Source organism: Piliocolobus tephrosceles, unplaced genomic scaffold (assembly GCF_002776525.5).
Source record: "Piliocolobus tephrosceles isolate RC106 unplaced genomic scaffold, ASM277652v3 unscaffolded_77, whole genome shotgun sequence".
NCBI classification, from domain to species: Eukaryota; Metazoa; Chordata; class Mammalia; order Primates; family Cercopithecidae; genus Piliocolobus; species Piliocolobus tephrosceles.
Genome location: NW_022335051.1, coordinates 220,357 through 347,272, shown reverse-complemented (window position 1 = coordinate 347,272; position 126,916 = coordinate 220,357). Strand labels below are relative to the sequence as shown.

General features: G+C 44.9%; 3 protein-coding genes, 2 long non-coding RNA genes and 3 other non-coding genes across 9 annotated transcripts; 7 read left to right on the top strand and 1 right to left on the bottom strand.

Annotated features, from left to right (window-relative positions):
• Positions 1-22,820: 22,820 nt before the first annotated feature.
• Positions 22,821-32,164, top strand: LOC113219669. 2 transcript variants are annotated; one of them, XR_004228831.1, is made up of 8 exons: positions 22,821-23,816; positions 24,418-24,522; positions 25,932-26,060; positions 26,159-27,188; positions 27,750-27,936; positions 29,577-29,679; positions 30,880-30,954; positions 31,218-32,164. It is a non-coding gene; the product is annotated as an uncharacterized LOC113219669 (long non-coding RNA). The 2 variants fall into 2 exon arrangements; XR_004228832.1 differs by lacking the exons at positions 22,821-23,816; positions 24,418-24,522 and adding an exon at positions 24,758-25,664.
• On the top strand, positions 23,484-23,617 carry LOC113219672. Its single transcript, XR_003306631.1, has one exon. It is a non-coding gene; the product is annotated as a small nucleolar RNA SNORA22 (small nucleolar RNA).
• LOC113219676 lies at positions 27,990-28,124 on the top strand. The gene has a single exon (XR_003306635.1). It is a non-coding gene; the product is annotated as a small nucleolar RNA SNORA15 (small nucleolar RNA).
• LOC113219668 lies at positions 29,509-38,203 on the bottom strand. The gene is made up of 2 exons (XR_004228833.1): positions 37,863-38,203; positions 29,509-31,424 (listed from the first exon to the last, which is right to left on the bottom strand). It is a non-coding gene; the product is annotated as an uncharacterized LOC113219668 (long non-coding RNA).
• Positions 38,190-108,751, top strand: LOC111534503. Its single transcript, XM_026446736.2, is given in 17 exon segments — positions 38,190-38,601; positions 40,918-41,019; positions 45,664-45,711; positions 47,451-47,509; positions 48,652-48,724; positions 58,635-58,719; positions 68,283-68,465; positions 69,762-69,815; positions 70,207-70,281; positions 81,592-81,752; positions 85,218-85,282; positions 97,741-97,805; positions 105,407-105,594; positions 107,304-107,445; positions 107,661-107,723; positions 107,815-108,492; positions 108,494-108,751. Coding segments are annotated over 6 exon segments (1,191 nt in total). The 5' UTR covers positions 38,190-38,601; positions 40,918-41,019; positions 45,664-45,711; positions 47,451-47,509; positions 48,652-48,724; positions 58,635-58,719; positions 68,283-68,465; positions 69,762-69,815; positions 70,207-70,281; positions 81,592-81,752; positions 85,218-85,282; positions 97,741-97,794; the 3' UTR covers positions 108,603-108,751.
• On the top strand, positions 82,578-82,680 carry LOC113219675. The gene has a single exon (XR_003306634.1). It is a non-coding gene; the product is annotated as a U6 spliceosomal RNA (small nuclear RNA).
• On the top strand, positions 108,610-110,079 carry LOC113219662. Its single transcript, XM_026446734.2, is given in 3 exon segments — positions 108,610-108,630; positions 108,711-109,301; positions 109,304-110,079. Coding segments are annotated over 3 exon segments (1,365 nt in total). The 3' UTR covers positions 110,057-110,079.
• Positions 110,080-110,745: 666 nt separating this feature from the next.
• Positions 110,746-111,703, top strand: LOC113219661 (putative uncharacterized protein FLJ44672). Its single transcript, XM_026446733.2, has 3 exons — positions 110,746-110,940; positions 111,023-111,227; positions 111,365-111,703. The coding sequence occupies exons 1-3, from the start codon at positions 110,768-110,770 to the stop codon at positions 111,701-111,703; spliced, it is 717 nt and encodes a 238-aa protein (XP_026302518.1). The 5' UTR covers positions 110,746-110,767.
• The last annotated feature ends 15,213 nt before the right edge of the window (positions 111,704-126,916 follow it).

Sequence of the window (126,916 nt, the reverse complement as noted above, 5' to 3'; positions counted from 1 at the left end):
CAGAGACAACAGCATTCCAATATGAATCAGGGACAGGATCTGCTGCCCAATTACAAGGGAGCAAAGACAACAGCTCGGTGTGTGTGTCTGTGTGTGTGTGTGTGCGCGCGCGTCTGAGACAGGGTCTTTGTCGCCCAGGCTGGAGTGCAGCAGTGCAATCATAGCTCACTGCAGCCTAGAACTCCTGGGCTTAAGCAATCCTTCTACCTCAGCCTCCTGAGTAGTGGGGACTACAGATGCACACCACCATGTCCAGCTAATTTTTTTTTTTTTTTTTAGAAACAGGGTCTCACTATGTTGCCCAGGCTAACCTTGAACTCATGGCCTCAAGGGATCCTCCTACATCAGCCTCCCAAAGTGCTGAGATGACAGCCGTGAGCCACCACACTGGGCCTACAGTTTCTTATAAAGTTAAACATATACTTACCATAAGACCCAGCAAGGCCGGGTGAGGTGGCTCAAGACTGTAATTCCAGCACTTTCGGAGGCTGAGGCAGGCGGATCACCTGAGGTCAGGAGTTCAAAACCAGCCTAACCAACATGGTGAAACCTCCATCTCTACTAAAAATACAAAATTTCCGGGCATGATGGCACATGCATGTAATCCCAGCTACTAGGGAGGCTAAGGCAGGAGAATTGCTTGAACCCAGAGGGGAGAGGTTGCAGTGAAGCTACCCAAAAAATAAATCAATAGAAAGAAAGCCTGGAGATTCTAGGAAATGATCTGCCTACGCGATTAAGAAGAATAAATGTAGACTCAGAGAGCAAGCCTGAAGAGGAAAAGTAAAGTCAGCGAAATCAGAAAGTTGGCACAGGGAAAGCAAAAGGCCGCAACTTTCTGACTGCAGGGTGCCAGCGCCGGCTCCTACGCTCAGGCGAGCAGTTCCCAGGAAGGTGAGCTGCGCAGACCGGCAGGGCCTCCACTGAACACTCTCCTAAGATCTGCCGATAAGCGGGGTGGCTTCTGATCAGTTCTACAAGTGCTTCTGTAGACTCCAGACATCAGATCTCTGCTCTGCAAAGCGGGGCTGGGAGGAGGCCTTGGCCCCGCCCCCTCCTCCGGGGGCTCAGCGCCTGCAGACTGAGAGCTGCACGGCTCGGAGTGCGCTTTCTGGCAAATTCGCGCCCGCCCTGTGACAGCTTTGCTTTGCAGAGAAGGAATAAAAGAGCTCCCGGACCTTCAGAAGCTGCTCCACGCTGCCGCCACCACCACTTAGGATAAGGGTAGGTGAGGGAAGCAAGGGACTTCTGCTCTGATTTTGCAATTAATGAACCCCCCGTGGGGGGCCTCTTTTGAAATCCACGTTTGACATTAAGCGCTTGCAGCAGTGTAGGTCCCAAAAGAACTTCAAAGACTACTTATATTCTTAATTAAAATGCAACCACGAGTAACAAAATGAGTCTTTGCACCATGTTTTTATTTTTTATTTTATTTAATTTTTATTTATGTTTTTAAATAGAGATGGGGAGGTCTCACTGTGTTTCCCAGGCTGTGCTTGAACTCCTGGGCTCACGTGATCCTCCCTCCTCGGCCTCCCGGGATCACAGATGTGAGCTACCGCGACCAGCCTATTTCTTTCTTTTAAAAGATTTTCCGGCCAAGCACGGTGGCTCAGGCCTGTAATCCCAGCACTTTGGGAAGCCAAGGCAGGCGGATCACCTGAGATCAGGAGTTTGTGAGCAGCCTGGACAACATGGCAAAACTCCGTCTCTAGCAAAAATACAAAAATTAGCAGGGCATGGTGGCGCATGCCTGTAGTCCCAGCTACTTGGGAGGCTGAGGCAGGAGAATTGATTGAACCTGGGAGGAGGCGGTTGCAGTGAACCGAGATCATGCCACTGCACTAGTGTGTTTCCTGGCATAGAGTGAGACTCTGTCTCAAAAAAAAAAAATTTTTCCCCCGTGTCATTTGCCCAGCTCCTTGTATGTTAACTATGTTAACTACAACAAATAAGAGGTGTTTCCCCCAAACATTTACCACTGGGTTTAGCTGGGTGGAGCTGGGCATTGAGGTCCAGTCTAAAACACAACCTGAAACCTCAGAGGCTGACAGTCTGCACTCCAGGCTCACTCTAAGTTGCTCACCCACGCAGAGGATGCAATCCGTGGGGCAGGACACTTGGTCACAGCGTTCCTGCCCTTAGCTACAGGACCCTCCCCACCAAAGCACAATTCTTCTTTTTTTTTTTGAGACCAAGTCTCCTTCTGTCACCCAGGCTGGAGTCCAGTGGCACGATCTCAGCTCATTGCAACCTCCGCCTCCCAGGTTCAAGTGATTCTCCTGTCTCAGCCTCCCCAGTAGCTGGGATTACAAGTGCACGCCACCACAGCCAGCTAATTTTTGTATTTTTAGTAGAGACAGCGTTTCACCATGTTGGCCAGGCTGGTCTCAAACTCCTGACCTCAAGTGATCTGGCCACCTTGGCCTCCCAAACTGCTGGGATTACAGGCATGAGCCAACATGCCTGGCCACTAAAACACAATTGTATCCAGTAACAAGAGGCCTGATGCTCTTGTATTGGATGTGTCCTAAATTCAATACTTTCAGATTTTGAGGCCAGGCTTCGTGTTCCCGCCTGTAATCCCAGCACTTTGGGAGACCAAGGCAGGAGGATCGCTTAAGCCTAGGAATTCGAGACCATCCTGGGCAACAAAGCAAGGCCCTGTCTTTATTATAAAACTAACTAAATAAATAAATAATATTTCCAGATTTTATTAGTAAGAAAATAGTTGCAGGTTTTTGGGGACATCCAGTTTAATATCTGCCAGTGAGGCAGAAAATTTAAAAATATGCATTCATTCACTCCAAGAAAAGTAACAGGCAAGACAAAGGTTAAAAAGAAAAGAAACAAGCTTTCCTCTCACTTAAAGGACAGTTATAAAATAACACTGTCCGAAAAGCCAAGGCCAAAGGAATAGGCTCCAGACACCTCTCCCACTTCCAGAGCAATGTTGAAAAAGAAAAAAAAAAGAGAGAGAGAGACAAATTCCTTGACTGCTACTCCTTTCCCTAGGCTCCTTTTTTTTTTTTTTTTTTTGAGACAGAGTCTTACTCCGTCGCCCAGGCTGGAGTGCAGTGGCGTGATCTTGGCTCACTGCAACCTCTCCCTCCTGGGTCCAAGCGATTCTCCTGCCTCAGCCTCCCGAGTAGCTGGGATTAAAGGCGTGTGCCACCATGCCTGGCTAATTTTTTTGTACTTTTTTAATAGAAACAGGGTTTCACCATGTTGGCCAGGCTGATCTTGAACTCCTGACCACATGTGATCCACCCTCCTTGGCCTCCCAAAGAGCTGGGATTACAGGCGTGAGCCACCGCGCCCAGCCATTCTTTTCCCTAGCTTCTTAAGCATGACTATGTTTTACAAATGTATTTAGCCAGTTCTTGTTTTTCTTTCGACGCAGCTACAAGGTCACCAGGTATGCAAGGCCACAAGTTATGCACTATATGATTAACTGCCTTTGTTTTGCCTTTGTAAGCCCGCTTATAAAAACCCTGCTCTTTGTTCAGTGCTCAGCTTTTTAGATGTGAATCCACTGAGCCAGTGCATACCCTAAAATGAATATCCTTCTGTTTTCCCATATCAGTCTCTCCATTCCTCAGTTTACCATAACACCAAGTCTGTGGGAGGTAGTTCTGATAAAGGATTCAGAGGATGAATTCTGACATTTTGAAATAATGAGATAAAAAAATTATACAATTCATGGGGGGGCGGGTGCCTAATCGGGGTCTGAAATAATAACAATCTAGTGAAGAACCTGTATATATTTTGCTCTTGCTCTCTGTCACCCAGGCTGGAGTGCAGTGGAGCAATCTTGCAACCTCTGCCTCCCAGGTTCAAGCGATTCTCCTGCCTCAGCCTCCCGAGTAGCTGGAATTACAGCTGTGGACCACCATGCCTGGCTAATTTTTGTATCTTTAGTAGAGATGGGGTTTCGCCATGTTGGCTGGACTGGTCTCAAACTCCTGACTTCAAGTGATCTGCCCATCTCAGCCTCCCAAAGTGCCGGGATTACAGGAGTGAGCCACCATGCCCAGCCACAAATTTTCTAATGGCTAATTATGTTAGAATCATGTACTCTTTTTAAAAAAGTTATTCAGTGCTAATAGCATTCTAAAGTATAGTAAATTGGAACAAGCCCTCTGGAAAACAATATGGTTTATTCAGTAACATTGAACACATGCAATTTCTACGACCCAGCAATTCCACCTGAGGAAGACACTCAGGAGAAACTTGCATGAGTAGGCTGGGTGGGGTGGATCATGCTTCTATTCCCAGTACTTTGGGAGGCCTAGGTGGGAGGATCACTTGACCCCAGGAGTTCAAGACCACCCTGGGCAACATTGTGAGGCCTATTCTCTACAAAAAATAAACAAAATTAGCTGGACATGGTGGCACATGCCTCAAGTCCCAGCTACTTGGGAGGCTGAGTTGGGAGGATGGCTTGAGCTTGGGAGGTTGAGGCTGTGCTAAGATCACACCACTGCACTCCAGCCGGGGTGACAGAGTGAGGCTCTGTCTCAAAAAGAAAAAAAAAAGAGGCTGGGAACAATGGCTTACGCCTGTAATCCCAGCACTTTGGGAGGTTGAGGCGGTCAGATCACCTGAGGCCAGGAGTTCAAGACCAGCCTGACCAACATGGAGAAACCCCGTCTCTACTAAAAATATAAAATTAGCGAGGTGTATCGGTGTACGCCTGTAATCCCAGCTACTTGGGAAGCTGAGGCAGGAGAATCACTTGAACCCAGGAGGCTGAGGTTGCAGTGAGCCGGGATCACACCACTGTACTCCAACCTGGGCAACAAGAGCAAAACTCCATCTCAAAAAAAAAAAAAAAAAGAGAAGAAACTTGTATGAGTCAAGGAGCCACATGTATAAGAATTTTCACAGCAATACTGTGAACATTCTCAGTTACTATGGTACTCCAATCGCCACTGGAAACTTTAAAAAGAGAATATCATTTAATGTCATAAATGATAACTTACAACATAAAATTCAGTTCAGTAGTTACTTCTGAAATTAAGGAAGGAAATGAGATTGAGAAAAGGTATGTAGAGTTAATCAATGGCATTATAATAATAATGTTTCTTTAAGTAGGATAGTAGGTGTACAGATGCTTTTTGTATCTGTGTGTATAAAATATTTGCTAACATATTCCATATCAATATGTTAAATACCAATACATTGCTGGCAGGGTGCAGTAGCTCATGCCTGTAATCCCAGCACTTTGGGAGGCTGGGGCAGGTGGATCATAATGTCAGGATATCGAGACCATCCTGGCCAACATGGCAAAACCCCACCTCTACTAAAATACAAAAAATCAGCCAGGCATGGTGGCACGTACCTGTAGTCCCAGCTACTAGGGAGGCTGAGGCAGGGGAATCACTTGAACTCAGGAGGCGGAGGTTGCAGTGAGCCGAGATCATGCCACTGCACTCCAGCCTGGTGACAGAGAAAGACTCTTATCGCTAAATAAATAAATACCAGTACATTAAAATAGCATAAATGTCTTAGAAGAATACAGTAAACACAGTTTAAAATGTGATTTAATATAAACATTGGGATTCAAAATAAGTCACGCCATGGAAATATGCTCATGACAGGTCACATGAATAAAGGAAGTTGCAGAACATACACATAGTTTGAGCCCCCAGTTTTGAACAAAGAAATCTCTATGTGTGTCTATATCCAGGTATGGTATATGGTTATATATCTATGTCTATATAGCTATATAAAAGAGGAAACACTGTTTATTTATTTATTTAATTTTTATTTTTTTGAGACAGTGTGTGACTCTGTCACTGTCCAGACTGGAGTGCAGTGGTGCAATCTCAGCTGACTGAAATCTCCACCTTCCGGGTTCAAGCACTGGGATTATAGTTGTAAGCCACCACACCTTGCCTACAGCTACCTTTATCATGGAAAAAGTGGAGAAAATTTATATTACAAAGCAGTATGATTACAGTATAAGAACTGCAGCAATATTTGACCGAATCTTCCCCTTCCTCCTCCTAGAAATTATGCAAAGTGATAGGGAGATGTGGTTGAGGGGTGAATGAGGCAGAAATCCCATATTCAGCAAAACCAGAAGACAAAAAGCCACTGGAGACTCCAAGACCTGCACAAGGGCTACCAAAGTTACATGGGAAGAGGCAGATGCAGATCCCAAAAAACACCTGCTAAAACAGACTCTCTGAAGATGAGCTGTTCATGCCACAGTGCAAACATGTGTTGTTTGAAATAAGCACAGCAGAGCAGGGATAAAAAGAACTGAGGGCAAGTCTCAATCAAGCAGAAGGGGAGTTGAAACCCTTGTAACCCAAGGGGCGAAGGGCATCTCTCCTGGCCTGAGCATCTTATGGGCAGAGTTAAGGTCCTAAAACCCAGCTCGCTCTCCTAGGGAGGGCATGGGAAAAGAATCAGCCTTCCAAGTAAATTCAATGTAGGGTGTGTCACTAACATTCTATTTTGGCCAGCACGGTAGCTCATGCCTATAATCCAAACACTTTAGGAAGCTAAGGCAAGAGGATTGCTTGAGCCTAAGAATTTGAGATGAACCTGGTCGTCATAGCAAGACTCTATTCCTTTTTTTTGTTTTTTCTTTTTTTGTTTGTTTGTTTGTTTGTTTGTTTGTTTGAGGTGGAGGCTTGCTCTGTGGCCCAGACCGGACTGCAGTGGCGCAATCTCAACTTTCTGCAACCTCTGCGTCCCAGGTTCAAGTGATTCTCCTGCCTCAGCCTCCCAAGTAGCTGGGATTACATGCGCGTGCCACCATGCCCAGCTAATTTTTGTATTTTTAGTAGAGACAGGGTTTCACCATGCTGGTCAGGCTGGTCTTGAACTCCTGACCTCGTCATCCGCCCACCTTGACCTCCTAAAGTGCTGGTATTACAGGCGTGAGCCACTGCACCTGGCCCTAAGACTCTATCACTTAAAAGGACAGAGACTGTGAGAGCAGGAGCCACTCGTGCCTGTAATCCCAGCACTTTGGGAGGCCAAGGCAGGCGGATTGCTTGAGTTCAGGAATTTGAGATCAGCCCGGGTGACATAGCAAAACGCCAGCTCTACAAAAAAAAATACCAAAAAAGGCCGGGCACGGTGGCTCACAACTGTAATCCCAGCTACTGGGGAGGCTGAGGCACAAGAATCCCTTGAATCCAGGAGGTGGAGGTTGCAATGAGCTGAGGTTGCACCACTGCACTCCAGAAAAAAAAAGGAAGAAAGTAGATGAAGAGCTCACAGGAAATGCAGGGGCTGTGTGCCCTATGTGCAGTGATTGGTGGTGATGCTAGGGAGTACTGGACTGGGAGGAGAAGCCCTACAGGGCCAGTTTAGAACAGTGCAAAGAAACAAAAATAAAAATAAACAAAACAAAACAAAAAATAGTACACAGCAAAGGAGGCAGAGCTACACAAAAACCACCAAGAGCCACATTGAATGACACAGTCTGACTGTGGCAGCTAAAAATCTTCATTTGCATTGGGAAGCTTGGAAAACTACCCTGGTCCCTTTCTTTCAGAGAAGACCCTTGCAAATGATCAGTCCAGAAGAATACAGCTCATTCTGTAATGGCTTAAAGAAAGAAAAAAGAAAGGGACACCTTTGTTATGGGCTGAACTGTGCTCCCCCAAAGTCCACATCTTGAAGTCTTAACCCCTAGTACCTCAGAATGTGACTATATTTGGCGACAAGGTTTTCGTTTGTATGTTCGTTTGTTTGAAACTGAGTCTTGCTCTGTTGCCAGGCTGGAGTGCAGTGGTGTGATCTCAGCTCACTGCAATCTCCACCTCCCGGGTTCAAGCGATTCTCCTGCCTCAGCCTCCTGAGTAGTTGGGACTACAGGTGCCCACCACCATGCCCAGCTAATTTTTGTATTTTTAGTATAGATGGAATTTCACCATGTTGGCCAGAATGGTCTTGATCTCTTGACCTCGTGATCTGCCCGCCTCAGTGTCCCAAAGTGCTGAGATTACAGGTATGAGCCACCTCACCCGTCCTGGAGACAAGGTCTTTAAAGAGGTGATTATGTTAAAATGAGGTCTTTAGAGTGAGCCCTAATCTACACTGATCAGTGTCCTTATAAGAAGAGAAAATTTGGACATGGAAAGACATCAGAAACATGTGAGTGTGCTGGGCACAGTGGCTCACGCCTATAATCCCAGCACTTTGGGAGGCCAAGGTGGGCGGATCACTTGAGGCCAGGAGTTGGAAGCCAGCTGGGACAACATGGCAAAACCCTGTCTCTAATAAAAATAGAAAAATTAGCCGGGCATGGTGGATGGTGGTACACACCTGTAATCCCAGCTACTTGTGAGGCTGAGGCAGGAGAACTGCTTGAACTGGGAGGCAAAGGTTGCAGCCAGCTGAGATTGTGCCACTGCACTCCAGCCTGAGTGACAGAGCAAGACTTTGCCTTAAAAACAAAAGATCTGGACCGGGCTTGGTGGCTCATACCTGTACACCTGTAATCCTAGCACTCTGGGAGGCTGAGGTAGGTGGATCATCTGAGGTCAGGAGTTCCAGACCAGCCTGGCCAACATGGTGAAACCTTGTCTCTACTAAAAATACAAAAATTAGCCAGGTATGGTGTCACACACCTGTAATCCCAGCTGCTAGGGAGGCTGAGGTAGGAAAATTGCTTGAACTTGAGAGGCGGAGGTTGCAGTGAGTCAAGATCCCACCATTGCACTCCAGCCTGAGCAACAGAGAGAGACTCTGTCTCAAAAAAAAAAAAAAGATCTGTTTGAAAAACAAAAAACAAAAAACAAAACAATGAATTCTTTCCATGGAGGACAAACAAAAATACAAATATAGGAATTCATGGAAAAGATGACAAAATAAGACAAGGAGATGAGACAAAACTGACAAAATCCAGGAAAGAGGCAGAAGGGGGCTGGGCACAGTGACTAACACCTGTAATCTCAGCACTCTGGGAGGCCAACGCAGAAAGATTGCTTGAGGCCAGGAGTTCAAGACCAGCATAGGCAACAAAGTGAAGCACTGTCTCTACAAAACATCAAAAAATTATCCAGGTGTGGTGGCAAGTGCTTACGGTCCCAGCTACACGGGAGGCTGAGGCAGGAAGAAAGCTTGAGCCCAGGAGATTGAGGCTGCAGTGAAACATGTTCATGCCACTACACTTCAGCTTGGGCAACGGAGTGGGACCCTGTCTCAAAAAAAGAAAAAAATCAAAGGAAATAGAAGGGAAAAACATAACTATCATGCTGGGTATGGTGGCACATGCCTATAATGCCAACTACTCAGGAGGCTGAGGCAAGAGGATCACTTGAGCCCAGGAGTTCAAATCCAGCCTAGGAAACATATTGAGATGCCATCTCCAACAAATAGGTAAAATAACCATCACAGAAGTGAAGATGAAGCTAAAAACAGCAAAAATATAAGTGGATACTATCAAAAAATATATTAACCAATATGGAGGATAAAAATGAGAGGACCAAACAAAAGGAATTAAATGCAATTAGAGAAAAAATGACAGCCGGCCAGGTGCAGTGGCTCACGCTTGTTATCCCAGTACTTTGGGAGGCCAAGGTAGGCAGATCAACTGAGGTCGCGAGTTCAAGACCAGCCTGGCCAACATGATGAAACCCTGTCTCTACTGAAAATACAAAAATTTGCCAGGCAAGGTGGTGCAAGCCTGTAATCCCAGCTACTTGGGAGGCTAAGGCATGAGTATTGCTTGAACTTGGGAGGCAGAGGTTGCAGTGAGCTTAGATGGCACCACTGCACTCTAGTCTGGGTGACAGAGCAAGACTCCATCTCAAAAAAAAAGATAGCTATACAAAACAGACCAAAGAGAGCCAACATATGCACAACTGAAATTTCCAAAGAAGATAACAAAAACATTAGAACAACTAAGTATTTAACTAGGTGTGGTGACTTGAACCTGTAGTCCCAGCTACTGGGCAGGTTGAGGTAGGAGGATCACATGAGGCCAGGATTTCAAGGCCAGCCTCAGCAACAGAGTAAGACCCCCATCTCTAAAAATAAGCAAATAAATATTTAAAGATATATAGGCCAGGCATGGTGCCTCATGCCTGTAATCCTAGCACTTTGGGAGGCCAAAGTAGGAGGATCACTTAGGGTCAGGAGTTCGAGACCAGCCTGGGCAACATGAGACCCCCCCCCCCCCCCCACCCCCCCGCCCCCCAAAAAAAAAAAAATTCGCTGGGCTTGGTAGTGCACACCTGTTGGGAGGCTAAGGTGGGAGGATGGCTTGGGCCCCAGGGGTGGAAGCTGCAGTGAGCTGTGATCATGCCACTGCACTCCAGTCTGGGCAACAGAGCAAGACCTTGTCTCAAAAAAACAAATGAATAAAGTATGAGCCAGTGATTTTTTGTTTCAAAACAAACCAAGCCATCATTCACACACAAAGGCTACAAACGATAGTTCTGAACATACAGGAATTCTGGGTATATTTTGCCCATGGGAATATTTTTCTTTCCTTTTCTTTCTTTTTTTTTTTTGAGATTGAGTTTCACTCCTGTTGCCCAGGCTGGAGTGCAATGGTGCCATCTCAGCTCACCACCACTTCTGTCTCTCAGGTTCAAGTGAGTCTCCTGCCTCAGCCTCCTGAGTAGCTGGAATTACAGACATGCCTGGCTAATTTTGTATTTTTAGTAGAGATGGGGTTTCTCCATGTTGGTCAAGCTGGTCTTGAACTCCCAAGTTCAGGTGATTCACCTGCCTCGGCCTCCCAAAGTGTTGGGATTACAGGCGTGAGCCACCACGCCTGGCCTCCCATGGGAATATTTTTCTTGAGGAAACTGTTAATGAATAACCTTTATCCACCAATGGATAGCAAAGAGAACTTCGGCAAAGGGACAAGCAGGAGCATTGAGTGTATATAACTATAAAACTAAGACTAAACAAACCCAGGTTTTGGGGAGAAAAAACAGAATGTAAATGTTATCTACTCTGACAATATAGAAATGATGCAAGAGAAAAATCAGGAGGACACAGATTATGGAACAAGTGAAGTAGAGTGAGTTTTTGCTGGCTATTTCATCTATGACTGAGAGTTAAAAGATATTACTTAAATCACATTTAATTAACAGTATAAGAAAAATATGAAGACACACAACATCGTTGGCTAAAATCAGATAATAGGTCAGTCACGGTGGCTCACATCTGTAATCCCAGCACTTTGGGAGGCTGAGGCAGAAGGATCACCTGAGACTAGCTACTTGGGAGGCTGAGGTGAGAGGACCACTTGAGCCCAGGATTTCAAGGCTGCAGTGAGCTAATGATTGTGCCACTGAACTTTATTTAGCCTAGGTGACACAGTGAGACTCCATGTCAAAAAATAAAAAGGCCGGGCGCAGTGGCTCATGCTTATAATCCCAGCACTTTGGGAGGCCGAGACGGGCAGATCACTTGAGGTCAGGAGTTCGAGACCAGCCTGACCAACATGGAGAAACCCCATCTCCACTAAAAGTAAAAAATTAGCCAGGCATGGTGGCGCATGCCTGTAACCCATTACTCAGGAGGCTGAGGCAGGAGAATCACTTCAACCTGAAGGCGGAGGTTGTGGTGAGCCGAGATAGTTCCACTGCACTCTAGCCTGGGCAACAAGAGTGAAACTCTGTCTCAAAAAAAAAGAAAAACAAGAATTCTTGAATCCATAATGATACAAATTGATTCATTCATTCACTCATTCATGGAGAAGAAGGGAAAATTCTCCTTTACAGTAGAATTCCAACCAATAAATGTATAATGAATGATGAAAGCAGAAAATTGGCCAGGCGCAGTGGCTCACACCTGTAATCCTAGCACTTTGGTAGGCCAAAGTGGGAGGATCGCTTGACGCCAGGAGTTCAAGACCAGCCTGAGCAGCATAGTAAGACCTTGTGTCTAAAAAAAAATTAAGCTAGGCACGATAGTGGATCGCTTGAGCCCAGGACATGGAGGTTGCAGTAAGCAGTGATTGTGCCACTGCACTCCAGCCTGGGCAACCAGAGTGACACCCTATCTCAAAAAATATATATAAAATAAAATAAAAAATTAATAGAAAATTACCACTTGCAAACTGTCAGGTCTGAGATTTGATTTTACCCTACTTACAAACTAATAAATTAACCTCTTGCTTGTTTTATGGATGTGGCCTAAGAAACAAGATTCCTGGCCAGGCGCGGTGGCTCACACCTGTAATCCCAGGACTTTGGGAGATTGAGGCGGGCAGGTCACAAGGTCAGGACATCGAGACCATCCTCATCAACATGATGAAACTCTATCTCTACTAAAAATACAAAAATCAGCTAGGTGTGGTGGCATGCACCTGTGGTGCCAGCTACTCAGGAGGCAGAGACAGGAGAATTGCTTAAACCCAGGAGATGGAGGCTGCAGTGAGCTGAGATCCCGCCTCACGCCACTGCACTCCAGCCTGGGCGACAGAGCAAGACTCCATCTCAAAAAAAAAAAAAAAAAAAGAAAGAAAGGAAGAAACAAGACTCCTGGGTCAGAGACAAAGGACTTTATTGCTTCCAGCACAGCAAGCAGCATGGGCAGCAGGATATTTGCATCAGTTCCCCTTTCCCTCCAACTTCCAACGTGGCCCAGATGGATGCCTCAAAGATGGTGGGTTTGGATCATAGCTGAGGAACACTCAGCTCGGGGAATCTATTTTTTGTTGTTGTTGTTGTTTTACTATTATTTATTTAAAAAAAAATTTTTTTTTGAGACAGAGTTTCACTCTTGTTGCCCAGCCTGGAGTGCAATGGTGCGATCTCAGCTCACCTCAACCTCCACCTCCCGGGTTCAAGCGATTCTCCTGCCTCAGCCTCCCGAGTAGCTGGGATTACAGGCATGCACCATCATGCCTGGCTAATTATGTATTTTTTTTTTAGTAGAGATGGGGTTTCTCCACATTGGTCAGGCTGGTCTCCAACTCTCGACCTCAGGTGATCCACCCACCTCAGAGTTTTATTGTTTTATTTTTGTAGAGATGGGGTCTCACCATGTTGCCTAGGCTGGTCTCAAAATCCTGGCCTCAAAGGACCCTCGACTTGGCCTTCCAAAGTGCTGGGGTGGCTGGGCACGGTGGCTCACACCTGCAATCCCAGCACTTTCAGAGGCCAAGGAGGGCAAATCACCTGAGGTCAAGAGTTCGAAACCAGCCTGGCCAACATGGCGAAGCCCCGTCTCTACAAAAATACAAAAATTAGCCGGGCAGGGGGGCATGCGCCTATAGTCCTAGCTACTCAGGAGGCTGAGGCAGGAGAATCACTTGAACCCAGAAGGCGGCGGTTACAGTGAGCCGAGATAGTACCATTGCACTCCAGCCTGGGCAACAGAGTAAGAATCCATCTCAAAAAAAAAAAAAAAATCAAGGCCAGTCACAGTGGCTCACGCCTGTAATCTTAGCACTTTGAGAGGCCGAGGGGGGGCGGATCACCTGAGGTCGGGAGATTGAGACCAGCCTGACCAACACAGAGAAACCTCATCACTACTAAAAAATACAAAATTAGCCGGGTGTGGTGCTGCACGCCTGTAATCCCAGCTACTCAGGAGGCTGAGGCAGGAGAATCCTTCTTCTCTCTGAAGATTACCAGCTGTGTAAACAACCCTGAGAAAAGGCCCAATAAAGAACATTCTTGGGCCTTGCATTTTTGGCACACCCAGCAAGACATGTAAGCACGCAACAGATCCATGGAGAACTCTCAATACAAAGATCACAGTAATAATCGTTTCAGGCAAAAATTATGGATGGGCTGGGTGAAGTGTCTCAAGCCTGTAACCCCAGCACTTTGGGAGGCTGAGGCAGGACTGCTTGAGGCCAGGAGTTTGAAACTCACCCAGGCAACATAGCATGACCTTATCTCTACAAAAGAAAAAAAAAAAAGTTTTAAATTAGCCAGGCATAGTGGTGCAAGCCTGTAGTCTCAGCTACGCAGGAGGCTGAGATAGGAGGCTGAGCTCAGGAGGTTGAGGCTAGAGTAAGCTGTGTGATTGTGCTATCGCACTCCAGCCTGGGCAAGAGTGAGACCCTGTCTCAAAAATAATAATAATAATAAAAAAAATCGATGGATGCTTAAATTAGTAGGTGCTGTTATGATGAAAAATAGAACAGTCACATATTTTCCCACAAGATGCTTACTAAATGCTTATTAAATACAAAGAAAAAATAATAACGTTAAAGTAGAGCAATCTGGCAAACATTAACCAAGCGAACAAAGTTAACATAACCAAGAATGTGAAAAACTGACATCATGTGACTCTTCCTGTGATGCCTTGAAAAGGCCACATAATTTCTCTGGTGTTCTCGCCAAATATGAATAATCTGCTTTTTTTTTTTTTGAGACGGAATCTCGCTCTGTTGCCCAGGCTGGAGTGCAGTTGTGCGATCTTGGCTCACTGCAACGTCTGCCTCCCAGGTTCAAGTGATTCTCCTGTCTCAGCCTCCTGAGTAGCTGGGATTACAGGCACGTGCCACCATACCCAGCTAATTTTTTATATTTTTAGTAGAGACAGGGTTTTACCATGTTGGCCAGGATGGTCTTGATCTCTGGACCACGTGATCCACCCACCTCAGCGGGTCCTGGGATTACAGGCGTGAGCCACTGTGACCAGCCATAACCTGCATTTAAACATAAGGAAACATCGGGCCAGGCACAGTGGCTCATGCCTGTAATCCCAGAACTTTGGGAGGCCAAGGTGGGCAGATCACCTGAGGTCAGGAGTTAGAGACCAGCCTGGCCAAAATGGTGAAACCCCATCTCTACTAAAAATACAAAAATTAGCCAGGAGTGGTGGCGGGCACCTGTAATCCCAGGTACTCTGGAGGCTGAGGCAGGAGAATCACTTGAACCCACAAGGTAGAGGCTGTAGTGAGCAGAGATTGTGCCACTGCACTCCAGCCTGGGCAAAAGGGCGAGACTCCGTCTCAAAAAAATTAAAAAAAAAAAATTATAAGGAAACATCAAATAACCCTAAAGTAAGGGACATTCTGTAAAATAACTGGCCAGTACTAAAAGCAATGCCAAGATCATTCAAAACATGCAGACATGACAACTAAATGCGAAGCATAATTCTGGATAAATAGAATCCAGGGCCAGAGATAGAACAATCATTATATAATTAGCAAAATTTTAATGAAATCTATAGATTGGATCATGCATCAATGTTAATTTCTTATTATAGGATTAAATATGATGTTTACATTTGGAGGATCTGTGTGTAGAGTATGGGAATTCTTCCTACCGTTTTTTACAAATTATTTTTGTTTTTATTTTTGAGACAGGGTGTTGCTCTGTTGCCCAGGCTGGGAATGCAGTGCTGTGATTTTGGCTCACTGCAACCTCTGCCTACTGGGTTCAAACAATTCTGCCTCAGCCACCTAAGTAGCTGGGATTACAGGCATGCGCCACTACACCAGGCTTTTTTTTTTTTTTTTTTGCTTTAAGTTCGGGGATACATGTGCAGAATGTGCAGGTTTGTTACACAGGTATACACATGTCATAGTGATTTACTGCACCCATCAACCCATCCTCTAGGTTTTAAATCCCGCTTGCATTAGGTATTTGTCCTAATGCTCTCCCTCCCCTTGCCCCCCACCCCCTGACAGGCCCCAGTGTGTGATGTTCCCTTCCCTGTAGAGACCCATGGGAAATGTTTCAAAAGTGAGAACTTCTTATACATGTTATTTAAAATGTTTTTCCCCCATCAAGAACACCTATTTATGTATTTAATATACTTCCTATCATGTCACCTGGGCGACAAGTCTCACTCTTGTCGCCCAGGCTGGAGTGCAATGGTGTGATCTCGGCTCACTGCAACCTCTGACTCCCGGGTTCAAATGATTCTCCTGCCTCAGCCTACTGAGTAGCTGGGATTACAGGTGGCTGCCACCATGCCAGGCTAACTTTTGTATTTTTAGTAGAGACGGGTTTCACCACGTTGGCCAGGCTGGTCTGGAACTCCTGACCTCAGGTGATCCACCCACGTCAGCCTCCCAAAGTACCGGGATTACAGGTGTGAACCACCATGCCCAGCCTTTTTTTTTTTTTGAGGAGTCTCGCTCTGTGGCCCAGGCTGGAGTACAGTAACATGATCTTGGCTCACTGCAACCTCTGTCTCCAGAATTTAAGCGATTCTCCTGTCTCAGCCTCCCAAGTAGCTGGGACTACAGGTGTGCACCACCACACCCGGCTAACTTTTTGTATTTTTGGTAGAGACGGTGTTTCACCATGTTGGCCAGGCTGGTCTTGAACTCCTGACCTCAAATCATCTGCCTGCCTCAGCCTCACAAAGTGTTGGGATTGCAAGCGTGAGCCACCGTGCCCGGCCCTATTTTTTTTTTTTTTTTCCGGCTTACTGCAAGCTCCACCTCTCGGGTTCACACCATTTTCCTGCCTCAGGCTCCCGAGTACCTGGGACTACAGGCGCCCACCATTACGCCCAGCTAATTTTTTTTTTTTTTGTATTTTTTAGTAGAGACAGGGTTTCACAGCGTTAGCCAGGATGGTCTTGATCTCCTGACCTTGTGATCCACCCACCTCGGTCTCCCAAAGTGCTGGGATTACAGGCGTGAGCCACTGCGCCCGGCTTTTTTTTTTTTTTTTTTTTTTGAGACAGAGTCTGGTTCTGTCACCCAGGCTGGAGTGCAGTGGCATGATCTTGGCTCACTACAACCTCTCCTTCCCAAGTTCATGCAATTCTCATGCCTCAGCCTCTGAGTAGCTTGGATCACAGATGCACACCACCATGCCAGGCTAATTTTTGTATTTTTACAGAGACAGTGTTTCACCATGTTGGTTGGGCTAATGTTTGTATTTTTACAGAGACAGGGTTTCACCATGTTGGCCAGGATGGTCTTGACCTCCTGACCTCAAGTGATCTGCCCGCCTCGGCTTCCCAAAGTGTCAGGATTACAAGCGTGGGCCACCACGCCTGGTCTCCTCATAACATTTTTAACAGCAGTTACAATAAATCTGCATGCACACCATGTAATACCTATGGAACTAATAACTAGTCTTCTATTGTGCAATGCTTCTAGTCACATATATAGACGTTTTTGTGATTCTCAAATACACAAACCCTCCTAAAAGCATCATATACTGATATTCACTGCAGCCTGAATAGCAGATTGGGAACAACTTAAACATCAGTCAGTAGGTGACCAGTTAATTGTGTCATTCTTTTTGAGACAGGGTCGGCTCTGTCGCCCAGGCTGGAGTGCAGTGGCAATACCATAGCAGACTGCAACCTCCGCCTCCTAGATTCCAGCAATCCTCCCATCTCAGCCTCTCGAGTAGCTGGGACCATGGGCGTGCACCACCACGCCCGGCTAATTTTTGTACTTTTTGTATAGATGGGGTCTCACTGTGTTGCCCAGGCTGGTCTTGAACTCCCAGGCACAAGTGATCCGCCCACCTTGGCCTCCCAAATTGTTGGGATTACAGTTGTGAGCCACCGTGCCCCGGCCCCTAGTTGTGTAATTCTTACAAAGAACATCACGCAGCTGTTAACGAGGACTTCCCGTTCATCTTGATATTGCACACTCTCCAAGACACTTAAAGTATAACACACCCCATAGTGTGTATTAGGAATTGCGATTTGTGTGGGGAAATAATTATATTCATATATAAGTTTATAAATTCAGAAAGCATTCCGAAAATTCATCGAGTATCCAGGGGTAACTGTGCTTGCCTCTAGTGTTGAACTAGAGGCGGGAGGATGATTTAATTTCCACATGCCTTTTCATGCCTTTTGAATTCAGAACAATTTCCCTTATCTATTAAAAATAAAATACCGGCCGGGCACGGTGGCTCACGCCTGTAACCCCAGCACTTTGGGAGGCCGAGGCGGGAGGATCACTTAAGCGCAGGAGTATCGCTTGAGCTCAGGAATTTGAGACCACCCTGGGCAACAGAGTGAGGCCTGTGTCTGCAAAAAGAAAAAAAATAATAAAGTAAAATATCACGTGTTACTGAATCCCTGGTATTTGGCGGGCACTGGATACTGGAAACAATTGTGTAGCTCTTTGGAAATTTACCTTAAAAGGGAGTCCTCTCAAAGGCTGGACACCATGACTCTTACAAGGGTGAGTTTTCAAATCTACCATGGAAGTCCAGGGCCTTAGCAGCATCCTGAGTCCTACCGACAGACAGGTTCTTACGACTCAACTCCCATTGCACCAGTCCTGCAGCTTTCTAAAGGCATCCAGCACTTTCTACCTTGCATTCTATCTTCATCTTCGCTAGTCCTTACGACACCAAATGATCCTGGGGGAGGGTGCTTCTCAGACTAGCTTGTGCGTCCCCACGACACCTGCAGCACCGTCAAGCACAGGGTCCAGAAAGCTCCAATGAAAGCCATGAAAGCAGCAAGAGGAGACTGAGGAGCAAACCGCGCGAGTAGGGGCGGGAGGAGGCCCACCACACGCCCTGCCCCGCGCGGAGCACAAGCCCCGCCTGCATCCTTAACTCCTGGGTCCGCAAAGCTGTGTCTCACTGAGCCACAACGCCGGAACGAGGTAGCACTGACTACTGGGAACAGGTTGCTCCCTTACGCGATAACGTTGCGGTCGCTGGGGCGGCGCGAGGGGTGGGACCGCAGGCACCATGCAGCCGCGAACCAATGAGCGGGCGCCGCACGGGCCGTGGCTCAATGGCGGTGGCGCGGGGGCACGCTAGGGGCGGGCCGGGCGCGCCGACTTTTCCGGAAGAACCGCATAGTGCCTCCCGGCCACGGCGCGCCGGCTCTGAGCTCTCCGCGCGCCGCCTGGCTTTCTTTTTCTCCTCTGGAGCAGCTGTGGCGGCGGCGAAGACCCTGAACCCCAAGGCCGAGGTGGCCCGAGCGCAGGCAGCGCTGGCGGTCAACGTCAGCGCGGCGCGGGGTCTGCAGGACGTGCTGAGGACCAACCTGGGGCCCAAGGGCACCATCAAGATGTAAGGCTGGGCTGGCGGGAGGGCTGGGCGGGCACTGCGCGCCGGGCCCAGGACCGCGGACGCGAGCCCGCCGCCTCGGGGCTCCGCAGCCTCCCTTCCCCACGTCCTCCCAGGCCGGTCCTCTTCCCTGCTAAGCCCCACCATCGTGGCCATTTCTTTCTGCGTTGATGCCGTCTCCATGGAGAAAAAAGCGGCTCTAGTGTGCGGCGTTCCCCGCCTTCTGGGACTTCCAGGCACCCTGAGGACTCTGCACAATCTCTGCGTGGATGGGGTGGGCACTACACGTGCCCTCCAGCCTGCGGTAGATAACTAGTTCCATATTCTCGGCTCCCTAAGATCTGGGAAAAGCCCGTTTTCTAAGAGGACTTTTTAATTTAGTTTTCGTTGATAACTAGCTCCATATCCCCGGCTCCCTGAGATCTGGGAAAAGCCTGTTTTTTGTTTTTTTGGTTTTGTTTTTTGTTTTTGTTTTTTGAGACGGAGTCTGGCTCTGTCACCCAGGCTGGAGTGCAGTGGCAGGATCTCGGCTCACTGCAAGCTCCGCCTCCCGGGTTTACGTCATTCTACTGCCTCAGCCTCGCGAGTAACTGGGCCCACCACCACGCCCAGCTAATTTTTTTTTTTTTTTTCTTTTTGTATTTTTAGTAGAGACGGGGTTTCACCGTGTTAGCCAGGATGGTCTCGATATCCTGACCTCGTGATCCACCCGCCTTGGTCTCCCAAAGTGCCGGGATTACAGGCGTGAGACACCGCACCCGGCCGGACGAAAAAGCCCGTTTTCTAATGGGACTTTTTCATTTAGTTTTCGTTTTAATTAGTTTCGTTTTTGTCACAATCTGATTCATTTCTGTCCCTTAAACAGGCTTGTTTCTGGCGTTGGAGACATCAGGCTTACTAAAGACAGGAGTTGACGACCAGCCCTGGCCAACACGGTGAAACTCGGTCTCTACCAAAAATACAAATATTAGCCAGGCATGGTCCTGCAGTGTGCTGCTTCACGAAATGGTGAGAGGTGCTCTGCTAGGTCTGAAATGTCTTGATTTTCCATAGAACTTTTGCTTTGTAGAAAGATTTGCAATGTTCATTTTCAAGGAAGGAGAACATTCAGAAGTGACATGTAATCAGTAATAGTATTGACAGTGCCTGGAGTCTGACAGCCCTGTCTTTGAATCCCTGCTTTTTTGCCATTCACAGTCTGAGCTAAAGGATTGTAATTGTACATTAATTATAATAAAATCTGAAAAATTAAGGGTGGTTGACACAATCACATGGTCAAAATGCATGAGGATGGTTTTTCTCTTTATGGCTTTTTTTTTTTTTTTTTTTTTAAGACAGAGTCTCACTCTGTCGCCCAGCCTGGAGTCCAGTGGCTCACTGCAACCTCCATCTCCTGGGTTCAAGCGATTCTCCTGTCTCAGCTTCCCAAGTAGCTGGGATTACAGGCTCCCACGGGCTCCCTCCACCACACCCAGCTAATTTTTGTATTCTTTATAGAGATGGGATTTCACCATGTTGACCAGGCCGGTCTTGAACTCATGACTTCAGGTGATCCGCCTGAATCAACCTCCCAAAGTGCTGGGATTACCAGGCGTGAGCCACCGCATGGGGCTGGTTTTTCTCTTTTTAAAACAGCAATTTCTCTGTTAATGTCTCATCTCCATCTCCAACTGGAGGGGAGAGAAATCTCTTTGCTTTAACATTTTTAAAGTCTTAGGGATGGAGAATATGAGATTATTGATGGGAGTATGTGTTTTACTTATCCCTAAATTCCCAAAACTTCGCAGTTCAAATACCAGAAAAGGAAATGATTTCCTGCTGGTTTGAGTACAGAATAATAATTAGGGTTTTGCTAGTAGTATACCATGCCATCAACATCCAGATGAAATATGTTTAGCAAAGACTCGCTAACCTAGCAGGTATAGTTTTTTTTTTTTTTTTAGTAGGTTCAGTGGTGGCCTGCGTTAGCAAAAAAGTGGAACCACAGTTAAACTTGACATCAGAATTGTTTGGGGGCTGGGTGCGGTGGCTCATGCTTGTAATCTCAGCACTTTGGAAGGCCGAGGTAGGTGGATCACTTGAGGCCAGGAGTTCACGATCAGCCCTGGCCAACATGGTGAAACTCCGTCTCTACTAAAAATACAAAAATTAGTCGGGCATGGTTCTGCACGCCTGTAGTCTCAGCTACTCCAGAGGCTGAGGCAGGAGAATTGATCGCTTGAACCTAGGAGGCTGAGGTTTCAGTGAGCCAAGATTGTGCCACTGCACTCTCCAGCCTAGGCAACAGAGTGAGACTGACATTAAAAAACAAAACAAACAAAAAAAACATTATTTGGGTTTTAGTGTGTGAGAAATACAGCATAAGTAGAGAGAAGCACATTGAACATTTACAATTTAGGAAATAATTATAAAGTGGACACACACAACCACCATTGTAGTTAAGAAATAAATTGTTGCCGGGTGCGGTGGCTCAAGCCTGTAATCCCAGCACTTTGGGAGGCCGAGACGGGCGGATCACGAGGTCAGGAGATCGAGACCGTACTGGCTAACACAGTGAAACCCTGTCTCTACTAAAAAAATACAAAAAACTAGCTGGGCGAGGTGGCAGGCGCCTGTAGTCCCAGCTGCTTGGGAGGCTGAGGCAAGAGAATGGCATAAACCCAGGAGGCGGAGCTTGCAGTGAGCTGAGATCTGGCCTCTGCACTCCAGCCTGGGCGACAGAGCGAGACTCCATCTCAAAAAACAAAAACAAAAAAAAAAGGAAATAAATTGTTGCTACCACCTTAGAAGTCCCCTCCCACTGGAACCTCTTTCCAGTCTCCAGAAGTTTGTATTTCCGTTTTCTTTGAAAAAATTATAAACCTACAATGGTAGTGATTATAATGTGTGTGCCCTTTACCTAGATTCACCAATTGTTTACATGTTGCTCCATTTCTTTTCTATTTTTCCCCTGAATCATTTGAAGATAAGCTGCAGACATGCCATTTTACCTCTAAAATACAGTGTTTCCCTTTTTTTTTTTTTTTAAGAGACAGGATTTTTGCCACGTAGCGCAGGCTGGTTTCAAATTCCTGAGTTCAAGGGATCCACCTGCGGTGGCCTCCCAAAGTGCTGGAATTACAGGCATGAGCTACCGCACCTGACCTTTCCTTTTAAATTATTTGATCATTGCAGAGTAACAGTGGAGGCTGCTGAGCTTTCATTTTAGGAGATACCTGGCTTATTCTCACTAGAGCCCTATACTTGCCGTAAAGAGGCAAGGATGTAAAATTATGTGTTAGCTATGTCATCTGAGTAAGCTTTTACTGAGCCTCAAGCTTCCTCATCTGTAAAGTAGAGATAACCTGGGAAATAAATTACACATGAAAATGTTTTGATCATTATAATTGCATGTGCATGATAGCTAATTGTGACTTTTTAATCCTAGTAATTTGTAGCCAAACTCTTGGGTAGATTTTTCAAGTAGATAGCACTTAAAGAGGCCCTTCATGCATTTTATTTGTGGTATATTTAGACTGCTTCATATTGTTTTAAGTGATTCATTCTTTTTCTACTTTCAGCAAATTCAACACCCAACAGCTTCCTTAATAGCAAAGGTAGCAACAGCCCAGGATTATATAACTGGGGATGGTACGACTTCCAACGTCCTAATCATTGGAGAGCTACTGAAACAGGCGGATCTCTACATTTCTGAAGTATGCACAACTGTTTTTTGTTTTGTTTTGTTTTTTGAGATGGAGTTTCACTCTTGTTGCCCAGGCTGGAGTGCAATGGTGTGATCTCGGCTCACCGCAACCACCGCCTCCTGGGTTCAAGCAATTCCCAGCCTCAGCCTCCCGAGTAGCTGGGATTACAGACATGCGCCACCACGCCCAGCTAATTTTGTATTTTTGGTAGAGATGGGGTTTCTCCACGTTGGTCAGGCTGGTCTCAAAACTCCTGACCTCAGGTGATCCACCCATCTTGGCCTCCCAAAGTGCTGGGATTATAGGCGTGAGCCACCGCACCCGGCGCACAACTCGTTTCTGTAATGTTTCATTGTATATAGGATGTGTCAAATACTTATTTATACAAATTGATGTGTTGTTAATACTAGCTGAGGCCATAGAGTAGAATTAGGGGGCTTAAATCTGGATCTTCATCCTGGTCTAAAATAAATTAATTGTGACCTTGGACAGGTTATGGAACCTTCTTTGACCTGAGAATAATTTTATAATCAAGTTGAATTGCCTATGTGATTTGTATCTGTCTTTAGTGTAGATTAATAATTGAGATTTTAAAACGGGATGTTTAGGACTAGGCATATTTATTTGTTAGGAAAAAGCCAACCAAAAGCTTACATTTGGATAAATTCCACTTTTTTAGCCCTGACTAGTTCCAAGGTTTAAAACAAACCTCAAGGACTATGAATCTATTGTCAGAATATCCTGGCAGAAGAGAGCAGACAGTCTTTATTCAGTCTTTATTTTTATTAGTAAATTACGTGAATTAGTTTGAGCTTACCTATAGAAAAAATAGAATAACGCTACCATCTGCGAGTTGTTGGGACACAGTGTCGGTTTTGGCATGATTCGGGGTGGTTTGCACAGTGAACACCCAAGTGTGCTTTATAGTTCCCTTGGCTTTGACCCTGTGCTAGAGCATTGCCTGTTCTTCTCCTCTGCATTGAAAGGAATGTTTATCCTTTTAAATGTATTCAGAAAGCCAGCACATTATGTTACTGCGTGTTCAAAGGTATGATGATCCAGAATATCCCTCCAAGAATTATCTGAACTTTATCATGAACTGTAGTTGCACCTAATTGAAGATGGGAGTGTTATTGTGTGTTTATTGTAGGACCTTCATCCCAGGATAATCACTGAAGGATTTGAAGCTGTGAAGGAAAAGGCCCTTCAGTTTTTGGAAGAAGTCAAAGTAAGCAGAGAGATGGACAAGGAAACACTTAAAGATGTGGCCAGAGCATCTCTTCGTACTAAAGTTCACGTTGAATTTGCAGATGTCTTAACAGAGATATATATTAAATTTTGTGTGTGTGTGTGTTATGGTACACCTATACAGAAAATCTCTGATAGTAGAAACATAAATATAATTACCAATTTCAATTACAAGGTGCTATGTAGGTTCATTTTTGTGAGTGATACCTAATCTGTGTCTCTAAAAAGTAAAATGAGGAAATTCAAATAATAGTATACCTAACCAGGTTATAAAATTGGAGCTTTCATTAAAAGGTTTATAAAGTGGAGATTTTGTTGTTAGAAAGCTTCCAGTTACCAGTATTTTTAATGAAACACCAGGAGGAATGTTAATATTAAGGAATGTTAATGTTTGTGAATTACAGATTGATTTCAGAAAGGTAACAGCTATTTATATATAATGTATTCTATCTGCTTATAGAAGAAGACAAATCAGTGTAGAGATTGTAAAATGAAGAAACTGTCTACTTTAGCCTTCTGAAAAGCAACATATTTCTGCTGCCGCAAATTGAATTTACTTAATGGTTATCCTTCTATTGCAGGCTGTAGTGGGCTCCATTTTGGCCATTAAAAGAAAAGATGAACTATTGATCTTTTTATGGTTTTGTGATCATGGAGATGAAACATAAATCTGAAACTGATACAAGGTAGGTGGTAGAAGACTGAAATACTAATGGTCAGGTGTGGTGGCTAATGCCTGTATGTAATCCCAGCACTTTGGGAAGCCGAGGTGGGTGGATCACGTGAGGTCAGGAGTTCGAGACCAGCCTGGCCACCATGGGGAAACCCCGTCTCTACTAAAATTACAAAAATTAGCCAGGCATGGTGGCAGACACATGTAATCCCAGCTACTTGGGAGGCTGAGGCAGGAGAATTGCTTGAACCTGGGAGGTGGTGGTTGCAGTGAGCCAGGACCATACTATTGCCCTCCAGCCTGGGTGACGAGCAAAACTCTGTCTCAAAAAAAATAATAATAAAATGTGTTTTGAAATTTAGGGTGCTTTGTACAATATATACTGTTGGCAAAATTTTTAATATATTTGGATATAAAATATTGTATATTTACCTGCAGATATAAGTTGGATAAATTGCTTGGTGAATATTGTTTTTACTTTTAGTAATATTTTCTCCTGAAATACAGTGAATGTTATGTTGTATTTATGGTTAGAATTGTTCTGAAAAGTGAACATCAGTCATTTGGCATTTATTGAATTGCTAGGTACAAAGCATAATGAGAAGCAGCAGAGGAATTAAAAAAATTTTTTTTCAAACACTTAGTTAGAAAACATGTTTGTGTTCGTTTTTCCCTTCTTTTAGTGGAGAATGGAGTCTCCCTATGCTGCCTAGGCTGGTTTTGAATTCCTGGGATTAAGGTGTCCTCTCACCTCTGCCTCCCCAAGTGCTGGCATTATAGGCGCTTGGCAGAAAATATATTTTTAAAGGATGTCATCACAGTTTGACAGCCTACCAGGGAGACTATCTCTGCAGACTTTTCTGTACAGCATAGGATCTTCAAGTAATTCAAGAAACAAAGCTGACTATATGAAAATTATCAATACCTTCTCAGTTCAGTGTTTAACACACATCCATCTGGAGATCAATAACCATAATTTTTTGTGTGTTTGAACAGCTTAATCAGAGGGCTTGTTTTGGATCACGGAGCATAGCATCCTGATAGAAAAAAAGGGTGGAGGATGCATACATCCTCACTTGTAACATGTCATTAGAATATGAAAAAACTTAAGTTTATAGCCCCTTAACAGTGAAATGGAGGAGCTTCGTACTTTAGGTGAGTTACTTTTTTGTGAAACTTCGTTTCCCACTGTAAGGACAATAATCCTCAAATTGGTTTGGGAGAGTTATAGGAAACAGCCTCTGAAGATGTGCAAGGGGCAGGATTGGAGCTCAGTGAACTGTTTGTTAAATCTTAGGACTAATACAGTTTCAGAAGCTATTTTCTTCTCAAAAAATAAATGTTTCCCTACTTTCTGTAACTTTTTTTTCTTCTTAATAGAGAAGTGAATTCTGGCTTTTTTTTTTTTTTTTTTTTAACAAGAGTGCAGAAAAGGGAGAAAAACTCATAAAAGCTGAAAGAAAATTCATTGAAGATAGAGTTAAAACAAATAATAGAACTGAAAAGCAAAGTCTGTGGTGATTCAGTAAAGGATTTGTTATTAATCAAAAGGTGAGAATGAAAATTCATTGTATAAACGAAATAGTATGTATCATCCTTTTTACTTTTAAGGTAGAAGATGTTGAAACTAATTTTTATTTTTGTTATAGGGAATTGACCCCTTTTCCTCAGATGCTCTTTCAAAAGAAGGCGTAGTCGCTCTGCGCAGAGCTAAAAGGAGAAATATGGAGAGGTATGAGTAGCAGATTTATCCAAGTAATTTGACTTTTACTTATTTTGCAAATAAATTGGGATTATTTCTTTTTCCTTATACTTTATTTTTGGGTTTTTCAACTGTATAATTAATGGGCATTAACTATATTCACATTATTTTGCACCCATCAGCACTGTACATCTCTAGAATTTATCATCACAAACTGAAACTGTATACCCATTAAATAGTTCCTCCCCATTTCTCCCTCCCTCTTGCGCCTTGTAAACATTATTTTACTTTTTGTCTCTGAATTCAGTATACCTCCTCCCAAAGAGCTCACCACAATAAAGGTTTTTTTAAAAAATTATTATTTTTTGAGACAGTCTTGCTCTGTTGTGCAGTGGTATGATCTTGGTTCACTGCAACTTCCGCTTCCTGAGTTCTAGGAGTCTCATGCCTCAGCCTCCCAAGTAGCTGGTATTACGGGTGTCTGCCCCCATGCCCGCTGAATTGTTTTGTTTTGCTTTTTTAGTAGAGATGGGGTTTTGCCATGTTGGCTACGCTGGTCTCAAACTCCTGGCCTCAAGTGATCCACCTACCTCAACCTCCCAAAGTGCCGGGATTACTGGTGTGAGCCACCATGCCTGGCCAACAAAGAGTTCTTGTCTACTTTTAGATTTCATTTGCTGACTTGGGGAGAGTGGTTTAAATGGAGGGTTAAAAGACTAGTTTTCAGCTGGTTGATGGCAAATTAAAAGGCTTAGGTTTTACATTTTAAAATGTAATTTTGTGTGTAATTCTGAAAAATTCCTTCCTAAAAATTACTTGTCTTCTCTTTGAACTTCAGTGGTAACATTGCTTATCCATCTCCCTTAAAATGCTATTTCAGGCTGACTCTTGCTTGGGGTGGGGTGGCCCTGAATTCTTTTGATGACCTCAGTCCTGACTGCTTGGGACATGTAGGACTTGTATATGGGTATACATTGGTAAGTGTATTTTCTTCTTGAAGGCAATAGAACTTTTTTAGCTCATGAATTATTTTTATTTTGTTTGTTTGAGATAGGGTCTCACTCCTGCCGGGCTGGAGTGCAGTGGTGTGATCACAGCTCACTGCAGCCTCATCTTCCTCATCTTCTGGGCTCAAGTGTTCCTCCTGCTTCAGGCCCCTGAGCAAATGGGACCACAGACATGTGCTACCATGCATGGCTAATTTTTTTTTGTAATTTTTGTAGAAAACAGGGTCGTATTGTGTTGCCCAGGCAGGTCTTAAACTCCTGGGCTCAGGCCGTCCTTCACCCTCAGCCTCCCAACGTGCTGAGATTACAGACATGAGCCACTGTGCCTGGTTCAGGAAGTCTTTAGCAGAAAAATTAATTGAAATTCAGGATTAGATTTTTGTTTATATACATTTTGAAGGTTTAGGTGTAGTAATGGGAAGCCATTGATGGGAGAAATCACATTTATATGTGATTTTTCAAAAAGAGATAATTTGGTTTAATGTGATCAAGTTTGTTCCTTACTAATATGCTGCTTGTCATTCTCTGTAGGTTCCTCTTCTCTCTTCACTCTTTGCACAATCATGTTGCTTCTACATATAGGAGTTCACCTTTATTGAGAAGTGTTAACAACCCTCATTCTGTCACATTATTGATCAAAGGACCAAATAAGCCCACACTTAGATCAAAGATGCAGTAAGGGATGGCTTGAGGGCTGTCAAAATTGCTATTGATGATGGTAAGGTCCTCACCATATTTCAATTCTATTATATTGTTTTGCTGGTCTGAAAAGCATGGCTGAATACTGTGTTCTTTTATCAGTAGTTTACACAGCCAGACACCATGCAAAAGCAGTCTTCCCTTTAGAATGACTGATGGTATGCTAAGGTTTTTCATAGCGTATCATTATTAAAGGTGAATACAAATAAATGAACTAATACTGATCTGTTGAAAGAGCTGCCAGTGGCTAGTGAAGCCATTCTGGTTGAGCCATTCTCCTATTTGATATGTTAGTCGCTTGTATTGTGGCTTTCAAATGCAGCACTTAAATTGATGTGGTCATAGTGAATTTGTAAGAAAGTAATGGCTTTCATATGTATATTTTGTTATTCATAAAATTAGTTCTACAGTTTTCTTAGTATTTTTTTTTCCCCATCCAACAGGCTGTGTGATTAAATATAAGCTCAGTGTTAAGGGCAGGGCACAGCTTGGAGTCCAAGCATTTGCTGATGCGTTGCTCGTTATTCCCAAGGTGTACATGCCTTAAACAGTCAATCTTCCAGAAGATTCAGCTCATCAAACCTTTTTGATAATGTAGGCTTTATTGATAATGTGGATTTTGGATAAGCAAGTTTGATCAGTTTTCTTCCTGACTCTAGAACAGGTATCCCTCATCATCCAGATGTATTTGGTTTCTCTGGGAGGCCTGAATAGCTGACATTTCAGATGGCAAGAGAGAACCTGTAGTTTAATATTTGCAGTATTAGGGGTTATACTTGAGTACAAACTTGCTTTTTGTTTTGGTTTTAGTTAAACTGATATCATTGTTTTCTATTATATACTAATTTTGAAGTATAGTTTATGACTGGTGTATTGCTGCTTGCTTTGGGGTAGATGAGAGAGTTGATCAGTAACTTGTGTCTGGTTATTCTCTGAAGGGAACATAAATGTTCTGTCTTCATGCAATAGATTTTTTGTGTTTCTTTTGTTGTTGTTTCTTGAGAACTTTGTGAGTTTTGCTTTTGTTGTCCAGGCTGGAGCGTAGTGGTGTGATCTCGGCCCACTGCAACCTCAGCCTCCCTAGTAGCTGTAGTAGCTATAATTACAGACACCTGCCACCACACCCGGCTTGGGTTTTTTTGTATTTTTAGTAGAGATGAGGTTTCACCATGTTGGCTAGAATGGTCTCAAACTCCTGACCTCAGGTGATCCACCTGCCTTGGCCTCCCAAAGTGCTGGGATTACAGGCATGAGCCACTGCATCCAGCTGAGATTTCTTTTGCACTTTTTTTTTTTTTTTTTTTTGAAACAAGAGTCTCACTCTGTCGCCCAGGCTGGAGTGCAGTGGTGTGATCTCGGCTCATGGCAACCTCTACCTCCCGGGTTCAAGCGATTCTCCTGCCTCAGCCTCCTGACTAGCTGGGACTACAGGTACGTGCCACAATGCCCAGCTGATTTTTGTATTTTTAGTAGAGACGGGGTTTCACCATGTTGGCCAGCATAGTCTCAATCTCTTGACCTTACGATCCACCCGCCTGGGCCTCCCAAAGTGCTGGGATTACGGGCGTGAGCCACCGTGCCCAGCCATGTCTTTTTTTTTTTTTTTAACTATCAATTCTTACTTCCTGTTTTCTCAAGAATTAAATTTGTTTACTTTAGGTTCTTGCTCAGAATTCTGGTTCTGACCTTCAGGAAACATTAGTTAAAATTTAAGAAGAACATTCAGAATCAGTTCAGCTCGTGGGTGTGAACCTGAACACAGGTAAGAGAATGCAACTTTTTGTAGAGGGAAAACTAGATGTAATACATGAGAGTCGAAGCCGGGAAAGATTAAAAATGGGGACCAGAAAAAAATCTTTTGCTTTTCAATTTGATACTAGTACTATTAGGGAACTCTAGGTTCTAAAAATGGGATAAAATGGGATATTAATAAAAAATGGAATGATTAGATATAATAAGGGAGTAGACTGAGTAGTTTTGGGATAATTTGGTTGGAGATGTTGAGTGGTGGTAGATGGTTCAGATTACTGTTGAAGGATTTTCATATTGCATTTGCCTTACTCAGTGGGTTTTTTTTGTTTGTCTGTTTTTTGTTTTTCTCTTTTTGAGACGGAGTCTTGCTGTGTCCCCCAGGCTGGAGTGCAGTGGCGCGATCTCGGCTCACTTGCAAGTGCCGCCTTCCGGGTTCATGCCATTCTCCTGCCTCAGCCTCCCAAGTAGCTGGGACTACAGGCGCCTGCCACCACACCGGCTAATTTTTTGTATTTTTAGTTGAGATGGGGTTTCACTGTGTTAGCCAGGATGGTCTCGATCTCCTGACCTCATGATCTGCCCGCCTCGGCTTCCCAAAGTGCTGGGATTACAGGTGTGAGCCACCGCACCCGGCCACCTTACTCAGTTTTTAATCAAGTACTATGATAAGAAAATAGATTGGGTGATTATATTCATGAGTGAAAAACAGCTAAAGATAGCAAATAGTGCCAGAAGAGGGGATCTAGAAATCTAATGAAATGGTGACAGCCCTGATCTTAGTCCCCTGTAACAAAACAACACAAATTAAGTACAAAGTAGAAGACAGATAACAGGTACGTCCATGCAGTATGTGCAAGACCTATTGTTGTCAACATTATTATTTAATAAAAAAGGTTTCTGGAATGAGGGAAATGATCAGTCCATTTTAGCCAGATTATAGTCGCAGTACTATACTTTACTATGGGTAAACAGAAATGTATCCAGAAGAGAGGGATGTTCAGGTCTTCTAAGTAGAAGTCAGACACTCCTCAAATATTGTGGACAGGGTTCATGGTTCAGAGTAGAAAACTGGGCTAACAGAGAAGCTTTGAATTCTCATAGTTAATACTGGCGGAATTGAGTCATCAGTGATAAGCAAAGCCACACACAATCACACAATATCGTTGGTTCTTATTGACTGAACTTATTTTAAGGTTTGGTTGCCTTCTAGGTGAGCCAGTGGTAGCAGCAGAAGTAGGCATTACGGGATAACAATTGTGTAAAGAAACAGCTTCATCCACTCCTGGTAAGTTTGGGAAACTGAAAACTGTAAACTGTTAGAGAATCATCATACTCTTTTCATTTGGTGTGTCCTGTTTAGTTGCTTCTTTTCCCCCATGAACAATGTAATCAGCTGAAAGTACGGAAACCAAACTAACCCTCTGATGTGTAGAGGGGAAGGGGGAAATTTAATTGGATGTAATGTGTGCAGCTTAGTTGGAAGTGGGAAGTTAAGTCGAATCAGGGCTTTTAATCATCTGAGCCATCTAATTTTTGTCCCCCTTTCAGCGCTGTGATTGCCACCAACATTATCTTGGTTGATGAGATCATGTGAGCTGGAATGCCTTCCCTGAAAGGTTGAATTGAAGCTTCCTCTCTGAGTCTTGAAGATTCTGCAAAGTGATCCTGAGGAATACAGCTGTGGAGTTTTTGTCCATGCTTCAAATGAGTTTCAAAGGAATTTTCCCATATGAGAAAAGAAGAGAACACTGGCATCTGTTGAAATTCGGAAGTTCTGAGATTATAATTACAGTATTTTAAAAAATTACACTGAAGTGTACATACATAAAGCAGGTCTTTCACCCAGTGAACAGGATGTTTTGCTTTAGCAGCAGTGACATAAAATTCCACGTTAGATAAGCATATATTACCTACATTAAATATTTCTTGAAAAGCAGATTTTAATAGTTTAATTTTATGTGGACATATGTTAAATTATTCAACAGTACCCTATTAAGCATTTGGTTTTAAAATTTTTATGCTAATACAAAGCTTAAGTAATTTAAAATTTTGAGAGCATCCCTGTTAGTGTTAATTTCTGAGTAAATTCATTGGATCAGTTGGACTTTTCATGCTTTTGAAATAGCCTTGCTAAAATGCTCCCCCCATAAAGTTAAGTTTTAGGAAATGGGAAGAGGAGTAAACTAGAGGCAAGGGAGTTGAGAGAGCTTGAAGGTGTGGTGACTAAAGGCTACAGTTACGGGGCTAAATTTGAGATTTGTAGGCTAACTGTATTTTCAAGTTTCTGAACTTTTGCTTATGCAAGATATTCATCCCAAAGCCTCTAGCGTCATATTTTTCTCACCCAAATAACTGCGTTTCCACAATATTATTTATATAGTTGTTAGTCTATCTCTGCAGTCCTTGAAGGTGATGTTGATGTTACTAGGCTGTGTGTTTTGGGGGCTCAGCAGTGGCCTGAAGTGAGTGTGCAATAAATGTTAAGTTGAAACTTCCTTTGTGGTCTTGCAATGGTATGATGCACAAATGCAATTTTAAAGGTAGTGTAAACTGTCCAAAGGTTTAAAAAGTAGTGAAGGGGCCTCTAGGGACCCTCAACGTGCTTTTCCTTAATTCCATGGGTGGCCCTGCAGGTGGTGTGGCCAGTCCTACCCCTCACCTCTGTCAGTTTCCCCCTGCTGAATTGTTGGGTGAAGGGCGGGTGGTGGAGTAGCATGCGCATGTGTGCAGGGGGCGACTGCCACCCTGGTGCCTGAGGGCGGATGAGCAGCAGGGCCATGGGTGTGCACAGCATGGTGCGCTAGTCCTGATGCCAGCATGGGTTGTTCATCACCGCTGCTGTCCTTGCTGTCGCTCCTGGTTGGTGCATGGCTCAAGCTAGGTCATTGAACCGCTGGTCACCCGGGGGCGCTGGGAAAGGGGATGGGGCCCTCTGCCCTGGTGGGATTGAGCCTGAGGCCCCTCTGCCCGCTTCCGGGATGCACCTGCAGCGGCCAGCTGGGGAGGTCGCTTTCAATGTGCATGGTGCCTCACCGCCTTGTGCTTTCAACTTGCTCTGGAATCTTTCAAACCTATAAAAAGGAATGAGAGGCCAGGCACGGTGGCTGTCGCCTATAATCCCAGCACTTCGGGAGGCCAAGGCGGGTGGATCACTTGAGGTCAGGAGTTGGAGACCAGCCTGGCCAACATGGTGAAACCCCATCTCCACAAAAATACAAAAAATTAGCCGGGCATGGTGGCACAGGCCTATAATTCCAGCTACTCAGGAGGCTGAGACAGGAGAATCGCTTGAAGCCAGGGGGTGGAGGTTGTAGTGAGCCAAGATTGTGCTACTGCACTCCAGCCTGGGAGACAGAGCGAGACTTCATCGCAAAAAAAAAAAAGGAAAGAGGAGAATGTAACAAGGAATGACCCCCGCTCCCATGTACTTGTTGGCCAGCTTAAAGAGCTGCCAGTTTGTGGCCAGTCCTGCTCCTGCAGAATCGTACTCTCCCCGTCTCCTAGAGCCATTTTGAAGTGGGTCCAAACGTATCCCGTTTTATTCTAAACCTTCAGCTAGACGAAAAAATAATTACCGTTTCTCACCTAAAAAACTAACAGTGCTGCTTAATAATATATCCAGTCTGTTCAAATTCATCTATCATCTCATAAAGGGTTTTTAACGTTTGCTGGCTGATTTAGGGACAAAATCTCATACATTGCAATTGTATGTTCTTAATTCCGATTCAATCTGATTATTTCCCTACTTACTCATTTATTTGTTTTTTTGGTGGGGCAGGGGGCAAGGTCTCACCATGTTGCCCAGGCTGGAGTGCAGTGGTACCATCATAGCTCACTGCGGCCTCAAGCAATCCCTGCAGCTTCAAGCAATCAAGCTTCCCAAAGTGCTGGGATTACAGGCCTGAGACACCACACCAGGATGATCCGTTTTTTTCCCCTTGAGATATATTTGTTGAAGAAACTGAAAATAGGCCGGGCGCTGTGGCTTAAGCCTGTAATCCCAGCATTCTGAGAGGCCGAGGCGGGCGGATTACGAGGTCAGGAGTTCAAGACCAGCCTGGCCAATATGGTGAAACCCCGTCTCTACTAAAAATACAAAAAATTAGCTGGGCGTGGTGGCATGCACCTGTAGTCTTAGCTACTAAGGAGGCTGAGACAGGAGAGTTGCTTCAACCTGGGAGGCAGAGGTTGCAGTGAGCCGAGATCTTGCCACTGCACTCCAGCTTGGGCAACAGAGCGAGACTCTGCCTCAAAGAAAAAAAAAAAAAAAGGATGAAATCAGTGTGAATGTGTCAGGATAAGACAGCCAAAGATAGGATCTTGAGGAACATCAAAAGACCAGGACTCTGCCTTGAAAGAAGTTACAGTGATCATTCTTGGAAAGACACTGTGAAGTGGTGCATCAAGCTGAGTTAGTGTGGCCTGTTGGAAACAACACAGTAAAGAGACCCGAATCTAGTCCTGTCTCCTGCTAACCAGCATTTTAAGTCATATTTCTTTTTTGGGTCTTGATTTCCTCCTGTGGAATAAGGGGGCTGAAGCAAAGACCCTTTTCTATTTTTTTATTTGAGACAGAGTCTTACTCTGTCCCCCAAGCTGGAGTGCAGCGGCACAATCTGGGCTCACTACAACCTCCCAGATTCAAGTGATTCTCCTGCCTCAGCCTCCCCAGTAGCTGAGATTACTGGTGTGCACCATCATGCCTAATTTTTTTTTTTTTTTTTTTTTTTTTTGAGACGGAGTCTTGCTCTTGTCACCCAGGCTGGAATGCAGTGGCATGATCTTGGCTCACTGCAACCTCCGCCCCCCGGATTCAAGCGATTCTTCTGCCTCAGCCTCCTGAGTACCTGGGATTACAGGCACCTGACACCAAGCCTGGCTAATTATTGTATTTTTAGTAGAGACAGGTTTTCGCCATGTTGGCCAAGCTGGTCTCTAACTCTTGCACTCAGGTGATCTGCCCGCCTCGGCCTCCCAAAGTGCTGGGATTCCAAGACGTGAACCACCATGCCTGGCTAGTCCTTTTTAATTCTATCATTTTTCTTAAGCATTCAAACAAGTCTAAAGATGCTCATTTAACTATTTGGTGATAATCACTGCACATTTATGGCAGGGGCCAGGGATATACTGTCAAAACTGTATGTATTATATACTTCCCTTCTGGAGCATATAATGGTGAGAATCACTAAGAACTGATAAGAGTTCAGTAAGTGGAGAGGAAGAGGCAGAGAAACAGCATGAGCAGAAGGATGGGTAGAAAGTGCTAAATGTATTTTAGGGTAGAGTGTCTAAATAAGCCTAGCTGGGGCAAGGGTTTGTGTAGAGGAAGAAAGGTAAGTGCAAATCTATCATGTGCTCAACATTTCACCCATGCTATTTTATTATTATCTTTTTACTTCTTATTTTTTGAGACAGGGTCTTACTCTGTCACCCAGGCTGGAGTGCAGTGACATGATCATAGCTCATTGCAACCTCGAACTCCTGGGCTCAAGCAATCCTCCTGCCTTAGCCTCTGCACCCTGTCTCTGAGCCATTGCACCTGGTTCCGTATTACTTTAATTGATACAGCTACTACCTAAGAGATAGTGAAATATTATCCCCATTTTTCATACTTTTTTTTTCTTTTATGAACAAGCTACAGTTGTCTATAGACATCCCCATTTTTCAGATAAAGAAATTGAATCTCAGTCGGGCGTGTTGGCTCACACCTGTAATCCCAGCACTTTGGGAGGCTGAGGTGGAAGGATCACTTGATCTCAGGAGTTTGAGACCAGCCTGGGTAACATAACAAAACCCCATCTCTACAAAAAATACAAAAATTAGCCAGGCATGGTGGTGCACACTTGTGGTCCCAGTGACTTAGGAGGCTGAGGTGGGAGGATTGCTTGAGCCCACGGGGGCAGAGGTTGCACTGAGCCAAGACTGCACCACTGCACTACAGCCTGGGTAACCGAGTGATATCCTGTCACAAAAAAAAAAAAAAAAAAAAAAGAAAAGAAATTGATTCTCAGATTAAGTAATTTGTCTAAGGTTTCCCATCAAATTAAGTGACAGAACAAGAATGTGAAGCCAAACAAAACACAAAAGGAATTTAAAGCCAGATTTTTAAGCCTCTACGTTTTTTGTTTTGTTATACCATCGTGAGTATTGTATACGATCCAAATATTATCACTTGTTTTATATATATGCATGTTACCAATAACTCTCTTTTTTCTCTGCAGGAAATGGACAGGCTACTAGCACGGTCCAACTGCCAGGTGGGAGATTCCCGATGGGAATAAATTCTCCAGACGGCAGAGATGGTGAAGGCCCTGTGCGGTAGGCAACAGTGAAATCCATATTTCTAGGAGGAATGAAGGCCTTCTCCAATCTCATTCTTTTTTCTTTTTTTTTTTTTGAGACCGAGTCTCACTCTGTCACCCAGGCGTTAGAGTACAGCGGTGTGATTATGCTCACTGCAACCTCCGCCTCCCGGGGTTCAAGTGACTCTCTTGCCTCAGCCTCCCAAGTAGCTGGGATTACAGGCGCCCACCACCACACCCAGCTGATTTTTGTATTTTTAGTAGAGACGGGGTTTCACCATATTGGCCGGGCTGGTCTTGAACTCCTGACCTTGTGATCCACTCGCCTCGGCCTCCCAAAGTATTGGGGTTACAGGTGTGAGCCACTGCACCTGGCCTAATTCTTAATATTTAAAGGGAAACTAACTTGTTCACCATCATGTGTCATCTTTGCAGTGTACTATGGGGTAAGTGTTATCTATGTTATTCAGATGAAGAATCTGAAATCCAAAGAGGTTTGACTGACTCAGTCAGTGGATGAGCTTGGCCTGGAACTGAAATCCCTGGGCTCCTGAGCCAGTCTGTGCATTGTCCATTACACTGTGCATAGCACTGAGAAATAGAACCAAATGCCAGTCACTCAGCAGAACCCTCTTCTACATGGGGAAATGGACTGGGAGAAGGGACATCATAGTAGAGAGTCCCTTAAATTCCCCTTATAGGCCAGGTGTGGTGGCTCACACCTGCAATGTGAGCACTTTAGGAAGCCAAGGCAGGAGGATTGCTTGAGCTCAGGAGTCTGAGACCAGCCTGGCAACATAGGGAGACCCTATCTCTGCTAAAATAAATAAGTATATAAATATACATATTGTTATATATGTACGTATATATATAACAATCCATCTTACCCTGACAATCTGCCTGCTGAAACTTACTAAACCATACTAAACTGTATGAATTTATTATTATTATTATTATTATTATTATTATTATTATTATTATTATTTTGAGACAGGGTCTGGCTCGTCACCCAGGCTGAAGTTCAGTGGTACGATCATCTCAGGTCACTGCAGCCTCTGCCTCCCGGGCTCAAACCATCCTCCCATCTCAGCCTCCTGAGTAGCTCAGACTACAGGTGCGCACTACAATGCCCAGCTTATTTTGTGCTTTTGGTAGAGACAGGGTTTTGCCCTGTTGCCCAGGCTGGTCTCGAACTCCTGGGCTCAAGCAATCCTTCTGCCTGGGCCTCCCAAAGTGCTGGGATTATAGGTATGACCCCCCCATGCCTGGCCTTGAAAGTCCAATTTATTTACTTATTTAGGTGTGACCCACCATGCCTGGCCTTGAAAATCTTATTTATTTATTTATTTACTTACTTATTTAGAGACGGAGTTTTGCTCTTGTTGCCCAGGCTGGAGTGCAAAGGCGCAATCTCGGCTCACTGCAACCTCCGCCTCCCGGGTTCAAGCAATTCTCTGCCTCAGCCTCCCGAGTAGCTGGGATTACAGGCGCCCGCCACCACGCCCAGCTAATTTTTGTATTTTTAGTAGAGGCGGGGTTTCACCACGCTGGCCAGGCTGGTCTTCAGCTCCTGACCTCGTGATCCACCCACCTCGGCCTCACAAAGTGCTAGGATTACAGGTGTGAGCCGCTGCGCCCGGTCAATCTCTTATATATATTTTTAAAAAGATGTTTTCTTTATTTCCTAGCCCCTTCTACCCACCTACAAAGTTCCGAAGGTTTTAATGCTATTGCAACGGCAGTCAGAGGTCAAGCTGGTGCAGCTTCCTGATGCGGGGCAGCCTCAAAGGGGGCCGACCCTCCCTGCCCAGCACCAGTGGCACCGGGCAGTGGGGGACGCTCCCGAGGTTCCCGGAACCTGGCTGGGGGAAGTGTTGGGGGGTGCACGTACCTAGGCTCAGCTGAGGCGAGTTCGCCGCCGGGGCTGCAGCTGGTGCTGGCTGGCACTTGCGGCGGCCACTGAGGAGCTTCTGGGCGACCTTGCGCTGGTACCCACCAGGCGCCAGCCAGTAGGTGCACAGCGCCTGCTCCAGTAGCGTCAAGTCTTTGCTGCGCGGACCCCGCAGGCCGGGAAGTCAGGCAGGTATAGTAGTCCAGGTGGAGGTAAAGCTTTTCCTGGTAGCTTATGGGTGGCGGCCGCTGGATTGAAGCCTGCGGACATGACCTACCAGCAGGCCGCCTGGAGTCACCCTCACACGCAAGCGCGCTCCTGGAAGACCCAGCACTCCCACCTCGAGTTCCGATTGGCTCCGCGTGAGGGGCGGGCCTTTGCGGCATCTTAGGGGGGCGCCTTCTGCCACGTCACTGGCGGTACAGTTCCTGGAGCTGGGCAGTCTTCTCAGAGTGGAACCTGGTAATGGCGACCTCTCGGCTAGTTCTTGTGTGTTGCGGGCTGGAAAGGGGTAGCTGATAAACTCCCACCCAGCACAGTATTTATGTCGGTCAAAAATAGAAAAGAATGTCCGGGCGCGGCCGGGGTGGGAGGATCCCTTCAGGCCGAGAGCAGCCTAGCAATATGGCGCAACCCCATCTCTGTAGTCCAACCTCAGCCTCCCACCTACTTGAACACCAACGTTCAAAGCTCCAGTGAGCTATGATCCCACCACAGCACTCCTGCCTGCGAGACTGAGGTAAACCCTGTATTAAAAAAAAAAAAAAAAGAAAAAACTATCCAAGTGTACAACCGGGAGGGACTGCTTAAAGAAAACATGAGGCTGCCTTTGCCCTGTTATTCCAGCACTTTGGGAGGCCGAGGCAGGAGGATAGCTTGAGCTCAGAAGTTCAAGACGGGCCTGGGCAGCATGACGTAACCCCATCTCTACGAAAGATACAAAAATTTGCCGGACGCCATGCTCGCCTGGCCTAATTTTTGTGGTTTTGGTAGAGATAGGGGTCTTGCTATGTTGCCCAGGCCGGTCTCTAACTCCTGGGTTCAAGCAATCTTTTCACCTTGGCCTTTAGAGTTGTTGGGATTACAGGCGTGAGCCATCGCACCCTCCTGGGGTAGGCTATTTAATAACATAAGAAAGTGCGGTGGCTCACGCCTGTAATCCCAACACTCTGGGAGGCTGAGGCAGGTAGATCACCTGAGGTCAGGAGTTCGAGACCATCCTTGCCAACTTGGTGAAACCCAGTCTCTACAAAAAATACAAAAATTAGGCCTGGTGTGGTGGCTCACACTTGGAATCAAAGCACTTTGGGGAGCTGGGGTGGGCGGATCACCTGAGGTTAGTTCAAAACCAGCCTGATCAACATGGAGAAACCCTATCTCTACTAAAAATACAAAATTAGCTGGGCATGATGGCGCATGCCTGTAGTCCCAGCTACTCGGGAGGCTAAGACAGGAGAATCTCTTGAACCCAGGAGGTGGAGGTTGCAGTGAGCCGAGATCGCACCACTGCACCCCAGTCTGGGCGACAGAGTGAGACTCCAGAGCTTGAGACCAGCCTAGGCAATGTAGTGAAACCCTGCTTCTACAAAACAAGCAAAAAAGAGTCAGGTGTACCTGTGTCCACCTGTGGCCCAAACTACTTAAGAGGCTGAGGCAAGAGGATCACTTGAGGCCAGGAGCTGAAGGCTGCAGTGAGCTTTGATCATCCCACTGCTCTCCATCCTGAGCAATAGAATGAGATTATGTCTCTAGATAGTTAATTTTACAGTGTTGTTAGTTGTTAATGTGATTATGTTTTTCTAAAATACCATATTCTTTACAAAAGCGTTTTGTCTTTCAAAGCACATACATAGGTCCTCCAGCGAATTTGTCTAATGTTGGCGACCTTGGCTTTCTGGTGACTGAGTCAACAGTATCTGTTTCATAAATAATATAGCCCAATTTTTTTTGAGACAGGGTCTGGTTCTGTTACCCAGGCTGGAGTAAAGTGGCACGTTCTCAGCACACCGTAACTACCATCTCCTGGGTTCAAGCGATTCTCCTCCCTCAGCTGCCCAAATAGCTGGGATTACAGGTGCCACCACATCTGGCTAATACTTTTTTGTTTTTGTTTTTGAGACAGAGTTTGCTCTTGTTGCCCAGGCTAGAGTACAATGTCATCATCTCAGCTTACTGCAACCTCCGCCTCCTGGGTTCAAGTGATTCTCCTGCCTCAGTCTCCTGAGTAGCTGGGATTACATGCATGTGCCACCATACCTGGCTAATTTTGTATTTTTAATAGAGACAGGATTTCTCCATGTTAGTCAGGCTGATCTCGAACTCCCCACCTCAGGTGATCTGCCCACCTCAGCTTCCCAAAGTGCTAGAATTACAGGTGTGAGCCACCACGCCCGGCCTAATTTTTGTATTTTTAGTAGAGATGAGGTTTCACCATGTTGGCCAGGATGGTCTTGAATTCCTGACCTCAAGTGATCTGCCTGTCTTGGCCTCCCAAAGTGTTGGAATTACAGGCATGAGCGAACACGCCCAGCCAGCCCTATTTCTTTAAGCATATATGTTTTGACCTTATTAAAAGTATTTGAACATACAATTATCCAGCTTCCCTTGTTTATGTATGCTTGAATTTTGTATAAGCTTAAATATTTTTTCCAATCTAAGCTTTATTATATCCCCTTTCTTCTGTATTTGTATAACTTTAGGTGGCTGTCTTTGTTGAAAGTTTTTTCTGAAAAACCTTAAAACAGAATATAGTTCTTGGCAGCAATTTCAGAATTATTTGAGGGCAAGGGGAGATTTGTAATGATGATTCAAATGAAGCAAACTAAAAAATAATGAAGCAAGACAGAGGATAAAACAGTATTCACTCGAGCACATCCCAAAAAAATAAAATTTCAGATGTAACTAGAAAAAGGTATGCTGATGATCATAATACAGGAATAATTATTAATACTCAAAATAGTTTTAAAGCCACTTACCTTTTGAATGTTGGGAATTGACTAGGAGGTGGCTGTAACCTAAGATGATTCCTTCAGTAATGACCATTTTCTTTTTCAAGATGATGATTATTCTCCATCTTCTAAGAGACCAAAGACCAACGAGCCACCAGTTCCAGAACCTGCCAATGTTGGGCAACAGAAAGTGAGGGAGTTCAACTCTGGTAAGTTCTCAGTGAAATCCACGACCTTTTCCTTCATCTTCTGGACTCTCAGTGTGGCTGATGAAAGTTACAACATGCTCATCTGCAGGGGCACATGCTTTAGCATGTATTACTACATTATAATCTCACCTTTGTAAAGCCAGGAGCTTTTTGAAAGTCGCATTATAGACATTGTTTAAACATGGTTTGAATTTACCAAAGCATAGGACATTGTTTCATCTCACATTAATTAGTTAGTTGGCTCAAAATTAGTGCTAATGACTTAGTAATTCAATGGTTTCTCTTAGCTTTAAAACTTTCTTTATTTCAAAACAAAAAAAAATCATCTCTTCATTTTCGTTTTTGCTGTGTGTCACTGCCTGTCAGCTGCTAATCTGTTAACTCCTAGTGGATGATGTGTCCTGTGAAGGGACTGAATGAGATATTAGTGGCAAATTATGTTGATGATTCATATTTTGGATATAAATAGATCATTAAGCTTGTATACATTTTGAAAATAGTATTTTAATATTCTATTATGTCATAGTTACAATGATTGGCTATATATTGAATTTATATGTTCATTAAGTTGTTGTATGTTTATGTTCTTTAGTATTCTAACTTGCAACTGTATATCTGTTAAGTCTTTTTTTTTTTTTTTTAAGAAGATCAGACTCTGATTTATTGAGGCATCTGTTTGATGCCAAGTTAAGTGGCCCAGGCTCTGTGTAAGGGGTAAGGTTAATGCAAGAAGAAGGATGGTGTGGGGCAGTGGTGCCAGGATTAGTTTGGAATACCTAGGGGTCCTCTGAGGTTCCCCAAGTTTCCCTGGCCCTGGCCAGCTGTGCTGCTGGCCTGAGCATCTAATGAGCTTGCAAGGGTGACTCCGAGAGGTGGGTGGTCCAGGGGCTAGGGCAGAGACTTTGGAGTTATGCTGTTGGCTTTGAATCCAGACTCCTATACTTGGTAGCTGTGACCTTTCCATGCCTCAAGTGACCTGCAGAACTGAGCTCTGTCTGAGACAGGTCCCATCTAGGCACTGCAGATCCATCTAGAGTTAAACCACCCCAGGTTGCTCACTGTCCGCTGCCTTTACAAGCAGATCTTTGTCTCCTTGGAGGCCCTCACAATCCAGTGGAGGAAGTGAAACTCATCTGCCTCTGTCCCTCTGGGTGCGCCTCATGCCAGGTGCATCTGTGGACATGCGCCATGCTACTGGGCTTCCAAAGTTGGAGAAAGTTGCCAGGCTCAGGTGGGTACATCAGAGTAGCTGCTGCCCTCTGGACACAGTGACAAAAGAACACTCTGGGCCTAGAGCCCTGGTCTGGGGCATTGGGCAAGGCTCTTGCACTTCTCTGAGGTCATTTTCCCATCTGGAAAGTGTGCTGATTAAATCTCCCTTTGGGCACTGAGGGCTCAATGTTAGTCTGAGAACCAGCATATGGGGTTTGGGCTGTAATCCCCCTTTAGCCCCATAGCTTGGGGGAAGCAGGGACTTTGTTGGGATACCCCAGGCATCAGTCCAGCTTCCTGCCCCTGCTTGGGCTCAGTATCTGAAGTACTCTGGGGGGCAGGTGGTCCTGATGGGGGTTGGGGCTTTTCCCCAGACTGAGGTCACACCCAGAGCCAGAAATCTTGGTGCCTACTCTGGGCTAAGGATGCATCTGGCCCCCCAGGATGCAGGTAACTGCCCATCTTACCTGGTTTCTGCCTGCCAGGGCCAATCTTCAGACCTCGGGACTTCCCAGCCTATCCCGCCTCCCTCTCTGTACAGCCTTGAAGCCTCGTGGATTCAGCACTTTTTCCAGGCCATCTCCTGATTGTCCTGCCCTGAGGCCTGGCTCATGCTGCTCCCCGTCCTGCTCACCAAGACCCATAAGGACCACTCCACACCCAGCTCATCCCCATCCCCTTAGATAGTCCTTTCTCTTTCCTCAGGTGACCAGGTGCATATGTTGGTGTCAGGACCTTCCCTGCACCTGGGAATGCCTACTGGCCACCTCGGTCACAGAGACCAAGGCATTTACTTGATATGAGTGCCTTTGGTTCACTGTCTACATGGCCAGGGAGGGAGTCAATAATAGGCTTTTCACTTGCTACAAGGGCCAGTTCTCCTGGCCCCATGGCCCTAGGGATGGAGGATGCTGCAGGATACACACCCCTCACTTCCCAGCTGAGGACTGTGGGTCATCTCAGGGCAATTTCACAGTCCCTGCATGCCCCATCCCCTCAGCTCTGCAAATGCCAAGCAGCGCAGCCTGCCTAGTCAACAGTGGGCTCAGGACTACCCAGGTGGGCTCAAGACTGCCCAGGTAGTCCCCAGAGTGCCCTTGGCAGGCCCCTCACCTGGCTGCTCCCACGGCTCTGTAGCAAGAGTTCTAACCGTTTTTGTATGGAGCCTGCTGAGAAAGAGCTGTGGACCATTTTCCCAGAAACGCATGTGCACGCTCTCCACACAAAACCTTGCATCGTTTCAGGGGGCTCACACCTCCCTATGGGCCCGGTTATTGAACCCCTCGGACCTGAGAGTGAGAAACCTTGCCTCAATGGAGTTTTGCTCTGTTGCCCAAGCTAGAGTGCAGTGGCGTTACCTCGGCTCACTGCAACCTCCGCCTGCCGGGTTCACACAATTCTCCTGCCTCAGCTTCCTTAGTAGCTGGGACTACAGGTGCGCACCTACCACCCTCAGCTAACTTTTTGTATTTTCAGTAGAGGTGGGGTTTCACCATGTTGGCCAGGATGGTCTAGATCTCTTGACTTCGTGATCCGCCTGCCTCGCCCTCCCAATGTCCCAGCATGAGCCACCGCGCTCAGTCAGGGTCCCTCTTAAACTTGTATTTTTAAGGTCTGGGGTCCCTCTTACTTAACCTTTTTTTTTTTTCTTTTTTTCTTTTTTTCTTTTTTGAGACGGAGTCTTGCTCTGTCACCCAGGCTGGCAGTGGTGCGGCCTTGGCTCACTGCAACATCCGCCTCCTGGGTTCAAGTGATTCTCCTGCCTCAGCCTCCTGAATAGCTGGGACTACAGGCACCTGCCACCATGTCCGGCTAAGTTTTGTATTTTTGGTAGAGATGAGGGCGGAGGCAAGGGGTTGGGGAGAGGAGAGTGGTTTTTGCTTTGTTGCCCAGAGCTCAAAGTGATCCGCCCACCTCTGCTCCCGAAGTGCTAGTATTACAGGCCTGCACCACCAGCCACTGTAAAATCTTATTTCCACACAGCTGAGACATGTTTTAGGAAGTTTGCTAAAAGACCCCCGGAGACCTCCTCATTGTGGTCTCCCTGTTGTCGTGTTTAATTTGATTGATCTTTTCTGCCTTCCTGCTTTTCAGAAATTAAAAGGTTAAAAAGAGGTACTAAACTTTAAAACTTCTCTTATAGTCTCCCATTAAACTAATTCTAAGAACCACCAAAAAAGGGAAAAATGTTTCCAAAAGCAGTAAAATGATGTGGACTGTTAGTATGTAAAATGTAGGAAATAAGTCATATGTTAGTGCTGCTCTGACCTAGGGACATATTATTGAGAATCAACTTTTGCTCAGTTTTCAGAGAAATGGAATAATCATATCGCTGATCTATGTAAATAAGTTGAAGAATTGTCTGAAAGAAAATACGGTATGTTTAAATTGGAAAAGTCCTGTGATACTTTGTTCATAAGCATTTACACAATGGAGTTATTGTTTATCATGGGGGTACTGTGGACAAGCCCAGGGCTCCTGGTGAATCCTGCCATCCTTACACGTCTCTCCTTGTAAGTTGCTTTGTAGTTTCTGTCTAAATATTAGAAACATTCTTTGTTTCTAGATTACTGCAAAGCTGAGCAAAAGTTGTATTTCTTTAATTGTCGTTAGCATTTCTTTTAAACTTTCAGCATGGATATTGGGGATTTATTTACATATTTATTGCAAAGCCCTGGATCTTAGGGATTTAATTGAATATTATTTTTTGAAACTAATTTTTTCTCTTAATCTGCTTTGTTAAATTCGGTATTCACCAAGATGCCCCTATTGTCTCTACTTTTATCTTTTTTTCTTTTTTTTTTTTTGAGACAGAGTCTCACACTGATGCCCAGACTGCAGTGTAATGGCGCGATCTCAGCTCACTGAAACCTCCGCCTCCCAGGTTCAAGCGATTCTCCTGCCTCAGCCTCCTGAATAGTTGGGATTACAGTCAATTCTGCTGCCTCAAGTAGCTGGGATTACAGGCATGCATCAACACGCCCAGCTAATTTTTGTATTTTTGTGGAGACAGGGTTTCACCATGTTGGCCAGGCTGGTCTCGAACTCCTGACCTCAAGTGGTCCACCTGCCTTGGCCTCCCAAAGTTCTGGGATTACAGGCATGAGCCGTCACACCTGGTCTATATTTTTATTATATTGTTAATTTAGTACTATTCTGAGTAAAAATAATTTGCTATTACAGTTTTATAAATTGACTATGACAATTTTATAAATGTCAGTGCTTTTTATAAAGTGAAACAGATTATGTTGTGGGGCTTTTGTTGTGATGGTGATTTATTATTTAGTTTAAAGACAATAATATTCAGATGTTGTGAAATTATAAAAACAATCTTCACATTTTATAATTTTTTTGGAGACGAAGTTTTGCTTTTGTTGTTCTGGCTAGAGTGCAATGGCACAATCTCGGCTCACCACAACCTCCACCTCCCAGGTTCAAGCAATTCTCCTGCCTCAACCTCCCGAGTAGCTGGGACTAGAGGTATGTGCCACCGCCTGCAGGTAATTTTTGTACTTTTAGTAAAGACAGGGTTTCACCATGTTGACCAGGATGGTCTTGATCTCTTGACCTTGTGATCTACCTGCCTCGGCCTCCCAAAGTGCTGGGATTACAGGCATGAGTCACCGCACCCGGCCCACATTTTATAATTTTAAAGCAGTATTATTATTAATTGCCTTGCAGAAAGATACTTTTGTTGTGATATGTAAGTATAATATTCGAGTATAGTGTACAGCAAAGGACATTAAACCTAAGTCAGCACTAATATGTTATGTGGTACACTTGAAACTTTAGTACAAATATTAATGTTTAGTAGCAAATAGACCTTAATACATAATGATAGCAAAAAAATGGAGCTGTTCAGATGAGAGACCATTGGTTCTGTCTGATTTTAATACTCCCTATGCTCTTGACTTTTTGTTTTTTTCCTTTGAGATAGAGTCTTGCTCTGTCACCCAGGCTGGAGTGCAGTGGCGTGATCACAGCTCACTGCAACCTCCACCTCTCAGGGTCAAGCAATCCTCCCGCCTCAGCCTCCCTAGTAGCTAGGACTACAGGTGTGTGCCACCACGCCCAGCTAATTTTTGTATTTTTAGTAGAGACAGGGTTTCACTATGTTGGCCAGGCTGGTCTCAAACTCCTGACCTCAGGTGCTCCACCCGCCTTGGCCTCCCAAAGTGTTGGCGTTACAAGCATGAGTCACTGCACCTGGCCACCTCTTGACTTTTTATAGCTGTTGTATTATTTTAATCATGAGTAAATAAATGCTAGTTGAAATGATGCAGTTCAGGAGAATCTTCTGCTTCTTTTACTAAAAAAAAAATTTTTTTAAGTCCAATAAAGTTACACTAATGTTTATGTTTGGAAAATTTTACCTTTTCCAGCCAAGCGCGTTAGCTCACACCTGTAATCCCAGCACTTTGGGAAGCCGAGGTGGGTGGATCACCTGAGGTCAGGAGTTCAAGACCAGCCTGACCAATATGGTGAAAACACCATCTCTACTAAAAATAAAAAAACTAGTCGGGCATCGTGGTGGATGCCTGTAGTCCCAGTTACTCCGAAGGCTGAAACAGGAGAATTGCTTGAACCCAGGAGGCAGACGTTGGAATGAGCCGAGATCGTGCCATTGCACTCCGAGACTCTGTCTCAAAAAAAAAAAAAAAATTAAAATATTACCTATTCCGTTTAGTACTATATGTTTTAAACGATATTAGCTGGTATTTTTTTTTAGCTTTGTAATGTAGTTCAGATTTCTGTAGAAATTCTGGCTGTATCTACATTGCCTTAAAGTAATGGGATATTCCTTTTTTTCTTTTTCTTTTCCTTTTTTTTTCAGCTGGAGTTTCGCTCTTGTCGCCCATGCTGGAGTGCAATGGTGTGATCTCAGCTCACTGTAACCTCTGCCTCCCAAGTTCAAATGATTCTCCTAGCTTAGCCTCCTGAGTAGCTGGGATTACAAGTACCTGCCACAATGCCTGGCTAATTTTTGTATTTTTAGTAGAGATGGGGTTTCACCATGTTGGCCAGACTGGTCTCGAACTCCTGACCTTGTGATCTACCTGCCTCAGTCAGTGTTGGGATTACAGCTGTGAGCCACTGTGCCCAGCCTGTCTTTTCTTTCCAAAGCCACCCTTGGTGATTACATGTTAAATATGTACTAATGGATATTACTTTGCTGAATATTGCCTAGTGAATATTAAGTATTTATTCTCACCTTGCAGACGTGAACTTGTGAGTTCGACACATGAAGATTTACAACTTGATAAACCAGCTTCAGGAGGTAGGTCTTCAGTCTTAAGTCAGATTAGAAGATTATGTAAAATAATTATTTAATGCTTAACATTGATTTTTTTTAATGGTATCTTCCATATTCCTCTAACTTTTAATTATATGCCAGGACAGGAGAATTCATGTTGTCAAAATTCTAATACTCTCTAGAACAGTAAACTCATTTTATTTTTATTAACCCATTATAAATACATGTAAATGTTGCATTTATGGATAGACAGAACTAAAAGAACAATATTTTTCCTACTTTTGAGATGCAAGATGTATCTGGCATAATGCATTGAACAGGTTATTACTGAAGCTTGCACGAAACAATTGAGCAAACATTCATCAAATGTCCATGATACCCAGGATATAAGAGATTTCCTTTTAGAATATAGAGCCATTCATATCATCTCTTAATTGTTAGATGTATTTTGAAAGAAATAGAAATATAACTGATTTTCTTACTTGTTTTGGCTCTGGAGTAGAGTGGGGACAAAACAGAATGGAATCACACTGTTTAGTGTGGAAGGATTGCTGCAAGATTATACGCACAGTCTCCCCATACCAAATGGCACCTGCTAGCTGTTCTTTTTTTTTTTTTTTTTTTTTTTTTTTTTTTGTGAGATGGAGTTTTGCTCTGTCGCCCACGCTGGAGTGCAGTGGTGTGATCTCAACTCGTTGCACCCTCCACCTCCCAGGTTCAAGCAATTCTTCCTGCCTCAGGCTCCCAAGTAGCTGGGATTACAGGCACCTGCCATCACGCCCGCCTAATTTTTATATTTGTAGTAGAGTTGGGGTGTCACCATGTTGGCCAGGCTGGTCTCGAACTCCCAACCTCAGGTGATCTGCCCACCTCAGCCTTCCAAAGTGCTAGGATTACAGGCGTGAGCCACTGCGCCTGGCCCGCTAGTGGTTCTTGAGCACACTGAATTCTGCTTTTTCCCAGCTTTAATGAATGTCTGGTTCTTCCTTTTTTGTGCAGTGTGTGTCAGCATTGTTTCAGTAATAAATACATTCTGGATCTTAGAAATAACTTTAGTCATAGGAAAAGAAAAAATAATACTGCCTATTTTATAATAATAATATTTAATAACCCAAGCTATTAAACCCATTAAATTGAGAAAACTTGTATTCTTGTGATTTCGACAGTAAAGGAAGAATAGTATGCCAGAATCACTAAATTAAAAAAGGTGGTGGATCAGCTTTTCTGCAAAAAATTTTGGTAAGTCTGTTTTTTCCCCTTTCAACTAAAGTATATTACTGAGTAATGTTTTTTATAATGTTGTTTTATTTTAGGAAAGTAAATATAATGAGCAGGACTCAGCTCCGGTTTTCTCTTACTGTTTTGTTTTTGAGATGGAGTTTCACTCACGTTACCCAGGCTGGAGTGCAGTGGTGTGGTCTTGGGTCACTGCAACCTCCGCCTCCCAGATTCAAGCGATTCTCCTGCCTCAGCCTCCCAAGTAGCTGGGATTAGTGGCACCTGCCACCATGCCCAGCTAATTTTTGTAAATTTTTAGTAGAGATGTAGTTTCACCTTATTGGCCAGGCTGGTCTCAAATTCCTGACCTCAGGTGATCCACCCACCTCAGCCTCCCAACGTGCTGGGATTACAGTTGTGAGCCACCACACCCAGCCTCCCAGCCTCTCTTACTATTTTTTGTTATTTTTTTTTTTTTTTTTTTTGAGATGGAGTCCAGGCTGGAGTACAGTGGTGTGATCTCGGCTCATTGCAACCTCCACCTCCTGGGTTCAAGCAATTCTCTTACCTCAGCCTCCCAAGTAGCTGGGATCACAGGTGCGTACCACCACACCCAACTAATTTGTTTTTGTATTTTTAGTAGAGATGGGTTTTACCACATTGCCAGGCTGGTCTCAAACTCCTGACCTAAGGTGATCCACCTACCTTGGCATCCCAGAATGCTGAGATTACAGGTATCAGCCACCGCACCTGGCCAGGAGTGGATTATTTTATGGTTCTCCTTTTTAGACCATATAGGGTAACTTCCTGATGTTGCCATGGCATTTGTAAACTGTCATGGCATTGGTGGGAGCGTAGCAGTGAGGATGACCAGAGGTCACTCTCATCACCATCTTAGTTTCAGTGGGTTTGGCTGGATTCTTTACTGCAATTCATTTTATCAGCAAGGTCTTTATGACCTGTATCTTGTGCTGACCTCCTCCGTCACCCTGTGACTTAGAGTGCCTTAACTGTCTGGGAATGCAGCTCAGTAGGTCTCAGCCTCATTTTACCCAGCTTCTATTTAAGATTGAGTTGCTGTCATTCAAACACCTCTGACAGTATTGCTGCTTTCTCTAAGGTTCCTGAAAGGGAGAGAAGAAATCTTAGATTTTTCATTGCTATGAACCACTGCAAGTATTCAGGAAATATTTACTACTTCCAACCTCATAATCCTGCAGTCATTTGGCACCTGTGAGTCAGGTGCCGGGAACTGGGCAGTGCAGAAGACAGTGCCCTGCCCCGTGCATTCTGGAGCATTCAATCTAGTGGGGAAACGTGTAGTAAGTAAGAGATATTTACTATGTAAGAAGGTATAAGGTCTGGGAAATAATTAAGTGGAATAAGGGGGATGGGGAGGCAGGGGTTGTGATTGGATCAGCCTTGATGATATGTGATGAGCACGTTCTGTAGTTGGCCTCACCTCTTTCTAAACTTCCACTTTTCACTCTGAACTCCAATTGGTTCTTTTTTATTTTATAAAAAGTTCGTTAGAATTAGGTTTATATATTTCCTTGTTGAATTAACAGAATAATTTTATTTAACATCCTCTCTAGTGTGACCAAAAGCCTCTAATCTTTTACTGTTATTTGTTCATGGGCGTATTTGTTTTTACAACTGTGATAATTATTTCATTTTGTGTGGTTTCTCAAAAACACATGTGTTTCTTATCTCAAAGAGTTCCTATACTAGAGCCCTTTAGATTTGGTGCTAATATCATGAAGTAAGAATTTAAGACAAATGTTGAGATGTTAGAGGAAAGCCAATCTAAGAACAAAAACATTAATTATTAATAAAAAATTATTAATTAATTAATACTTAATTTCTTTCAAGTTGACATTTAAGTTGAGGTGTGGAGGTGAAGGAGACAGTTGGATAAATAAGTCCGGAAGTAAGGAGAAAGATCTGGCAATAGATATAATTTTGGATTTTATAGTTGTGTTTTGATAGCAATTGTTATCACCAAAATAATTCATCAATGAGCTCCCTGATGGCTCCCCAACTTTTCTTTTTAAAGAAACAGCATCTGCTGGGTGCAGTGGCTCACACCTGTAATCCCAGCATTTTGGGAGGCTGAGGCGGGTGGATCACCTCAAGTAGGAGGTTCGAGACCAGCCTGACCAACATGGAGAAACCCCATCTCCACTAAAAATACTCAATTAGCTGGGCGTGGTGGCGTGCGCCTGTAATCCCAACTACTTGGGAGGCTGAGGCAGGAGAATCACTTGAACCCAGGAGGCAGAGGTTGCAGTGAGCCGAGATTGCACCGTTACACTCCAGCCTGGACAACAAGAGTGAAACTCCATCTCAAAAAAAAAAAAAAAAAAAGAAAAGAAAAGAAAGAAAGAAAGAAACAGGGTCTTGTTATGTTGTCTGGAACAGACTAGAACTCCTGGGCTCAAGTTATCCTCCTGCCTCAGTCTCCTAAGTAGCTAGGGCTACAGGCACCTGCCACCATGCCGAGCTTTGAGCCACCCCCAACCATCAGGTTGCAAAATATTTAAATGTTACATACAGAGGTGCAAGGGAGAGCTGTATATAAATAGCACGATATAAATTGCTTGAATCTTTCTTTTTAGAGTTTTGTTTGGATGTGGCTTCAGAGCAGGGATTAGTCAGTTCTTTTTTACTTTTTTTTTTTTTTTTTTTTTTGAGGTGAATTCTCACTCTGTCGCCCAGGCTAGAGTTCAGTGTTATGATCTTGGCTCACTGCAGCCTCTGCCTACCAGGTTCAAGCAATTTTCTTACCTCAGCCTTCTGAGTAGCTGGGACTACAGGTGCCTGCCACAACACCTGGCTGATTTTTTTTTTTTTTTTTTTTTTTGGTAGAGACAGGTTTTCACCATGTTGGCCAGGCTGGTCTTGAACTCCTGACCCAAGTGATCCACCTGCTTCAGCCTTCCAAAGTGCTGGGATTACAGGCATGAGCCATCGCGCCTGGCTCTTTTTTTACGTTTTTAAATTACAGTTTTTATACCTATTCAAAAGTAGAGAAAATAGTACAATGAACACTAAAATACCCATTCCTCAATTTCTGTGATCATTAAGATTGCCCCACATTTTGTTCTTCTATTCCTTTACCTCCCTTTGCAGGGATATTGTAAAGCAAATCAGTCATCACATCATTTTATCTGTTCGGTATGCATCCCCAAACAGCATTAAAGTTTTCTTACACAGCTACTATCTCATCACATGCGACAAAATTACAGTGATTTTTTTGGTGTCAGCTCATCTGTAGCCCTTAGCTGAGTTTCCACACTCTTTTTTCTTTTCTTTTTCTTTTTTCTTTTTTTTTTGAGACAGAATCTTGCTGTGTCACCCTAGGCTGCAGTGCAATGGCACAATCTCAGCTCACAGCAACCTCTGCCCCCCAGGCTCCAGCGATTCAGCCTCCTGGGTAGCTGAGCTTACAGGCGCACGCCACCATGACCGGCTAATTTTTGTATTTTTAGTAGAGACAGGGTTTCGCCATGTTGGCCAGGCTGGTCTCGAACTCCTGACCTCGGGTGATCTGCCCACCTCATCCTTCCAAAGTGCTGCGATTACAGGCATGAGCCACCGTACCTGGCCAAGTTTCCTTACTGTTACCTGAATAGTATCATTTCCTCATTATCTGAAAAATTTTGCTTTAAATCTGGGTCTAAACAATCTTCATGTGCTAACTTTGGTTGTTATGTCTCTTTTAATCTAAACTGGCCTCTGCTTACTATTTTTATTTCCCATTCCATGAATTCTTCATGGAAAGTTATTTCTTTTAAAATAGCGTGCTCATGAGGCTGAAGGGGTAAAGAACATTGATCTCATGGTTGCAGTGTGGATGAAAATTTAGAAATGTGCCTGTTTGCAGCAGCCAGTGGAGGAGGGTTATTAATTTCACAAGCAGATAGTAGCAAAAGGCTGCTTCCAAATAGTATTTGCAGGCCAGCTGCGGTGGCTCACACCTGTAATCCCAGCACTTTGGGAGGTCGAGGTGGGCAGATCACTTGAGGTCAGGAGTTTGAGACCAGCCTGGCCAACATGGTAAAAACCTGTCTCTACTGAAAAGTATAAAAATTAGCCAGGTTTGGTAGCGGGCACCCGTAATATTAGCTGATCAGGAGGCTAGGGCAGGAGAATCACTTAAACCTAGGAAGCGGAGCTTGCAATGAACCAAGATCATGCCACTGCACTCCAGCCTGGGTGACAGAGCAAGACTCCGTCTCAAAAAAAAACAAAAAAGCAAAAAGAAAAAATAGTATTTAGGTTGTGTTCTTTATTGTCTATAATGATTTTCTTTCTCTCTCTTCTTCCTAAGAATATTGAAAAACAAAGTTTAACCTTTTGAGATCTTAGAGTTATTAAGATTGTCTTAGGACCAGGACACTTAAATCTGCCAAAATCTGGATGTTAATGATGGGTCATTTATTTTTATTATTATTATTATTTTTAATTTTTAAAATTTTTATTTCTCAGCCTTGGGATTCTGATATGTAAAAATGCAAGTATCTTCAAAGATAGAAAACATATACATGTATCGTTAAGATGGCAGAACTCAGAATATGCAATCATGGAGCAGTGCCTTCTACCAGCCCCCCAGCTAACTGCAACTGCAAGCATGATTCTCATGCTGTCTTGTACTTAGTGTTCAGCTAGTGACTCAGCTTCCTCAATCATGGGGAAGGGCCATCAGCAAGTAGCACTCAGGCATGGGGGCTTGAGAAAAGATCCCACACACTCGAGGCCATGTTAGACATTTCATGAAAGGATTAGGTGGGTTACCCCCGGCTTTCTCCCCCAGAGTTTATCGAGAGTGATGATAAAGTAAATGCATTGTAAGCCACACATACAAGTTGTGGAGTCAAGGAAACAGTGACTTGTGTGTGTGTCCTGTTTTATAGGCTTTAATTAAATTATTGGTGGCCTTGGATTGGGGGCGGAATTTTGTTATTATTATTTTTTATTATACTTTAAGTTCTGGGATACATGTGCAGAACATGCAGGTTTGTTATGTAAGTATACACGTGCCATGGTGGTTTGCTGCACCCATCAACCCATCATCTACATTAGGTATTTCTCCTAAATGCTATCCCTCCCCTAACCCACCAACCCCTGACAGGCCCTGGTGTGTGATGCTCCCCTCCCTGTGTCCATGTGTTCTCATTGTTCAACTCCCGCTTAAGAATGAGAATATGCAGTTTTTGGTTTTCTGTTCTTGTGTTAGTTTGCTGAGAATGATGATTTCCAGCTTCATCCATGTTCCTGCAAAGGACGTGAACTCATCCTTTTTTATGTCTGCGTTGTATTCCATGGTATATATGTGCCACATTTTCTTTATCCAGTCTATCATTGATGGGCATTTAGGTTGGTTCCAAGTTTTTGCTATTGTGAATAGTGCTGCAATAAACATACGTGTGCATATGTCTTTATAGTATAATGATTTATAATCCTTTGGGTATATACCCAGTAATGGAATTGCTGGGTCAAATGTTATTTCTGGTTCTAGATCCTTGAGGAATCATTACACTGTCTTCCACAATGGTTGAACTAATTTACACTCCCACCAACAGTGTAAAAGTGTTCCTATTTCTCCACATCCTCTCCAGCATCTGTTGTTTCCTGACTTTTTATTATGTGCCATTTTAACTGGCGTGAGATGGTATCTCACTGTGGTTTTGATTTGCATTTCTCTAATGACTAGTGATGATGAGCATTTTTCATGTTTGTTAGCTGCATAAATATTGTATTTTAGATTATTCCTGCTTTGTCTTGTGGACATTCAGTGCATTAGTTATTTAGTGCTATAAATTTCCCTCTAAACACTGCTTTAAATGTGTACCAGAGACTCTGCTACTTTGTGTCTTTGTTCTCATTGGTTTCAAAGGACATCTTTTATTTCTGCCTTAATTTCATTAGGTACCCAGTTCTCATTCAGGAGCAGGTTGTTCAGTTTCCATGTAGTTGTGCAGTTTTGAGTGAGTTTCTTAATTTTGAGTTCTAATTGCACTATGCAGTGAGAGCCTGTTTGTTATTATCTCCATTCTTTTGCATTTGCTGAGGAGTGTTTTACTTCTAATTATGTGGTCAATTTTAGAATAAGTGTGATGTGGTGCCGAGAAGAATGTATATTCTGTGGATTTGGGTGGAGAGTTCTGTAGATGTCTATTAAGTCCGCTTGGTCCAGAACTGAGTTCAAGTCCTTAATATCCTTGTTAATTTTCTGTCTCATTGATCTGTCTAATAATGAGTCATTTATACTTGCCTTCGCTTTAAGCCTGCTTCAATAGTTAGTAAATACGTTTCCAGAGTTTTTCCAATTTAAAAAAATTGACCTGCACCTTGCTTTGGATTGTACTAAAATCTGATTTCAACACAAGCATAGTCTCCTGAATTGCTTTGGTTTTGTTCAGCTGAAGCCTTGGGGAGCACTGAAGCCAAGGCTCTACTGTACCAAAAATTTGAAGCCCATGCAAATGATCTGTATGTGGAAGGCTACCAGAAGGACTTCCTTTCAGAAGCCCTCGTGGTATGGAATCCCAAGGCTGGAAAACATCATTGAAGTGGGCAATCAAATTAAATTTCTTATTAAAAAGCAAGATGATAATCTGCAGAAACAAATTCAGTGTCTTCCCTAAGGAGAGATTAATTTGATGAAGAAGGGCCTTTTGTTCCCCTCTCATCATGACTTCCTTATATTTACAATTAACATTTAGATTCACTTACTGAACAAACATTTATTTAGTATAAGTATCAGATGTGCAAAATTGGGTCTAGCAAGAACCCTGTCCTTGGGAGGCTTAATATTATGAAAAAAGCAATGAAGAGTTATTGAGCATTTGGGGGGAAGAAGGCAAGGATGGCACATCCAGATCAGTCACTTGTACATCCAGAAGGGAGGGAACATGTTCCAAATATGAGAAAAGGCAGGGGGGTGTCAAAAATGCCCACATATTCACATACCTCAGCCATTCTGTGTGGAGTGAGGAATACCATGTGGGCATGGTGGGATTGCATAGACTTGGGTGGCCAAGTGGAGGGAGGCCTTAGATTCTACAAAAGCAGTGGCAGTCATTAAATGGTCTCATAGCAATTCCCTCTTAAAATAATTTGGATCTGCCCTTTAGAAAGATTAAGCTGGCTTGATTTGGAAGGGTAATATATGGGTAGTTTGAGTGTAGGGGGTTGGAGCAGAAGGCCTGTTTCTACTCATGAAAGGAATGTTGAAGTGGGTTGAGTCTTGCTTACTGATTGAGGTTGTGCATCTGTGTATATTCGTTGGGACTGAGTTATATATGGAGAAGAAAGGTTTAAGATGATACAGCAAGCTGTTTCTGGCTGTGCTGTGGGACAGTTCATCTAAGATTCAGAAGCAGAATTGAGCTGGTTTAGGGGAAAAGTGACTTTTGCATATTTATCTTACAAATAAACAATGACTTTGGAGACATCCAGGTGGTCTCACCTGAATGTCTGAAAATTGCTGTTTTCAAAATTCAAGTCACCAAAATGATTGTTTTCACTATAAAATGAATGCAGAATGGACTATGTTTAAAAATTGGCCAGCCACAGTGGCTTAACACTTGTAATCCCAGCACTTTGGGAGGCTGAGGCAGGTGGATCAGCTGAGGTCAGGAGTTTAAGACCAGCCTTGCCAACATTGCAAAACCCCGTATCTACTAAAAATACAAAAATTAGCCAGGTGTGGTGGCACACACTTGTGGTTCCAGCTACTCAGGAGGCTGAGGCAGGAGAATTGCTTGAACTTGGGAGGCGGAAGTTGCGGTAAGTTGAGATCGCACCAGTGTACTCCAGCCTGGACAAGAGAACAAGACTCTGTCTCTAATAATAATAATAATAATAATAATAATAATTAGCAGTGCACAGCTGTGTGAGAAAGGCCTGTAAATTTCTTCTAAATGCTTTATAATATCAATATCAACTATGTATTTACAGTCCAAAACTTCTTACTCACAATACAAACTCAGTCAAGAACAAATACAACAGGTAAAATAGTTGTGAAATCCTTTTTAAAAGCACAGATTAATCTTTAAGCTTTAAAAAATTAACCTTTTAAAATGATGGAACTGCTTCTTCCTTCACCTCCCCCAAAAATCTTTTGCAGAAGCTCAATACAGGCACTCCTTGATTTGCCAATATGAACATATGCATTGTAGGGATAACTGAAGCTTTTTTGTTTTCTTTTTATGATACTTTAAGTTCTAGGGTACATGTACACAGCATGCAGGTTTGTTACATATGTATACATGTGCCATGTTGGTGTGCTGCACCCATTAACTCATCATTTACCTTAGATATATCTCCTAATGCTATCCCTCCTCCCTCCCCCCACCCCATGACAGGCCCCGGTGTGTGATGTTTCCCTTCCTATGTCCAAGTGTTCTTATTGTTCAATTCCCACCTTTGAGTGAGAACATGCGGTGTTTGGATTTTTGTCCTTGCGATAGTTTGCTGAGAATGATGGTTTCCAGCTTCATCCATGTCCCTACAAAGGACATGAACTCATCCTTTTTTATGCCTGCATAGCATTCCGTGGTGTATATGTGCCACATTTTCTTTATCCAGTCTGTCATTGATGAACTTTTAGGTTAGTTCCAAGTTTTTGCTATTGTGAATAGTGCCACAATGAACATACATGTGCATGTGTCTTTATAGTAGAATGATTTATAATCCTTTAGGATCAGCCTTGTGATCAGCCTGCCTCAGCTTCCCAAAGTGCTGAGATTACAGGTGTGAACCACTGTGCCCCGCCCTCAGCATGCTTTTGATTTAGCCAAAGCATCAAAGCATTGGTGAAGAATTGAAGATTGGAAGTTAACACATTTTTTGCTAAGGGAAGTAATAGAGAAAGATAAATATTCCTGGAGCTAAATCTTCAATTTGGATTAGTGTGAACATGATAAAACCTTCATTTCTCAAGACAAAGCTCAAATTCAAGGTTGTGAGGAATGCAGTCACTGCTTTTGTTAGGGGCAGTTGTGATAGGGATTGCAGAAACTGAGACAGCAAAGCCTGTATTATGTAAAGAATGTGCAAGCGCCATAGAAGACACTGCAAGGATTGGGTGCTGGAGCAGTGCTGGACCTGCCATCATCACCAGAGTGCAGCAGCTGTCACCAGAAGGAGAATCTCCACTCTCGCCATCACTAACAGCTTTTGACTTTGTCCCACTCATAAAAGATCTTGGAAGGAATTAAAGGTGCTTGGTAGTTTCTCATTCCAACATAACCTTACTTGGCCTGACCATGAAGCATGCATTAGTCTTTGGACAGGGCAATTCAAATCACAGACCACATAACAAAATAATTTTGTGACCGTCAGAACTGTCTCCTTAAACACACCATGGGTGCACTGGTGCACTGTGTTCTCAGCTTGGGGAAAGGTAGATGTCACACATGAAAAGGTGGTGGAGCCAGGCACGTGATGGAGCCTCGAAGAGTGGGAGGCGGCAGCTGGCTCTGTGAGGAGGGTGTGAATCTCATCTCGGGGAGGAGCAGATGCCAGAAAAGGAGGTGAGGAGGATGGGCAGAAGAGGAGGCTGAGCAGCAAGTGAATAGACGCACTCGACCTCAGAGGAGGAGAGTCCCATGTCTTTATTGGTAATATTCAAATGTGGTTCATACCACAGTTATTTTCTGTGGCTGAATGGTTCAACTACTCTGAAATCCATGGGGGGAAAAAAAACAACTCATACTAAAAACCCTTGAGATGCTAAGTTTTAAAGTAAAAGAAATGTTACAAGATTTTCTGAAACCACCAACCTTTAGCAATATTTTCAGACCTTCTCCAACATTTTCCACTGCCTTTGTCAGCAATCATAGATGACCTTCACACTGAGGCGAATCTTCCACTCCCCTTACTCTTTTCCTTTTCTCTCTCTTTCTCTCCTTTCCTCATCCAGTAACTCCAGTTGGACTCCATTGTTTCCAAGTCGACTTTCGTCCTCATCCACAGCTCCTCCACACAAGCCCTGAACACCTGTTCATGTAAGTGACATCTTTTATGTCTTTATTTTTATATTTTACTGTATTTTATTTTATTTTAATTTTGAGATGGAGTCTCCCTCTGTTGCCCTGGCTGGAGTGCAGTGGCACAATCTCGGCTTACTGCAACCTCCACCTCCCAGGTTCAAGCATTTCTCTGCCTCAGCCTCCAGAGTAGCTGGGATTGTAGGCGCCTGCCACCACACCCAGCTGATTTTTGTATTTTTAGTAGAGATGGGGTTTCACCATGTTGGCCAGGCTGGTCTTGATCTCCTGACCTTGTGATCCACCCGTCTCAGCCTCCCAAAGTGCTGGGATTACAGGCATGAGCCACTGTGCCTGGCCCATGATTTACTATTTATAAGAACATGGGCTTACTACTTGTGTAACACTTATCCCTGTATTTTAGATGGGAGTTGCTGAGGTTTGGTGACTACATCTGTCCTCTCAGGGAAATGGCCAAATTGTTCAGATTCTCACCTGTATAATGTGAAGTTGTTTCGTTACTACTATGAAATGAGTTATAAAGGGAAATTTTTTATTTTTATTTATTTTTTTATTTTAAGTAGAGACGGGGTTTCACCGTGTTAGCCGGGATGGTCTCGATCTCCTGACTTCATGATCTGCCCGCCTGGGCTTCCCAAAGTGCTAGGATTACAGGCATGAGCCACTGCGTCTGGCCATATTAAGGGAAATTTTTTATAAAAAGAAATAGATTTAGGCTGAGTGTGGTGGCTCGTACCTGTAATCCTAGCACTTTGGGAGGCCAAGATGGGTATGGGTGGATTGCCTAAGCTCAGGAGTTTGAGACCACCCTCGGCAACATGGTGAAAACCCATCTCTACTATACAAAAAAAAAAAAAAAAGCCGGGCATGGTGGTGGATACCTGTAGTCCCAGCTACTGGGGAGGCTGAGGCATGAGAATTGCTTGAGCCTGGGAGGCAGAGGTTGCAGTGAGCTGACATCACACCATTGCCAGCCTGGGCGACAGAGGGAGACTCTGTTAGTAAAATATATCTAGTACCAGATGCTTTTTGGTCTCCTAATGACCTATCAAACTGCAGGTCTCTTGGCTTTGTAATATATTCAGTTCCACATTTATTCAAGGATTGAAGACTTTTTATATCCCCATTATGTGCCAAGTACTGGGTGGGACGCTGGGTGTCAGAGGTGAACAAATCCCTGACCGAGGATTTCACAGCGGATGTTGGAATTCAGTGCCATTTAGCTTCATTCGATTCTGCAGTAGTCCCAAGATTTTCCAAGATCATCCTGTCCTCCAGTGTCCTGTTGATTCAACTTCAGAATATATCCCAGAGTCTGTCCCTCATCATTCCTCACTGGTGCCACCCTGGACCCATCTGCCATCATCTCTCACCTGGATTATCTCAGTAGTCTCTTAACTGGTTTCCTTGTTTCCATGCTTGCCTCCTTCAGTCTATTCTGTTTGTTTGTTTGTTTGTTTGTTTGTTTGTTTTTTGAGACGGAGTCTTGCTCTCTCACCAAGGCTGGAGTGCAGTGCTGTGATCTCTGCTCACTGTAACCTCCACCTCCCAAGTTCAAGCGATTCTCCTGCCTCAGCCTCCCTAGTAGCTGGGATTACAGGTGCGAACCGCCATGCCTGGCTAATTTTTTTGTATTTTTAGTAGAGACAGGGTTTCGCCATGTTGGCTGGGCTGATCTTGAACTTCTGGCCTCAAGTGATCCGCCTGCCTTGGCCTCCCAAAGCATTGAGATTACAGGTGTGAGCCACACCTGTACTCCCAATACAACAGCTAGAACAGTCCTTTTACAGTGGAATTCAGATCATGTTTACTCCTCTGTTCAAACTCTGCGTGGCTTTCTGTTTCTACATGATCTGCCCCCCACTACCTGTCTGTCTGTGCTTCCTGCTACTCTCCTGCTCTTACTTCTCTGTATGAACACGGAGCTCATGGTGTTTCCTTTAACATGCCAGGCATGCTTGACCCTGTCCTGTCTCTGGGCCTTGCTGTTCCCTCTGCCTGGAACGTTCTTCCTCTGGCGTCTGCATAGCTCACTGTCTCACTGCTTTGGATTGAGGCTCAAAAATCACCTTATCAAAAGCGGCTCCAGGGTGCTCCGTGTGAAATATATCCTCAACTCATTTCCTATTTGATGTCTGACTCCCCCAACTCTTCTTCACTAAAATAAAATGTAAGCTCTATAAGGGAAGGGATTTTGTCTGTTTTGTTCTGTTGTATCCCTAAATACCTAGAAAGTGCTCAGTAAATATTTGTTGGTTGAATGACTAAATCAACCTATTATTGAATCAGTCAATGTCCTCTGTAGGAGGGACTTCTCATGCCAGTGGTGCCTATCTGTATGTTAGCTGTGTAGGGAGGGACGTGGTCAGAATGGCTCTGTCTGTGTGGAATAGTTTTGCTTAGCATAATCCCAGCAGGCTCCTACTGGGGTTAAGACACAGTTTTAGCCTTATTAGTATCACTCTTTAATCATAAAGTCAGAGGGTGTTAAAATTGGAAGAGATCTGGGAAACTATTTGGTCTGCTTTTCTCATTATTGATGTGAGAATAACAGAGCCTAGAGAAAGTAAGTTAATTACTCACAATCATAAAGCTGTACAGGTCAATCTGAAATTAGGCTTCTGACGTCAGATTCTGTATTCTTTCCTACATGTGTTCTCTCCTGCCTGAGACAGTTCATGGGCTTTCAGGTTTGACAATTTTCTCTCCAGTCTCTAAACAGGAGCTTTTATCTGGACATTCTAGGTTAGCCTAGATGGACGATGACCCTGTGATGTGGGGAGAATCCCAAAGGTTGACCACTGTGAAAATGAACTACCCTAAATGTGTCAGGAGCACCGCAGGCATGCTCACTCCTTCATTTGCTGGAGCCATATAGGGTAGAAAGGAAACCCAAATCAAGACCATTTGCTGCTTCAGTTCCTTTATTGCATGTGACAGTCCAATGTGTCTCCATTTAAACTCAGATTTTTTGATGAATGGTCAGACCAGCTGCAGGCCCTTTGGGCCGGAAGTCTTGATCTCCCAACTGTTCATATTCTTTTCTTTTTCTTTCTTTCTTTTTTTTTTTTTTTTTTTTGAGATGGAGTTTTATTTACTCTTGTTGCCCAGGCTGGAGTGCAATGGTGTGATCTCGGCTCACCACAACCTCTGCCTCCTGGATTCAAGTGATTCTCCTTCCTCAGCCTCCCAAGTAGCTGGAATTACAGGTGTGACCACCACACCTGGCTAATTTTTGTATTTTTTTAAGTAGAGATGGGGGTTTCACCACGTTGGCCAGGCTTGTCTCGAACTCCTGACCTCAGGTGATCTACCCACCTCAGCTTCCCAAAGTGCTGGGATTATAGGCATGAGGCACTGTGCCCGGCCGATAACAGATATTTTTTGAGCGCCTGCCAGGTGCCAGGCACAGATCTAGGTGCTGGGAACTTAGGGGAGAATGAGTAAGACAGTCTCTGTTCTCAGGGAGCTTCCGTTCTCGTGGTGGTGTGCTGGTGGGAAAGCAGACTATATACATGCCACAAATGATATGTTTTCAGATGGTGATAAGTAATTTGAAGAAAATAAATAGAGCTGTGGGAGTTAGAATGTTTGGGCATTGGGATGGGCACTGACCTATTGGGGTGGGCAGTGAAGACCTCTCTGAGGAGGTGACATTTGAGCTGAGGCAGCTCAAAGAAGATCTGGGCAAGAGTGGTCCTGATGGGTAGGACATCGAGTGCAGGGGCCTGAGGTGTGAACGGACTTGGCACAGTGTTTAAGCACCACAAAGATGGTCAGGGTGGCTGGAGCATAGTGGAGCCTGAAGGAGGAAGTAATACTCATCTGAGTATTAACTCAGATGAGGATGGAACACCTTCTAGGCTATGAAAAGGAATCTGGATAATTCCAATGGAGTAAGAAGCACTGTGATTAAATCAGGGGTCGGCAAACTCTACGGCCCATGGGTCGAATCTGGCCTGATGCCTTCTTTTATGAATAAACCATATTGGAACACAGTGTCACCCATGGGTTTACATATTGTCCATGGCTGTTTTTAATGTTACAAGAGTAGAGTTGAGTAGTTTCAACAGAGGACATATGACCCAGAAACCTAAAATATTTACTGTCTGGTTTTTATAGAAAAAGTTTACTGACCCCTGAACAAAATGATCTGTGTTTTGAAGAGGAGAAACTCTGGGCACTATTGGCATGGTGTACGCAGGTATACTCTTGTCTCTTACCATTCCCAGACTGGGTACTACTCTGGGAATGAATGGTAAGAGACAAGAGTATACCTGAATAGTTCAGATAAGAAATAACTAGATGTTGGCCAGGCGCGGTGGCTCACGCCTATAATCCTAGCATTTCGGGAGGCTGAGGTGGGTGGATCACGAGGTCAGGAGTTGGAGACCAGCCTGGCCAACATGATGAAATCCCATCTTTACTAAAAATAGAAAAAATAGCTGGGTGTGGTGGTGCACACCTGTATTCCCAGCTCCTTGGGAGGCTGAGGCGGGATAATTGCTTGAATCCAGGAGGCGGAAGTTACAGTGAGCTGAGATCGTGCCACTGTACTCCAGCCTGGGCGACAGAACAAGACTCTGTCTTGGAAAAAAAAAAGAAAAAAGAAATAACTAGAAAACAAAGATCACACTGTTTTTATTCTATTTAAAAACACCTAGCTATGCTTTGTACTCATTAAATATGGTTGAATGAGTGATGAGATGCTGAATAGGAGGTGCCAGTGAATATGAAGGGGAAGTGAGGTTTTGAGAGATATTTAGGAGGTAAATATGATCCACCTACCTCGGCCTCCCAAAATGCTGGGATTACAGGCCTGAGCCACTGTACCTGGCCAAAGGCAGGTTTTTTTGTTTTTGTTTTTGTTTTTGTTTTTGTTTTTAGACGGCGTTCCGCTTTTGTTGCCCAGGCTGGAGTGCAATGGTGCGATCTCGTCTCACTGCAACCTCCGCCTCCTGGGTTCAAGCGATTCTCCTGTCTCGGCCTCGCGAGTAGCTGGGATTACAGTCATGTGCCATCACTCCTGGCTAATTTTTTTGTATTTTTAGTAGAAACGGAGTTTCGCCATATTAATCAGGATGGTCTCCATCTCCTGACCTCAGGTGATCCGCCCGCCTTGGGCTCCCAAAGTGCTGGGATTACAGGCGTGAGCCACCACGCCTGGCCAAAGGCAGCTTTTTAAAGGGTTGCACAGCACTGCATATGCTACTTAAAATGAGAAATTATTCTTCATTCTTAGAATGCCAGTTGGTTTTATTGGTTGATAAATTCCCAGTTACTCGTACTCACAAGCACAACATTGATGATGAGTCTGACATCCCTCATAACTTAAGAGTCATTAGTATGACTGCCCTATGGAGGCATACTGCTCTATCTCGGATTTATTTCAATAATAAAACCTTTGGAAGGTTTAATAATGAAACCTACTTAAGGCCCTTTGCTCAAGAAGTCTGAATTGCTGATCACTGCAATTACTTCCATGGCAGCTGTAGAGCAATTTAACAGGATAAGAGTAAATAAGATAAATTACACTCAGATTCTTAATAGATTGATATGCAAAAGTATGTAAAGGAAGATGGGGATGGGAGAGGGGTGCCTTTCAAATTTCTGCACACAGAATAAAATAGGGAACTGGGCCATTGTAGCCATTACTGCTAGGGATTAGTCATCTAGTAACAAGCTCTGGGGCTCAGTGGTGGGTAGAACATCCTGTTTATTATAGACAAATTGGGTTAATTCTCTTGTTTGTGTGCCTCTGTGGAGAGGGTGGGAATTCTAGGTGATTTGCTACTTGTCTGATTTAGAATACTCCCCTTTCTACTAAAGAATTAGTATCTTTGGTGTGAAAATAGGGAGGCAGACCAGTTTTACAAATAGCTACTGACCAGGAGAATAAGTTTCTGCCAGGTGAGTGGTTAAAAAAAGGCAGACTAGAAAAATAACTAGGATGTTAAGTGTTTCTTATTTACAAGGCTAACATAAGTTCTCCCTATGTGTTGGAGATGGAGGAGGGGATGGATCAGTTAAGAAGTGAGTACTGGCCGGGCACGGTGGCTCAAGCCTGTAATCCCAGCACTTTGGGAGGCCGAGATGGGCGATCACGAGGTCAGGAGATTGAGACCATCCTGGCTAACACGGTGAAACCCCATCTCTACTAAAAAAAATACAGAAAACTAGCCGGGCGAGGTGGCGGGCGCCTGTAGTCCCAGCTACTCGGGAGACTGAGGCAGGAGAATGGCGTGAACCCAGGAGGCGGAGCTTGCAGTGAACTGAGATCTGGCCACTGCAGCACTCCGCACTCCAGCCTGGGCGACAGGGCGAGACTCCGTCTCAAAAAAAAAAAAAAGAAAAGAAAAGAAGTGAGTACTATGCTTGCTTTGAGTGTCCCTCAATTTGTGTTTAGGGAAGAAGAGTGAGGATGTGGTTATATGGGTAGGGGGTGGGCCCAGGGAAGGGGCCCAAGGAAGGAAATTCAGGAGACTTGACTGCAGTTCTATCCTTATGGACATTCCTTGGCACCTGATCACATTATGGATGATTCACAATCTGCTGGGTATTGATTTTTCTTTTCTTTTCTTTTTTTTTTGAGACAGAGTTTCGCTTTTGTTGCTTAGGCTGGAGTGTAGTGGTGCAATCTTGGCTCACCGCAACCTCTGCCTTCTGGGTTCAAGTGATTCTCCTGCCTTAGCCTCCTGAGTAGCTGGGATTAGACGCATGCGCCACCACACCCAGCTAATTTTGTATTTTTACTAGAGACAGGGTTTCTCTGTGTTGGTCAAACTGGTCTCAAACTCTCGACCTCAGGTGATCCATCTGCCTCAGCCTCCCAAAGTGCTGGGATTACAGGCATGAGCCACCTCACCTAGCCAATCACAATTTTAAAAAACCACCATAGCCTCGTTAATGATGTTCAGTAGCTCATCACCACAAATCATTGTGCACAGTCACTATATCAGAGGCTCTAAACTGCCCAATTTTTTTTTTTTTTTTTTTAGATGGAGTTTTGCTCTATCGCCCAGGTTGGAGTACAGTGGCACAATCTCTGCTCACTGCAACCTCTGCCTCCTGAGTTCAAGAGATTCTCATGCCTCAACCTCCCGAGCAGCTGGGATTACAGGTATCCGCCACCCCACCCAGCTAATTTTTGTATTTTTTTTTTTTTTTTGAGACGGAATCTCGCTCTGTCGCCTGGGCTGGAGTGCAGTGGCCGGATCTCAGCTCACTGCAAGCTCCGCCTCCCGGGTTTACGCCATTCTCCTGCCTCAGCCTCCCGAGTAGCTGGGACTACAGGCGCCCACCACCTCGCCCGGCTAGATTTTTGTATTTTTTAGTGGAGACGGGGTTTCACCATGTTAGCCAGGATGGTCTCGATCTCCTGACCTCGTGATCCGCCCATCTTGGCCTCCCAAAGTGCTGGGATTACAGGCTTGAGCCACCGCGCCCGGCCTAATTTTTGTATTTTTTAGTAGAGACGGAGTTTTACATTGTCAGCCAGGCTGGTCTCAAACTCCTGACCTCAAGTGATCTGCCCGTCTCGGCCTCCCAAGGTGCTGGGATTATAGGTGTAAGCCAACATGCCCAGCCTGAACTGCCCAATTTTAAAGGGATAATTGGGAAAACAATTGTTTAAAAAGGAAATGAAGGAGTTGCCATTACTGCGCTTAGCAGTGTGAAGACCCTGGAAAACCTGTGTGAACTCCTGGGGGTTCACAGTCTATTGCCTGGTCAAGAGCCTTAGAAAACCAGGAGCCTTAGGAGACCAGATTCTGAAAGCTCCCAGGGTTGTATAAACTACATTAAGTTCCATGATGCCCAATGAGTAGTCCCACATTTCCACAGTAGACACGCTATTGCTGCTTCTTTCCTTATCATGAGAAGAGCAGAAGGTGCAGATAATACATGAAGCAGGAAGACAAAGGGGAGACACTGAACTTGTCACCTACCTTTGGGTGCCCCTCATGCTTTGTGTTTCCCATTGAGCCTCACTTATCAGTGACACAGGGAATGGTTCCTTTGCTCTCTACTTTCCTGTGGCTGCCTGGAGGTAGGGGAGGCAGATCGTGCCACTTGCCGACATTATGTTGCTGTGGATTAGTTGGAGGGACAGGAACAGGAAATGTTCCTGGCGGTGTATGTGTCACTGGGGCTCACAGGGGTACTTTTTAATCTTCTCACTAGCCTCTGTGATTCTGTGACCCTGGTTATTACATGTTCAGAAAGTGTCAGCTTATTTGAAAGGGATACTCTTATTTTCTATTTAAACATTGCCAAAAACCATCACACTTTTTTTTAATTGAAATATTTTTGTATTTTTTATTTTTTGGAGACTAGAGTCTTGCTCTTTCGTATGGACGTGAAGGGAGTCTTAGTCCTTCCCCTACAGTATGTCTTTAATTTGATAACATATCAATGAAGGATCATGTCTGAATGAATTATGGGAGTTTAGGACCTAAAAAAGGAAGGTCCCAGAAACCGGACTTTGGTTTATTTCTACTACTACACTTGCTATTGAAATCAAGCAGACAACTTCATTTCTCCTGAATTCAGCTTTCTCATGTGTCAGAATGGGAGAGGAAGGGAGGCGCTGGGATAAGTGTCATTCCACTGTCTGGAGTTCTAATCTGGCTAACACATGTGTGAAAAATTCTTAGATTTGTTGACAGCGGTTTCCTGGATTGCTGTCTTGAACGATTCTGAACAGACTCAGCAAGAAAGTGTGTTTCAGTTGATTGGGTGTGTCTGTCATGGAGAAGGAAGTAAGGAGTGGGGAGCACGCAGCATTCCCGGGGCATTCCTGTCCATTGTCTCAATACCTGCTGCTGACGTTTCCTGTCCCTTATCAGGAATACTGACTATTCTGCATCTAATCACTTGAACTTAGTGAGTACTACTTAGTTGCATCATAGACACCACCTGTCTTTGAACAGCTACTCTGCCTCTTGAGAATGCAAAGGCTGCCAGGGGCCACTGCTGTATGGTATGGACTTCGGTCATTTCTGCTTAGAACACAGAGGTCATTTTGACTAATAACATAACTCTCGTTTTGATTGAAAGTATTAAAATGGGCTGGGCAAGATGGCTTATGCCTGTAATCCCAGCACTTTGGGAACCTGAGGTGGGTGGATCACTTGAGGTCAGGAGATCGAGACCATCCTGCCTAACATGGTGAAACCCCATCTCTACTAAAAATACTGGGTGTGGTGACCTGTGACTGTAGTCCCAGCTACTTGGGAGGCTGAGGCAGGAGAATCGCTTGAACCCAGGAGATGGAGATTACAGTGAGCTGAGATTGCACCACTGCACTCTAGCCTGGGCAAGACAGCAAGATTCCATCTCAAAGAAAAAAAAAGAAAGTGTTAAAATGTTCCTCCTAAAAGTACTTTTAGGCTTGTTCTTCAGATTTGCCCAATATCCTAAGCAAAATGCCTTCAATATGAAGTGAATATTGCTCGATTATAGGGAACTTGTTCATAATGTACTTGAGAATGCAGATACAAATAAAAGAATGTCTGCGTCAAATTTTATCTTCTACAAATTATTTTCTCTTGCACTTTCAGTTGAAGCTCTTGGACTCACTGAGGCAGTAAAAGTACCATCTCCTGTGTTTGAATCAAACCCCGAGTGCCTGTATGTAGAAGGCTTGCAGACAGGACTTCCTTTCAAAGCCCTCCTGGTTTGGAATTCCATGACTTGAAAGGATCGTCCATGGGGGTAATAAAATCAAGTTTGTTGTTAAAAAAGTAAGTTCCAGGCTGGGTATGGTGGTTCATGCCTGTAATCCCAGCACTTTGGGAGGCCAAACCAGGTGAATCACCTGAGGTCAGGAGTTCGAGACCAGCCTGGCCAACATCTCTACTAAAAATGCAAAAAATAAGCCAGGCATGGTGGCTGGTGCCTGTAATCGCAGCTACTTGGGAGGCTGAAGCAGGAGAATCGCTTGAAGCTGGGAGGCAGAGGCTGCGGTGAGCTGAGATCATAGCACTGTACTCCAGACTCTGAGTCTGGAGTGAGACTCTGCCTCAACAACAACAACAATAATAAAAAAGTAGGTTCTATTTGCCACTGTAGTCATTTCTGGAATTAAAACAATAAACTGACATTTCTACTAAAATGTTTTTCTAGCTAGAGGTGACAGGCATGCCTGTAAGTCCTTGATGGAAAAGCCTGGCTCTGAGCTGCAGTGCTGGCACTCTCCATTGCCCCTGCAGTCCCTCATCCTGTACTCAGCTGTCTTCATCAGTGCAAGATTAGTGACCACTGCCTTCATGGTGTTCAGAGGCACTGCGGTGGCTCACAGTATGCCTAAGTACTTGAATGAAGTTTAATTTGCTGGGTTTTATCTGCTCTGTTATTCCTGGGTCAGTCTAGTGAGCAACTAAATATTGATGATTGAGTTTCTTTTCTTTTCTTTTTTGTTTTTTTGAGACAGAGTTTCATTCTTGTTGCCCAGGCTGGTGTGCAATGGCATGATCTCGACTCACTGCAAACTTTGCCTCCTGGGTTCAAGCGATTATCTTGCCTCAGCCTCCCAAGTAGCTGGGATTACAGGCATGCACCACCATGCCTGGTTAATTTTTGTGTTTTAGTAGAGACAGCTGATTTTTCTGTTTTTAGTAGAGACAGGGTTTCACCAAGTTGGTCAGGCTGGTCTCGAACTCCTGACCTCAGGTGACCCACCCACCTCGGCCTCCCAAAGTGCTGGGATTACAGGCGTGAGACACCGCACCTGGCCTGATGTGATGATTGAGTTTCTTATTATATCTACATTTCTGTAGAATTTTAGTAGCCGAAGAAAGTACACTAGTGTTAAATTTTCTTTTTCATGAAAGAAGTAATTTATTCTTCATATAATTACTTGCCAGTCATGGAACGGAAAAGTCAGGGTTTTTGTCCACAATGATAGGAATTATTGTTACATTACGGGATGACTCTGCGAATGCCTTTAGGGAAAAACACTGGTCATATCATGACTGTTTTACTAGCTGTGAGGCCACCATTGTACTGACTACCGTAACATTTCTTGGTTTTCTTTCTAGACCTGAACTAGTTATTTCCTACTTGCCTCCTGGAATGGCTAATAAACACTAAAGGTAAGAGATTACCTGTATTTCATATTATAGTTCACTGCATTAAGACATTCTTTCTCAGCATTCCTTAAATAACACAGAATCATTGACCACTCTCTTTGGGGGACTTGCAGTTAGTTTCTTGGCTTTTTAAGGTATTTTATTTAATGGACCTCTTTTTCTTTCTGTTTTTTAAAAAAAAAATTTATTGGAAGTATCACATTTGCAATCCCACTTCATTTATGTTTCCATGGCTTTGTTGAGCCCCCTGTGGAGGATTACACTACAAGTTTAATTCCGCAGGTTCCTTTGAAAAGAGCCAAACTGAATAAATTTTAATACTCTGCTCTTATAAAGCATCTCCTTCTGTATTTTTTCCTACAATATACTAAGTAATTCTGTGCTTATTTTACAGCTTCGCAGTTTCTGAAAAGATCATGAAGCTTTGAGAGTAATGAAAAGCTTCCTGACATTGAGGTCACTGTGGAAGGTAAGGGCCAGTCCTTGGCATGTTTCTGTTGATTCTCCAGTTTAATAGTTATGTCAGTTCACTAGCTACATGTTTATACAGATGAACATAACCAAACTAGTTTTACATGTGAACAGCTGCCTGTGATAAAGCTAAACTTCTGAATGTTTTTAACTGAGATTTTGAAAATCATTAACAGAAAATAACTAACATGGATCACATCATAAACTGGACTCAAAAAAATTCCTAAAATGCTTTTCCTTTATTGCAACAAATAAGGGTGCAGAGGGTCACGTGGAATGTTTCTTCATCTTTTGTCTTCTTTGTTTTTAAACAGCAGTGCTTGGAATGAAAGTATTTCCTGCAACACCCTCTAATGTACTTCCTTCTCTCTGTGCCCACGGGGTCTGCAGGGTTCTCATATTTTCATGTTCACAGTATTAAAATACTTCATACAATACCAAAGACAGTTCCCAACCAACCATCAAATATGGGTATTTCTTCCATCTCCTCATAAATTTAAAAGGAAATGACTGCATTAGGATCTTTCTTTTTTTTTTTTTTTTTTTGAGACAGAGCTTCACTCTGTCGCCCAGGCTGGAGTGCCATAGTGCGATCTTGGCTTACTGCAACCTCCGCCTCCCAGGTTCAAGCAATTCTCCTGCCTCAGCCTCCCGAGTGGATGGGACTACAGGTGCACACCACCATGCCCAGCTAATTTTTTGTATTTTGGTAGAGACAGGTTTCACCATGTTGCCCAAGGTGGTCTGAAACTCCTGAGATCAGGCAATCTGCCCACCTCAGCCTCCCAAAGTGCTAGGATTACAGGTGTGAGTCACCAAGCCCAGCCTAGGATCATTCTTTATGTCCTAAGTGTTGAATTTTTAAGTAAGAGTTGCAGTACTGGTGTTTAGTGGTGCAGTAATTTCCATTTAATCATCTGGCATACTCAGAGAGAGGATACCAGATACTGAGCGTATACCTCACAGAGAGGATACCAGATGACTAAATGGGGACTACAGCAAGGATTTAAACTCTTCATTCATTGATCCTGTTAAAGGAAAGATTACTTAATAACATAAACTCTTGGTTATGAATTAGATGTTTCTCCTATGAAAGCTTATAGGCATCTTTGAGCAACTTAATAACAGACTATTTCTGTTCAGAAATGCAAAGAACTAAAAATATGTTCAAACCTTTACTTTCCTCCTTTTGGAAAAGATCAGAGTATTGGAGATCTCTCCTCTACACGAGGTGTCATCCTTTCCTGAAGGAGCTCCTTGTAAAGTGCATGAGGTGTTTCATTTATTTATTTATTTATTTATTTATTTATTTATTTATTTATTTATGTATGTGAGACAGAGTTTCACTCTTGTCCAGCGTGGAGTGCAGTGGCACTGTCTTGGCTCACAGCAACCTCTGCCTCCTGGGTTCAAGCGATTCTTTTGCCTCAGCCTCCCAAGTAGCTAGGATTACAGGTGCCTGCCACCACGCCCAGCTAATTTTGTATTTTTAGTAGAGACAGGGTTTCTCCATGTTGGTCAGGCTGGTCTCGAACTCCTGACCTCAGGTGATCTGCCTGCCTTTGCCTTGGCCTCCCAAAGTGCTGGGATTACAGGCATGAGCCACCGTGCCTGGCCGAGGTGTTCCTTTTGGTAAAAAGACACACTCCGTGACCACACAGACCTGAGCCTCAATTTATAAAGATTTGAACAAAGTGAGCAATGACCCTATGTAAAAGGGGGGTTAATTCCAAGGTGACAGGAACTTTATGAAGAAAATTACATTTAAATTGGGCCTTGATGGAAGAGGAGAATATCACCAGGCAGAGACAAAGCTACTCCTGATAGAAGGAATAGCATGAGCAAAAGCGCAGATTAAAAGGTCCAGGAAATGATGACAGTCTCACCTTCTAGGGAGCATGGTCGTATATCTTGTTCCAACTGTATCTGGTATCTCAAAAACTTTAGGGTCAGAAGAAGTCCTGGGACCAGCTGGTTCTAGGGTCACAGTAGTTGTACTCTAAAGCAATTAGTCCATACTGTCTTCAGTTGATATACTGGTGAGGGAAGCAACTGAAGAAGTAATGACCCCAAAGCTTCACCAGGATGGTGAGATGAGAGGCCACCACAAAGACCAAGACGCTCAGAAGGAAAGGCGGAACAGTGAGAAAACAAGCTGTCCCAAAGCCCAGTAACACATGCTTAGGTTGAGAGGTGGAGGAGAAGGTGTTTTATAGGATGATGACACATTCAGCAAAAGCAGTGAGGGCTGCACAAGACAGTGATGTGAGCCTCCGCAAGGAGAAAGTGCCAGGTCAGCGAGCCCTGGGGGAATACAGTCTCCTTTAAAATACTCTGGACAGAGAACAGCAGCTAGGAAAGTGACTCTGATTTCTACTCTTGGCCTCCCCTCCTAACTCTAGTATAAAGTGGCATTGTATATGCTGGTGCTCTGATCTCAGTCTGTGGATATTAGATACTAAGATTGGGGAGGAAATAAAACAGCCAGTTAAGTTGCACCGTTTTTACAGGCACTGTCAGTAGCATATAAGAAACAGCATGTTTCTCAAAAGTAAATTAGTTCATAGTAGTCAGTTGGCACATTTGGCAGGTACTTCTGTGAGCATTTTTTGGTATCTTTAAACTCTTCCTTCATTGATCCTGTTAACCCAAAGCTTTATTTAATAACATAAGCTCTTGGTTATGAACTAGATGTTAGGAACAATAGAGAAATGAAGAGCTAATGTAATGAGTTAACAGGATTGGGACTGTAGAAATAACATTACCAGGAATAACTTGAGGATTGTTTGCTACTGCAGCCAGCTGTGATTTTCCAAATAGGGAGATGCCTGTTTTTCTCACATAAAAGTAATTGTGCAGGTAGGCTGAGGCTGACATTGGTTCAGTTGCTCAAACATGGTAAGACTGGCTTCCCTGTGCTTCTCTCCACTCTCCTTTCTGGTGCATGATGACCAGGAGAGCTCCTGTCATCATGTCTCCATCCATCATGTCTCTATCCAATTATAAGTAAAGAAAATGCAGCATGAGCCCTGCCTGCACCCATGGTCAGGAAAAGCAAGAGGCTTTTTTTGAATCCTAGCAGAATTTTGCATAAGCCTCTTGGTTTTAAAAAAGATGAATTTTAAAATAATAAAATAAAGCACAAACTCTGAGGCCAAAGTGATAAGATTTAAATCTGTGCTCTGCCACTTAGGAAAGTTACTTAAATTCTCTGTTTTTAGGTTGCACACCTGTAAAATGGGAGGAGGAAAATCATATTTGACTCATGATTTTTAAAATTTGAGATGTTATTTCTTTAATGAACAGCTGCTGTCATTTCAGAACACTTGCTATTTAAGCATTTAGGAATTTTTCACCAGAAGGAGTGTAAAGAAAGACAATGGGCATTTGTAATGGATTTAACATTCATCATTTGACTGCCTGACTGACCCCCAGAGCTGTGATTTTACTAAAGAATTCTTCAGAAGTCCCTTAGCTAGCAATGAGCCTAACCAGCCTCCCACTCTCACCATTCAGTGCTCTTTTGTTCTTATCTGTTTCCCCTCAAACTTGGTTACTCTCACAAAGTGATAAAAACTTACATTTCTTTTCTTTCCTTTTTAGAGACAGGGTCTTGCTCTGTCACTCAGGCTACAATGCAGTGGTATGATCATGGCTCACTGTAGCTTCAAACTCCTAGATTCAAGCAATACTCCCACCTCCGCCTCCCAAGTAGCTAGGACTACAGACGTACACCACCATGCAGAGCTAAATTTTTTATTTTTTTGTTGTAGAGATGGGATAGTGCTATGTTTCCCAGGATGGTCTCAAACTCTTAGCCTCAAGTGATCCTCCTGCCTCAGCCTCCCAAAGTGCTGGAATTATAGGCAGGCATGAACCACCTGTGCCCAGCCCCCCATTTCCTTTTTTTAAATAACAACTTTATTGACATGTAGTTCACATACCATGTAATTAATTTATCAAAGTATGCAATTCAGTGGTTTTTAGAATATTCACAGAGCTGTTCATCTATCACCACAATCCATTTTAGAAGCTTTCATTACCCTGTGGAGAAATCCACACTTCTTAGCCACTATATTCTCCTCCCCCCATGCCCCTGTGTTCCCATAGGCAACCACTGATCTATTTTCTGTCATTATAGATTTGCCTAATCTGGAATTTTTTTTTCTTTTTTTTGTGAGACGGAGTCTTGCTCTGTCACCTAGGCTGGAGTGCAGTGGTGCAATCTCAGCTCACTGCAATCTCTGCCTCCTGGGTTCAAGCAATTCTTCTGCCTCAGTCTCCTGAGTAGCTAGGATTATGGGCGCCCGCCACCATGCCTGGCTAATTATTGTAGTTTTAGTAGAAATGGGCTTTCACCATGTTGGTCAGGCTGATCTCAAACTCCTGATCTCATGATCTGCCTTCCTCGGCCTCCCAAAGTATTGGGATTACAGGTGTGAGCTACCACACCCGACTTGGACCTTCTATATAAATAGGATTGTGCAATATGTGATCTTTTGTGGCTGGCTTTTTTTTCCCTCTTAGCACAATGTTTTCAGAGTTCCTTCCTGTCATGGCATGTGTCAGTATTTCATTCCTTCTGTGGTTGAATAATATTCCATGGTAGAGACACACCACATTTTGTTTATTCATCAATTGATGAACATTTGGGTTGTTTCCATGTACTGGCCACTAATAATGCTGCTGTGAAGATTCATGTACAAGTTTTTGTGTGGACATATATTTTTATTTCTCTGGGATATATACCTAGGAGAGAAATTGTTGCGTTTTGTGATACTGTACATTTAGCCTTTTGAGAAACTGTTTTCCAAAGTGGTTACACCAGTCAGGTGCAGTGACTCACACCTGTAATCCCAGCTACATGAGAGGTTGAGGTGGGAGGATCACTTGAGCCTACAAGTTAAAAGATACCAGCCTGGGCAAGATAGTGGGATCCTATCTTGATTTTTTAAAAATCAAATTAAAATGACAAGAAAGAAATACCCAAACAAAGTGGTTAAACCATTTTATGTTCCCACCAATAATGTATGTGGGTTCCAATTTCTTCACATTTTCACCAACATTTCTTTTTTTGAGACAGGATCTTGCTGTGCCACCCAGGCAGGAGTGCAGTGGTGTGATCACGGCTCACTGCAGCCTCGAACTCTCAGACACTTGCGATCCTTTTGCCTCAGCCTCTTGAGCAGTTGGGACTACAGTCACAAGCCACCACACTCAACTAACATTTTTATTTTTAGTAGAGACAGGGTTTCACTATGTCACCGAGGCTGGTTTCAAACTCCTGGACCCAAGTGATCCACTTGCCTTGGCCTGCCAAACAGCTGGGATTATAGGAGTGAGCCACCATGCCTGGTCCTGTATCTCTTTTCTCTCTTCCTTTTTTCTTTGGTAGATTGAAATGTGTCATGTACCAACTATCCATCCAATGACTGCCCACCAGTTCCAAATTCACCCTTCACTGCCTGCTCTGCAAACATAGACGTGGGTTCCTTATATGCTTCCTCTGTCAGCTGGTGCATTATTAAATGTTGTCAGTATGTTGTGCTAGAGGGACTTTGTAAGAGGCTGTTCTTTCTGATTGTGGTGTGTCAATCTCCACAGGCACTGAGCGTCTACAGCACTGGGTTCCTGCCCTGCACGGTGCTCAGCAGCACCCAGTGACCAGCAGTTTCTCTGCACCTGCCTGGGTGGTTTTGTAGTGAGACAACTGTTCGTTAATATCTTAGTCTAGCATCGTAGAGGGCGGATTTTCAGCAAATTCCAGAGGGCAGATTGTTAGCATCTTCCACCATGTGGTAATGCAGCAATTCTGCCATTGAATTACCCATGACTATACCCTCTCCAAGGGTGGCTGGATCTCAGCCCTAGTGAGGAGTCTATCTCCTTGGTCACTCTATCTCAGTGTAGAGACAGTAGGGGCAGTGTAGGGACAGTAGGGGCAGTTACTGCTTATTGTATCAGCTGGTCCTATACTTTTTTTTTTTTTTGAGACAGGGTCTCCCTCTGTTGCCCAGGCTAAAGTGCAGTGACAAAATCATGCCTCACTGCAGCCATGGCTTCACAGCTCACTGCAGCCATGACCTCCCTGGCTCAAGCAATCCTCCCACCTCAGCCTCCCAAGTAGCTAGGACTACAGGTGTGCACCACCACACCTGGCTATTTTTTTTACTTTGGTAGAGACAAGGTCTCGCTGTGTTTCCCAGGCTGGTCTCAAACTCCTGGCCTGAAGCATCCTCCTGTCTTGGGTTTTCATATTGCTGGAATTATAAGCATGAGCCACCATGCTTGGCCTCTGATAGTCCTATGTTCTCTAGAGTTCTTTTTACTTTTCGGTAGCCAATCTCTTATTATGCTTTGCCCTGTTATAATGAATAATTCTCTGTATTAAATTTTACCACTTTAAACTTTTGAGTGGTTTATGTCTCCTGATTGAACTCTAATATGCTAAGAAGGGTCCCAGGAGATAGACTCACACAGGTGGGATTTGGGCATAGGTTTGGTTATCCAAGGGACCGTGCTAAGCTCCTTGCCAATGGGAAATGGTATACTGGTGATTTCCAGGAAGTGACCTCACAGTTTCCTTGAGGGACTTTACTGGTCCTTCTTCAGGAAACCCTCTCGCTACCCCCGTCATCACTCTTTCACTCTCATCTTTACTCATCTTTAGCCTTAACCGAGATGTCTCACCCCATCCTCTATGATGCAACAAGAAACCCCTGGGGAACATTTCAGTCCCACTCTGTACTTCTGTCATTGTGCTCATCACAGTCTGGTAAGTGCTGGCATATGATTCCTATATTAGTCCATTTTGCATTGCTATAAGGAAACACCTGAGGCTGGGTAGTTTATAAAGAAAAACAGTTTATTTGGCTCACAGTTCTGCAGACTATACAAGTAACATGGTGCCAGGCTGGGCACAGTGGCCTGCACCTGTAATCCCAGCACTTTGGGACACTGAGGCAGGAGGATTGCTCGAGCCCAGAAGTTTGAAACCAGCCTGGGAAACATGGTGAGATGTTGTCTCTACTAAAAATAAAAAGCAAATCATCCAAGCATGATGGTGCACTGATGCATGCCTGTGGTCCCAGCTACTTGGGAGGCCAAGGTAGAAAGATCTCTTTAGCCCAGGAGGTCAGGGTTGCAGTGAGCCATAATTACACCACTGCTCTCTAGCCTGAGTGTCAGAGTGAGATCCTGTCTCAGAAAAAAAAAAAAGCATAGTTTCAGCATCTGCTGGTGAGGACCTCAGGAGTCTTCCACTCATGGTAGAAGGTGAAGGAGGAACTGGCACGTCACTTGGTGAGAAGATGAAGCAAGGGAGAGGGGAGGAGGTGCCAGGCTCTTTAAACAATCGGCTGTCACGTGAACTAGTAGAGGGAGAACTCACTCATTACCATGGGCAGGGCACCAAGCCATTCATGAGGGATCTGCCCCCATGACCCACACACTCCCACCAGGCAACACCTCCAACATTAGGGATTTAATTTCTTTTTTTTTTTTTTTTTTTTTTTGTTGAGACGGAGTCTCGCTCTGTCGCCCAGGCTGGAGTGCAGTGGCCAGATCTCAGCTCACTGCAAGCTCTGCCTCCCGGGTTCACGCCATTCTCCTGCCTCAGCCTCCCGAGTAGCTGGGACTACAGGCGCCCGCCAACACGCCCGGCTAATTTTTTGTATTTTTTTAGTAGAGACAGGGTTTCACCGTGTTAGCCAGGATGGTCTCGATCTCCTGACCTCGTGATCCGCCCGTCTCGGCCTCCCAAAGTGCTGGGATTACAGGCTTGAGCCACCGCGCCCGGCCGGGATTTAATTTCAATATGAGATTTGGAGGAGACAAGCATTCAAACTCTGTCAATTTCCTGCTACCCTATAAGCTCTGTAGAGGGCAGAAACTCTTATACCTTGTTCACTGCTATTTCCTGGGCACTTATTATAGTGCCTGGTGTGCAGTAGGTGCTCAAGAAATATTTGTTAGAGCCTGATGTGTTGGCTCAAGCCTGTAATTCCAGCTCTTTGGGAGGAGAGGGCCAGGGGATTGCTTGTACCCAGGAGTTGAAGGCCAACCTGGGCAACATAGTGAGACCCTGTCCCTAGAAAAAAATAATACACTGGTTGGGTGCAGTGGCTCATGCCTGTAATCCCAGCACTTTGGGAGACTGAGGTGGGCAGATTACCTGAGGTCAGGAGCTCAAGACCAGCCTGGCCAACATGGTGAAACCCCGTCTCTACTAAAAATACAAAAATTAGCCAGGCATGGTGGCACACACCTGTAATCCCAGTTACCTGGGAGGCTGAGGCAGGAGAATTGCTTGAACCTGGGAGTTGGAGGTTGCAGTAAGCCAAGATCTGCACTCCAGCCTGGGTGACAGGGTGAGACTTCATCTCAACAAAAAAAAAAAAAGAAGAAAAAATAATATACTTAGCCGGGTGTGGTGGTACATGCCTGTAATCCCAACTGCTTGGGAGGCTGAGGTGGGAAGATCACTTGAGCCCAGAAGATGGAAGCTGCAGTGAGCCATAATCACCCCACTGTACTTCAGCCTGTGTGACAGAGGGGGACTCTGTCTCAAAAGAAGTAAAAATAATAATAATAATAATAAAAATTTAAAAAGCAGCAATATTTGTTGGGGGAAAAAAGTGAACAAGAAAAGATGTCAGGAGACCTGAGAATGTGGGTCATGTCAGTAGAGTGTAGGGACTTGGGCAGGAGCGGCTGGACTTGAAGAGCAGGTTGGTGGAGACCAGGTCATTCGTCCTAAGCATTTTGCCCTGTAGCATGTAGATGAAATATCCCACGTTGCCTGCTGGTGACTAAACTGGACTTGCTGTTTCTGTGTTTGGTTTGACCATCACAGTGTTGAAGAACTGTTGAATTGAGTACCTTGCAGTTTGCTACAGTTTCCCCCGGTCTCCCACTCTCCCACGTTACTCGGGCCTCCTTCCTTCATGTAGGTTGCCTGACTCACTGAAACCTGTGTTTGCTATCCCTACAGATGGGTGGGTAGGAGGCAATTTAAGGAGGAAGATTTAATATATGAGTTATAGAAAGATAGACTGGGCACAGTGGCTAAAGCCTATAATCCCAGCATTTTGGGAGGCCAAGGTGGGAGGATTAGTTTGACCCAGGAGTTCAAGACCAGCCTGGGCCACATAGTGAGAACCCCCTCTCTACAAAAAATTTAAAAATTAGCCAGGCATGGTGACATGCACCTATAATCCCAGCTACTCAGGAGGCTGAAGTGGGAGGATAGCTTGAGTCCAGGAATTGAAAGCTGCAGTGAGCCGTGATCTTGCCACTGCATTCCAGCCTGGGTAATAGAATGAGACCCTATCTCAGAAAAATAAAGCAAGAGAGAGCTAAATAGATCCAGCATTGGTGGGAGCGTGCTTTTGAGTGTTCTTTAGGAGAAAATTTTATTTTAACATTTTTTCTTCTTTAAGTTTTTTATATTCTCTTTTCTGTTTCTTTTTCTTTTTCTTTTTTTTTTTTTTTTTTTTTTTGAGACAGAGTTTTGCTCTGTCACCCAGGCTGGAGTACAATGGCACCGTCTCGGTTCACTGCAACCTCCACCTCCCAGGTTCAAGCAATTCTCCTGCCTCAGCCTCCTGAGTAGCTGGGACTACGGGCCTGTGCCTCCACACTAGGCTCATTTTTGTATTTTTAGTAGAGACGGGGTTTCTCCATGTTGGCCGGGCTGGTCTTGAACTCCTGACCTCATTACCCACCCGCCTCGGCCCCCCAAGTGCTGGGATTAGAGGCGTAAGCCACCGTGCCTGGCCAATTTTTTTTATATTCTATATTCTATATTTATATTTTATATTCTAGCAAATCCTTCAACAAGGATAAATTAATTGCATCCAAGGAGCCCTAGGAGCAGGGCAGACTCAGAAAATCAGAGGCACTGTAGTCCATTTGAGCAGCTTATATCTTTGGACCACTAAGCTGACCAGTGTCAGTCTGGGTCTATTCTCTCCTCTTTAATTTCTCAAACACAAAGTGCCCTGCTGGAATCTGAAGTCAGATATGCAGTAGATCAGCAGTGACTCTGCAGCCTGCTATGTTTTGAGGCCTTACGCTAGGAAATGTGTAGAATACAAAATGTAAGAGAAGGCTGGAATAGAGCATCTCCTGGGGAAACAAGAGCCAGAGATATGGCGGTGCCCCATGGAGACAGCCAGCTGGTGTTCGGCAGTGCTTTGTGGATAGGCCGTACTTTGGTAAGGTCTCTACAATGTGGAATGTGGCTTAAAATATTACAGGCCTCCAAACTCCAGTTGTTTTTTTGTTTTTTTGTTTTTTGTTTTAAGACAGAGTCTTGCTCTGTAACCTATGCTGGAGTGCAGTGGTGTGATCTCAGCTCACTGCAACCTCTGCCTCCTGGGTTCAAGTGATTTTCCTGCCTCTGCCTCCTGAGTAGCTGGGATTACACACATCCACTACCACACCCGGCTAATTTTTGTATTTTTAGTAGAGACGGGGTTTCACCATGTTGGCCAGGCTTGTCTTGAACTCCTGACCTCAGGTGGTCCGCTGCCTCAGCCTCCCAAAGTGCTGGGATTACAGGTGTGAGCCACCGTGCCCAGCCAAACTCCAGTTTTTCATGTTCCCTGCATAGGTCAGGGTCGTAGGGAGTGATTCATTCTAGCAGAACTCCCTGGATTTTAAGGCAGGTGTTCTATTTATTAATTGACAAAGGAGGCGTATTTCTCCCTGGTAGTCTAAAGATTTTGGTCCTTTTTCCAGGGACTCTGTTTCCACTGTGAGGGTTCTTGGAAAACTAAGCAGAGGATGAGGAAAAGACCATGAACAAGGTTGCTGGTCCCTCCCTGTCCCACAAAAGAGCATACCTCTTCTGTAACCAGAAGACCCTTCTCTTTAGTCAAGTCTAGACAGACTGAGATGAGGGGGTGTGTGTGTGTCTGCATGTGGCTGTGTGCATCCATGTGTGTGTGTGTGTGTATGTATGTATGTATGTATGTATGTGTATGTTGAGACAGGGTCTCACTCTGTCACCCAGGCTGGAGTGCAGTGGTGAGATCAGAGCTCACTGCAGCTTCCACTTCTGCAGCTTCCACTTTCATCCTCCCACTTCAGCCTCCAGAGTAGCTGGGACTATAGGAATGTGCCACCGCACCCAGCTCATTTTCTAATTTTTTGTAGAGATTTCACTGTATTGCCCAGGCTGGTCTTGAACTCCTGGCCTCACAGGATCCTCCTGCCTTAGTCTCCTGATGGGCTGGGATTATAGGTATGGACCACCTCAGCTGACCTGTGGTGATTTTTCAACAATGTGATTCCTCTTTTACAGAACCACCTAAGCTGAAGATGCCTTTGAGAACAAGGGCAAGCCTGTGATTTCATGGCCTTTCTTCCATTTGTGGTTCTTGCCAAGTGGAATTTAAGTGACCTCTTATCAAGATGGATAAACCCAAGTTTCCCAGTGCCAGAATACAGAAAATGGATGGACAAGTAAGTCCCACTCAGCACCCATAGCTCAGACATGGGGACCTCAATACACCTGGGCCCCAGACATCACCTTTCACTGTGAGTAGCTCAGAGATGACACTTTTGGTTGTTAAGTACCCTCTGGCAATAGTTTATATAACAGCAAGTGAAGGAATAAATAGTCACCAAAACATTTTCTGTTACCAATTCCAGGATGAATTGGATTAGATAATTATCTTATGAAGAATTTTCATATGCCACAGTCCTGACCATATTTTCAAGTCAACAGAAAAATTCTGTTAAACAGTCAACCTTCTGTCTCACTCTGTTGCCCAGAATGGAGTGTAGTGGTGCAATTATGGCTCACTGCAGCCTCAATCTCCTGGGCTCAAGCAGTCCTCCTGACTCGGCCTCACAAGTAGCTGGGACTACAGGTGCTTGTCACCACACCTCACTAATTATCTCATATATATATATATACACACACACACACACGTATATATATAAATATATATATATATATATATCTCGATACCTCAGGACTGACTCGAAAACTTGAGTATATGTGGAATTTGGTATACACAGAAATGGAGGAGCTGGAACCACTCTCCCCCATATACCAAGGGACAAATTATATCTGTTTTTTACAGTTATACTGTAGGATACATATGTTCCATCACAATGGTAATTTTTAGTGACAATTTTTAATTGAGTGAAATTACCATAAAAATAATAAAAGTAGCAGCTAATATTTACTAAGCTGTTACTAGGTGCCTATAAATACCATAGTTTTTTAAATTCCCCATAACTCTTCCTTATTCCATATAACCACTCTATCTTAAATTACTCATGCTTGCTTCGGTAGCACATATACTAGAGTTGGAACAATAGAGAGATGGGCATGGCCTCTGTGCAAGAAAGACATGCAAATTGTGAAGCATTCCGTATTTTTTTTAAAAAGAGAAAAAAAAAATAACTCCGAGATTTTCACTGTGTTTGTGCATGGGAGCTTTTGTTTAGGTTGAATTATATCCAAAGATGGTATTTCCAGAAGTGAGATTACTGTGAGTCACATGGCATGAGCATTGTTATTACACTTGATGCAAATTGCTGAGCTTTCAGTCATGGTGGCTGTCGGCCTATAATCCCAGCATTTTGGGAGGTTGAGGTGGGAGGATTGCTTGAGGCCAGGAGTTGGAGGAGGCAGTATAGTGAGTCACTGTCTGTATTATTTTTAAAAAATTGCTAAGCTTTATCCTGGAAGGCTTATATACAATTTAAACATCACTAATAGGATAAGAAAATGCCCATTTCACTGCACCTTTGCCAGCACAGGGTATTATAATTTAACAAGTTATTTTCTGTTTAATTATTTTTAATAAATAAAAGACCTCATATTATTTTCATTTGTCACTTTTTTTTTTTTTTTTTTGAGACAGAGTCTTGCTCTGTCACCAGGCTGGAGTGCAGTGGCGCGGTCTTGGCTCACTGCAACCTCCGCCTCCCAGGTTCAAGTGATTCTCCTACCTCAGCCTCCTGAGTAGTGGGATTACAGGTGCACGCCACCATGCCTGGCTAATTTTTGCATTTTTAGTAGAGACGGGGTTTCACCATGTTCATCAGGCTGGTCTTGAACTCCTGAACTCATGATCCACCCACCTCAGCCTCCCAAAGTGCTGGGATTACAGGCACGAGCCACCGTGCCCATCCTGTTTGTCACACTTTAATATCTTTTCTTTTGTTAGCTTGTTAGCTTTATTTCTTTATTGTCTTTTTTTTTTTTTTTTTTTTTTTTTTTTGAGACTCTCATGCTGTCTTCCAGGCTTGAGTGTAGTGGCCCAGGCACAGTCTCAACTCACCACAGCCTTGACCTCCTGGACTCAAGTGATCCTTCCACCTCAGTAGCTGGGACTACAGGCACATACCACCATGTCTGGCTATTTTTATTTTTTATTTTTAGTGGAGACAGTGTCTTGCTATGTTTCCCAGGCTGGTCTGGAACTCCTGGCCTCAAACAATCCTCCTACCACCCTCTCCCAAAGTGCTAGTATTGTAAGTGTGAGCCACCATGCCTGGGCTGTCTGTGTCTTTTCCATTTATTTATAGAGTTAATGTGTATTTTGCTAATTTGATGATCTATTTGTTTAATCTCATTAAATTATAAAAATAGTAAATACTTTTAAATAAAGAAGTGAAAAATTTCCTTTACTCTTTAGACCCACAATTTTATCTCAGGAAATAATTGTTATTGTGAAAATGGGCCATATTATTCAAGATATATACAGGCTAATTGGACGTCACTTCACATTTTCATATTTTGTGGACATCTATGCCAATACCTATTGCTTTAAATCCTTTTCATGGTTGCATAATATTTTATTATATGGATGTATCACAATTTATCAGTCAGCTGCTGTAGGCATTTAGGCTCATTCTAATGTTTGCTTTGATCTCTTTATATAATTAAAAATTAACCCCCTCAGCCAGGTGTGGCAGCTCACACCTGTAATCGCAGCACTTTGGAAGGCTGAGGTGGGAGAACTGCTTGAGGATAGGAGATTACCACCAATCTGGTCAACATAACGACACTTTGCTTCTACTAAAAATTAAAAAAAAAAAAATGAGCTTGACATTGTAGTGTACACCTGTAGTCCCAGCTACAGGGGAGGCTGAGCAACTGGAAGATCTCTTGACCCTGGGAGGTTGAGGCTGCATTTGTAAGCTATGATCACACCACTGCACTCCAGCTTTGGTAACAGAGTAAGACTGCGTTTCTTAAATAAAATAAAAATTAGATGGAAAGATTGCTCAAGCCCAGGAGGTTAAGGCTGCAGTGAGCTGTGATCGCACCACTGCAGTACAGCCTAGGCGACAGAGCAAGACCCTTTCTCAAAAAATAAAATAAAATAAAAATTAACCCTTTATCATATTCCCAGTGACACCATCCCTCCTATGTTTTTCCTACAAGCCCTTGAATTTTGTTTGCTTTTCACATACGATTTAAAACTTTTTTTTTTATTATTATACTTTAAGTTCTAGGGTACATGTGCATAACGTGCAGGTTTGTTACATATGTATACTTGTGCCATGTTGGTGTGCTGCACCCATCAACTCGTCAGCACCCATCAATTCGTCATTTATATCAGGTATAACTCCCAGTGCAATCCCTCCCCCCTCCCCGCTCCCCATGATAGGTCCCGATGTGTGATGTTCCCCTTCCCGAGTCCAAGTGATCTCATTGTTCAGTTCCCACCTACGAGTGAGAACATGCAGTATTTGGTTTTCTGTTCTTGTGATAGTTTGCTAAGAATGATGGTTTCCAGCTGCATCCATGTCCCTACAAAGGACGCAAACTTGTCCTTTTTTATGGCTGCATAATATTCCATGGTGTATATGTGCCACATTTTCTTAATCCAGTAAGTACTGATGTCTGTCTGTGTCATCCCTCTTTTTAAAAAAAAAAAAAAAATGTCTTTTTGTCACTTCCAGCTGAATCTACCGTGAAAGACTTCAGAGACCAGGAAGAGAGACTGACTGGGCAACATCTTATTCAGGTACGAAAAGACTTGGACTATGACTCAAAAATGGTCAAATAACAGTACATGCATCAAGTGCAATGGGAAGCTCTTCCGGAGGGTGAGAGAAGCTTCCAGTTAAGGTGACATTGAAGCCAGGTCCTGAAAGATGAGGAACAGTTGTATGAGAGTGGGAAGGGAAGGGGGAGGCGGAGGGATGGGGAATGGGCTGGGATGGGATGGAGTGAGCTGCCCAGGCAGGGAAACCAGCACTGTAAAGACCTGGACAATGAAGATGGCACATTTTGTTCAGGGAATGGTGAATTAAGTGTGGTGGGAATGCTTTGGAGAGACAGTAATTTGCTTGTATGGAATTTTGCCTGAGAGAATTAATTACAATTTCTAATCTGTTGATGTTATCATGCATCACTGTCCTTGTCAAATAGTTTGGAATAGGTATAATGATCACAATAACATCAAGCATAGTATTTCATTAGTTCTCGCAAAATCACAGGTAGGTGCCACAGTTATCCCCATTTTACACACAAAATGATGAAGATTGGGGATAATAAGTGATTTGCCCAAGCTCACCTGGATATTAAGACTGAGTCAGTGTTGGATCTTATTTGACTTTAATGCTTGCTTTTTCCATGAGCACCATGCATTGTCTCTCCTATGCAGTTAAGCAGGTAGACAGGTGAGAGAAAAATCCATGTTTCTACTCATACACTTCTGACCAAATGTGTGTGCAGAGCTTCTACACCAAATCTCCAACTCTCTGGATACCAACTGCATATCCCACAATTCCATTCTGACACTACCTGGAGTTAGTGGAGACCCCACAGATTAGGAGCTCAGTCCCACAAGACCACCTTCACTTCAGATGCCAGTTGCAAGTCCTAAGTTGTCACCTGTATTTTGACCAACCAGTTAGAAATCAGGGGTTCCTATGACCCTCTTCTTAGGTTTAATTATTTGCTAGAACAACTCACAGAGCTTAGAAAAACAGTTTGTTTTTCTTTTTTGTTTTAAGAGACAGAGTCTCGTTCTATTGCCCAGGCTGGAGTGCAGTGACGCAATCATAGCTCATTGAAGCCTCAACCTCCAGGGCTCAAGTGATTCTCCTGCTTCAGCCTCTCAAGTAGCTGGAATTACAGGTTTCCCACCACCACATCTGACTAATTTATTTTATTTTTTTGTATAGATGGAGTCTTGTTACATTGCCCAGGCTGTTCTTAAATTCCTGGGCTCAAGTGATTCCCCCACCTCTGCCTCTGAAAGTGCTGGGATTACAGGCATGAGACACCACATCTGGCCAGTTTATTTTCTATTACTGGCTCAATGTAAAGGCTGCATCTCAGGAACAGCCAATGAAAGAGATGCACAGAGCAAGGCAAGTGGGGAGGGCCACAGAGCTTCCATGCCGTCTCTTGGGCACACTACCCTCCCAGAACCTCCTTGTGTGCAGCAACATGGAAGCTCTCCAAACCCTGTTGTTCAGGGTTTTTATGGAAGCATGATTGATAAAATCATTGGCCATTGGTGGTTAAGTCAATCTCCAGCCCCTTTTGCCTCCTGGAGTTCAGTGGGTGAGACTGAAATTTCCAAGCCTCAAAAAAATGTGGTTGGGGTCGGGCACAGTGGGTCACGCCTGTAATCCCAGCACTTTGGGAGGCCAAGGTGGGCAGATTACCTGAAGTCAGGAGTTTAAGACCAGCCTGACCAACATGATGAAATCCCGTCTCTACTAAAAATACAAAAATTAGGCCAGGCGCAGTGGCTCAATTATTAGGCCTCAAAAATTAGGCCAGGCGCAGTGGGGTCACGCCTGTAATCCCAGCACTTTGGGAGGCCAAGACGGGCAGATCACGAAGTCAGGAGATCGAGACCATCCTGGCTAACACGGTGAAACCCTATCTCTACTAAAAAATATAAAAAACTAGCCGGGCGAGGTGGCAGGCGCCTGTAGTCCCAGCTACTCGGGAGGCTGAGGCAGGAGAATGACGTGAACCTGAGAGGAGGAGCTTGCAGTGAGCTGAGATCTGGCCACTGCACTGCAGCCTGGGTGACAGAGCAAGACTCCGTCTCAAAAAAAAAAAACAAAAATTAGCTAGGCATGGTGGCATATTCCTGTAATCCCAGCTACTCAGGAGGCTGAGGCAGGAGAATCACTTGAACCTGGGAGGCAGAGGTTGTAGTGAACCGAGATTGTCCCATTACACTCCAGCCTGGGCTACGAGAGCCAAACTCTGTTTAAAAAAAAAAAAATGTGGTTGATTCCTCTGGTAACCAGCCCTTCTGAAGCAGTCTAGGAGCTTCCAGCCACCTAGGCATTTCAACAGCATCCCACATGCTTTCTTACCATGCTGCAGATCTGAAAGATCTTAGAGGCCCTTGTGTCAGGAACCTGGGACTAAGACCAAAAATTAAAACAGAAGATACTCCTATTACCTCTGTCACTAAGGACTTTATAAGAGCTTTAGAAGCTTTTTGCCAGGAACCAGGGCAAAAACCAAATATATGTTTCTTTTCTTATATTTGAGACAGAGTCTCACTCTCCCACCCAGGCTGGAGTACAGTGATGTGATCATAGCTCACTGCAGCCTTGACCTCCTAGGCTAAAGCAATCCTCCCACCTTAGCCTCTCCAGTAACTGGGACTACAGGCATGCATCACCATGCACAGCTGATTTTAATTTTAATTTTGTAAAGACAGGGTCTTGCTATGTTGCCCAGGCTGATCTTGAACTCTTGGTCTCAAGCATTCCTTCATCTTTGGTCTCCGAAAGTGTTGGGATTACAGGTGGGAGCCAGCATGCCCACCAATCACAAGGATCTTTATAAGAGAAAGAAGGTGGGAGAGTCAGAATTAGAAAAGAAGATGTAGTGATGGAGGAAGAGGTCAGAGAGGGAGATTTGAAGATGCTGCACTTCTGGCTTTGAAGATGGAGTCAGGGGCCATCTTCAAGGTGAGTCAAGGAATGGGGGTGGCTTCTAGAAACTGGAAGAGGCAGCCCCTCTGATGCCTTGTCTTTAGCCTTAATAGACCTAGTTGGGCTTCTGGCCCCCAGAACTGTAAGATGGTGGATTTGTGGTGTTTTAAGCCACTAAACATAGGGTAGTTTGTTGCAACAGCAAGAAGAAATGAACATGAAGCCAGTGGCAGTTGCTCATGCCTATAATCCCAGCACTTTGGGAGGCTGAGGTGGGAAGATTGCTCAAGCCCGGGAGCTTAAGTTAAGACCAGCCTGGGCAACATAGTGAGACCTCATGTCTACAAAAATTTTAAAGAAAAGGCCAGGTGCAGTGGTTCATGCCTGTAATGCCAGCACTTTGGGAGGCCAAGGGGGGGAGTGGATCACGAGGTCAGGAGTTCAAGACCACCCTAGCAAAGATGGTGACACTGCGTCTCTACTAAAAATACAAAAATTAGCCGGGTGTGGTGGTGGGCACCTGTAATCCCAGCTACGCGGGAGGCTGAGGCAGAGAATCACTTGAATCCGGGAGGCAGAGGTTGCAGTGAGCCAAGATCACGCCATTGCACTCCAGCCTAGGCGAAAGAGTAAGACTCTGTCTCAAAAAAAAAAAAAAAAAAAAAATTAGCCAGGTGTTGTGGCATGCACCTATAGTCTCAGCTACTAGGGTGACTGAGCCTGGAGGATTGTTTAAGCCTAAGGGGTTGAGGTTGCTGTGAGCTGTGATTGCACCACTATACTTCAGCCTGGGCAATAGAGCAAGACCCTGTCAGAAAAGAAAGAAAGAAGGAAAGAAGGAAAGGAAGGAAGGAAGGAGGGAGGGAGGGAGGGAGGGAAGGAAGGAAGGAAGGAAGGAAGGAAAGGAGGGAAAGAGAAAGAAAAAGAAAAAGAGAAAGGAGCATGGTGGGAATGGGGACAGATGGCAATGTTAAGTAGAATGGTCAGGATTGGCCTCATGAGTGAAAATTGAGCAAAAGTTTGAAGCAGGTGATGGAGCTGGCCAAGGTGCTGAGAGAAGAGCACTGTAGGCTGAGTCAACAGGATAAAGGCATTAGGAGGAAACTCCCTGGTGTGTCTGAGGCTCTGGAAGGAGGCCAGAGGGGCAAAGAGATAGAGGGAGTGAAGAAGGCAAGGAGGCCAGGGAGGTGCTGGGCTGGGATCAGTGCAGATCATGTAAGCCCTGGAGGCTATTGCTGGGGCTTTGGCTTTTACTCTGACTGAAATGGGAACCGTGGAGGTGGGGGGTAGGGTGGGGCGGAGTTCTCAGCAGAGAAGCAACGTGATCTTTTTCCTGATTTAAAAGCACCGCCCTGGCTGCTGAGTTGAGAAAGACTGTGGGAAGATTTGGGTGAAGCAGGGGGGCTAAAGTGTGGCAGTATCCAGGTGGAAGATGAAGTCAGTCAATAGGATTTCCTGACAGACTGGATGTGAGCTGTGAGAGAAGGCAGGAGTCAAGGTTGAGTTTTGTTCTAATTGAATTATTAAGTAATTTTTTAAAACACTGCTGCCTTTCCCAATCCTACCAAGTAAAGGATGCTAGATTAAAGAAATCTCAAGTCAGGCCAGGTGCAGTGGCTCACACCTATAGTTCCAACAGTTTGAGAGGCAGAGATGGGTGTATATTTTAAGGCCATGAGTTCGAGGACAGCCTTGCAACATAGCAAGACCTCCTCTCTACAAAAATGAAAAAAATAAATTTAATAAAATAAAATAAATATAGCTGAGCATGGTGGTGTGTACCTATGGCCCCAGTTACTCAGGAGGCTGAGGTGGGCAGATGTCTTGAGGCTAGGAGTTTGAGGCCAGCTCATAGCAAGACTTCTCTCTCTATAAAAATTTAAAAAAAAAAAAAAAAAAAAAAAGCCTGATATGGTGATAACTGCCTGTATTCCCAGGTACTGGTGCAGCTGAGGCAGGATGATCTCTTGAGCCTAGTTGGTCAAAGCTGCAGTGAGCTATGATTATACCACTGCACTCCAGCCTGGGTGACAGAGCAGGATCCTGTCTCAAAATACAAATACGAATGAAGTGAAATTTCAAGTCAGACCAGTCCCTTCTAGGCTATGCAGGCCTTGCAACCACATAGCCGCATGACGGGGTTTGTGTGGCTGTGGATGAGGAGACCCCTGCCCACTTGTTGGCTATATAATCAGTTTGTTTTTAAATATAGTAATCAAATATATTTCATCATACTTAATGGTCTCAGATATGTGTGGGTTTTGGAATTCTCCTTGGAACAGGTTGCAACATCTTATTGGCTCCATCATTCCCTAATTTTTTTACCTTATCAGTTTTCAATAAGATCAGAATTGATATTAGACTATCTAATCAGTTTTGATTAAAAAGAAAATGAAATTGTGTTTTTCGCACTTTATCCAAGTCTGTTGTCATATTTGCTAAATCGAATCAATACTTGACCAAATGCAAAATTAAGGCTTCTTTATCATGAAACACTATGTCATTCTTGAAAAATATGCTTTTTAAAAAAAAAAAAAAAAAAGACAGTGTCTTGCTTTTGTCGCCCAGGCTGGAGTGCAATGGCGCGATTTTGCCTCACTGCAACCTCCGCCTTCTGGGTTCAGGCAATTCTCATGCCTCAGCCTCCTGAGTAGCTGGGATTAAGGCGCCTGCCACCACACCCATCTAATTTTTGTATTTTTAGTACAGATGGGGTTTCACCATGTTGGCCAGGCTGGTCTCGAACTCCTGACCTCACGTGATCTGCCAGCCTCAGCCTCCCAAAGTTCAGGGATTACAGGCATGAGCCACCATGCCCAGCCTCCATTTCTTTTTTGTAGTCTTTAATAAACAGCTGCTATCATTGCAGACTTGCTATTTAGGCATTTAGGAATTTTTCACTAGAAGGCATGTAAGGAAAGACCATCGGCATTTATAATGTATTTAGCATTCATTCTTTGCATGACTGTCCCTAGAGCTGTAACTTTACTAATGAATTTTTCAGAAGCCACTTAGCTAGCAACTGGGCCTAACCAGCCACTTACTCTCATTGTTCAGTGCTCTTTTTTTCTTGTCTATTTCTCCTCAAACTTGGCCATACTCACAAAGTGATAAAAACTTGTATTTCTGCTGGCACAGTGGCTCACGCCTGTAATCCCAGCACTTTGGGAGGCCAAGGCGGGTGGATCACAAGGTCAGGAGATCAAGACCATCCTGGCTAACACGGTGAAACCCCGTCTCTACTAAAAATACAAAAAATTGGTCGAGCATGGTGGCAGGCACTTGCAGTCCCAGCTACTTGGGAGGCTGAGGCAGGAGAATGGCGTGAACCCAGGAGGTGGAGCTTACAGTGAGTCGAAATTGCACCACTGCACTCCAGCCTGGGCGACAGAGCAAGACTCCATCTCAAAAAACAAAACAAAACAAAAAAACTTGTATTTCTTTTCTTTCCTTTTTGGAGACAGGGTCTTGGTCTGTCGCCCAGGCTGCAGTACAGTGACATGATCATGGTTCACTGTAGCCTGAAACTCCTGGGCTTAAGCAATCCTCAGTCTCCCAAGTAGCTGGGACTACAGACGTGTGCCACCATGCCCAGCTAATTTTTTTATTTTTTATCATAGAGATGGGATCTTGCTAGGTTTCTCAGACTAGGCTCAAACTCCTGCCTCAGCCTCCCAGAGTGCTGGGATTACAGGCAGGTATGACCACCTGTGCCCAGCCACTTATTATTTTAAATAATAGCTTTATTAAAATATGATTCACGTACCCTTCAATTTATTTATTTATTGAAATCTACAATTCAGTAGGTTTTAGAGTATTCCCAGAGCTGTGCATCGATCACCACAGTCACTTTTAGAACCTTTCATTACGCTATAGAGAAATCCGTACCCCTTAGCCACTACCTCCTACTCCCCCCACCTGCCTTGGCCCCCAGCCTTAGGCAACCATTGATTCATTTTTTGTCACTGTAGAATTTCCTAATCTGGACAAATAGAATGGTACAATATGTGATCTTTTGTGGCTTTTTTCCCTCTTAGCACAGTGTTTTCAAAGTTCCTTTATGTCATAGTGTGTATCAATATTTCATTCCTTCTATGACTGAATAATATTCCGTGCTAGAGACACACTGCATTTTGTTTATCTGTTCATCAGTTGGTGGACATTTGGGTTGTTTCCGTGTATTGGCCGTTATGAATAATGGTGCTGTGAAGATTGCTGTATAAGTTTTTGTGCAAACATACATTTTTATTTCTCTGGGATATATGCCTAGGAGTGAAATTGTGATATTATATGATGACTGTATATTTAGCCTTTTGAGAAACTTACAGTTTGTTTTCTAAAGTGGCTACACCAGTTGGGTGCAATGGCTCACACCCGTAGTCCCAGCTACTCAGGAGGCTCAGCTGGGAGGATGACTTGAGCCCACAAGTTCAAGATCAGCCTGGGCAAGATAGTGAGACCCTGTCTTGATTTTTTTAAAAAATCCAATTAAAATGACACGAAAAGAAATACCCAAAGTGGTTACACGATTTTATGTTCCCACCAGTAATGTATGTGAGTTCCAATTCCTCCACATCTTCACTGACATTTTTGTTTTTTTCTAGACAGGGGCTTGTTCTGTCTCTCTGGCTGCAGCACAGTGATGCCATCACAGTTCACTGCAACCTTGATCTCCCAGGCACAAGTGATTTTCTCATCTCAGCCTCCTGAGTAGCTGAAAATTACAGGTGCATGCCACCATGCCTGACTAATTTTTATATTTTTTTGTAGTGATGGGGTTTTACCATGTTGCTCAGGCTAGTCTCTTACTCCTGGCCTCGAGTGATCTGCCCACCTCAGCCTCCCAAAGTTCTGGAATTACAGGCTGAGCTACCATGCCCAGCCTTCACCAACATTTGTTATTATCTGTTTTTTTTTTTTTCTTTACATCTTAAAGCCATATAAGAACAAGTATCTTCAGTTATACTGAACAAAAAATATAAACCCAGGGCACTGGGAGTCTGAGACAGGAAGATCTCTTGATGCCAGGAGGTTTTTGTTTGTTTGTTTGTTTGTTTGTTTGTGTTTGTTTGTTTTGAGACAGAGTCTCGCTTTGTCACCCAGGGTAGAGTGCATGCAGTGGCACGATCTTGGCTCACTGCAACCTCCGCCTCCCAGGTTCAAGTGATTCTCCTGCCTCAGCCTCCTGAGTACCTGGGATTACAGGCACATGCCACTACTGCCTGGCCAATTTTTGTATTTTTAGTAGAGATGGGGTTTCGCCGTGTTGGCCAGGCTGATCTTGAACTCCTGACCTCAGGTGATTTGCCTGCCTTGGCCTCCCAAAGTGCTGGGATTGCAGGCATGTGCCACTGCGCCTGGCCTGATGCCAGGAGTTTTAGACCAGCCTGGGCAACCTAGCAAGACCTCGTCTCTACAGAATATTTAAAAATTAGCCAGATGTGGTGGTGGCTGCCTATAGTCTCTCTCTCTCTCTCTCTCGTCACTTTTTGAGACATCGTCTGGCTCTGTCACCCAGGCTGGAGTGCAGCGGTGCCCATTATGGAACAATGCATTCTGGAGTGCAGTGGTGAGCCATTATGGCTCACTGAAGCCTGAAACTCCTGGGATCAAGTGATCAACCCTTCTACCTCATTCTACCAAGTAGTGGGGACCACAGGTGCATGCCACCCGGGTCTTGCTGTGTTGTCCAAGCTGGTCTTGAGTTCCTGGCCTCAAGCGATCCTCTCACCTTGGCCTCCCAAAGTGCAAGGATTACACGTATGAGCCACCATTCCTGGCCCCTACCCTGCCTATTGAGAACCAAAACAAGGATCCAAATTCTCCTTAGCTCAACTCGAGCCATTTCCCAATTGCTTCATCAGCAAGGAGCTGGTTATTGAGCTGTCAGGCCTCCCAAGCCACACAGCAATGAGGTGAGGGAGTTTTCCTGCTGCTCCACTCTGTGAGGAGTTGGAGGATGATGTTTACTTGTTTGCAGAGAGAGATGCCTTGTAGGCACCTTAGGATGGAGGGGACTCTGATTCCAGTGTCCTTTTTTTCTTTAGAAGCAGAACCTTGCTCTGTCACTCAGGATGGAGTTCAGTTGTCCTATCATGGCTCATTGTAGCCTCAAACTCCCAGGCTCAAGTGATCCTTCCACCTCATCCTTCCCAGTAGCTGGGACTACAGGTAAGCACCATGACACTTGGGGAATTTTGGGGCTTTTTGTAGAGATGAGGCCTCACTATGTTGTCAGGGCTGGCCTTGAACTCCTGGACTCAAGGGATTTTCCTATCTTGGCCTCCCAAAGTATTGGTAATACAGGCATGAGCCATTGTGCCCACTATCTCTGGTTCTTAACCTTCTACCTCCCTTTTCCACATTTAAGGAACACTTGTAATTACATGGGCTCACCCAGATACTGCCAGATAATCTTGTTTTAAGGTCAGCTGATTAGCAACATTAATTCCATCTGCACTCTTAATTCCCCTTCCTATGTATTTGTGCAGTGTAACATAGGACATGAGCTATTGCTGGGGGGTGGAGGGGGTGTTGTTACCTTGGCCACCACAGTGACTATTTTATGCCAGGTACTAAGCTAAGCACTGGTGAATTAAACATGAATAACACATACTCCCTAATCTCCATTCATATATGGGAGGAGCACCTCACCTCCCATGCTCCTGAGAATCTGGGGAGTCAAGGAAGGCTTCCAGGAGGAGATGATGCCAAAGCAGAGAAGTGACAGAGGAGCTGAAGCTACCCAGGAAGAGAGTAGAGGTTTAAGGGGAAGCGTATTCTAAGCAGAGGGCATCACCCACTTCAGAGGCTCCCAGAGGAGTGAGAGTGGGCATTCAGGGGGCAGATGAGGCTCAGTTGGACTCCACAGCAGGTAAAATGGAGAGGGGCAAGAGCAGTGAGTCTGCCTTGGAATGCAAGGCAGAGCAGGGGCTGTTAAGGAGTTTGGACTTAATCCCCGAGGCAAGGAGAAGTGATGTAAATGGGGGAAGAGTAACATGATGAGATTCATGGATTAGAGATGTGGTCCAGGCTGCTGTGTAGAGAAGGCATCAGGGAAAGCAGATGGCTCAGTGGGTGTACTGGAGACCTGAAGCAGGGGAAACACTGAGTTTAAGGAGAGTTTTTTAAAATATAAGAAGTTTGATTAGTTTAAATGATGGTGGGAAGGAGCTAAAAGCGGAGGATAGGTTAATGATACGGGGAAGTGGGAGGAAGAACTGACAAGTGAGATTCCAGAGAAGGCAGGAGAAGAGGAGATTCCCATAGGGGGATTATCACTTTCTTTTCTTTTCTTTTTCTTTCTAAGACAGGGTCTCACTATTGCCCAGGAGTGCAGTGGCATGATCTTGGCTCACTGTAGCCTAGACTTCCCAGGCTCAAGGGGTCCTCCCACCCCAGACTCCAAGTAGCTGGAACTACAGGTGTGCACCACCACCACACCTGGCTGATTTTTTTCTTTTGTTTAGTAGACACAGGGTCTCACTACGTTGCCCAGGCTGGTCTCCAACTCCTGGCCTCAAGCGATCCTCCTGCCTAGGCTTCCCAAATTACTGGGATTACAAGCTTGAGCCACCATGCCTGGCCTCTGCTAGTTCTGGATTTACTTTGTGTTTACTTTGTGCTAGAGTGTCCCTCATTATGCTGATCCTCTGTTAAAATTAATACCTCTTTTTTTTTTTTTTTTTTGAGATGGAGTTTTGCTCTTGTTGCCCAGGCTGGAGTGCGATGGCACAATCTCAGCTCACCACAACCTCCGTCTCCGAGGTTCAAGCAATTCTCCTGCCTCAGCCTCCCAAGTAGCTGGAATCACAGGCATGCTCCACCACACCCAGCTAATTTTGTATTTTTAGTAGAGACGGGGTTTCTCCATGTTGGTCAAGTCTCTAACTCCTGACCTCCGGTGATCTGCCTGCCTCGGCCTCCGAAAGTCGTGGGATTATAGGCGTGAGCCACTGCGCCCAGCCAAAATTTAATACTTTTTATATTAAATTTACATGTATTTTTTTTCTTTTATTTTTTGATACTGGATTTTACTCTGTCACCCAGGCTGGAGTCCAGTGGCACAATCTCTGCTCACTTCAACCTTCACTTGCCAGGCTAAAGCAATTCTTCTGCCTCAGCCTACCAAGTAGCTTTACAAGTAGTATTACAGGTATGTACCACCACACCCGCCTAATTTTTGTGTTTTTTGTAGAGACGGGGTTTTGTCCTGTTTCCCAGTTTGGTCTCAAACTCCTGAGCTCAAAGCGATCCACCCGCCTTGGCCTCCCAAAGTGCTAGGATTACAGGTTTGAACCACCGTGCCCATTCTAGTTTAAACTCTTGAGTGGTTTATGTCTCCTGATTGGACTCCTACAAATACAGAATTGATGCTAGGAAGGATACCAGGAGATAGACCCACACAGATGGGATTTGGGCATGGGTTTGGTTATCCCAGGAGCAGTGCTGAGCTCCTTGCCAGTGGGACATGGGATGCTGGTGATTTCCAGGAACTGACCTCACAATGACTCAAGCTACCACTTACTGTTGATTGTGATGAAATGCCAGCTGAGGCATATGCCGTGTGAGCTTAGGGATGCTACATTTGACCATGATGGCAGTAAAGATGACTCTGAAGAATGGCATGGGATGGATCCCTTTGAATGCACTCAAGCAGGGGTCTCCAACTATAGGGCCACAGAGCCAGAGGTGAGCAGCAGGCGAGTGAGGGGAAACTTCATCTGTATTTATAGCCCCTCCTATCACTCACATGACCACCTGAGCTCCATGTCCTGTCAGATCAGCAGGAGCATTAGATTCTCATAGAAGCACAAACCCTGTTGTGAACTGTGCATATGAGGGATCTAGGTTGCACGCTCTTTATGAGAATCTAATGGCTGATGATCTGTCACTGTCTCCCGTCACCCCACTTGGACAGCCTTGATGCAGGAAAACAAGCTCAGAGATGCCACTGATTCTATGTTATAGTGAGTTGTATAATTATTTCATTATATATTATAATGTAATAATAATAGAAATAATGTGCACAATATATGTAATACACTTGAATCATCCTGAAATCATTCCCTCCACCCCCAGTCTGTGTAAAAATTGTCTTCCACAAATTCACTCTGTTTCTTTGGTAGAGACAGGGTCTTAATATGTTGCCCAGGCTGATCTCAAACTGCTTGACTCAAGTAATATACCCCTCTCAGCCTCCTAAAATGCTGAGATTATAGGCATAAGCCACCATGCTCAACCAAGACTGAGTTTCTTAAACCAAATAAAGATTAAGTGAGATTACTTGAGACCAGGAGGTTGAGACTGCAGTGAGCCCTGATTGTACCACTGCACTCCAGCCTAGGTGACAGAATGAGACTCTGTCTCAAAAAATAAAATAAAATAAAGTACAATAAAATATAAATTAACCCTTTATAACATTCCTAGTAACTTTTCCTCCTAAGTGTTCCCCACAAGCCTTTGAATTTTGTTAAATTTTCACATACCATTTAAAACATTTAAGAATTTATGTCTGTCTGTGTCATCCCTCTTTTTCAAAACAATGTCTTTTTATCACTTCCAGCTGGATCTACCATGAAAGACTTCAGAATCCAGGAAGAGAGACTGACTGGGCAACATGTTATTCAGGTACAAAAAGACTTGTACCATGACTCAGAAATGATCAAATAATAGTGCATGCATCAGGTACAATGGGAAGCTCTTCTGGAGGGTGACAGAAGCTTCCAGTTAAGGTGATATTGAAACCAGGTCCTGAAAGATGAGGAAGACTTGTATGAGAGTGGGGAGGGAAGGGGGAGGCGGAGGGATGGGGAATGGGCTGGGATGGGATGGAGTGAGCTGCCCAGGCAGGGAAACCAGCACTGTAAAGACCTGGACAATGAAGATGGCACATTTTGTTCAGGGAATGGTGAATTAAGTGGGTGGGAATGCTTTGGAGAGACAGTAATTTGCTTGTATGGAATTTTGCCGAGAGAACTCATTACAATTTCCTTTTTTTTTTTTTTTTTTGAGACGGAGTCTCACTCTGTTGCCCAGGCTGGAGTGCAGTGGCCGGATCTCAGCTCACTGCAAGCTCTGCCTCCCGGGTTTACGCCATTCTCCTGCCTCAGCCTCCCGAGTAGCTGGGACTACAGGCGCCCGCCACCTCACCCGGCTAGTTTTTTGTATTTTTTAGTAGAGACGGGGTTTCACCGTGTTAGCCAGGATGGTCTCGAGCTCCTGACCTCGTGATCCGGCCATCTCGGCCTCCCAAAGTGCTGGGATTACAGGCTTGAGCCACCGCGCCCAGCCCTCATTACAATTTCTAATCTGTTGATGTTGTCATGCATCACTGTCCTTGTCAGATAGTTTGGAATAGGTATAATGATCACACTAACACCAAGCATAGTATTTCATTAGTTCTCATAAAATCACAGGTAGGTGCCACAGTTATCCCCATTTTATGAATGAAGTGATGAAGACTTAGGGATAATGAGTGATTTGCCCAAGCTCACCTGGATATTAAGACTGAGTCAAATGTCAGGTCTGATTTGACTTTAATGCTTGCTTTGTTCATGAACACCACGTGTTGCCTCTCCTATGCAGTTAAGCAGGTAGACAGGTGAAAGAAAAGCCCGTGTTTGTCTCTACTCACACACTTCTGACTGTGTGTGTGGAGTTTCTACACCAAATTCTCCAATGCTCTGGATATTAACTGGATATCCCACAATTTTATTCTGACACTACCTGGAGTTGGCACAGACCCCACAGATGAGGGGCTCAGTCCCACGAGACCACTCTCATTTCAGATGCCAATGGCAAGTCCTAGGTTGTCACCTGTACTTTTGATCAATCTGTTACAAATCAGGGGTTCCCATGATCGCCTTCTTGGGTTTAATAATTTGCTAGAACAGTTTACAGAACTCAGAAAAACAGTTTATTTTTTTCTGAGAGACAGGGTCTCATTTTATTGGCCAGTCTGGTGAGCAGTGGTGCAGTCATAGCTCACTGCAGCCTCGACTGCCTGGGCTGAAGTGGTCCTCCCACCTCAGCCTCCCTATTAGCTGAGACTACACGTCTGCACCACTACATCTGGCTAATTAATTTCTTTTATTTTTCGTAGAAATGGGGTCTTGTTGTGTTGCCCAGTCTGGCCACAAATTCCTGGGCTCAAGTGATCCTCCCACCTCAGCCTCTTAAAGTGCTGGGATTACAGATGTGAGCCATCGCATTGGGCCAGTTCATTTCCTGTTACTGGTTCATTGTAAAGGATACATCTCAGAAACAACCAATGAAAGAGATGTACATGCTGGATGTGGTGGCTCATGCCTGTAATCCCAGCACTTTGGGAGGCTGAGGTGGGAAGATCACTTAACCTCAGGAGTTTGAGACCAGCCTGGGCAACATGATAAAAACATGTCTCTACAAAAAAAAAAAAAAAGCCAGGTGTGGTGTTGTGCACCTATAGTTCCAGCTACTAGGGAAGCTGAAGTGAGAGGATGCCTTGAGCTGGGGACTGGGGAGGCTTAGGTTGTAGTGAGCTGAGATTGTGCCACTGCACTCTAGCCTGGACAAAAGAGCCAGACCCTCTCAAAAAAAAGAAAAGAAAGATGTCCAGGGCAAGGTAAGTTTGGAGGGGCACAGAGCTCCCATGCACTCTGTTGAACATACTACCCTCCCAGCATCTCCTGTGTTCAGCAACCCTGGAAGCTCTGCAAACCCTGTTGTTCAGGGTGTTTATGGAGGCTTTATTATGCAAGCACGATTGATAAAATCCTTGGCCATCAGTGATTAAGTCGATCTCTAGCCCCACTTGCCTCCTGGAGTTAAGCAGGTGAGGCTGAAAGTTCCAAGCCTCTAATCATCTGGTTGCTTCCTCTGGCAGTCAGCCCTCCTCCTGAAGAAATCTAGGAGCTTGCAGCCACCCATTCATCTCAACAACATCCCCAAATGCATTCTTATCATTCTGGAGATCCCAGAGTTCTTAGAGGCTCTTGTGTTAGAAACCTGGGACCAAGACCAAATATTAAAACAAAAGATGCTCCTATCACCTCTGTCACTGAGGTCTTTATAAAAGCTTTAGAAGCTCTGTACCAGGAACCAGGGACAGAGACCAAATATATTTTTCTTTTCTTTTCTTTTTTTGAGACAGAATCTCCCCATGTCATCCAGGCTGGAGTGCAGTGATGTGATCATAGCTCACTATAGCTTTGACCTCCTGAGCTCAAGCGATCCTCCCACCTCAGCCTCCCAAGTAGCTGGAACTACACATGCATGTCACCCATGCTCAGCTCATTTTTGTAGAGATGAAATTTAGTTATGTCACCCAGGCTGATCTGAAACTCCTGGGCTAAAGTGATCGTCTTACCTCAGCTTCTTAAGTAGTTGGGACTACAGGCACACACCACATCCAGCTAACATTTGTTTTCATTTTTTTCTAGAGGTGGGGTCCCACTATGTTGTTCAGGCTAGTTTCAAACTTTGGGCCTCAGGTGTTCCTCCTGCCTTGACCTCCCAGAGTGTTGGTTTTATGGGTGAAAGCCACCATGCCCAGCAATCACAAAGGTCTTTATAAAAGAAAGGGGGGCTGGGCGCGGTGGCTCAAGCCTGTAATCCCAGCACTTTGGGAGGCCGAGATGGTCGGATCACGAGGTCAGGAGGTCAAGACCATCCTGGCTAACACGGTGAAACCCCGTCTCTACTAAAAAATACAAAAAACTAGCCGGGTGAGGTGGCGGGCGCCTGTAGTCCCAGCTACTCGGGAGGCTGAGGCAGGAGAATGGCGTAAATCCTGGAGGCGGAGCTTGCAGTGAGCTGAGATCCCACCACTGCACTCCAGCCTGGGCAACAGAGTGAGACTCCATCTCAAAAAAAAAAAAAAAAAAGAGGATAGGAGAGTCAGAATTGGAGCAGGAGATGTGGTTGATGGAAGCAGAGGTCAGAGAGGGAGATTTGAAGATGCTTCACTTCTGGCTTTGAAGATGGAGTCAGGGGCCATGATCCAAGAAATGGGGGTGGCTTCTAGAAGCTGGAAAAGCCAAGGGTACACTTTAGAGCCTTCAAAAGGAATTGTAGCCCTGCTGACACCTTGACTTTAGCCTTAATAAACCTAGTTTGGGCTTCTGGCCCCCAGAATTGTAAGATGGTAGATTTGTAGTGTTTTAAGCCACTAAATTTAGGAAACTGCAAACTATGTTGCAGCAGCAAGAAGAAATGAACATGAAACCAAGCATGGTGGCTCATGTTGGCAATCGCAGCACTTTAGGAATTTTAGGCAGGAAGATCACTTGAGACCAGGAATTCAAGACCAGCCTGTGCAACATAGTGAGACCTTGTGTCTACAAAAAATAAAAAAAATGGCCAGGCATGGTGGCTTATGCCTGTAATCCCAGCACTTTGGAAGGCCGAGGCGGGTGGATCACCTGAGTGAGCTGGGATTGCACCATTGTACTTCAGCCTGGGCAAGAAGAGTGAAACTTCATCTCAAAATAAAATAAAATTCTAAAAAAATTAATTAGGCATGATGGCATGAACCTGTCTGTAGTCCCAGCTACTAGGGAGGCTGAGGTGGGAGGACCACTTGAGCCTGGGAATTTGAGGTGGCAGTGAGCTGTGACTGTGCTACTGCACTCCAGCCTTGGTGACAGAGTGAGATCTTGTCAAAAAAAAAAAAAAAAAAAGGAAGAGAGGTGGAGGGAGGAGAGAGGTGAGGGGAAGGAAGGGAAGGAAAGAAAGAAGGAAGGAAGAAATTAGCATGATGAGGACAGATGGCAGTGTTAAATAAAATGGTCAGGGGTGGCCTCCTAAGCGAAAATTAAGCCAAGACTTGAAGGAGGGGAAGGAGCTGGCCGAGGTGCTGAGGGAAGAGGATTGTAGGCAGAAACAACGGAATAAAGTGTCTGAGGTGTGTCTGAGGCTCTGGAAGGAGGTCAGTGGAGCAGAAGAAGAGAGGGAGAGAATTAGGGCAGGAGGCCAGGGAGTTGCTGGGCTGAGATCAGCACAGATCGTGTAAGCCCTGGGAGGTTATTGCTGGGGCTTTGGCTTTTACTCTGACTGAGATGGGAACTGCAGGAGGGTTCTGAGCAGAGAGGCGACATGGTCTCTCTCCCGATTTAAAAGCATTCTCTGGCTGCTGAGTTGAGAAAGACTGTGGGAAGATTTGGGTAGAAGCGTGGGGGCCAAGCTGTGGCAACATCCAGGCGAGAGATGATAGTGGTCCTGACCAGGGTCATAGTGGTGGTGAGAGATGGTCAGAGGAGAGAAGCAGGGGAGGAGGCCAGGGAGTTGCTGGGTGGGGATCTTCAATACATGTTGAAGACACAACAGGATTTCCTGACAGACTGGATGTGGAGTGTGAGAGAAGGCAGGAGTCAAAGTTGAGATAGATACTTACTGAATTATTAAGTAATTTTAAAAAACACTACTGCCTTTCTCAATCCTATCAAGTATGGGATGCTAGATTAAAGAAATATCTTCAGGCTCAGTACAGTGGCTCATGCCTGTAGTCCCAGCTGTTTGGGAAGCAGAGATGGGAGTATCTTTTAAGGGCAGGAATTCAAGACCAGCCTGGGCAACATAGCAAGACCTCCTCTCTACAAAAATATTTTTCTTTTCCTTTTTTTTTTTTTTTTTTTTTTGAGACGGAGTTTCGCTCTTTTTGCCCAGGCTGGAGTGCAGTGTGGCACGGTCTCAGCTCACCACAACCTCTGCCTCCTGGGTTCAAGTGATTCTCCTGGGTTCAAGCGATTCTCCTGCTGCCTCAGCCTTCTTGGGTAGCTGGGATTACAGGCATGCACTACCACGCCTGGCTAATTTGGTATTTTTAGTAGAGATGGGGTTTCTCTATGTTGGTCAGGCTGGTCTCGAACTGCCGACCTCATGTGATCTGCCCACTTCGGCCTCCCAAAGTGCTGGGATTACAGGCATGAGCCACCGCGCCTGGCCAAAAATATTTTTCAATATTTAATAAAATAAAATAAATGTAGCTAGGTATAGTGATGTGTACTTATAGTCCCAGCTACTCAGGAGGCTGAGGTGGGCAGATCTCTTGAGGTGTCAGGAGTTTGAGGCCAGCTTGGGCAACATAGCAAGACCCCTCACTCTACAAAAAATTTTAAAAATAGCCAGGTATGGTGGCACTCAACTGTAGTACCAGCTACTGGGGAGCTGAGGCAGGAAGATGGCTTGAGCCCAGGAGGTCGAGGCTGCAGTGAGCTATAAGTGCACAACTGCATTCCAGTCTGGGTTACAGAGCAGGAGCTGTCTCACAACACAAATAGAAATACAAATAAAATAATAAAATCTCAAGTCAGAGCCTTTTGGCTCTCCAGCCCTTGCAACCCTGGAGCCGTGCAGTGGGGCTTATGTCACTGGGAATGAGGAGACCCCTGCCCAGTGTTGTTGCCAGACTAATCAGTGTTTTAAAAAATATATTAATCGGGTTGGGCGTGGTGGCTTATGCCTGTAATCCCAGCACTTTGGGAGAGCCAGGCGGGTGGATCACCTGAGGTCAGGAGTTCGAGACCAGCCTGGCCAACATGATGAAACCCTGTCTCTACTAAAAAAAATACAAAAATTAGCCAGGCATGGTGGTGGGCACCTGTAATCCCAGCTACTCGGGAGGCTGAGGCAGGAGAATTGCTTGAACCTGGGGAATGGAGGTTACGGTGAGCGGAGATCACGCTACTTCACTCCAGCCTGGACGAAAGAATGAGACTCCGTCTCAGAAAACAAACAAAAGAAGTATTATATCAACATGTAATGGTTTTATTATTAATATGTAATAAATGATAAATTTATTATTTTTTTTTTTGAGACGGAGTCTCGCTCTGTCAGAAGGCTGGAGTGCAGTGGTGCGATCTCAGCTCACCACAACCTCTGCCTCCTGAGTTGAAGCAATTCTTTTGCCTCAGCCTCCCGAGTAGCTGGGATTACAAGTGTGTGCCACCATGCCCAGCTAATTTTTGTATTTTTAGTAGAGGTGGGGTTTTGCCATGTTGGCCAGGATGGTCTTGATCTCTTGACCTTGTGATCCGCCTACCTCAGCCTCCCAAAGTGCTAGGGTTACAGGAGTGAGCCACTGCGCCCCGCCAAATATTTTAAAAATTTTGTCTTGTATTACTTCTATCAACAGGTGATGGTTCTATTATTAATATGTAATGAATAATATTTTTAAATTTTTGTCTTATTTTCTAATTTTAATATAATTATTTATATAAAGAAAAAGCCTTAGAGATCTTCAACAAAGTTAAAAAATGTAGAGGGATGCTAGACCCGGAAAGATTAAGAACTTCTAGTTAGAAATATTCAGAGTAAGCCACATACAACTTGCTACTTGATCTATTTTCTTTCTTTCTTTTTTGTTTTGGGAGATGGGGTCTCAGTCTGTCACCCAGGCTGGAGTACAGTGGTGCAATCACAGCTCACTGCAGCCTTGAACTTCTGGGCTAAGGCTCCTCCTGCCTCAGCCTCCTGAGTAGCTGGGACTGTAGGTATACACGATGATACCTGGCTAATTTTTAAATTGTTTTGTAGACATGGGGTCTCACTTTGTTGGCCAGGCTGGTGTCAAACTCCTGGCCTCAGTGACCCTTCCATCCTAGAGGTATGAGCCACCACAACAAGCACTTGTTCAAATTTCTAAAAAAATTAAAAATTTCTAAAGTAAGGCTGTGGGATGATGGCTGGAAGATCAAAGTAGAAAAACAGAAGAATAAGTTCAAATGACTTATTCACACATATTCTTTTGATAATAAGAATAACTTTTAGTGGATACATTTCTTCATTTCTTACAAACAAAAGGCAAATAAACAGTGTTGTCCAGGAACTTCAACACACACTGTACAATATTTCCACTTTGCTGGCATCAGTTGTGGAAATTCTTCATGGTTTACTTAACTATCACTATCAGTAATTTGCTTCTCTGATCATTTTTATCAACTTCCTCATCTGTTAATTTCTCTCCAAGGTATGTCATATCATGACATACTGCTGCTGCATGAACATGGCCGGTGTCATTTTATTAAACATGTAGAATGCTTCCCTAATTTCTTTTTTTACCCTCTGTCTCTGTGTTTTGCATTTTTCTTACCTTTATTGTCAGAAACTCCAGAAAGTCAATCATACTAATTTATCACCATTTGCTTCATTAATTTATACTTTGCTTATATTGAATTTTGCCCAACAGACCTCACTACAATTTCTAACCCATTTTTCGTTTTTTGTTTTGTTTTGTTTTGTTTCTGAGACAGGGTCTTGCCATTGTCCAGGCTGGAGTGTAGTGGCACCATCACAGCTGACCGTTACCTCAACCTCGCAGGCTCAAGTGATCCTCCCACCTCAGCCTCCCAAGTGGCTGAGACTATAGATGCTTGCTACTATGCCCAACTAATATTTGGACTTTTCCTATATGTGGGTTCCAGAGGGCTGAATGTGAAACGTGAGTATACATGGATTTTGGTATATGCAGACATGGGGAGCTGAAACTAATCCTCTCTATACTGAGGGATGACTGTATATGTTTTTACAATTATGCTGTAGGACACATATTGTTCCATAGCCTTGAAAATGATAATTTTAATGAAAATTATTTTTAATTGAGTGGAATAATAATAATAATAAAAGTAGCAGCTGGACAGGTGTGGTGGCTCACACCAGTAATCACAACACTTTGGGAGGCTGAGGCAGGAGGATGGCTTGAGGCCAAGAGTTTCAGACAGGATTTGGAAACCAAAGGAGTCACCATCCCTACAGAAAAATACATGAATAAGCCTAGTGTGGTGGCATGTTCCTGTAGTCTCAGCTACTTGGGAGGCTGCTGTGGGAGGATCACTTGAGCCCAGGGAGGTTGAGACTGTAGTGAGTCATGATCAGGCCTCTGCACTCCTGCCTGGGTGACAGAGTGAGACCCTGTCTCAAAACAACAAAAAAGTAGCAGCTAACATGAACTGACCTTTTATCAGGTGCCTATAAATACCATAATATAATTTCTTATAACTGTTTCTTATTTCATTTAACCACTGTGTCTTCGATTACTCCCAGAATTTCACCGTGTTTATGCAGATGACCTTTTGTTTAGATTGAATTGTCTCCCAAGGTATTTCCAGAAGTGAGATTACTGTGAGTCATGGTGAATGGACATTCTCATTGCTCTTGATGTAAACTGACAAGGTTTTGGGTGTCTCCTGGCTATAATCCCAGCACTTTGGGAGGCTAAGGCAGGAAGATTGCTTGAGGCCAAGAGTTGGAGGAGGCAGTAAGGTGAGACCCTGTCTCTATTATTTTAAAAAATTGCCAAGTTTTACCCTGGAAGGCTTATGTACAATTTAAACACCCCTCATAGTATAAGAAGGAGTCCATTTCACTGCACCTTTGCCAGCACAGGGTATTATAATTTAATAAGTTATTTTTTGTTTGATTATTTTAAATAGATAAAAGACGTCATATTACTTTGTCACATTTCAACATCTTTCCTTAGCTTATTAGCTCTATTTCTTTTCTGTCTGTAAATGGTTATTGTGGTGGTGGTTTTGTTTGAGGCAGGGTCTTGCTTTGTCCCCCAGGCTTGACTGTAGTGGCATAATCATGACTCACTGCAGCCTTAACCTCCCAGGATCAAACTATCCTTTTGCTTCAGCTTCCTGAGGAGCTGGGACTACAAGTGTGCACCACCACTCCCAGCTAATTTTATTCTTTTTTTGGATAGAGACAGGGTCTCACTATGTTGTCCAGGCCGGCCTCTAACTTCTGGCCTCAAGCAGTCCTCCTGTGTTGGCTTCTTAAATTGCTGGAATTTCAGGCATGAGCCACCATGCCTGACCAGGGCTAGTCCTATATTCTCTAGAGTTCTCTTTACTTTGCGCTAGCCAGTCTCTCATTATGTTATTCCCCTGTTATAATGAATAATTCTCTGTATTAAATTTTACCACTTTAAATTTTTGAGTGGTTTATGTCTCCTGATTGGACTCTGATACGCTAAGAAGGGTCCCTGGAGATAGACTCACACAGATGGGATTTGGACATGGGTTTGGTTATCCAAAGGACTATACTGAGCTCCTTGCCATGGAAAATGGGATGCTGGTGATTTCCAGAAAGTGACCTCACAATGACTCAAGCTACCACTTACTGTTGATTGTGATGAAATGCCAGCTGAGGCACATGCCTTGGGAGCTAAGTGGTTACTGTACTTGACCGCTATGAAGACTGTTGTGGGAACGGTCCTTTTGGATGTACATCAGCAGGGGTCCCCAACACCTGAGCCATGGAGCTATAAGGAGCCACACAGCAGGAGGTGAGTGGTGTCCAGTAAGGGAAGCTGCATCTGTATTTACAGCCACTCCCCATTGCTCATATTCCCACCTGAGCTCCGCCTTCTCTCAGATCAGTAGCAGCATTAGATTCTCATAGGAGCATGCATCCTATGTGAACCGTGCATGCGAGAGATCTGGGTTGCACTGTCCCTGTGAGAATCTAATACCTGATGATCTGTCACTTTCTCCCGTCAAGCTCAGATGGGACCACCTTGTTGCAGGAAAACAACCTTAACATGCCCACTGATTCTACATTATGGTGAGTTCTGTAATTATTTCATTATATATTACAATGTAATAATGGAAAAAAGTGCCTAATAAATGTAATGTGCTTGAATCTTTTGGCTCAGCTCCTGCCTCCTGGCAGCCTCTCCAGGTCCAGAACTTTGTCCAGTCGGCCTCTACAGGTCAAGCTCATGGCTCACAATGGCCTATTTAGGCCCATACCCTACCTCATGGCAGCTTCCACAGGCCCAGCTCCATCATTACAATGGCCTCTTTAGGCCCAGCTCCTGCCTCCCAGCCTTCTCTCCAGGCCCAGAACTTTCTCAAGTCAACCTCACCAGGCCCAGCTCCTGCCTCTCATCAGCCTCCCAAGGGCCAGCTTTTGCCTCACAGCCACCTTCCAAGACTCAGCTCCTGTTTTACAGTGGCCTTTTGAGACCTACCTTCTGTCTCCTGGCGGCCTGTACAGGCCCAGCTCCTGCCTCTGGGCAGCCTATACAGTCCCAAAATGTTCACAAGTCAGCCCCTCAAGGCCCAGCTCCTGCCTTCCATCAGCCTCTCCAGGCCCAGCTGCTGCCTCCAGGTGGCCTCTACAGGCCAAACACTTTCTCCTGGCTGTGTCTGGAGGCCCAACTCCTGCCTCACAACAACTTCTTTTGGCTCAGCTCCTGCCCAGCTCCTGGTGGCCTTTGTAGGCCCAAAACTGCCTCAAGTCAAGTTCTCCAGACCCACCTTCTGCCTCCCAACGGCCTGGACAGGCCCAGCTCCTGTGTGACAATGGCCTCTCCAGGCCCAGCTCTTGCCTCCCAGCGGACTCTCTAGGCCCAGCTTTTGCCTCACAGAGGTCTTCCCCAAACAAGTTTCTACCTGCCTCCCGGCAGCCTCTACAGGCCCAGGTCCTGCCTCACACTAACCTCATTATGCCCAGCTCATGTCTCATGGCAGCATCCTTAGGCCCAGCTCCTGCGCCCAACAGGTTGTCCAGGCCCAAAACTTCCTCAAGTCCCCTCTTCAGGCATAGCTCCTGCCTAACACTGGCCTCCTTAGGCACAGCTCTTGCTTCTCAGTGGCCTCGCCAGGCCCAGCACCTGCATCCCGGTGGCTTCTCCAGACCAAGAATTTTCTCAAGTCTGCCATTCCAGCCCAAACTGCTGCATCCCATTGGCCTCTACAGGTCCAACCTCTGCCTCACAGCAGACTCTCCAGGTCCAGCATCTGCCTCACCACAGCCCCCAAGGCCAAGCTCCTGCCTTTCAGCAGCCTCTACAGGCCTAGCTCCTGCCTCCCAGTGGCCTCTCTGGGCCAAGCTCATGCCTTACGGTGGCCATTCCAGCCCAGCTTTTGCCTTTTGGCAGCCTCTCTAGGCCCAGAACTTCCACAAGTGAGCCTCTCCAGGCCCAGCTCTTCCTCCCGGCTGGATCTCCAGGCCCACCTCCTGCCTCACAACTTCTTTCGGCTCAGCTCCTGCCCGGCTCCTGGAGGTCTTTGTAGGCCCAAAACTTCCTCACATCAAGCTCACCCGCACAAACTTCTGCCTCCTGGTGGCCTGGATAGGCCCAGCTCCTGCGTGACAATGGCCTCTCCAGGCCCAGCTCTTGCTTCACGGAGGTCGTCCCCCGGCCAAGTTCCTGCCTGCATCCCAGCAGCCTCAACAGGCCAAGCTCCTGCCTCACACTGGCATCATTAGGCCCAGTTCATGCCTCACAGTGGCCTCTCCAGGCTGATCTCTTGTCTCACACTGGCCTCTTTAAGCCCAGCTCATGCCTCTTGGCAGCCTCTCCAGGCCCAGCTCCTGCCTCCTGTCAGCCTCTACAGGCCCAACATCTGCCTCACAGCAGATTCTCCAGGCCCAGCATCTGCCTCACCGTGGCCCCCCCAAGCCAAGCCCCTACCTTTCAGCAGCCTCTACACACGCAGCTCCAGCCACCCAATGACTCTTCAGGCCAAGCTCATACCTCACGAGAGTTTTTCCAGGCCCAACTTTTGTCTCATGGCAACCTTCCCTGGCCAGGCTTCCACCTATTTCCAGGCCCAGGTCCTGCCACACACTGGCCTCTCTACGCCCAGCTCATGCCTCACAGTGGCCTCTCCAGGCCCAGCCCCTGTCCCGGGACATCATCTACAGGTCCAAAACTTCCTCAAGTCAGCCTCTCCAGGCCCAGTTGCTGCCTCCCGGCATCCTCTCCAGGCCTAGCTCTTCCTCCTGGCTGTGTCTACAAGCCCAACTCCTGCCTCACAACAACCTTTTATGGCTCAGCTCCTGCCCAGCTCCTGCCAGCCTTTGTAGGCCCAAAACTTCCTCAAGTCAAGCTCTTTAGGCCCACCTTCTGCCTCGCGGTGGCCTGTACAGACCCAACTCTGGCTTGAGAACAGCCTCTGCAGGCCCCACTCTTGCCTCTTAGCACCCGCTCCAGGCCTAACTCTTGCCTCATAGTGGCTTCCGTGGGCCAAATTTCCGCCTGCCTCCCAGCAGCCTCAACAGGCCTAGCTCCTCCCTCACAGAGGCTTGTTTATGCCCAATGGATGCCTCTGGCAACCTATCCAGGCCCAGCTCCTGCCTCATACTGGCCTCTCTAGGTCAAGGTCCTTTCTCATACTGGCCTGTTTAGGCCCAGCTCATTCCTCTCGTCATCTCTCCAGGCCCAGCTTTTGCCTGTTGTTGGCCTCTACCTCACAGTGCACCTTCCAGGCCCACCTCTTGCCTCACCGTGGCCTCCTCCAGCCAGATTCCTGCCTTTTCGCAGCCTCTACAGGCCTAACTGCTGCCTCCCAATGGCCTTTGTCAGGCTACGCTTATGCCTCACGGTGGCCTTTCCAGGCCTAGCTTTTGCTTTTTGGCATCCACTCCAGGCCCAAAACTTCCCCCAGTCAGCCTCTCCAGGCCCGGCTCTTCCTCCCAGCAACCTCTGCAGGCCGAAATCGTCCTCAAGTTGGCCTCTTCTGGCCCAGCTCCTGCCTCCTAGCGGCCTCTGAAGACCCAAATCATCCTCCAGTCAGTTTTTCCAGGCCCAGCTCCTGCCTTTTGGTGGCCTCTCCAGGTGCAAAACTTTCTCCTGTCAGGCTGTCCAGGCCCAGCTCATGCCTCTTGGTGGCCTTCCCAGGCCACCAAGAGACTTTTGGTGGCCTCTTCAGGCCCAGAACTTGACCTCAAGTCAGCCTCTCCAGGCCCAGCTCCTGCCTTCTGAAGGCCTGTACAGGCCCAACCTCTGCCTCACAGTGGACTCTCCACGCCCAGCTCTTGCCTCACTGTAGCCTCCCTAGTCCAAAAACTCCTGCCTTTTGGCAGCTTCGACAAGTCCAGCTTCTGCCTTTCAATGGCCTCTTTGGGCCCAGCTCATTCCTTACAACGGCCTCTCCAGGCTCAGTTTTTCCCTTTTGGCGGCTTCTCCAGGCCCAGAACTTCCTCTTTAGGCCCAGTTGCTACCTCCTGCCATCCTCTCCAGGCCCAGCTCTTCCTCACGGCTGTGTCTATAGGCCCAACTCCTGCCTCACAACAACGTCTTTGGACTCAGCTACTGCCCAGCTCCTGGTGGCCTTTGTAGGCCCAAAACTTTCTCAAGTCAAGCTCTCCAGACCTATTGTCAGCCTCGTGGCAGCCTGAACAGGCCCAGCTCCTGCCTGACGATGGCCTCTCCACGCTTTACTCCTGCCTCACAGTGGGCTTTCCAGGCCTAGCTCTTGCCTCATGCTGGCCTTCCCCGGCCATGTTCCTATCTGACTTCCGGCAGCCTCAACTGGCCCAGCTTCTGCCTTGCATTGGCCTCTCTAGGCCCAGCTCTCTTCTCACGGTGGCCTCACCAGGCCCATCTCCTGCCTCAAATCTACCTCCCAAGACCCAGCTCCTGTCTCATGGTAGTCTCTCTTACACCAGCTCCTGCTTCACAATGGCCTTGTCTGGCCTATCTTCTGCCTCACAGTGGCCACTCAAGGCCCATCTTCTGCCTCATGGTGGCCTCTTCTGGTTTTGCTCTTGCCTCACAGTTGCCTCTTCCAGATCCAGCTTTAAGTCTTTGATGGTCAACAGCATCAAGGAGCTTAAAGCTTCCCTAGACTCTCATTTGTTCACAGCAGAGTGCCTTAGCAAAAGCCGTCTCTTCTTTTAACCTTGAGAGTGGATTTCTGACAAATCAATAGTAAATTCTGCCTATGTGGTTTCACAGTGATTTCTGTTTTATTTAGTGTCCCATGGTTTTTCTTCTCTACTGGGGATGAGGGGGCAATGGGCCTCTGCTGGGGCCCTTTGTCTTTGCCCTGGACATGGTAGCTTCTCACTTCATGTCTTCTTTTTTTATATTTTTTACAGTTTTCTTTTTTTTTTTTTTTTCCTTAGGGTCTTGCTCTGTCACCCAGGCTGGAGTGTAGTCATGTGATTATGGCTTACTGCAGACTTGGCCTCTTGGCCTCAAGTGATCCTCCCAGCTCAGCATTTTGAGTAGCTGAGACTACAGGTTCATTCCAATATGCCTGGCTAATTTCTTATTTTTTCTGAGAGGTTGGTTCTCACTATGTTGCCCAGGCTGGCCCCAAACTTTTGGACACAAGCAATCCTTTTGCCTGGGCCTCCCAAAGTGCTGAGATTACAAGCATGAGCCATCATGCCTGGCCTGCCATTTGCTTGTCATGAACTATTAAGAATTTACTTTTTGAGTAATATACTATGACTATATACATTTGTAGAGAGAGATTTTTAATTTTTCTTGGATAACAATTTTTTTTTTTTTTTTTTTTTAGGCAACTTACTGCTTTGTCATTTAGGATGGAGTGCAGTGGTATGATCTCGGCTCACCACAACCTCTTTCTTGGCTTAAGTGATCCTCTCACATCAGCCTCCTGAGTAGCTAGTGTTTGGACGAACGGAGGCAAGATGGCGCACTTCCGGGTTCTTCATCACTAACTTTTCCCGCGCACGTGAAAATGCAGCCGGTGCCTGGGAAGGTGCAGACCAACCGGGCATGCGTCAGGTGACGTCAATCCGAAGAGACCAAGATTTACCTGGTCGCACCTACGGAACGCCCCCCGACACGCCCGTGCCCCGCCTATTGCCCTCCCACTCCTAGAAAAGCCGCTCCCGGCAGATGCGCAGCGCGGACTTCCCAGCCCCCACTCCTGTCGGGGCTGCATCAGGAACTCCGCCCGAGAGCTCCACCGGGTGACTCTCTCGGCCTCCTTTGCCGGAGGCCGACAGACCTCACCCCCACACCTTCTTCCCTGAAGCTGGGTGACCAAAAATAAATTTGCAGTTTTGCTCCTACCCTTGCCTACTCGCTGGTTCTTTTGTGCTCGCTCTGGTGGTCTTAGGCCCAGATCAAATCAGCTGGGACCCCAGGTATGAGCTGCCATGCCCAGGTAATTTTTATATTTGTTATAGAGAGGGGGTCTCACGATATTTCCCAGACTGGTTTCAAACTCATGGGCTCAAGCAATCCTTCCACCTCAGCCTCCCACAGTGCCGGGATTACAGGTGGGAGCCATCACATCTGGCCTGCCATTTTCTTTTCAATGATCATTAAGAATTCACTTTATGCCAGGCACAGTGGCTCATGCCTGTAATCCCAGCACTTTGGGAGGATGACATGGGTCTATCACGAGATCAGGAGTTCAAGACCAGCCTGGCCAAGATGGTGAAATCCTGTCACTACTAAAAATAGAAAAATTAACCAGGTGCGGTGTCAGGCGCCTGTAATCCCAGCTACTCAGGAGACTGAGGCAGGAGAATTGCTTGAACCCAGGGGGAACGAGATGGAGGTGAGCTGAGATTGAGCCACTGCATTCCAGCCTGGGCAACATGGTGAGACTCCATCTCAAAAAAAAAAAAAAAAAGAATTGACTGGGTGCGGTGGCTCACGCCTGTAATCCCAGCACTTTGGGAGGCTGAGGCAGGTGGATCACAAGGTCAGGAGATCGAGACCATCCTGGCTAACATGATGAAACCCCATCTCTACTAAAAATGCAAAAAATTAGCCGGGTGTGGCAGTGGGCGCCTGTAATCCCAGCTACTTGGGAGGCTGAGGCGGGAGAATGGCGTGAACCCCGGAGGCAGAGCTTGCAGTGAGCCGAGATCGCACCACTAAACTCCAGCCTGGACGACTGAGCGAGACTTCGTCTCAAAAAAAAAAAAAAATTTTACTTTTTGATTATATACTGTATATATTTACTGTATACTGTAAAAATTTATGTATGTATGTGTGTATATTCATATGTGACTATGTATATATATTCATATGTGACTATATTCATATGTGAATATACATATATATATTCATATGTGAATATACATGTATATTTTCATAGAATACACATACACACACACACACACATATATATTGTGAAAGAGATATTTGAATACCTAGAAATTGATAAGCTTCTTCCAGGTTTTGAAACCACCCTTAGCACAAACACGAAAGAAGTACAAAGTGTCATTATTAATGACCATGAACCAAGATGACCATGAGTCAATAGTACTTTGCACCTCAACCAGCTTCCAGCAGAGCATCTCAAAGGGCTGGATATATCTGAACATCACATCCTTTCACTTAGATTAGGATGCTTTGTAATTACTACTTCTCTTAAGACCTCAGTGTGACCCTAGTCAGCATGAAATCAAACTATTTCTCAAATCGTAGAGATACTGAATAACAGCTTTGGTCAGGAAATAGGTATTGCAGTTGGTTTGTCATGACAAATTCCTGACCTAGTCAGATGGAATATTGCAGAAGTGTGTGTGTGTGTGTGTGAACATTCTTACGCACAGATGTAGGGGTAGAAGTGGGGGGTTGAATTTGATAAAGCCAGCAGTAGGCAGGCTGCTGGGTGGGGCAGTGTAACTGCAGCAGTGTAACTCTAGAATTAACAAATGCTTGTAAGCCTCAGTTTTCTCTCCTGGAAAATAAAGATTATAATTCCTGCCTTGATATGTGGGTTAGGTGATTCACTAAATGCAGAATATCTAGTATATAATAGGCACTGAATTAATACTACTTTCTGTAGCTCTTAATCACTGCTTAATTTTAAAAAGTTTAGAATGACTACTGCTTTTGTTAAAATTATTTGTAATTACTATATAAAATCTAAGTCCTATAGAAAAGTACAAAACAGGCCGGGTGCTATAGCTCACATCTGTAATCCCAGCACTTTGTGAAGGCAGGGCAGGAGGATTGCTCAAGGCCAGGAGTATGAGACCTGCATGAGCAACATAGCAAGATCCTATCTCTATAAAAAATTAAAAACCAGTTATGGTAATGTGCACCTGTAGTCCCAGCAACTCGGGAGGCTGAGATAGGTGGATCGCTAGAACCCAGGAGTTTGAGACTGCAGGCTGGACAACAGAGTGAGAACCTGTCAGAAAGAGGGAGGGAGAGAGAGAGAGAGAGAGAAGAGAGAGAAAAGTACAAAGAAGCAAGTAATAAATCATGAAATTTTCAACCACCAAGAAATAACTCTTAACGTTAGGTGATATGGCCAGGTGCGATAGCTCATGCCTGTAATTTTAGCACTTTGGGAAGCCGAGGCAGGCAGAGCACTTGAATTCAGAAGTTCACGATCAACCTGGCCAACATGGTGAAACCCATCTCTACTAAAAATACAAAAATTAGCCAGGTGTGGTGATGCCTGTAATCTTAACTACTTAAGAGACTGAGGAATGAGAATGGCTTGAGCCTGGGAGGCAGAGGTTGCAGTGAGTGACCCAAGATCGCACCATTCCACTCTAGCCTGGGCAACAAAGAGAGACTCTGTCTCAAAATAAAAACAAAAGCAAAGGTGATAATTAACGCGTACCTCTTTTTGTGCAAATAGGTAGCTAGATAAGTAGATAGATTAATGGACTGAAAATAACTTTCATGAGTGCAGTGGCTCACACCTGTAATCCCCAGCGTTTTGGGAGGCTGAGGCAGGCAGATCACAAGGTCCAGAGATCGAGACAATTTTGGCCAACATGGTGAAACGCTCTCTCTACTAAAAATACAAAAATACAAAAACTCCAGCCTGGTGACAGAGTGAGACTCCTTCTCAAAAAAAATAAATTTATGTATTTTATATTGTGTTTTAGTTTATATATATATATAAAACTTTTATTTTGCTTGCTACAACAGAAGCTGAAGAAACTAAAGGTGGGAGAATTTCTGAACTTCAGATAAATGCCTATGTGAAAGTGATATATTTTTATTCAACATTCATTAAAATTATTATTATTTTTTTTTTTGAGACGGAGTCTTGCTCTGTTGCCCGGGCTGGAGTGCAGTGGCCGGATCTCAGCTCACTGTAAGCTCCGCCTCCCGGGTTCACGCCATTCTCCTGCCTCAGCCTCCTGAGTAGCTGGGACTACAGGCGCCCGCCACCATGCCCGTCTAGTTTTTTGTATTTTTTAGTAGAGACGGGGTTTCACCATGTTAGCCAGGATGGTCTCGATCTCCTGACCTCATGATCCGCCCGTCTCGGCCTCCCAAAGTGCTGGGATTACAGGCTTGAGCCACCGCGCCCAGCCTAAAATTATTTTTAAAATAATAAAAGTATTATGAGTTTTTTCAATCTGCAGTTTCTGTTTTCACCCACAACTGCTGTATTTTTGGATTTGCTGCATGTTTGATAGTTTCTGTTTAATGTGTTTATATTTGGATCACTTTTTTTTTCTTTTTTTGAGAGAGTCTTGCCCTGTTGCCCAGGCTGGAGTGCAGTGGTGCAATCTCAGCTCACTGCAACCCCTCCCCCTCTCCATCCCTCCCTTCCTTCCTTCCTTCCTTCCCTCCTTCCTTCCTCCCTTCTTTCCTTCCTTCCTCCCTTCTTCCTTCCTTCCTTCCTTCTGCCTTCTTTTTTTTTCTTTTTTTTTTTTTTTGAGACGGAGTCTCGCTCTGTCGCCCAGGCTGGAGCGCAGTGGCGCAATCTCGGCTCACTGCAAGCTCTGCCTCCCGGGTTTACGCCATTCTCCTGCCTCAGCCTCCCGAGTAGCTGGGACTACAGGCGCCCGCCATCTCGCCCGGCTAGTTTTTTGTATTTTTTAGTAGAGACGGGGTTTCACCGTGTAGGCCAGGATGGTCTCGTTCTCCTGACCTCGTGATCCACCCGTCTCGGCCTCCCAAAGTGCTGGGATTACAGGCTTGAGCCACCACGCCCGGCCACCTTCTGCCTTCTTCTATTCCTGTGTTTCTTCTTTCTTTCAAGACAGGGCCTTGCTCTATCACCCAGGCTCTAGAACACAGTGGTATCATCATACCTCACTGCAGCCTCAAACTCCTGGGCTCAAAGGATCTTCCTGCCTCAGCCTCCCGAGTAGCTGGGACTACAGGTGTGCATCACCACACCTGGCTAATTTTTGTTACATTTGTAGAGATGGGGTCTTACTATGTTGCCTAGGATTGTCTCAAACTCCTGGCCTCAAGCTATCCTCCCACCTCAGCCTCTGAAAGCACTGGGATTATTGGCATGAGCCACTGTGCCCAGCCCTGTTTCATTTTTTTAGGTTGTCTAACTCAGGGTCACCCATCAACAACCGAGTGTTAGACTACTGTGTCTAATTTCCATAATTATTTTCTTCAGTTGCTTTATTGTAGTTCTTTTATCCTCTGATTCACTTTGATGATTATGTGTTGAACTTTTTTTTTTTTTTGAGACAGAGTCTCACTCTGTCACCCAGGCTGGAATGCAGTTTTGTAATCTCAGCTCACTGCAGCCTCTGCCTCCCAAGTTCAAGTGATTCTCCTGCCTCAGCCTCCTGAAGTAACTGGGATTACAGGTGAATACCACCATGCCTGGCGAATTTTTGTATTTTTAGTAGAGACTGGGGTTTAACCATGTTTGCCAGGCTGGTCTCAAACTCCTGACTTCAGGTGATTCGCCCACCACAGCCTACCAAGGTGCTGGGATTACAGATTATAGGCATGAGCCACTGTGCCCAGCCGCCACATTTTGTTTATTCTTTTTTCCATTGATGGAAGGAAACATATGTTGATTCCATCTCTTCACTGTTATGAAGTTGTCTGCACATTGTTTTTATACTTGTTGTCAAGAGATAGAATCTGGTTTCGGGCCGGGTGCGGTGGCTCACGCCTGTAATCCCAGCATTTTGGGAGGCTGAGGTGGGTGGATCATGAGGTCAGGAGATTGAGACCATCCTGGCCAACATGGTGAAACCCCATCTCTACTAAACATACAAAAGTTAGCTGGCTGTGGTGGCTTGTGCCTGTAGTCCCAGCTACTCAGGAGTCTGAGGCAACAGAATCACTTGAACCTGGGTGGTGGAGGTTGCAGTGAGCTGAGATTGGGCCACTGCACTCCAGCCTGAGCAACAGAGCAAGATTCCATCTCAAAAAAAAAAAAAAAAAAAGTCTAGTTTATCTTCCCTTGAATGTGAATTTAGTCCCCTGCTTCTATAAGTAGAATACAGTGGAAGTGTTGCTCGTGGTCTGCCAAAGTTAGATCATAAAAGATGACACTGTTTCCACTTGGCTCTCCTTCCTGGGATAGGTGCACTTAGAACCCTTTCACCATTTTGTGAGAAAGCCCAGGCCATGTACAGAGGTGATGTGTGGGGGTTCCACCGGATAGCCCCAGCTGAGGCCCTAGCTAAGAGCCCAAATTAACCAGGAGATATTTGAGCAAGGAAACCTTTGAGACTATTCCAACTGCATACTGTTTGAAGGCAACCACATAAGACATACAGAGGCAGAACTGCCTAGGTGAGTCTAGTCAGCCTCCAGTATTGTGAGAAGATGAATAAGCATCGTTGCAACTTTATACCATTAAGCTTGAGGTGGTTTCTTACACAGCAATAGATAACTGATACACAAAGTGATCTTCCAATATGAATATTACATCACTTCTCCACTTGACGGCATTTAATGATTTAGAATTGAGTGTAAAAGTCAAAACCCAATCCTGAATCCATCTGACAGGGGATTAATAACTAGAGTACAAAAGGAGCTCAGGTGGAAAAAAAATGGGAAAAAATGTAATAATCTGATGTTAAAATGGGCAAAAGATCAGAATAGATATTCCTCAAAAGAAGACATACAAATGGCAAGTGGGTATATAAAAAGGTACTCAACATCATTGATCATCAGAGAAACGCAAATCAAAACTACAAAGAGCTATCATCCTACTCCAGTTAAAATGGCTTATATCCAAAAGACAGGCAATACCAAATGCTATTGAGGATGTAGGGAAAAGGGAGCCCTGGGACCCTCTTGATGGGAATGTAAATTAGTACAACCACTATGGAGAACAGTTTGGAGGATCCTCAAAAAAACTAAAAATAGAGCTACTTTATGATCCAGCAATCTTACTGCTGGATATATACCCAGAAGAAAAAAAAAATCAGTATATTGAAGAAATATCTGCATTTCTATATTTATTGCAACACTATTCACAATAGTCAAGATCTGGAATCTAAGTGTCCATCAACAGGTGAATGGATAGAAAAAATGTGGTATATATACACAGTGGAATATTATTCAGTCATGAGAAAGAATAGAATCCTGTTATTTGCAACAACATAGATAGAACTGGAGATCATTATGTTAACTAAAATAAACCAGACACAGAAAGACAAATTTTGCATATTCTCAGTCATTTGTGGGTGCTAAGAATTAAAACAATTGAACTCATGAAGATAGAGAGTAGAATGATGGTTACCAGAGGCTGGGAAGGGTAGTGGGCTGGAGGGGGTGCACAGCAATGATTAATGGGTACAAAAATACAGTTAGAATGAATAAGATGTAGTAGTATTTGGTAGTACAACAGCATGACTATAGTAAACAATTTATTGTATATTTAAAAATAGCTAAAAGAGGTCAGGTGTGGTGGCTTATGCCTGTAGTCCCAGCACTTTGGGAGGCTGAGGGGGGGGCTGATCACCTGAGGTCAGGAGTTCAAGACCAGCCTGACCAACATGGAGAAACCCCATCTCTACTAAAAATACAAAAACTAGCGGGGCGTGGTGGCACACGCCTGTAGTCCCAGCTACTCAGGAGGCTGAGGCAAGGGAATTGCTTGAACCCAGCGGGCAGAGGTTGCCATGAGCCAAGATCTGTCTCCAGCCCAGGTGACAGAGCTGAACTTTGTCTCAAAAAAAAAAAAAAAAAAGGAAAGAAAAGAAAAAAAAAAAAAAACATAATTGGATTGTTTGTAAAACAAAGAAAGGATAAATGCTTGAGGTGATGGGCATCCCATTCACCCTGATGTGATGATTACACATTATGTGCCTGTGTCAAAACATCTCGTGCACCCCATGCATATATATGCCTACTATGTACCCACAAAAATTTAAAGCATTTTTTAAACCCCCAATCTTGGCCAGATGTGGTGGCCCACACCTGTAATTCCAGTGCTTTTTTAGGCCAGGATGGGAGGATCACTTGAGTCCAGGAGTTTGAGACCCACCTAGGCAACATAGCAAGACTGTCATCTCTAATGACAATAAAAAAAATTAGCCAGGCATGGTGGGGCTCATGCCTATAGTCCCAGCTACTTGGGAGGCTGAGATGACAGGATCCATTGAACCCAGGAGGTTGAGGCTGCAGTGGGCTATGATTGTCCCACTGCACTCCAGCCTGGGTGACAGAGCAAGACCATGTCTCTTAAAAAAAACAAACCAATCCTAGCATGATCTGACCCTGCCTGCCACCCTCTATTCTTTTGCTTATTGTGCATCAGGCATCTGGGCTTCTTTTCTGCTCCTGTAAATGCCAAGTGGTTTCCCTCTTCAGGACCTTTGCACATGCTCTCCCCTGCCGGAAATGGACTTCCCATACCTCCTGCTGTAGCTGGATTTGTCTCACATTTCAGACCTCAGCTCACACATCACCTCTGCCAAGAAATCCTCCCTCATCCTGTGAAGAGGGAATCATCCTCCTTTTCATTGCCTCATCCTGCCTGGTTCTCTCAAAGCAGATATCACACTCAAAAATCAGCTTGTTATGTATTGAATTGTTTGTCTGTATGTCCTCCTCTCAAACTCACACCAAATCAGAACAGAGGCTGCCTATGGCAGGAGTCCCATCTTGTTCATTCTCAGAACCTAATATAGACTACTTGGCACATGGTAGGTGTCAGGCCTCTGAGCCCAAGCCAAGCCATCGCATCCCCTGTGACTTGCACATCCACATCCCCTGTAACTTGCAGATATACGCCCAGATGACCTGAAGTAACTGAAGAATCACGAAGTGAAAAGGCCCTGCCCCACCTTAACTGATGACATTCCACCACCAAAGAAGTGAAAATGGCCGGTCTTTGCCTTAAGCGGTAACATTATCTTGTGAAATTCCTTTTCCTGGCTCTTCCTGGCTCAAAAATCTCCCCCACTGAGCACCTTGTGACCCCCTACTCCTGCCCACCAGAGAACAACCCCCCTTTGACTGTAATTTTCCTTTACCTACCCAAATCCTATAAAATGGCCCCACCCTTATCTCCGTTCGCTGACTCTTTTTGGACTCAGCCTTCCTGCACCCAGATGATTAAAAAGCTTTATTGCTCACACAAAGCCTCTTTGGTGAGCTTTTCACACAGACGCGCATGACATTTTGGTGCCGTGACTTGGATCAGGGGACTTCCCTTGGGAGATCAGTCCCCTGTCCTCCTGCTCTTTGCTCCATGAAAAAGATCCACCCACGACCTCTGGTCCTCAGACCAACCAGCCCAAGGAACATCTCACCAATTTTAAATCGGGTAAGCGGCCCCTTTTTTACTCTCTTCTCCAACCTCTCTCACTATCCTTCAACCTCTTTCTCCTTTCAATCTTGGCGTCACCCTTCAATCTCTCCCTTCTCTTAATTTCAATTCCTTTCATTTTCTGGTAGAGACAAAGGAAACACGTTTTATCTGTGGACCCAAAACGCCGGCGCCGGTCACGGACTGGGGAAGGCAGCCTTCCCTTGGTGTTTAATCATTGCAGGGACGCCTGCCTTGGTCCTTCACCCTTAGCGGCAAGCCCTGCTTTTCTGGGGGAGGGGCAAGCACCCCAACCCCCTTCTCTCCCTGTCTCTACCCCTTCTCTGCTTTTCTGGGGGAAGGGCAAGCACCCCCACCCCTTCTCTCCCTGTTTCTACCCCTTCTCTGCTTTTCTGGGGGAGGGGCTAGAACCCTGACCTCTTATTTTTGTGCCCCAACCTCTTACTTTTGCACCCTGACCTCTTATTTTTGTGCCCCAATCCCTTATTTCCGCACCCCGACCCCTTTCCCGCTTTTCTGGAGGGCAAGAACCCCCAAACTCCTTCTCTCTGTGTCTCTACTCTCTCTTTTCTCTGGGCTTGCCTCCTTCACTATGGGCAACCTTCCACCCTCCATTCCTTCTTCTTCTCCCTTAGCCTGTGCTCTCAAGAACTTAAAACCTCTTCAACTCACACCTGACCTAAAACCTAAATGCCTTATTTTCTTCTACAATGCCGCTTGACCCCAATACAAACTCAACAGTAGTTCCAAATAGCCAGGAAGTGGCACTTTCGATTTTTCCATCCTAGAAGATCTAAATAATTCTTGTAAAATGGGCAGATGGTCTGAGGTGCCTGATGTCCAGGCATTCTTTTACACATCAGTCCCTCCCTAGTCTCTGTTCCCAATGCAACTCATCCCAAGTCTTCCTTTTTTCCCTCCCGCCTGTCCCTTCAGTCCCAACCCCAAGCGTCGCTGAGTCTTTCTAATCTTCCTTTTCTACAGATCCATCTGACCTCTCCCCTCCTCGCCAGGTCAAGCTAGGTCCCAATTTTTCCTCAGTCTCCCACCCTGTAATCCTTTATTACCTCACCTCCCCACACCCTGTCTGGCTTACAGTTTCATTCCTCAACTAGCCCTCCCTAACCTGCCCAGAAATTTCCTCTTAAAAAAGTGGATAGAGCTAAAGGCATAGTCAAGGTTAATGCTCCTTTTTCTTTATCCGACCCCTCCTAAATCAGTTAGTGTTTAGGCTCTTTTTCATCAAATATAAAAAACTTAACCCAGTTCATGGCCCATTTAGCAGCAACCCTGAGGTGCTTTTCAGCCCTAGACCCTGAAAGGTCAGAAGGCCGACTTATTCTCATTATGCATTTTATTACCCAATCTGCTCCTGACATTAAATAAAGCTCCAAAAATTAAATTCCGGCCCTCAAACCCCACAACAGGACTTAATGAACCTCGCCTTCAAGGTGTACAATAATAGAGTAGAGGGAGCCAAGTAGCAACTTATTTCTGAGTTGCAATTCCTTGCCTCTACTGTGAGACAAACCCCAGCCACATCTCCAGCACACAACTCCAAATGCCTGAACCGCAGCTGTCAGGGGTTCCTCCAGAACCTCCTCCCCCAGGAGCTTGCTACAAGTGCAGGAAATCTGGCCACTGGGCCAAGGAATGTCCACAGCCTGGGATTCCTCGTAAGCCATGTCCAATCTGTGCGGGACCCCACTAGAAATCAGACTGTCCAACTCGCCCAGCAGCCACTCCCAGAGTCCCTGGAGCTCTGGCCCAGGGCTCTCTGACTGACTCCTTCCCAGATCTTCTCGGCTTAGCAGCTGAAGACTGACGCTGCCCCATCGCCTTGGAAGCCTCCTGGACCGTCACAGACACTTTGGGTAACTCTTAAGTGGAAGGTAAGTCCGTCCCCTTCTTAATCAATATGGAGGCTACCCACTCCACATTACCTTCTTTTCAAGGGCCTGTTTCCCTTGCCTCCGTAACTGTTGTGGGTATTGACGGCCAGGCTTCTGAACCTCTTAAAACTCCCCACTCTGGTGCCAACTTGGACATTTTTTTATGCACTCCTTTTTAGTTATCCCCACCTGTCCAGTTCCCGTATTAGGTCAAGACATTTTAACTAAATTTTCTGTTTCCCTGACTATTCCTAGGCTACAGCCACACCTCATTGCTGCCTCTTCCCCCAGTTCAAAGCCTCCTTCACATCCTCCCCTTTGTCCCCCAACCTTAACCCACAAGCATAGGATACCTCTCCTTGGTGACTGATCAGTCACCCCTTACCATCTCATTAAAACCTAATCACCCTTACCACACTCAATGCCAATATCCCATCCCGCAGCACTCTTTAAAAGGATTAAAGCCTGTAATCACTCGCCTGCTACAGCATGGCCTTTTAAAGCCTGTAAATGCCCTTACAATTCCCCCATTTTACTTGTCCTAAAACCAGACAAGGCTTACAGGTAAGTTCAGGATCTGCACCTTATCAACCAAATTGTCTTGTCTATCCACCCCGTGGTGCCCAACCTATGTACTCTCCTATCCTTAATACCACCCTCCACAACCCAGTATTCTGTTCTGGATTTTTTTTTTTTTTTTTTTTTTTTTTGAGACGGAGTCTCGGAGTCTCGCTCTGTCGCCCAGGCTGGAGCGCAGTGGCCGGATCTCAGCTCACTGCAAACTCCGCCTCCCGGGTTTACGCCATTCTTCTGCCTCAGCCTCCGCCATTCTCCTGCCTCAGCCTCTGGAGTAGCTGGGACTACAGGCATCCGCCACCTCGCCCGGGTAGTTTTTTATATTTTTTAGTAGAGACGGGGTTTCACCGTGTTAGCCAGGATGGTCTCGATCTCCTGACCTCGTGATCCGCCCATCTCAGCCTCCCAAAGTGCTGGGATTACAGGCTTGAGCCACCGTGCCCGACCCTCTGTTCTGGATCTTAAACATACTTTCTTCACTATTCCTTTACGCCCTTCATCCCAGCCTCTCTTCACTTTCACTTGGACTGACCCTGACACCCATCAGGCTCAGCAAATTACCTAGGCTGTACTGTCACAAGGCTTCACAGACAGCCCCCATTACTTCAGTCAAGCCCAAATTTCTTCCTCATCTGTTACCTATCTCCACATAATTCTCATAAATAACACTCTCCCTGCTGATCATGTCTGCCTAATCTCCCAAACCCCAATCCCTTCTATAAAACAACTCCTTTCCTTCCTAGGCATGGTTAGTGTGGTCAGAATTCTTACACAAGAGCCAGGACCATGTCCTGTAGCCTTTGTGTCCAAACAACTTGACCTTACTGTTTTAGCCTAGCCCTCATGTCTGTGTGCATGGCTGCCACTGCTTTAATACTGGTAGAGGCCCTAAAAATCACAAATTGTGCTCCACTCTCTGTAGTTCTCATAACTTGCAAAATCTATTTTCTTCCCCCAACCATCGCTCAAGACAACGCTTAGGCTGATAAAGTAACTAAAAAGCAACCATCAAAAGGCATCAGATCCCATCGCTCAGGACAATGCTTGTGCTGATAAGTTAGCTAAAAAAGCAGCTAGCGTTCCAACTTCTATCCCTCACGGCAGTTTTTCTCCTTCACATTGGTCGCTCTCTCCTACTCCCTCACTGAAACTTCCACCTGTCAATCTCTTCCCACACAAGGCAAATGGTTCTTTGACCAAGGAAAACATCTCCTTCCAGCCTCACAGGCCCATTCTATTCTGTTGTCATTCCATAACCTCTTCCATGTAGGTTACAAGCTGCTAGCCCATCTCTTACAACCTCTCATTTCCTTTCCATCGTGGAAATCTGTCCTCAAAGAGATGACTTCTCAGTGTTCCATCTGCTATTCTAGTGCCCCTCAGGGATTGTGCAGGCCTCCTCCCTTTCCTACACATCAAGCTCGAGGATTTGCCCCTGCCCAGGACTGGCAAATTGACTTTACTCACATGCCCCAAGTCAGAAAACTAAAATTTCTTAGTCTGGGTAGACACTTTCACTGGATGGGTAGAGGCCTTTCCCACAGGCTCTGAGAAGGCCACCGCGGTCATTTCTTCCCTTCTGTCAGATGTAATTCCTCAGTTTGGCCTTCACACCTCTATACAGTCTGATAACAGACCAGCCTTTACTAGTCAAATCACCCAAGCAGTTTCTCAGGGTCTTGGTATTCAGTGAAACCTTTATATCCTTTACCATCCTCAATCTTCAGGAAAGGCAGAATGGACTAATGGTCTTTTAAAAACACACCTCACCAAGCTCAGTCACCAACTTAAAAAGGACTAGACAATACCTTTACCACTTTCCCTTCTCAGAATTCAGGCCTGTCCTCAGAATGCTACAGGTTCCAGCCCATTTGAGCTCCTGTGTGGACACTCCTTTTTATTATGTCCCAGTCTCATTCCAGACACCAGACCAACTTAGACTGCACCCCAAAAAACTTTCATCCCTACTGTCTTCTGTCTAGTCATACTCCTATTCACCATTCTCAACTACTCATAAATGCCCTGCTCATGTTTACACTGCTGGTTTACACTGTTTCTCCAAGCCATCACAGCTAATATCTCCTGGTGCTATCCCAAACCACCACTCTAAATTCCCTCTTAAAGTAAATAATCTTTGCTAGCAAGGCTATGCTGAGTCTCCTTAAGCACTCTCTAATAGATGTCCTAGATCCTCCCAATTCTTAGCCCTTTAATACCTGTTTTCTCTCCTTCTCTTATTCAGACCTTATCCAGGCCATCACCAATCATTCTATATGACACATGTTTATTCTAACAACCCCACAATATCACCCCTTACCACAAGATCTCCCTTGAGCTTAATCTCTCCCACTCTAGGTTCCCATGCTGCCCCTAATCTCGCTTGAAGCAGCCCTGAGAAACATCGCTCATTCTCTCTCCATACCACCCCCAGAAAATTTTCACCACCCCAACACTTCACACTATTTTGTTTTATTTTTCTTATTAATATAAGAAGGCAGAAATGTCAGGCCTCTGAGCCCAAGCCAAGCCATCACATCCCCTGTGACTTGCCTTAAGTGATGACATTATCTTGTGAAATTCCTTTTCCTGGCTCATCCTGGCTCAAAAAGCTCCCCCACTGAGCACCTTGTGACCCCCACTCCTGCCCGCCAGAGAACAACCTCCCTTTGACTGTAATTTTCCTTTACCTACCCAAATCCTATAAAATGGCTCCACCCTTATCTCCCTTTGCTGACTCTCTTTTCGGACTCAGCCCGCCCGCACCCAGGTGATTAAAAAGCTTTATTGCTCACACAAAGCCTGTTTGGTGGTCTCTTCACATGGAGGCGCGTGACAGTAGGCACACAACAAAGGTCATTAGAATGAATAAGTATCAAGGGGCCAGGTGCGGTGGCTCATGCCTGTAATCCCAGCACTTTGGGAGGCTGAGGCAGGTGAATCACCTCGGGTCAGAAGTTCAAGACCAGCCTGGCCAACATGGTGAACCTTGTCTCTGCTAAAAATACAAAAGTTAGCTGGGCATGGTGGTGCATAACTGTAATCCTAGCTACTTGGGAGGCTGAGGCAGGAAAACCACTTGAATTTGGGAGACAGAGGTTGC

What these genes read in the sequence shown, in the direction of transcription:
- LOC113219661 (XM_026446733.2), top strand. Translation starts at nt 110,768, where the DNA reads ATGCCTCTTGGTGGCCTTCCCAGGCCACCAAGAGACTTTTGGTGGCCT. An exon ending in CCAGCTCTTGCCTCACTGTA is followed by an intron (nt 110,941 to 111,022) that starts GCCTCCCTAGTC and finishes CTTTGGGCCCAG; the next exon opens with CTCATTCCTTACAACGGCCT. An exon ending in CCCAGCTCCTGGTGGCCTTT is followed by an intron (nt 111,228 to 111,364) that starts GTAGGCCCAAAA and finishes TTCCAGGCCTAG; the next exon opens with CTCTTGCCTCATGCTGGCCT.